Raw genomic sequence first — 144,179 nt, forward strand, 5'->3', positions numbered from 1 at the left:
ATTTCCCCAGAAATGTCTTTACCATACAACATGATGATTTTGCCAGAATTTTTTTCTCCGTAAATGAATAAAACATTTGTTATCAATGAAATTTGGTATCAATGGTTTATTATCGCAGCCTGAAGTATAATACATTATATAATATTATAATATTTTCTAAAATAAATCTATGATTAAAAAAAATCATGTTAACCCTGCTTTATATTTTTCTAAACATTTTCCAAACTAATTCAATAACTTCAAAACTAATTAAATTTTTTTTAAAAATGCCAAATTTTTTTTCTTTATCTGTAGACTTAGTAGTACTTAATTTACTACATGGAAATTTAAACAAATCACGAAGTGGTCATCTAAAAAACGTGGTGCGAAAGAAAAAAAATTATAACTCAAAATCTAATGAACGCATCCATTATATTTTCTCATTGAATATTTCCTAAACATTTCTCAAAAAACGTACAAAATTTTATATTTTAATCCAATAGGGTATAGCGTTTCAAAAATCATTAAACCCAAGTCAGTAAACAAGCCTGCTGAAATTATCATTTAAATGAGTGGAACAGATTTTAGAGATTATCGTTGCTAAGTTCCATTTATGAAATTGATCGCTCAAAAATATCTTAGAATTACTTATTTGTAAATTTTCTACGATCATTTAATTTTTTTAATCTTTAAAATAACGTCATTCTTTTGATCCTTAAAGTACGGACCTAGTCTTTAAAACGGTTATTACGGAGCTCCCTTATGTGTACGTTTAGAACAGTGATTGCGGAGCTCCTTCATGTGTTGAAAGAAAATCATCGAAAAAAGAAGAAACCTAGTTATTTTTAAGTCCTACAAAGGAAAAAAAAGTATGGTCAAATGGTATAATTTACCATGCTTTTAGGACTCGGTAATTTTTACCGAAGCGATGATTTAATAATGATTTTGCTAAAATTAACAATAAAATAAGGTTTAGTAATATGTTATAGAATTTGGTAATCGTGGTAAAATTTGGTAATTTTATCTTGATACCATAGACCAGGGATGTCAAACTCAAAAGCAAACTTGGGCCAAATAAACAATGCTTAACTTTAGGTGGGCCTCAAAAAAAAGTTAAGAAAAAAATCAGTGTTTACAGAAACAAATATTTTTATTTTGAATAGTACATTGTAATAAGCATATATAAAGTAAAATTATTGTTTGACATCTCTTCTCTGCTACTATCTTTCCTATTTCGGGAGAAATTTTATTGGCCGAGTACTTTCAAAATCGACCCAACGAGAGCTATTAATATGGTTTCGGACAGGAGATTTATTTTCATTCATAACAGAAAAAAAATTGCTCGCACTGATAAGTACTTCCAAACATGGAAATAATTTTATATGTCATTTTTGGAGTATTTTCAAACCTTGCCGGTAAATATTTGTAAAATTCAGGCACACCCACTTCATTGAATTTCATCTTCAAATTTGAGTCGCACTGAATCTCAATCACTTCCATTTGCATATTACTGGGTACTGAGTCTATATTTATTGAGAAAATCGAAGAAAACAAATAAAAATTGTCTTCCAAAGAATTAAAATCTTTAAACCTTGTTTCAAATTCTGTTCTAAGATTTGAAATTTCTTTCTGCGTATTTTTGATAAGATGCAGTATCCCTGGAATGGCAGGTGCCGCAAGCCAATTAGAATTTTACATTTTCGCGATTACAATTTAAAATGATCCGTATAGTTTATAAATAAAGTATATTATAATTTTATATGCTAGTTTCCTTTCTAATTCACATTTCTATTTCATTTTTACTTTGCGTTGGATATATTGACTGGGCCGCAAAAATGTTCATCTCGGGCCGCGAGTTTGACACCCCTGCCATAGACCATGGCATAAAAACCATTGATTCGGTTAAGCTTACTTTTCAATTTTGTGTTTTTATTTAATGTGTGGCAATGAAAACTATAATTTTGAAAGCTAGTATTTCCGGTAAACCGTTACCATGCGAACGGAAAAATTAACAAACGAGTGGTTTAAATACCGTATATTTTAATTTGTAATACCAAAATTAAGTTTTTATTTTTTATTTTTTTTTTTAAACCTAAAAATACTATTATCATAGAGTATGATAATTTAACCGAAATTTTTTACTCTTTGTACTCCAGCTACGCCAATGTTTTATGAAGAAATAGAATTAAAAAAAAAAAACACTTTGAAAAACGTCATCTTAAAAATGTGTATTAATATTTTATTTTTATTGCAGTGAGTCAGTGAGTTAACGAAACGCGGAACTGTAAAGTGATCGAATGAACTCAAAAATCATATCTATTACGCCAAATGTTAAATGATAGGACCTCTTTTAGTTGAAACTTCTTTGTCATTTTTTTTTATTCCTGATAAAAAACACACCTATCTTTCTACCTGCTATCTGTTCTCCCTGATACCTAACATGTTATCACAATTAGAGCAGCCATTTCTTTTATAAACAACAGAAAGACCGTTCTAAGTCTTTTAAAATTTGTAATTACGCAGTAATTTAGACACACAAAAATAATGCTCGTAAGATTCTGGAGTCTCCGCACCGCTCTGTGCTTGGCACTATTTTTAAGAATAGAGGCGGAACTGTCCGTAGAAAAAAATGCTTATCAAAATGTGGTGGTGTCGTTTTCATCGAAATTACCCCCAGAAGATGGCATCAGTTTAGTGGACTCCATGCAGGTTAGTGTTAGTTTAGTAAATCAAATAATCCTGAGGTATTTATAATCGTCTAGGATTACTGAGTAAATATGGCCTTTCTAAAATCTAATCTGTTGTTAAACCTGTCTGTGACGCATCGCAAACAACGAATTTATTTCCTCTTAGATTTGTTTGAACTTTTAATGGCCTTCCATTTGTGTAGATACTATTTTGAATTAAAATTTTTATCTTATATTATACACTAAAAAAAAATTTAAAAAAAAAGGGGGGGGGAACTAATGGATGCATATTTTTAAAATGATTGAGTAGATACAGATTAAATTTTGAGAAAGATAATATTTTAAAATACAATTATTTTTGAGGAAGATTTTGAAAAAGGAAAAAGTGCTATATTATACTTTTATGATAGATATATTATTTAACAAATACAGTATACAGATACACTATTTAACAAAACTATTATCCAAATAAATATTAGTTGTCCGTAACTATAATTAGTTTTCCTTAAATATATTTGATAATTTAACTTGGCAGCTATAAGTTAATTTTTTTCTTCTCTGAAATCTGATTAATTAATCAAGTTTAAGACAAACTATGAATTTAATTTAGATTACTCATCTATTTATATGTTAATTTTATAAATTTTTTAAATTTTTTTTTAATTCAATAATTTAATGTTAATATTGTTCTCCTACTTGTGGGGTAGAATATAATAGCTTACCCGAAAGGATGGGTATGCATTCTCTATTTAAAGTCTTCGTATTTGAATGAATATTATATTGAATTTTCAAATTTTTAACGTCCTTGAATTATATATTTTTTCAAAAAAATTCAAAACCTAATCTAAGCAAGAAAAATCCTCTGACACTAGTTTTACTATAAGTCAGAGATTTGTTAAATGATTCCTCAGAAACAGAACTACGTTGAATGTACTTAAATATTAAAATATTTGTTCACAATTAAAACCACTTCAAGATTCTTCTTGTTTCCAATATGCCCCACTTTATACCATTCCTTAAGAACTTTTAAAGATGCGGTAGAAATAAGTTTTAACATTTTGTTGAAAAAAATATGTTAAAATATATCGTAATCTGTTTTAAAAGAGTGCAGTTTTAAATTTAAAATATTTTAAAGTTTCATTTTTAAAAAAAAATTTCTAGAAGTTATTATCTAAAAAGTTTTTTTGATAACAATTTTCTCTACATTCTTTATATAAGCAGTAATGTCGCTTGAACAAGGGTGAAAATTAAAATAATTTAGTTACTCAAGTGAAGTTTTCTAGAACCTGAAATTTAAAAGGTAGTTTAGTTCTTACGCAACCATTCCAATTGAGTTAAAAATAATAGTAATAATAACAATAATAATATAAATAAATAAATAAAAATCATACTTTTTTTATTTAAAATAATATCATGTTTTTTTTTAAATATTTTCTTCATTGCACGAATTAATTTTAAAATACCATTTTACTTTGATTTAAAAGTGGCTAATAACTGAATTACTAATAACTGATTACTGATAACTAATTTGATAGTAAAAATATATCAATATTGGCATATATCTATGATATGTAAGACATTCCTTCTATAATCGAATATGTACATATTTAAAAAATTCGCTTGAATTTTAGTTCATCACATTGTTATTTTTTACGAATCGCAGTAGCAATTACAAGAAGAAAGATTAAAAAAAAAAATTCTATAAGTACTATCACTTTTTATCAACTGGAGGATATATGATGCTTTGCAATGGTGCAAAGTGACCCACTAAACAGTTAAAAACTATCTCGTTATTTTTAACAGTTTAAATAAATTTTATAATTTTGATAGTTTTCGTTTTTTCTTGAGCATAGGATTAAGCATGAAAGTTACACTATTTGTTGTTTGCAGAAAATCTTCAATGAAGCTTCATCAGTTCTTCATACAGCAGTTGGTTTGAGGATTGGAAGTGTGACTTTTCATTTGCCTCGGACATGGAATTCTTCCCATTGGTCAAATGTTGGTTCTGTTTCATCTTACAACGCAAAAACTGAACCAGATATACAGGTGACGTCATTGACAGACAGTGCATTCGGAAAACAACCTATCGCCCACCAGTATGGAGGCTGTGGTGTTTCTGCCCTTGGGATATCGATTCCCAGTGAATTCTTATTGGCTGAAGAAGAATCTTTCCCAAAAGGTAATTTTTTTTAAAAAAAGAATCTACATTTTTTATCTGGCACCAACATTATAGTAGATATTATTCATTTTTTTAGGTTGTCTTAAAGTAGTGCTTCCCAAAGTGTGGTACGCTTACCCCCAGGGGTACAGAAACAGTTTAGCGGGGCTACGCGTTCTTAAACGAAATATTTTGCAACAAACTAAAATTTCAAACTTTTTTATTTAAAAGCAAAGCTAGCCATGAAAATTTACGATTACGTATTTTTCTGTTGGCTATTTTTTTGCAGAGTTGACAGTTAATTAGTGAAGTCAACAGCTAGTTGTGATTTAACTTTCGTGCAATTTTTTTATAGTAAAAAATACATTAATTTTTTATTAGTGGTACACAGCGCTACGAAAAATTTAGAAAGGGTACACAAAAGTCATAAGCTTGGAAAACAACACTGTCTTACAGTAATGATTTATATATATATATATAGCATAGTATAGAAAACCGGTAATGATGTTGGCCTTATTTTTATCTGTAAATAATAACTTAACTTCAAAAATTTTTATGTTTGTTTCTTTTTCTTTATTTTATTTCTTTTTTTTAATTAAATTTTCTAAATCAAGATGGTCCAACTAGTGTAATAAAATGATACGAAAATAAAATAAAACAAAAATAACTATTTATTAATTTATTCAAAAGTAGTGATCAATTAATAATATCATCAATTATATTATTTTTAAAAAATTTTATAATTCAAGGAAGGGGGACACTTTAATATCATAAACGAATTTCACGTAATGATTTTACACTCTTTAAACTAAAGTATTCATAGGAAGATTTATTATGATATCAGGAAATATACTTTTATTGTTCTATTTATAACCTAAATTTCCAATACATGAAAGGTATTTAATAATTTTGAACTTGCCTTTTTTATCTTTGTTTTTCGGATTCAACAGACTGATAATTTTATATCAATAAGTACGTATGAGGTCATATTGAATACCTCTTTCTTTGTATTAAAGATAAATACAAAGAGTTGCTCACGCACTGATAAATACCATGGTGATAACCAACACTGTATATATCTAGGTACTTGATATATCTAGACAAAATATTCAATTGTATTATTATTGCGAAATTTAATCGAATTAATCTTTACATTTGATTCACCGAAATTGAATCAGTGCAATATTACGTGGAGAGATGTTACACAAAATATCCAAAAATAACTTAATTTCGAATATGTCATGCATTAATCATGTTGGAAAAAGGCAGCTTTTTCTAAAATTAAATGTTTGCCTTTAATTCTTTCTAATCTTTTTTTTCCTTCCCTTTTAACTCTTGTATCTTGGTTTTGCAATTGCATGCGTCAACTAATTCTTTTTTTCTAATAATTAATACTAAATATGCTATAAAACACAATGATTAAATGCACTTATTGATTTAAAAAAAAGCATGGCTAAACTTTGTTGCCGCAAACACTTGAAATCTGTTAAGCATTACCGAGTCAATCTGTAGATTAACTGATTTGCTCTGTTAAAGTGCCGAATCAAGGGTTTTCAACATTTTAGAGACGTAATGAGCACATTAACGGCTTCGGTGTCACTAAAATTCGTATTTCTTATACTATAAAATAGTGTGTTGATTATTTTAATTTAAAAGCCGAACGGCCTATGTAGGGGGCAGGGAACTGTCCTTGCATCAGAAAGGTTCTGGGTTCGAATCTCGGGCAAGGCGTGAACGTTCTTTCCTTCTCTGTACAATCTGTCCTCACTGTGGGAGCGACGTTGGCCCATCTAATATGGTGCCCTTGAAAAAGAGGCCAACAAAATCGCCCTGTAAGTGTAATTGACGGATGCTAACACAGGTGGGCACTAGAAAAAAAAAAATTATTTTAATTTTATTTTTTAGATGCCGAAAAATAAACAGATGACATTCTGTAAATTTCCTTACAATTTTGTAATTATATTCTAAACCGTTTGATTCTTTATTTTACAGTTTCTAAAGTAATTGATAATTAAATCTGACAAATAATTTGTTGATTGTTTGATTTTACTAACTTGATTTGTTTTAGATAGCAAAAAATTAATTACGTTATATAAGAGTAAAGTTGTTCCAACAAAGATCTTATTTTCACTTTAACGAGTGCTTAATAGACAATGTGCAAATTATCTGCAGATTACCGAGGTAATTTGAGAAACTAAGCAATTTTTGTCATTTTAACGGATTACCATATTCAATCTGCATAATAATTAGATAATCTATAGAATAACTTATTTATAAATTTTAACATGCACACAGTAGGAAATTTCTCGAAAAAAAAATGATTAAACAACAATCTATTTAATTTTTATTTTACCATATTCAAACTAAACAGTCAAATAACCGTAAATAAGATGGTAATCAAACTGTTAACAGCGGGAAAAATCGCTTTCACATTATACCGTTAAACAACTAGAATTTTCTCGCACCTTTTAGGCCCACCTAATGAAGCAACTTAGTCACTTGCAGCTGGGCACATATTATGGCCGAAAGGGCAAATATGTCAATTTCACGACCGACAAAATAATAAAATAGCCGAATATTTTTTCGAAAAATGAAAATAAATTATTGATTGTTTTTTATTTATTCGTGTAATGAAAAGTAAATGCATAAACAGGCAACGCAAAAATTACAATAGATTGCGTTGTTTTTTAAATGGACAAAAATTCTGGAATTGCTAATGACATATAAACTTTTTCTCTCCCACTAACCTAAAACATGTTGCCCTTTTAAAAAGATAATGTTGAAAAATTTTTTTAGTACAATTCATAAAATATTGTTATTTCAGAAAAATGTGCCTTATTTTGTTAAATAGCAAACACTAAAAATAGAAAACTGCAAAAAGATTCAATAACCGTGCTGTTTTTAGAATCATCTCAAACAATTGTTTTTTTTCTAGCTTTAGGTATTTCTGAATACTTAAATAAGGTACATTAAGACATTTTTGGACTACGACTTATTTTAGAGCTGTCATTTGAATGTTCAGCAAATAGTTTTAGTATAGCAACAGTTTTTTTAAAATATTTTGATAAATTATAAATTGAAATTTTTCTTACATTTTACCGTTAGGAGACAAGCATGTTAATATTTCATTGATGCTCAATCGTACTGAGTCAAGTATTTCATTAGCCCCGGTATTGAAATCTGCTTGCAGCAAACATTTTACTGCTCGAAACAGTTAGAAACAAACTACTATTTGTATAAACGGATTCCTTTATTTTGTTAACCCCTTAACAATCGGTTAATTTTCAAGAAAACGGTCATAAAAGTGCCTAATTTTTTGGCTTTGGTACTTGTATTACGTATCTGATTAGTGCTGACATCTAGTTTAAAATAAACTAACTAACTAACTAACTCAGTGGCGCGACAGCCCATTAAGAGGGCCAAGGCCGACTGTGCCCATCTCAGTTTTCTTGACCTTGGGCTCTGGGGTGCGGGAGCATATGTTCCGGTCAGGTGGTCAGCCGAACGCGGAACCCCCAGTGTTAGTTCCCAAGCATGCTTGGTACTCATTTTATCGACCCACTGAAGGGATGAAAGGCTGAGTCGGCCTTGCCCGGCCCAAGGATCGAACCAAGGACCTGTGGCACGACAGCGCGAAGCGCTACCGCTCAGCCACCGGGCGACTAATAAACTAACTATCTACAATTACCTTAAAAATATCCTGGTACTGCCATCTGGTGTGTAAAATGAGACATAAAATGTTTTCCGGGCAAAAAAAATGAATTAGTTTTATTCTTATTGGCGCGTTACTACTGAACACTCCAGCCCGTCAATATCACGGGAGGGAGAAATCGAGGGCGAAACCTCACCCTGTCATTTTCACGGGAGCGAGAAGGAGGGGTTAAGAGCTGCAGGAAGGGGGAAGAAAAGCGGGAAGAAAGACGCGTTTACTTTCATACTATTTATGCATTAAATCACATAACTTCAGAAATTATAAACAAAAAGAAAAAAAATAATAATAAACGGTGCAAAAAAAATAAACTCTGTCGAAATATGCTCTGAAATATATCCTAAAATATATACATTTTGGATCTATAAATAAAAAGACATTTTCAAAAATTTTTCGAGTGGAACGGAGACTTTTATTTGTTCGAAATAATTGGCCTTGTAACTATTTAACTTCGATTCCAGGGGAAGAGGAGTCCTTCCATTATCTTATTCGACTTTTGAAATTTCAACTGTAGACGGAATAGTTTGATATCTTTAAAAAGTTGTTTTTAAGATTAGCAATAGAAAAAAATGCATTGCATTGATTATTTATATTGTCATGGCTTATCTTTTATTATTTTTTCAATCTAAAAGCCATAACTGTTATCTTACGTATAATTTATTTTAATACCGCGTTCAGTATTTTAATTCAATTCACTGTGTAACTGTCTCTCAAAAATTCACGTCACGAAGTCATTCCTGTCTGGCAAGTCTTGAGAATGGGCGCTTATTTTTAAGCGCTTTTAACTTTTATTAATGTTCATTTTTTTTTATTTATTTTGAAGCAAATGTTTCATGCCCTCAAAAACGGGGGCCCATTCTCTAGATTTCACAGACGTGAATGAAGAAAACAAAAGCAGCCTGTAAAAAACTGTAAATTATCTAAAAGAATAGGGAAAATAAAATTGAAAAATAAAATTAGACAAACTGCGGTAGCCGAGAGTGAAGCAAAGAATGAATACGTTGCCAGTGCAATCTTAGCTATATCGGACAAAACAGACGCGTTATAAAATTTTGACTAAAAGAATATGGTAGAAAAAAAAGTTTGTTATCAAGAATGTGATCAATCATCTATTGCTGCACATTCTTGGAATCTTTGGGATAAATTTTATACATTTTCGACTTTAGTTGCATCGTACAAAACAGACGTCGTTTAAAATTTTGTCTAAAAGAACACAATAAATATATCCATTATCAAAATGACTGTATATCATCTATTGCCGCACATTCTTGGAATTCTGGGTATAAAATCAATTTCGATTATACCAAAATTCTTACCACCCTTGTCACATCAGCTGGTCTTGATGTCCCGGAATATTGTTTTATTCATAATTAAAGCAGATTCCTTTGTAAATGACATGAGTTCCTCACCAACTCTGGATAGAGCGTCGGAATGCATTTTGCCCTGATTTGCTACTGCGGTTTATCTAGTTACATTTGTGTCTCATCTAATATTTGGGTCTCGATCATTATTTTAATCAGAATCTTATGTTCGTAAAAGAAAAAAATCCGTATTTTATTATTTTAACAGGGTTCATGCGGTCCTTAAAACAATAATTTAACTGTGGCATCACTATTGTAGTTATGCAGTTATCTTTAACTATAAAGTTAAAGTTTCAAAACTTAAGCTTTCAGTTTATACGTGAAAATCGGATTATTTGAATGACAGTTATTCAGGGTGATATTTTCTTATTTTACGCACCGTACAAACTATGCAAAAACATTTTTTTAAGAAAATGCTTTTTTGGGAAGTGTGTAGTATTGTTTCCACGTTTTATGAATTCTGAATTCTTTTAAAGAATGAGTCATTTTACTTCATTATATATATTTTAATATATGTAATAAAGTATTTTTTTAGTTTATTATATTTTAAAATTTCGTTCACAGGAAAAACTCTGGCAAGAGAATGGTTGAAATATCGATATGGAGTTTTTGATGAAAATGGTTTTCTAGATGATCCCATGTATCCTACGCATTACACCATTCCCGGCAGTGACGAAATTCATATTACTGACTGCACATCTCCAAAAATAGGTTATTCAATCATGTAAGGATGGCTACACTTTTTGAAATTTAAAATATTTGATTATTTTCATCTTATTAATTATATCACTGTAAATTTGAGGGGCCTCGATTTCAAATAGCATTAGGAGACATAAGATACCCCTACCGAAAGGTAACATTTCATTTAATTAAACTTTGATAAGTTTTTTTAAAAACTAGAATTAAGACATAATAAATATTTCGTTGTATTGTTAAGTCAATTTTACAAAATGCGAGAATGTCCTAAAAATAGATACAAGAAATCGGTGAAATAAATAAATAAAACATCTAAAGAAATGTTTACTGAAAAATATATCAGAAAAGTAAAATAAAAAAGGGCTCTTCTAGAATATCAAAAAAAAAAAAAAAAAAAAAAAACTGTTATGATACTTGTATCTTAGCGTTTAGTTGCACTTCTTAATGTTTTCAATTGTTTCTGTCATTTTAAAACGTAAAAATGAAAAGTGATTGAAATTCGCTTTTCACATATCTTTTAAAGGAAAAATATAAGTAGTTTTTGTGCTTTGATACTTAAAATTTCAAAAATAAAATTTTAAATAACATCCCCTCAAAAAAAATATCTTTTATCAAATTTCTAATTGTATTATATGAAAAAATTTCTTTGCAACTAACATACTTATAAAGTCATTTGGGGGAAAAATTTAGTTTCGTTTTATAAAATTTTAAATCGCTTTAATTCGTTTTATTAAATATTCCATTTACAATGCAATGTTTACTTTAAGTACCCGATGAACTGATTATTTAACTGAAACTTCGCAATTTATCAAGAAAAATAAATGATTTAACTTCAGTTTAAACTTGAAGTACAATTTAATTTCCCCCTTTTTTTAAATTGAGTAAAAACATTTAAAAAGCTTTATTTACCTATTGTTATTTCTTTTCGTATTTTCATGTGTTAACAAATTTTTTCGACTTATATAGTATGTTTGATATTGAAGGTTTAATATTTTTTCGTTAGCATACACAAAACAATTTTCCATTTGAACTTAAAACATAATTAGAAATTATGCTATTTTAATGAAGCAAACATGAAATTTCTATCCGCTGATGATGTAAAATGCAAAATAACTATTTATATTTTTCTTATGTAAGTGTTTATTTCTATACTTTATGTTACTTTTAACCTGAGAGTTGAATGAATATTTCGCAAGCCGTAAGTCGTAGTTGGTAAGACTCTACTTGCAAAAAGACTCTACTTTAAAACTAACTCAACGTTTCTGCTTTACAGGGATTCCGACAACAACAGTTGTGTTTTAACATCCGAAACAGCTAACAATTGCTCAATTCACCCCTATGAGGAAGATGGGCAAAATGCGAAATCATCTTTAATGTTTTACCATGAAAAACTGCAACAGGTGAGCAGCTTAAATGTACTTTTTGACTATATAGGGTGTTTCATAATTGGATGTATACATTTTAAGGGATTTTGCAAGGTGTTTCAAGTAAGTTGCTGCTCACTCTAAGCGAAGACAGGTCATATTGAGAATTTCATAAAAACCATGGACAACGATGCTTAATTGTGGCCAGAATTCCGTTACTGTAATACTACTGTGCCAACTCTTTCTGCAGGTTTTTACTATAGCACCTTAGCAGCATTGTGTGGGTACTGGTAGCTGCTCCTCAACTGATTTATTGAACCTTGATTTTTTCTGTTCTCAAAACTATCATGGGTCACGTTCCCGATGAATCCCCAATGATCAAAAATCTGTTGAAACAATTAGGACTGCTTTCATCTAGTACGCTTTTTGTATACATGATGTTCAGTTAAATGTTCTCAATAAGTCACTCTCTTATTTTCTTTAAGTCCTAAGGATAATGTAATCAATTTCCTTTAAAAGCTTGTTGCAGCATTTCTCGAACACCAGGGAATTGAAACGAACTTCTTCTTCGCCCTACACTTGGAGTTTGCAAAGTGTCTTGTCAGGGGATTTAGCGAATGTCAGCTGTTAAATGTTTACACTAATTTCAGGTTTAGCATAATTTTGGTAGTATGCAAAATAAAAAAATTGAAACACCTTAATAAATTTAAATGGAATGATAGAATTGTCATGAACTAGTAGGCCAACTTAATTGCTTATGTGATTCACTTGGATTAAACTAATTAGTTAATGCAGACGCTATTTCAAGTTACGAATTGAAATAATAATAAATATCCCGACTTCCAAAAATTTGAAACACATGTTAAACTTTTGCGAGTGAAAAAAAAGCACTTTGTCTGAATAAAAATACCTTTTCTTCAGAGGATTAGGATTTTTAACTCTGAAAATATACGAGAAGGGGTAACCAATATCTAAAAAAATTGTCCTTATGGGTTCGCCAGGAAAACTGCCAAAAGTTTGGAGCTTTTAATGCTAAGTTTTGTTATTGCGTGTTTTAATGATGGCCAATAAAAACTTGAATAGAAAGTTACACAAATTGTTTCAGCATTTTAAAGTTTGAAGTCTTAATGGACAAGAATCAAAATCTGATAGAAATCGTTCAAATAGTGATAACAGAAGAAAAAAAGAAAATTTAAAAATAAACTTTCTTAAGATTTCATTACTCAGAAAATATTCAATCGATTTAGCTTAAATGTTCGATTTCATCGTTTAAAATTACGCAGTTTAAATAAGGTAAAAAATTATATTTATTAAAATTCAAATTTTATTCGACTCTATTAGTAATTAATTATAAAAAATAATAATAGAAATAATAATTAGTTATAAAATGATAAATTGTAACACTTTTAATTATAGAAAAACAGCAATTGGCTGTAAAAAGAATATTAATCCTAATAATACTAATTATTTAAAAAATTAATTTTTTACATGGAATTATTTTTAGATAAACGAATTTTACAACTGAAGGAAAAAGTTTATGATTCATTTTAATAGATAATGAGATATAGGGAAATTAACAAAACGTGATATTAACAAGAAGGAAAACATAACTTAAAACCGTTATAAGCCAATTACCTAAATTATTGGTTCCCTATTTTCAAAATTATGACTAGTCAAATTTTTTCGATGGTTAAGAATCCAAATCTGTTGAAAATAAGAAATATGTTTAATATCAAGAGCACATTTTGGTATCTGATTTCGAAACGTAAAATATTATCACAAATTAGCATATTTCAGGTCAATTCCTAAATTGTATCTTAGTATATGAAGTCTTGATACATTAGATCAAAAGTTATTTAGGTGTTAAATTTTTTAAAAATTTATTTTGAGCACTGTACATCTTAGCAATTTTTAATCCTAGACACCAAAATTTGAAATAAATTACCTACTTGAGTACTAACCTAAGAAAAAACTAGAACTGAGTTAGCTTTTTTCGTGATTACAAGTAATCATTATACATGGAAAAAGCATTGTTTACACGTAATCATATGATCCCTGTATATAAGTAATCAATGGTCACAATTACTATAATTAATTGTTATTGCTGTTTTTGTTCAGTGAAATTTCATTTTATGGATACCGAAATATGCTTACTTTATTTTTTTTTAAAAAAATTACTATTATTTTAAAAACTTATCCTTTATATGTTCTTTAAATCGTCAATTTCTAGGAATTAACCTTTTTTTACCGTTTAAGTAGGTTTAAACAACTAAATTAACTGAAAATAAAAGTATAATTTAATTAAAAAGGAACAGTTTTACTATAGCATTTGCTCTTTGCTATTAATTCATTGACAAAAAAATCACTTTTTTTGTGTTTTCCGTGTTTTTATTCGTTCTAAAAAATTTTCTTTCATTATTTTCTGTAATCCCTTAAAAAATTGAACCCCTAAGACTGAGACACGCTGTATTTGCAATAATATACTGTCTCTGTTTGCTAATCGATATATAATACGAAAATTAAAATCCTGAAACAAAATATATGTTTAAATATTTCTTTTAACATACATCTTTTTTAAAATATATCTTTTTTATTTTTTTAATTTATTATTTTTTGTTTTAATTTCAGTTGGACCACGTCTGTGGTAAAGAGGACCGAATTCACAATGTTGGTTCTCCTAACAAACAAAATCTCATTTGTTCATATAAAAGCATATGGGAAGTTATTGAGACATCTGAGGATTTTAAGTAAGTGATTTATTTTTAGACATTTTTGCAGCTGATATAATGAATGATTTGCTAGAATAATAATTATTAGAAAAATTGACAATTCCAGTTCTGTTTAAAATAATTTCACTTGTGGTTATAAAAAGTTTCACTGTTTAGATTAACCTTGTGTCTCTTCTGGTAGATCAATGATGCCGTGACATTATGTGGAACACGGGGGAAAAAATCTGAAATAAAAAAGAGTTCTTATTTCAGCTGATAGATGGCGCATTTAATGATTTGCCGTAATTTTTTCATGCCGTAAAACTATTCTCCTTAATTCCATTTCAGATGGGAAAAAAATGAAAAAAGATTTTTACTTATTTGATTCTGCTATTCTTATTACTATTACTACTGGAGAAAAAGGCGAAAGCAGATTTCAAATAAAACTGAATTGACAGCAAGTACAACACCACGTCATATTGCTGCAATAGATTGAAAAATTCTCTGTGCTACGATTGAACTTGCAATAATACGTTTTTGTTGTTGTTAATTTACGTCGCACTAGAGCTGCACGATGGGCTATTGGCGACTGTCTGGGAAACATCCCGGAGGATGATCCGAAGACATGCCATCACAATTTTGATACTCTGCGGAGGGGATGGCACCTCCGCTTTGGTAGCCCGACGACCTGCGCGCGAAGTCGAGCACTTTACGGTAGCACAGTTTAACGAGGACCAATACCGCACACCCTCTGTCTCTACGCAGACTGATCCAAGTGCTCACCCACCCGCACACTTGACTTCGGTGATCTGCTGGGAACCGTGTCTTAACGATCAGTCCACTGCGGGACCAATAATACGTTTTTAAACATGTGCTTTATGAACAAAATAGACTGCATATATCTTATTACGAATCAAATGGTGATCAAAAATTCAACTCATTTTTTATAACAGATTTTCTACCCATTGTCCATATAACGTATGTACTAACTTTTATTGATATCTACCTACAAGAACGGACTCGTTGTAGGTTTAAACAAGGTAGATATAATTATAACCTACCTGTGTGTAGAAACATTTGAATATATTTTCGAGGATTTTATGGCTATAAATTATTCAGTTATAATCACTCAAAAAAAAAAAAAAATAGATTGATGAAGCCATTCTGTACAAAAATAATAAGGGATAAAAAGTTAGACAAGTTTCTTTTTATGAATAAAAATGCATTCGAAACAATTGAAGTATTTAAGTAGGTTATTGATTTATGATTCAAGCATTGAATTAATAAAATAATTTAGTACGTTAATTTATTTTAAAAAATTTAATTGGAAATAACTATATTGTATTGATAATATTTTACTCACCCGACATTTATGCATTGTTTATCGAGGTAATTAACTTAATTAACTTATTTTAATTTTCTTAATTGAAACTCAGAAATTTTAGTTTTACAAATATGCCATCTTACTAGTTTGTATTTTTTGCGTAGAAAAAAATGTAAATTAAAGATGTATTTCTGATGTACTATAATCTGATTATTTTCCTCCCTTTCGAACTTATGGGCAAAAATTACAAGTTTGACTATAGGTTGGACATTCATATGGAGGCAAAACATAGTGTTAAAGAAATAGCGTAATTAATTATACAGAAGGTACAGATACATTATGTTCAGTGAGTGCATTCAACGTATTTTAATAAAAATTTTATATTTTTCAAAAATATTTCTTGGCTTCTGTAGTGCAATAGGTTTGTTAAAATGCGTAAAGAATTGCAATGAATTAAAAAAGGAAAGATAGTATTAATATTGATTGTATTTTAAGAGTTTTCTAAGGCTTAAGTTTCGACTGAAAGCTTTTAATTTTTTTGTTTTTAAGTTTCTTCCGATAAATTAGTTTAATTCACATTCTTTTTTAAAGTCTATGTTGATTTCGATAAAAATCTAATCTAATATTATTGTTACAGGTCTGTTCAAGCGGATGATGAGGTTGCGGATGAAGAAATCAAGTTTTCCTTTGTCCAGGAAAGTGAATTAAGACTTGCTGTCGCTTGGCAAGATACGAAAAGTTTACTAACTCAGGTAGAAATTTTCGAAATATTTTCTATTGAATATTTAGATAACGCTTTTGATAAAATATTGCCTTGTCCAACTCATACCTAAATAGAAATTATTTCTTTTTCTGAATTAATTTCGGTATTACTTTGGGGGTTTTGAAATCAGAATCCATCGAAAAAAAAGATATGTTTATTAAAAAAAAAAGCGTTTTTGTGTCTTATTTCGTAAGTTAAAATATCGTATGTATTAAATAACTAGCATGTTTGAAGTGATTAAGATTTACATTAAGATTGATTCCTAGAAAGTGAAGATCCGATCATTAGATTAAAAGTTATTGAGATAGGTCCGTTTTTTCATTTTGCGCTCTGTACTCCATTTATCAACGTATATAAAGCATAATATGAATAAAAAAACAGTTGTTTTGAGAAAGAATGTTTTGTTTTCACCTTGTTGTTCCTATTCATTTATATTGTATTCTACTGTGGTGAAAAATCAACACGTGGGTTTCTCGTTCTTTATCTAAAAGACAATAAATACATAATTTCTGAACAAAAAATGAATTATTTTATGGTCAACCAATCAAAGGTTACATTTCACAAATATTTTTGAAGCGATGCATGTTGTAAATTGGGCGAGATTTTTAACTAAACTGAAACATAATTATGACGAGTTGTGCTGTATGGGTTGCTTCGCTTGCTTCGACCTTGTATCAAACATTGTCAAATTGTATTTAACATTTAGTAAGTGTAACACAAACATTGTCAAAATATTAGAAAGATGTATTATTTAAACCATTTGTACCATACTAATTACTATTATTTTTAACTAGGGAAGAACTATTTTAAAAGTTGTTCAGAAACTGATGTTTGACATCCCTGATGGCAGCAGAGTCGCTCTTTACAGTTTTAAAGATACATTGAATGAACACGTACCTTTTAGAGAAATTACTGAAACAACTCGAACGTCTTGGGCAACAAATTCCAATTTTGGAAGCACCGTGGATGGGCAACCACTTCTTGCCGTCCACCAAGCAGTCAACGTAAGTGAAAAAACTATTTAAAGAATGAATCAAGCCCGTATAGAATTCTTAAAATGACTTAATTAAAAAGGATTTACCCTAAAGAATAAATCTACTATGGAATTTCTTAAAATGATTTAATGAAAAAGAACAATTTTGAAGAATAAATCTATTTTGTATAAAATTCATGAAAATAGCTTAATGAAAAAGATTGATTTTAAGGAATCAATCTATCCTGCACAGAATTCTTTAAAATGCTTTTAAAGAAAATGATTTTGAATTTGCAAATAATACTCCCCACTTCTCTTATTGAAGACTGGGAAATAGGCTTCATAATTAAATACCGATTTATAATTTAGATTGAATACACCCTTTACGGTGTGTAAAATTAAAGACGAAACACCAAATAAACTTTGAAGTAATGATTGCATTTTTTAAAATGCAATCTAAATATGATTCGAGGAACGATCTTTAAATATTCTAAAATATTTAAGCAGACTAATTTAAGTTATCAGACATAAAACCTTTTTTTTTCTTAAAGTTTCTTTTTTATCAGAAATAAAATCAGTTCCATTACGTATTGAAGATATTTAACACTTATGTGTCAGATATTTTACTCTTATGTGTTTATGAGTCAGGCAATGGACGAAAAAAAAGTTGTTGTCGCTGCACACCACGTATAATTATAGTTTTATTGCAAGACACAGCACACGAAAGCGGATTAGATTAAAAAAGTTCCTAAAACGAAAATATAATGATATTTTCGGCCCCTTACTAAACCTACTAATAATATTACAGCTTATTAAAACACGCCGATAATGATATCTCCCCCCCCTGGTAAGTTATAGCCCTAAATAGTATTAGTGAGAAGCAATTGCTTCCAAATTTAAACTTGAAGAACACTTAATAATCATCATTTAAAAATTTTTAATTTTGAACTAATTTTCCATTGAAGATAATAAAAGCTTACACGAAAAAAAATTAAACAAATTAGGCAACTTTTGTTGATGTAATTTTATTATTTCGGAACTATTACATTTTAAGCAAATTTTTACACTTTCCCTTAAACATAAGTTTCATAGAAAAGACGAGGTTGTTTTGATCTGCATGCTGGAATTATATTTGATTGAAGTGTGAAAAGTCTGAAGAAAAACAAATACAGAATTATACAAAATGTTAAAAAATCTTGACATATAATTAATCTTATTATGATTCCAAGGTTTAAATAAATTTGATATCTAATTATAGCTAACGACACTAGAATCACAAAAAAAAAAGTTTTAATTGCCAAACCTACCGGCACTTGAAAAAGAGGGTGACAATTCGAAAAGAGGGAAAGAGAGAGATGGGGTTTAAAAGAATGTTCGGTTGAATTAACTTGATTGTGATTCATATACATTGAAAACAACTGGATAGAAAAACAATGCCAATGATAAGGTCATAAGATATGCAATTTTGAAAAAGACCAGTGTCCATCCTGAGCTGATGAGAAAGAAGAAATTTCGGAAAGTGCTGTTTGGCGAGGCTTTCAACATGTTTTTTTTTTAATAACGCCTACAAAATGGCCGAGAAATTGACTCATTAAATATTGAATCACATTTATAGTTTCACCTAATTAGTGATAAGCAATTGATATTCAATTTTTTTAATTTCCCACCAAGTAAGTAAAATTTCATAATATTCAAGTAGTTTTAGATTTTAAAATGTGTTTCATTTAATTTCAACCTATCCTACTTCTTCGTAAAGGGCTAGAAAATAGTAAGTGAAGCATTAAGAACTCCGTAGATCTGTGGCGTAACTACCACTATAAATATTAAATACCAATTCACTAGTATATAAGATAGGTTAACTTGATTCTATCTAGAGGTACCTTTTGATAGATGAAGGTTGACATAGTCGATAATTAATTCACCACATTGGTGATCCGGACGTGAAAAGAACTTCCCAATATTGATGGATGATTCCCATTTAAACAGTTGATTTGCTTAATATAAACTGTTCAAAGAAAAAAAAAAGATCCGGTGAAGTAAATAAAGTAGGAAAAAAAATGAGCGAAATACTATAAACAAAAAAAAAGAAAGAAGAAAAAGTATAATGAGCAAAAATGTTACAAATAAATAAACAGCATGAATCAACTAGTGGTATCCGTTCATCGAATTCTATCCCAGATAAAATTCTGGAAGGGGAGTAATGTAGCGTAACTACCACTATAAATATTAAATACCAATTCACTAGTATATAAGACATGTTAACTTGATTCTATCTAAGGGTACCTTTTGATAGATAAAGGTTGACATAGTCGATAATTAATTCACCACATTTCACCGGAGAGCCTATTTTACCCATTTGATCTAGAGTCTATTTTACCCATTGGCAAAATGGGTCTTGGTTTGGATTTGATGGCGTACAAGCAATTTTCAACTGGGTTCAAGAGTAATAGTAAACAGTGCGCTTGTGTGCACATTTATATAATGTTATATGGGTCACGATATACTTATTTTAACAGCAATCTAATAAACCTTTCCACAGAACCATGGAGCGGTCTGTTTTCCCGAATTTTTAAGGTTTGCATAAGCAAATATAATCGAATAAATATGTGAGCAACTTTCGTAAACACATCTTTTGATTCGTTTACATATGACTGAAAGCTCAGTAGTAAACTTACAGTTAAAATAAAAGAAGTATAATTAGTTGTAAATACCATGGAATTAAGTGGAATAAATCCGGTTAATGATGTCACGGAATGTTTAGAAGAAATATATTTTTCAACGTGTAGTGACATTTTTCGCCGGACTTTAAAAGACCACGGACTTGTCGAGCCTATAAGACGAATTATTTTAGTTGGAAATATTGAGTACAGCAAGCGAGAGGAAGTGAAAAATAATCATATCGAAACTGTAAAACAAATCCGAAATGAAATAATGCACAAGGAGTCAAAGATTACTGGAGTCTTAATCATACACGAAAATTTCTTTTACCATACTTTCGAATGTTCTGATGTAGCCGTTGGAAAAATAATAAAAGCAACGGTCAGTTTTAAATTAAATGGAACAATCCTTGGTGCTAAAGTAGTCAAAAGTTGCGGAATTATAAACAGATATTTCAAGAAATGGAATAGTTGTGTCATAAAAACGCCAAACTATATAGATAAGCAAGTGGAAATTGAAACTATGAAAGTGGAAAGCGATATTCCAATCATTGCTCAAATGGTTAAGAAACTAGAGGATGTTATATTTGTACTGGCATCTTATGTGCGTTATCTAAAATCTAGTGATTTCGAGGAAAAGGTTAATGAACTACTGCCAACAGGAGTCTTAGCTTTTCGCCAAGAGCTCTTGCAGATTTACAAAGAAGCTTTTTTCTTAACCGTTGAAGAGTATGTGAGTTTTTATTTAAAGCCCCAAGAATATGTATCCTACCTTGAAGAAGAATGGCCTCCAACTGCTCCTATACACGATACTGTAAGATATCTGGAGGAAATAGAAATATTTGAGAAAAATGTAGAAGGGAATTTACTTGAGGAAGAAATAAAAATGCGAAGTGGAAAACGATGGAAGAAAATGAAGAAGAAAATGGAAGTTGTTACCGTTCTTCAAGAATCTTAACTTCTTTCACTTGCTAATAGAAAAAATAAAGTTTCCGACTTTTTTAAAAATTAAGGTATTTTTTTATTCAGTGTTTAAATGACTGTGTCTAAAATTGAGGCCAAAAATTTATTATTTTGTTTGTATTTTCCGCCAAGTCACAATCGCCCAGCCAAAATAGTGTTTATTTGTATACTGGATTCCAGACGAAAATCCCAAAGTCAAAATGATTTTTGAAGTATTAATCTTGATTATCTTGAACCCGTCAGTTACAAGTTCTAAAGATCTTTAAAAATACAAGTTAGTTTTAAGTAAAACTGTTTTTAAAAACGCAAAAATGAACTACAAATTTTGGCAATTGCCGGTAAAAATACGTTTGAAAATCCCTTTAGTGAAAACTGGAATTTTTTGGCATCAATTTTATCTGCGTGCGATGCCCTGTCAAATATAACGCCAAAAAGAAAACATAGTTCGAACATAGATTCAAATTATGATTGGAATAAAATGAATTTCATGTGAAAATAAAACAAGGTAATACGTAAAAATGGAAATGCCTGTTATCTAATATACACTGTAAGAAAAGAATATGAGCATAATTAATTTAGAGGTGCTACTAAAAATGTTACCAAATAAACTATTGCCAAGCATTTTCTACTTTTAGAAACTGATTTTTAGGTTTGGTAAGAATTGGGTATAATATGAAAAAAACACAACTACTTCGATTTAGTAGGAACAACATATGACGCAATGCTAAACGAATGGAATTTAGTTGTTGTTTATTTAGTTATTGTTATTAGTAGTTGTTGTTATTTGTTTTAGTTGTTGTTGTTTATTTAGTTGTATTTAGTTTCAATAACTTTTCTTTTTAATGCAATAAAATCTGGCGAGCAGCTATTTAAACGATCGAACACTTCGTTTGTTTATTTGTGGCTTGAAGTTAGGCTCGCAGAAAATGCCGTTCATGGGTTAAATTTAGTAGGAACAACACAACCTGTGACGTAGGCTATATTATACCCAATTAGTTATTTTCATTCTGTTAATTTTCTTGTAAAGCACAACTTTTAAACTTTGCATTTTATTTACTAATTTTTTTTACCGTTTAGGAAAATGGGTGATGTTCTAGGTTCACCCTTTTTGACTAAATCAACTTCATCAATTCTACTAACGATTCGATCAATTTCAACACCATAATCACAAACAATAAATTGTAAGAGTCAGAAAAATTAGGCTAACACAAGCATTAAAAAATATCAGCACAAGATGAAATGTAAAAGAAAAGCAGACGATAATTTTGGAATTTCTAGGAGTTGTTTTCTTCTTATTTTCACCAGCTTGAATGTTTTATGTTTTTGCATAATATTATGCTTTTTTATGATTAACTTATTCATAAAATAAATTACCAATGGGGACCAGTGATCGCAATAATGCGATCATAATTTTTTTTGTTCTTTTCTTTATTTATATTTGTTTTCATTTTAAATGTATTTTAGGATATGCAAGCCAACGATGAGGCAGACAAGCCAGGAATAATTGTTTTGTTTACTAATTCCAATCCTGTTGAAGACGTTGATTTGGTTGAAAAATTGAAAAACTCGAAATTGTGCTTATATGTAATTGGATTACCAGGAACTTCTGAAGAAGCTTGGAGTGCTTTCCTTGATGCATCATCCTGTAGTTCATTATTGCAAGTATCCGAAACATCCATTTCTGATGTCGTAGAGACATATAAGAATTTATACAGCGCTGTAGAATCAATTCTACCTGGGAGAGATGACTCTAAGATACATACAGTAAGTTCTAAAAAAACGCATTTTAACCAGCGACATCAACCATTTAGTAATGAAAATTGACTTAACCAGCGTGTCTACTATTGACGACTATCTCAAACAAAAATCTCTTTTAATGGTTCTATTAATTGCCTCTTCCTTTTAAAAAACTAATTCTTGTTCTTCAATATATCAGATAAATAGATCAGAAGAAATTTTATCTTAAAAATTCCAGTTAAAAAATTCTCGAATGCCAGCTAAAAAATCCCCGAGAGTTAAAAATCATATGCCAGTTAAAAAAATCCTCGAATTTCAGTGACGGTAGACGAAATACTGTGAACCATTTTACATACGGCGCTTAGCATTCCAGTTATTCTGATCTAATCTGATTGATCATTCTGATCTTAATTAAAAGGTTAGCATTGAAACAAATGCTTTAAATATAACTAAAAACATTGATTTATTTGATTTTCTACAGATTTTTTTCTTGATGATCATCCTTAATGTATATTATTAGGAACCTTTGTTCAAAAAAATCGACTCAAAAAAGGTATGCATATTTGAAGTCGCATATTAAGTAAGGATCTGTTAAATTACTAGTGAGGAAGACCAGTTAAAAATATCAAAACCAGTTTTATTTCCTTGTAGAACTTGAAGCTGTTTTGATCATCTCTTTTCAACACATATCGCTTGAACATGTTTTCCGTTTCGTCATTCTGAAGAGTGTTTCGTTAGATTTTGATAGCTTTTACTTTTCTGTTCGACCATTAATTTGCGGCGCAATGTATATGCGTTTGACAAGGATTCTAAGGTGGTCATTACACAATAGAGCACCGTGCATATATGTTTTAAACGTAGAAAAACCTCGATTTACTCGAATTCATACAATTATCTAACTTTCATAGGTGCTGAATATTTTATGTAAAAAATGGTTAAGCAATTATTGATTAAAATGCCCTGAAACTAGTATACATTTTTTTTTAAGAAACAGCGATAAAAAATGAAAGGTAAAAATGATTGAATATTACTCTAAATATTGAATTTTTGCTAAAATAATTCCAACTTCAAGAATAGTTGCGCAACAATGTGATTGGGTTGTGGTACCAGCTTGTTTATATGTATTACAATAGGGTTGTTGGAAGTTTGCTTCGGGAAGAGGATCGAAACTAGTGCAAGATTTATAAGTTTCGCCTGTTTTATAAATTATTTTTAAATTTTATAATTATTAAGTGAAGCATATATATATATATATATATATATATATATATAGCCGACCAGGTGGTGGTTGCGGGTTCGAATCCCGCTCAGGGGATGGATGTTTCTTTCTCTCTCTGTGTTCTATGTCCTTTCTTCTGTGTGATTGTGTGAATGCAACCCGCCCTATAAACGGGTTTGTGGTTGTATGACGTGGGTGACGCTACTCCACCTCCCTGGCTTTTCCACAGGTGCTCACTAGGTAACGATAAGAGAGTAGCAATTCTGGCATATATATATATATATATATATATATATATATATATATATATATATATATATATATATATATATATATATATATATATATATATATATATATATATATATATATATATATATATATATATATATATATATATATATATATATATATATATATATATATATATATATATATATATATATGGGTCATTCTCACAAAAACAGTCATTTTCATGTCCCCAGTATATTTTATGTTTGTTTTACAGCTTACGAAAAAAAAAATTCAGGGAAAGTGTCCTTTGGAATGCAAGCTAACAAAAAAATAAAAATAAAATTATCAATTTTTAATTTTATTATTTATTTTAGGTAATTAAAATATACCAATATGTCATTCCCTCACTTGTCCCCACTGCTGATTTAAAAAAAGAAAAAAATTGTTTCTGAAATAAATTTTTTTTTTTTACAAATTCGTGTTTTTTATTTCAGAATACTGAAATATAGAATTCAGAAAATCAATTTTATATTTAATTTCTGATAAAAATATTAACACAGCACTATTTTAAACTTTGTCCCCAGTGTTTCGCGTCATTCCCTCACAACAATGTTCTTATCACCTGCAATCTTCTAAGAATAAAAATATTTTAATAAAAACTTCAGAAGTTAACAACTGGCATCATAGAACAAAATTGCAGTATGTCTCCATCTTCAACTTAAAGAAGCTTTGCTGTGGAATAAATTTGAATGAATCAAACCAGGTAAAATTTTTTACATTTGTCATTCCCTCATGTCATTTTTTAGAGTAAAATAAAATACAACTTCATCGAGAAAGTGGATAATTATATGTTGCTTTCTTGTATGGATATAATTGTATGTGATTGACTTCAGAAATTAATTAGGCCTAACTGTTATTTTTAAATTTCATTGAATTCGTCATTCCCTCACTAGTGTATAAAGTGAGGGAATGACGCTGAAGTGAGGGAATGATTCAAGATGAGTATATTATCAAATTTTTTTTTGTTCAATCGTGCCAGCCAATTTTATTTCCCAAACCTGTAAAAACTATTAAATATATAAGACTAAATTATAATAAATATTAGATATACTTAGTATGTTATCATTTTCAAACTTTAGGTAGATGTAACTTAGATAAAAACATGTATTAAAATAAAATATCATTCCCTCACAATTAGTGTCATTCCCTCACTTTTTAAATAGTGAAAATAATTAATTTACTTATTAATTCATTTGAAAAATAAATTAAAAAATTTATAAATTAATTTATTAAATTAATTTATTTATTTATTAAATTAATTTATTAAATTAATTTATTTATTTATTAAATTAATTAATTAATTATTAATTATTATAAATTAATTAATTACAAATTAATTATTTAAAAATTAATTAATTTAAATATTAAGTATAATTTATAGGATATATACTTTCTTTATAATGCCATTACATATTTCTATTAATATAAAAAGTTTCAGAGCTTTTTATTCACATTACTTTTTTGGGATTTTATGAACTGAAAAATGACAGTTTTCGTGAGAATGACCCATATATATATATATATATACATACAGATAGAGAAATTATACATGTGTGTATAGTTTGTAGATATATACATAAGTGTGTGTTTGTCTATCTGTAGTAATATATAATACATTTTCTCTTAAGGTTTCAACAAGTATGCTTCCTCATGAAGAAAAAATGTCCATCCCTACTGATCTTACAGCAAAGAAATTTACGGTGTGGATTTTTCATACAGTTGAATTTGAGTGCTTCGTTAATCAGACAGCAATCGCATTGACTGCAGGAGTTCAGTCATCCTTTTTGGTTTCTTATTCTTTTGAACCACAAAATGTAAGTATCATAATCGGAAAATATTCGGATCTTCATTGCAAAACTTAACTAAAAAGAAAATAACACTTGAATAACGTTTGAAGGAAAACATTTATTTCTAATGGTATCAGGAAGCGACACATAAAATATACTATATTTACTTATATTGTTCTTCTAATTCAATTCTCCCTGAGTTTCAGAACTTTTCTCTTGAAAACCAAAAAAAGACCATTCTACATTCCCCATCTGTTAGCCAATCAACATACACTATCTACATGATCTAACAAGCAATTTTATAATTTCTTCTGCAAATTCTTTCCAAATTTTTTAAAAATCAATCCTAATTGTAATTACCAAATCTACTGTAACCACTGGTAAATAAGGCATAACTGATTTGTTTTTTTATTTGAAAGAGTTTTTAAACAGATATACCTACTGCTTTTTAACATATTCCTTTAAATAGCCTTTTCATCCCAAAATAAATTATTTATTCAATAAATGTACACAATATTCCAGGTCTCGAAAAAACTTAGAAATTTTACCCGTCCCCGAGGACGGCTTGACCAACAATGTACCCGTCCTCCTTTGAAACTTACCCGTAGCTTCTAAATAAATAAAAATATGATTTTCTCTTATTTATTACAAACATTTATATAAATTGCACAATGAATTAGTAGTCACTAGGATTACAAATACTAGGATTACATTATACAGTAACAAAAGAAATACTAGGTTACTTATAGTAACCTAGTATTTCTTTCATGAAATTATTTCTTTCTTTTATAAAATAATTTAAATGAATCAAATATAACGTTTGCCAGTTCCACAATCAAGCCAATGATTTACAGAGGTTTCTGCACAGAAATCTGAAAGGGGTTTTCCATTTAGGTAGATGTTCATAGTTGCGTTTAACGCTTCTTGTTTAAGACCAGTACGCAATGTGTTTTTTTTTTTTTTTGTAAGTTTATTGCTGAAAAGCCCTTTTCAACCGCTGCAGTACTCCCAGACAGAGAAAACATCAATTCCACCGTGCTCAGTATGTTGCTGTATTTCTAGATTAAAGGGTCATTTTAGAAGTGAGGCGCTAGACTCTTGTAAGATAACAAAAATTGAAAATGTACCACGAACATTAACGGGAAAATGGTCGTCCGCGCGGACGTCGGATTCGAGAAATTCGTTGTCCGCGGGGAATTTTTGACCGCCGAGGACGGGCGGTTTTTCGAGCCCTGCAATATTCTGCAGTATCGAATAGAATTTCTTGATACAGATATGGGAAAACTAAGTCTTGAGTTTTGATTTCGTAATTTAAAATATTATCTGCGCAGTTATGTAAGTTATTTAGTGCAGCCATTTAAAGGTAAAAATTTGATCATGAAGTCAAAAGTTAATTAGCATGTAATGGCTTTTTTTCCGATTTTTTTTTACACATTGTACAGCAGTATTTAGACTTTGGTTTTAGCGGTCCTGATGAGTGAACCAACACCTTTTCAAATTCAAATTGCATTTTGAAACTTTTTTCTGAGTGACATCTCAAAAACTTTTGAAAGAGAAAGTGGCTGCAAATTACAATTATAAATTATTATAAATTTAAAAGTATGTGACATTGAAAAACATTATTGTAAATTGTAAGAAAATTATTAAATTAATACTATTGTAATAAAAGATTTTCTTTTAAAAAAGATAAAAAGTCATAAATTGCTCCAATTTTAAAATGTATCACACTTGAATGTACTAATGAGTTCTGCAATTAAACCGATTTGTGCATGCCCAAGAAGATCATCCTGTTTACAACTCTCTAAAAACGGCCCAGCTGTACACGATCCTGTAGTAAAAATGAATCATATTGCATCAGAAGTTTACATGTTTGCAAGAAACTGTGGATAAATTTATTATCTTGTCATTATTTTATTTTAATTGATGCAGGATACAGTGGAATGTAGATTGAAGGATATTCCTGAAGGCTCTTACTTGGTTCACGTTCAGGTGACCACTGAAGGAGGGGAATCTTTCAATAACAAAGTCTGGTTTCAAGATACAACACCATCTGATTCAGAAGAACAAGTAAGAAAATACTCCTTGCATGTACAGTATTTATTAATGATAAAAATAAATAGACTAATGGCTTAGCACCTGCTTGATCACAGTTCTGTTGAAATCTGGTAGATTTTCGCTTCCCTTAAACTTGACCGAAAAAATTTTCTGGGAAGAGGGAGCATTTTTAGTTTATTTTCTAAAAGAGGGTGCAAATCGTTCAAAATCATAGTTTTTAGAAAAATCAAGACTTTTATCAAACTTTATATAAGAATTATATTTTCCGAAAAAACTTGTTAAGTTGTAGTGCTTCGACTAGCTAATTTGAGTGAAACCATTGCCAAATGTAGCACGTGTTTCGAAGCTAAATAAGAAATCGAAAAGTAAAAAAAAAGTGAGAAAATTAAGGGTTGCAAATTAATATTTAAAGGAAAAGAAATCTTATCAAATTTTGACAAATTATTATTGCTAACAACTATAAAGAAAGAATTAGAAAACACCCTTCAATTGTATTCCATATTCAAACTGATTGACCTCGATAACGATTTGTCAGTTGATTTTCGATCATAATGATGACGATATTCTTATTGTGATTTTTGCAAATTTATAAAATGAATTATTAAGTTCGATTTAAAAACGTTAAGGAAATTTAGCTGCTACTGTTTCGAACTCCGTGAAAAAACGTTATGAAAGTACATAAATCGAAACTGCTACAGCAATAATTGCTAAATTATTTTACCGCCGAAGGTTTGAACCTAAACGATGTTTTGATTATTATTTTTTTTATCAGATGCCATATATTATTTATGCCAAGATATTTTATGGAGAGTATCCTGTTCGAGATGCTGATGTTCGAGCAGAAGTTCTCTCGCCAAGTGGTGAAAAAGTAATCCTCACATTAGGTGATGATGGCCGCGGAGGTAAGTTTTTTCATTTTTTTAAATCGAAAAAAATATCAATTGTAGACTTATAAACAATGAGCAAAAAACTGGCTTTAATTAGCTTTTGATTCGTGGATTGTATTTTCAGAAACTAAGATTTTAATCTGAATAGTTTTGGGGATAGATTTTAACAATGTAATTTAATAAGTGCAGGTGATATGTCTCAAATCTTGGTAGTTAGTTGGTTTTGTATCTAAATTGAACAATACCCCTCTCCTAAAATATCCACAATTACAAGACACATTATAAGAAACTTTATGCTGTGTATTGTGCAAAATACTCCTTTTTAGTGTGTATATGTCTTTCGAAATATTTCCTTAACAGTTTAAAAACTAGTGATGAAATTTAGTGCGCAAAATTAGAAAGAGAACATCTTAATAATTTTTGAACTAATATTCGGATTGTCGTGCATTGAGATGCAATTATAATATCGTGCACTCTTAATTTATGCAAACGATATTTTAAGTTACGAAATCAGATACCAGGATGGTGTACTTGCTCTGAATAAACAAAATTTTTTTTATTTCCGATGAATTTTGATTTTTGAGACTTTTGTGTTAGATGGCCACAATTTCAAAAATGTGCAGCCAAAATAGTTTAATCTGGTGAGAAGTCGAAACCACTTCATATATGTTACGGCCAAAGCCCGAAGTCCGGTCACTTCGCGAATTGGCTGGCCATTTCGCACTTTGGCCATACCTCTCGGCCAAAGTGCGATGTAATTAAAACGATCAGTGAATATTCTACTTTGGCCGGCCATTTCGCGAAGTGGCCACGATGTTCCAGCCGAAACGCGATGTGCTCATTCAAGAATGTCGGAATGATTTACGATTCATTTTTTAATTAAAGGAAAAGAGGTAAATTTTTTATGTTGACCATTTTACTACTTTTTTAATATCTTTTGAATTTCTAATAACTTCTACTTTACAGAAAAAAAAAATTATAATGGTATGTTTTTTCACATACCGGGTGGTACAGTGGGACCACAATTTTTTAATATTTGTTTTATTAAAAAGTTAATTTGCTAATATTGCTCCTTTTTTTTCTTTTTAATTTAAAAATATAATTCTTCCAATTTAAAAGTATAAAAATATAGACAAGTTCGTAAATTAAAATTTAATTTAATTTAATTTTAATTTTTAAAGAATGAAGTTATGGTTATACAGAGCCAATAATACGTGCCAATGATTTTTTCTTCCAACTTTGGCTGATCCTCCCACGCCACTTCGCGATCTGTCCGGCCAATTCCCGAAATCAAGAAAAGATCGGACATTGGCCAGCCAATTTACAGCGTTCTTAGCCATTTCGCGATTTGGCCGGCCGATTCGCGAAGTGGCCGAATTCGGACTTTGGCCGTAACATATATACTTCACTTTTTGACCTTTTGAATGTGTTTAGGGGATTAAAAACGTTTTACTCTGAATTATAAAATTCATTTCTCCAAAGACAATTCTATGCAAAATATAATTTTTAAGGTTGTTTATTTACTTTTAGATTTTGTAATTTAATTATGCTTGAAAACATTTTTTAAATTGCTATGTAAGCAAATTCTAAACAACAAAGTACAAAATTTCACTGAAATTGGTTAAATAGTTCCAGAGAAATCAAACAAATGAAAACAATGTGCAATGGTCTCCTTGAAAATATACATGTTGTTAAAATTTAAAAAATTTATAAAGTTTTCGTCCTGCAAGTAAAATAATTTTTTTTATACCGTTTAAAAATTGCGTAAGCTTATTTCACTGATACTGGTAACAAAGCGAAAAGCCCTCTATATTTCTTATTCAGACTCTGCAAAATATTTTAGTGCATCTTAACATTGGTAAGTCTCGTAAGGTTCCTTGGCCGGCATGTGCTGTCATTTCTTTACATCAAAACTGGTGTGGTGTAGTAGTACAAAGCGTAATTCTTGGTGTAATCAAAATGAGTCTTTCTAAGTATAGTGAAACACATGAAATGTTCCATTACACTTCTTTTGGTGATAAGTAGTTTCTATCATTTTTGTAACACCAAAATTTGTCATGTCAAAAAGAAATAATACGCCTACGACTCTGTGAAGTTACTTCACAGTTTACAATAAAACAATTATTTTATAAAGCATTAACGAAACAGTCCTTGAAATAAATTTAGCTTGTTAATCAACTATATACACAGCACAGAGGGATAATTAAAACAAATTCAAATTTGTTTTAACTGAACAAGAGCTGACAGACGAAAGTTAAATTTCATAAAGTTATATAGTTTAACTGGTAGATAGATGTGACTTATCTTGTGAGAACATAAACAACTGAAGCTTTATACGTCTGCCTTTTGCAGCAGCGAGCGAGACAAAAAAAAGTTACACTTTCTTGTACTTAATAGCAGATGATTACCATTGTCATCTGATAGTTACAGAAGCGTAAGCCAAAATTTATATTTTCGGTGACAAATATAATTCATGAATGGTGTAAATGCGTGTGAGCTTGTTGTAAGCATTTTCAATTATTGGTGTTTGGAATTTATGTATGTATATATATATATATATATATATATATATATATATATATATGAACCCTGATGATATGGTGTTAATTTGAAATAAAATATTCGTTTACGCAATTTTTCAACTCCAAATTCGGGGCTGTAGTACACCACAGTTTTAGCGGGATATGAATTTTAACTATGAAGAACTGTAATATATACCACTGAATTTATTTTCAGGGTTTTGCTTTGAATTTCCTGGATTATCCTATAAATCATGAAAACATTTTATGAACAAGATACCCATTTTATGCATTTCGGCACAACTTTTCCCTGTCACAATGTACTTACATGGGCTGTAAGAGTTTCGGAAATAATTTAGCAGTTCTTTTTCTAATTGTTTTTTAATTCTGATGTTAACATTTTCTAATTTTTTAAACCTTGTTTTCTTAAGCAATTTTTTTAGTTTCTGAAACAAGAAAAATGTCTGCGAGAGAATTGTCTGAAAAATATAATGAATGATTTATTTTCACGACTTCTAAAATGAAAAATTTGATATGAGAGTCAAGTTTAAGAATATCGAAGACATTAAAAAAACTCCGACATCATAATTAAAGTGCATTCCGAAATAGAACTCTGAAAGTTGTTTCAGAAATATTTATTGCATATTACAAAAGTATATTGCGCTTGGCCCATGTAACTTCGAAATGTATAGCAAATTTGTATATAATTTATATTAGACTTTTCAGGAGTTATCCTAAACATTTTAATAGCCATACGCCGTACTTGAAATGAAACTTGTCCTTGAATGAAGGAATGAAACTGTAACTGATATCATTGTTTTCCCTTTCTGATTAGATCCTGATGTTACTCAATATGATGGAATATACAGTAAATATTTTACGAAGTTAGATTCTCAGGGTACCTATCAAGTGACAATAACAGCAACAGGAAAAGCAAATGCGAGTAAAAATGGTATGAAAAGTTTTACTAATAAGTCAGCTTAAGTTTCTGCTCTAAATTTGACTTTTGGAGTGCATGATAAAAATAAAGCTTTATTTTTCTCTCCTGTTTCTAACATAGACGGAATTAGATTATTGAAGCATCCTCGAAATTGTTCCCCAAAACATAATTTTTGAAAATCTTTAAATTCCAAACCATTCGGTTGATCTTGCTCGGATTTTTTAAAGAAAAATTATTAAATAGCTTTTGCAACGATGAAAGCTGGTAATCAAACTTTCGACAACCTTCTTACTAGTTAGAACACTTAAATCTTTCCTGAAGCTCACGATTTGATGACATCCCGCAGTGGACTGATCGTTAAGACACGGTTCCCTGCAGATCACCGAAGTCAAGCATCACTGACTGCGGTCAGTATGCGTGTGGGTGACCACTTGGATCAGTCTGCGTAGGGGCCGAGGGTGTGCGGTATTGGTCCTCGTTAAACTGTTCTACCGTAAAGTGCTCGACTTCGCGGGCGGGTCGTTGGGCTACTGGAGCGGGGGTGCCATCCCCTCCGCAGAGGATCAAAATTGTGATGGCGTGTCTTCGGATCATCCTCAGGGATGTTTCCCAGACCGTCGCCAATAGCCCATTGTGCAGTTCTAGTGCGACGTAAATGAACTACAACAACAACAGCAACAAATCTTACCCGAAGCTCACGATTTGATGACAATGCAATTTTTAACCGTTCCCACCCTGATATAAACAGAAATTATAGCCAAAGAGAATTTATCGTCGATCAAAACTTTTACCGCAACAAGATTAGCTAAAGTGATGTGACGGCAATATGAGTTTCAATATTTTCCCGACATATATGAATCAAATTTACCTCCTATCAAAATTTCGACCCATGAAAAACTGACATTATAACTAGGGTGACCAGATTTTTTCGGGCGATTCCGGGGACACTCATCTCTACCCCCCCCCCCCATTTTATCGACAGAAAAAATTGGAAAAAAATTTTGATCATTTATCTTAAAAAATATTATTTTTTTTCGTTTACATTTTTTTTATAATTTAGTACATAAATTATATCTTTAAAATCGTGATCATAACATTTTTACACAATTTTAAAATCTGTTAACAAAACAATTGTATTGCTTTTAAAATTATACTGTTTCTAAACACAGTATTTTTCTGAAGAATGAATCTTCTTTAAAATTTCAGGATTTTTTTCGACTAATTGAGAAAATATGTCACATGAAAAATCAAAATTAATCAGTACAGATAAAACCGCTTTCACTGTATTCACATGCATTCGCGATTTTTCTTCAGTCCAATAGTTATTTATGCGCGAAAATACCCGTTCTACAGGCGCATTGCTGCTTGGCCAGCACATTGCAAGCTCAACAATTCTTTTGATATTTGTAAATGGTATATTGTTTTTTTGAAAATAATTGTTTATTTCGCGCCATTTGTCTGTTATGTGTACGGATTGGTACCATTTATCGTCTTTTGCATCCAAATAACCTTCAAGATAAGTAAACTCGTCAAATAAATCGTCGGAATTAACATTCAAAATTGCACATTTTGAAGAGAGAGACAGAACTGCCTCGTCTAATTCAGACCGTGAAGGCATACAATCTAAAAGAAGGCACTTCAAATCAGACATATCATCGTTGTTATCGTTCCAAGCTTCTAAATATGAAATCGCAGCTTCATAGAAATCTTTCGACGTTTCTAAATAAGAATCTTCAGTAATGATATTCTCAGCAATCAATTTAGTCAATTCAGGTTTTACAACAAGTGGAACAAATTTGGCATTCTTTCGTGCTTTCAATTTAAATATCAAATCCTTGACAACCGCTCCAGATTCAATAACACATTTGTCATCGCTTTCAATTTTCAAGATGCTTTGATTAAAAATTGCAGCATGCGAATGCGCAAAAAACAACCATAACTCGGTTGTTTCACTCTCAAAATAATTCTTCAAGATTTTTGGGCACTTTTTTTCAGACAACATAAATTCTTTAAGAGATGAATAAATTTCAAGAATTCTTTCTACAGCAGGAAGTAATGTCAACCACCTAACATGAATGTGTCCTAAAATTTGATGATATTCTTGGTCAGCATACTCACAAAATTCTTTCAGTCTTTCAATTCGGACAGTGTAAATTTTAAAATAACTAAAAAGTTTAGATACCATAACTTCAATATCTACAGGCAAACAATCAAAAGCAGTTTTAGCGCCATTATGTATAATATGCGCATTACAACCAAAACCAAAAATATCTCTTCCTAACTCAGTTTGAAGTTTAGTATGAACATTTTCTGTTCCTCTTCTTAACAATCCTCCAAAATTAGTGTTAGTATTATCCGCAGACAAACCAGCCATTTTATCCTTCAATTGGAACTCGAATAGTGCGTTTAATATTTCTGAAGATAAAATCTTTGCAGTTTCTCCTTTAATTTCGTTTAATGATACAAGTTTATTATTAATTGGATCTTTAGCACAGTCCCACTGAAAATACCGCACTAAAATAGGAAGTAATTTTACATGATTGTGATTGGAAGTATCGTAAGATATTGTTACAAATTGAACAGACTGTAAATCTTTCTTCAATTCAAGAAATGCCCACGGAGAAAAAACATTGACAGCGATAGCTTCGCATTTTGTTCGGGCACAAGAAAATTTCTTGTCTACAAATTTCTTCTGTAAATTTGAAGTACAGTCCATGCTGCGAAACGATTGGTTGTGACGAATGGTGTGAAATGCAAGCGTTCCTTCATATGTTGCTAAGTCAAACTCTTCTTTGGATGGTTCCAGCTTACGAAAAAACTGTTTGACGGATTTCGTTTTTGTTTTTGCTGCCAAAGCTTCTTTGTGTTTAATTGTAAGAATGTGATCTGCTATAGCTGTTCGTCCTCCACTTCCAACTGAAAACGTTGCTCCACACATTGTACATTTTACTTTGGAAGAATTATCAGGATTCGGTTCAATAAATGGAAACTCGTTTTTCCAACCATCCAAATAATGGCATTTTCTTTTTTTTGTTTCTGTTGCCATATTAACATCTATTTTAAAGAAATAAAAATATTTTTCTAAATATCTATTACGATAACAAATTATGAGGTTTTCAAAATGTAGAATAAAATTAGAATTCATAAAAACTAATTAGTCGTAAGTGATAATAATAACAATTGCATAAAAAATGGTTTTATACTTTATTGGTTAGATATTTATAAAATGTTTACCTGATTATGAAATGTTTTAGTTATTTTTCTAAAATAAAACAGAAATGTAGTAATTGTTGTTGTTTTAAGTGGAAATTAGCTAATATTGGCAGTTTATGTAACCCAAGATATTAATTGTTTTAAAAGCAGCAACTAATATTCATGTTACTTCTTGTTTTAAACTTCTTTTCTTATATAAACATGTCTGGCGTACAGCCTAGTAAAAATGTAAACATAACTAGATATTAAAGTTATGTGCTCCAAAATTTCTGTAGTATAAGTTATAGTGTGTTCTTAAAAACTAGTGGAATGAACCTTAAATAAATCATAAACCTATATAATGGAAAAATCATAAAAATTAGGTAGAATATCATTAAATTTATAGAAACTAATACGATGTGGGAAAATGAAAATAATGACAACTTAGCGCAACAAATTAGTTTTCAAAATCTTACCGGACATTTACTTTTATTTCTTTGATTGATTTAACAGAGCATGATACCAACATAATGACTTAAATCTAAACTGAAACTGAAAAAGGGAAGAAAAAAAATACCAAAACAAATTCTTTCTTGATTAACAGTACCAGTTGCGCCATCTGTTATTGAAATTATAAAAAAGGTCAAGGCAGCTAGTTTATATTTAATTTTCAATGCTTACATTAATTTGTATGAAAATTTTTGAGAAAATAAAAATTACATATAACATATTTTTATCAAATATTTTACACAAACTTTTTCAATTTTATAACCGGGGACAAAACCGGGGACGCAAACAGACCGGGGACACGAGGTCCTCGCCGGGAACAATCCCCGGAAATCGGGGACGTCTGGTCACCCTAATTATAACTGACCCTCTGCCGACCGGCCTGTGTAGGGGGGCAGGGAACTGTCCTAGCATTAGAATGGTTCTGGGTTCGAATCCCGGGCAAGGTATGGATGTTCTTTCCTTCTCTGTACTATCTTTCCTTTCTGTCGGAGCGACGTTGGCCCACCTAATATGGTGCCCCTGTAAGAGAGGTCAACAAAATCGCCCTGTAGATGCCTGAATTGACGGATGTTAACACAGGCGGTCATTAGGGGAAAAAAATAACTGCTCCTTTGCTTTATTTCAATGAACAGTTTCAATCGTTTTTTGACAGCTGAAAGCAGAATTTATCTATATATTATCACCGAATTGAAATTAATGTTTAAAAAATATTACTAGGATTATCTAAAGCAATAAAATTTCAACTCGATTTCCATGTCTGTTCCAATGGTTTACATAACCTCTACAGACTGAATTTATTTTCATATTATGACCGATTAGTTTTATTCTTACTGTTTTAAAAATTTTAATAGGATGAAGTGCACTTTTACCGAAATATGTTTTGTTTTTGGACAATTGTAAAGCTTGTGCTGCAGTTAAAAAGGGTCTAATAATTCCTTAATTCATTAAGAACCAATACTTCCATGAAGTTTTCTTAAAAAGACAAACACCGGTTGCTCAATTATTTCGTTTGTGAAATACATTTCAGAGAAGCATTACGTTGGCGTTCCTCATAATATATAATTAATACACATGTCTATATTTCGGTTTCTGTAAATGTTTAACCATATTTTATTCATAAAAGTGCTTTTTACATCATAGCATTTAATTTTCGCAACAGCAGTCCCGAATGGGTTAACAATAGGTCTCAAATTAAAGATAAGCATACGTGTGGCTTTTGTTAAGTTATCAATGTTATTTCAATCTATTAATATGTTACTTAAACATTTAATTTAATATTCACTTACAATGAAGGGAAAATTTAACTTAATATAAAAGGGTACATAATATTTCCTTATTTTTAAAAAAGTGAGTTTAGGAAATGTTTATGAAAGACGCTAAATTTTCTTTATCCGCAAAAATACTTAGTATTTTGAAAACCGATTTTGCAAAAAATAATAATAATAAATAAACTAATAGAAATTCTTATGTAATCGTAACAGATGATGTTTGCAATTTGTTTAGAAAGGTTAAGAAAAGGATTCAAACTTACCCACTATCCAAAAGAAAATTATTATAAAATATTTCTACTACCCCTATGTTTAAAAGAAATTAAAAAATATATATATATATATATATATATATTTAGTTAACATGCGAATTAATGCTATACAAAGGGAAAAAATATTTTCAAAATCTAATGAATCATTATCGAGGTTGATTAGAGAAAAAGATGAATTGAAATAGGGAAGGACAAGCGCAAAGCAGAAACATCCGACAAATAAAAATGGTCTTTTTTTTTTTAGGGATTCTAAATATTTTCGCTTTACTCTGATCAATCTTGATAATAATTCTGCCGATTTTATAATGTTTTTTAAATGTTCTATCTTTGATTAACGATTTCTACTGTGTATATTTTTTATTTCAATGTTTTTTTCACAAATAATAAGTGTAGTGATTACTGAATAAAAAATAAACATGTTCGCTTTTGTTCATTCTCAGGTCAAGACCTCTGCTGTGGAAGCGCTATTGTAAGTGACTCGTTCGAACTGACTGAGCTTAAATGGACAGAACAGACAAGTTTCACTGTATCTAAAAATAAGAGCAAGGATGGATACAAGCCATCTAGAGTGACTGACCTAAGGGTGGAATCCTTGAATCTGCCAGACAGCCTTACTCTCAAGTGGACAGCACCTGGAGGAGAAATGGATGAAGGAAAAGGTATATCATTTATACATGAACAATCTATTTCAATCTATTGCCAAATACGTTTTTGAATTTCTTGGAAAAAATTATACTTTAAATATTTCTTCAAGTAATCATTACATTAAGCAATTTTCTTCAAAGTTTAACTTTCGTTGTTCCAGCTGATAAAAGCTGGACTAGACCTTTTACCAAAAGTATAACATTGTTTGTTTACAATTTAAACCACAGAAATAGATATGATCTACAATACCTTGACAAAGATTCGAACTACTAAGGAATTTACAAAAATTCCACAGTTTTTTGTTTTGACTACGGAATAACAGAGATATTCTAAAAACTACGTGCAAGTTCAATTTCCCAATTTGTCCAATAATTTTTAAATTACATTTAAAAATTATCTTAACAATTATTTTTTAATTTTTTTTTCAAAAAAAAAAAATTCTTTTGATGGAACAAAAACTTTTTAATTTTCTTGGTAACTAAATTCAAATATTCAATTTACGATGGTCGCGTGTTTGAATAGATCGTTAAGGAAAGTGAGATAATCTTTAAAATATTTAAATGTGACATAAAAAATTAAGTTAACTTTAGTTGGTTTTACTTTTTTGTTTTATTTTTCTTAAAAAAAAGAAGAAAAAAAAAACTCTCGCCTCCTTTGAAATTATCTTACGCCTCCATGCTGAAAATAACTGATAAAGATAGATGCTTTACGCAGTTTCTTTTCAAGTGATTTGCATAACATCTGTTCAACAAAATGTAGGTTTAAAAGTTAACTGATAAAAATTGTTTTTCTCAGTTTTGAGTTAACAAGGCCTTAAATACATATTTTAATATTTTTGCCAATAACAGTTTGCACTATGAACGTCGCAAATAAATATTTAAGCAATTAATAAAAATGAAATAGTTTCCCAAATATGGCTAACCACTATTGAGGAAATTATGGTGTGACTTGGATGTTTTTAATTGCCTTACTTAATAATAAAATTTCAAGCCCTAACGAGTGTGTCTATCTTTTTGACATGCAATCTAAAATTATATATTAAAGGAAGTGATTAAGAACACCCAACATAAATATCGAGTAAAATTTAAGGCATTCCATTTAAATTTTAAAAGCAGCTAACTGATATCCATAAAAAATCCTACCGTTTGTTTTAAGTCAACGAAATCATTCTGTACATTGGAATAAAACGAACATAGGAAACATGGACCTTTAACATTACAATATAACATTTAGCAATTTTTCAGTGATTTGAATTTAATTCGAAGAATAAAAAATATATATTTGAATAGCTGTATTACTTTTCTTTTTTCTTTCAGCGAATTCATACGTAATAAAATCATTTACAAATCTTGAAGACATTATATGGAACTTCGACAATACTACAAATACTACACTAGAAATCGATACAAAACTCGCCCCCAAACAATTTGGTCAACCAGAAACATTCGAAGTTAAACTTGATGACTTCAGTGACAATCAAACGTATTTCCTTGCATTGCAATCAAAGCGTGATAATGGACCTTCCAGTGACACTTCCAACATAGTATCTATCATTCTCCCTGTTGACAAGATAGACGAAAAAGTCACACCAGAACCTCCCGCTAAGCAAAGCGGTTTGAAGCCTGAAACTATAGGATTAATAGTAGGACTCATTCTCCTGGCAATTGTGATAGTTATCGTGGTATATTTGGTGGTTTACTTTACGGTCCTCAAACCAAAGCGTAGGGAAGATGGAAAAGAAAGAACATCATCTCAAAGAAGTCATACGAGGCCAACAGGTTTGAATTCCATTCCTGCAGACATCATATTGAAACACCACAGTGAGGTGGTGAATGCCAAGAGCTTGCACAAAGATCCTCCGATTTTCGACGAGGAGAATGTTGAGATGAAGCAGAATGAACCAAGCGAAACGAGTGTCGAGTCGGATAACAATAATAGAAATTACGCCGTCCCAAGTAGAACTTTCCAGGAGGATCCGAAAAAATCGCCAAAAAGAATGACTCAAGTCTAGTAACAAAGGTGTTCTTAAAGTGCTGATGAAATGCTATGGACAATTAAGGAAATAACTTCACTTTAATGGGCAGAATTGTAAACACTAAACTTAAACTAACTTAACCTCAAAATGATACCACTAACGAGCAATAAGTTTTTTAAGAAATCACTATAATGTTAGAAAATTTCATGAAAATTTAAATAATATGGCGTGTAAAATTTAACTTGGTTTTTATATGGAGAATTTTTTTTTAAAAAATTTAATTAAGTCTTATATCACACTGTTTCTATATGAAACTCAATTCGTGAAATCTTTTACAACTAGAAGAAACGTTATACTAATTTTTAATATATTTTGTTAAAAGAAACTATATAAATTTATCACTTGATATCTCATAGATATCTAAAATGTAACAAGATTATTCTTATATCAAAATGAAAAATCACGTTCAGCTTTATCACTATTTCTTATAAGTCAGTCTTCCTCTATCTCTATTGTTTAAAAGTCAAATTTAAAAAACTTCTTTAAACTATTGTCTTTTATAAGTTAAAATTTTTAAGCTGTTTTAACTCTGACAGCTTGAGTTAACATTTTCATTTATATTCACATGGTTTGAAAACCTGCACAATCTACATTTTTTTTTAAGAAAAAAAGACCCCAACTAATTTCACCTGTTCGCTCAGCAGTTCTGAATAAACACAGTTCCTTACAGCCAGTATGAAAAATCATTGGCCATGCTTAGATGAATATTTTGCCTCCTTTTTAAAATCTTGAAAAATATGCAAGAAATACGTTTTAAAACCCATAATTTTTAAAAAAAATAATAGCTTTAATAAGACTAAGATTTTGATTTCAATATCCTTTCTTTTTATTTTGCGAACTTATGTCGTCTATGTCTGACATAGGACAGCATTTTTTAGTGATTTATTTCTGTTTCTGTTAAAGTCTACCATTTCCGTTTCCAAAATAATTTGATCAGCAGAGAAAATCATTTTTAAAAATAATGGATGTTAGAGGGTTTAAAGTTGTTTTAAATATTTTTTTATTAGTATGATTGTTTTAGAATAATTCTATTTTGTTATCGTCTTGAGACACACATAAGATTCATGTACCATATTTTCAAATTGTGTGCTCGTAAATGCATTTCTTCATTTATAAAATTGTTGCTAAGATGAATAAATGTTTTTTTTTAAAAAAACAGTTGTAATAGAATCATTTCACATAAAAATACTATAATCGAAAAATACGCAATACAATTGAAGAACTTAATGTAAGAGCACAATAAGTAACAACATTGACTAAAGCGAAAAACAACGTTAATAAAGCACAGAAATGGACATAAGACTTGTTTGTAAATATCTGTACTTAATTTGTGCTTCATTCACGTTTTTTTTTTTTTGCTTTAGTCTACGTAGTACAATGTATACCCTAATCTCCTTTTGACTTCAGGGTTTTAAGAATAAATATACAGCATTCATTTGTTCTACTGTTTGTCTAAGTTAGGTACTCTGACCGCCACTAAGTCTGCGGCAATCTGGTGCTATGGAAACAAGAAGAGGGCATTTTAGGGAGGGTGGCTTCGATGAAGAGGTCTATTTTTCTTTCGCTGAAACCAGTCCTAAAGAGGGACCCCGCATCCCTACTTGAAATAATCATACCTCGTTACCATAGTCACCGCCACAGCTCCAGACGAATGTCTGGCAGAGTATCTATCGCAGACAAACAGTATGATATCCCTAACTTCCTTCTCAATACATAAACAAGCAGTTCTTTAAACGTTTCCATGAAGTGTTTTTAATTTTTGAAACATATTTTATTCAAATTCTGGAAAATTGCTCTAAAAGGGCTTTTTCACCATTTTTTTTCCAATTCTAACATGTTAATTGCTTCCAATAATTTTCCCTCAATGCGGATGCTTATAGCTTCCTTTTATTTTCAGCATCCAACTATCAGTTCCTTTTGTTTTGCCAACATCAAGACTGCCGCGATGGTATACTACCGAACTGGATAAGCTTTCCGAACAAAATTGAAAAACCAAAAGACTCTGGAAAAGACGAAGCTGTAAAAGTTGAGTTTTACCAAGGCAAACCAGATAACATTACTCTTTACTTGACACTGAAAACAGAAAATCATAATCACCAAATTAGTGAAGAATCCAATCGCGTTTACATAAAACTCACACCAAATGATCCCCAAGAAACTACAACTTCCATAATTACTGGAGATGACTCCAAGGGATTCCGAGGTCCAACAGCTGGTAGTATCGTTGCATATGTTATCATCGGCTTAGCTATTTTAATGCTAATTTGTGGGATCGTTTATTTTCTGTTGGACAGGACCAGGCGTGGCAGAGCTTTGGAAGAGTTGAACACTCCAGCAGCTTTCATGAGCGTAGATAGTAGTGGAGAGATTTTCTCTTTTAAGAACGTAGCGCCACCTGCAGAAAATCCCATCAGGCGAGCAGAATCTATTCCGGTTGTGCTTTACACTCATGATCAAATAAAAGACTTCAAAAATAAAACAAAGCAGCCTCCTCTCTACCGATCAGATGTAGAACCTAAACCATGGGTCAGCCTGAACGCTTTAACGGATAGGAATGGAAGTTCAAGTAGTAACAGTACAATAAATGTTGGGGATGGTAAGACTCAATCAGGTGAAATCAGACAGTTAAATGATATGACAACAATACCACTCCGTGACAAAAATTCTAGGTTTTAAACAAAAACAATAAATGCAGAGGTGCTCTCTATTATTAAATTATGATGACAGTAATGATTTAGGAGCAAGTATTGAAGATAGAACACTGAATTTGAGATAAAATGAATAATAATGGTTTATGATCAGGGAATAATAATGATTAAAACCGAAATATGTGAGAAAAAAAACTGTGAAGAGAAGAAATTAAGCTTCCTAGGCTGACTTTAACTAGAATGAAATTTGAAAAATGTTAGATGATCTGAATGTGGATTGGTTGATCAATGTTGATTCTTTTTTTTTTTTTTTGTAAAAATTTTGTTTGTAGTAAATTATCTAGTTAAAAAAAATTTAAAATTGGAATCTTTTCACATTCTACATGAGTTTTGTTTGAAATTAATTGGCGCAAAAATAGAATGATGAAAATTTAAAAATTTTTTTTAAAAGGGCATTTACAATTTATCATGCTTTTCCCGAAAGATTTTAATATCAATACTAGAGACTGCCAAGCTTTGGATGATAATTAGAAAAACGGGCACTAATATGAAGGGTATAACTCCTTGAATAAGAATTACACATTTAAAAAAAATTAAGTTTGGCTCGAACAATTACCAATATGCAAATATACCTCCTCCATCCATTTTTTTTTACCAGTAATTTAAGAAATATATATAAACATTAAGCCATTCTATTTTGTACATAATAGCGTTAAAGATTTGCATATTATGTGACTTTCACACGCAGTAATTACAAAACAAAATTTTTTGTTGTTGAATGTTATGCTTTGTAGTCACGATACGTTAATTAATTAGTATTTTTTTTAAAAAAATCATATGACAACAAGATTTAAGTTATTATTATTAAATCATTGTAAATAGTCAACACTTTTTTAACGCGGGCCCCATGTAAGAGATTTAACCACGTCCCGCATGTAAGGGGCCAAGTCGTGCCCCCCTCCCTTCATAGAAAGTCAAACGGTTGAGTTGGATGTAGGGATTAAAGGCACAAGGTCCAAAAAAAGAACATGCTACGCCGAACAAACGATTAGAAAACAAATGAAAAGGAAAAATGTGTACTAGTGATAAAATATGTGCAAGCCGCGAAATGTGCACAAAAATACATGAGATTGATAAAACGGTAAAGACGAAACACAATTCAAATCTAAAGAAAATCAGCTAAAATTTTAATAATGATAAAGTAGTTATTCTCAAAGTCTGTCTGTTCGCTAATAATTCGAAAACAAGAGTACCAATTTGAATCGGGTTTTTTTATTCTTTCTAAAATTAACAAATTCTTATAGGATGCACAGTGGGCCTGCATCCAAGATTTCGTGGCCGAAATTAACATTTCGATAAAATTTGTTTCAAAATTTGGGGGGTTTTATTTAGGGGTTTTTATGTGCAGGTAATTTGAATTAATAGTTAAAATTTTGAAATACACTAAAAATACCCCAAAATACAAAATGGCGGCTGAAATATGGCAAGCAAAAATAAAAATAATAATATAGTACGTTTAAATAATGAAATATAGCAATAAAAATATAATTATTTTCGTAATTTTATATTAAAAATGAAAAGCAAATTATAATTCCGAAGTAATATTACAAAATAACGCGGAAACATGAAAAAAACAACATAATTTTTGGTTTTCGTTATATTTAGTCCACCTTTGCAATACAGGTTTTCTCGAAAGAAGAAACACCAATGAAGACAACAAAAAAAAGTTTAGCTAATTACCTCGAGGAACTTTTTAAGTTTCGAAAGTCATTCAAACATTGCAAAATGTCAAATGATGAGATGTAAACAATAAGTTTGTCAAGAGTATTAACTAATCCAACAGATTGAAAAATTGTACTATAATTTCAGACTAATTACTCTGATAAAAATGTAACAGTAAGGTGAAATTCCCATATATATTTCTGAAATAAAAATTTAAAAGTTTAATTTAAAATATTTTTTTTAACATATTTTTCATTACATTGTACTCTCGTCGGTCCAAAAAGCAAATTATAATGGTTGGAATGATTATGAATACTTAATTTGGGCTATATTAAAACTGCCTACACGTAGTTTAGTTGAAAATTTAATTTTTGACTTTTGGCCAAAGATCTTCTGGCCCACAGTGGGATGGTTTGATAACAGTGACCACTTTTTGTTGCCATGTAGCTCGGGCGCAATATTGAATATACGGTTGTTGTTGCTAATGTTAATTTACGACGCACTAGAGCTACACAATGGGCTATTGGCGACGGTCTGGGAAGCATACCGGAGGATGATCCGAAGACATGCCATCACAATTTTGATCCTCTGTAGAGGGGGTGGCGGCTCCGCTTCGGTAGCCCGACGACCTGCACGCGAAGTCGAGCACTTTACAGTAGCACAGTTTAACGAGGACCAATACCGCACACCCTCGGTCCCTACGCAGACTGATCCAAGTGGTCACCCACCCGCACACTGACCGTAGCCAGTGATGCATGACTTCGGTGATCTGCTGGGAACCGTGTCTTAACGATCAGTTCACTGTGGGACTTGAATATACGGAATTCCATTGTTGAAACCTATTGTAACAGATTAAACTTTCCTTCATATCTTTCGAATAGCTTCACCGATTTTAACGGCGTTTTTTTGTTGCAGAGTGCTATTATTATTATTTTTTAAGGATCATATCCCGTTATTTTCCACCCCTCTGCATTTGAATGGTTATCGTGCAATTTTGAACAAACGTGAATTTCTCATTATTTCTTCAAAAAATAAAGAAGTGGACGAAGTCTTGAAAAACATGAAATACCCATTTAAAGCTTGCTAATTTCATAAATTCTAAAGAGAAAGCGCCAGCTAAAAGCAAATAAGTATGGTAGCATAAGTCATCGGAAACTAAAGAAATAGCATATTTAACAGTCACAGATAATTTTCAATATAAACATAACAAAATAAGCTCAGTCAATTTCAATACGTTCATATTTATTAAACTTTAATACTAAAACATTAGGATCAATTATTAGCATTGACAACAGGACTACTCCTGAAATAAAAAACTGACTCTATCTGGCAAATAGGGCTGAGAAGATTTATTAAATCTAGGTTTCTTTCTAGAAAAACAAAGCTCTTAATCTACAAAACTCTTGTCCGACCAGTCTTGACATACGCTTCTGAGGCTTGGACAATGACAAAACAGGAGGAAAATTGATTCGCAACATTTGAGAGGAAGATTATGCGGAGTGGTGTAAATGAAAACAATAACTGGAGAAGGAGATTTAACTTTGAACTGTACAAGATTTATAAACAACCTGATATTATTAAATACATAAAAATAAATAGAATGAATTGGATGGCTCACGTGATTCGAATGAGCGATGACAACACAATAAAAAAGATGCTGCTTTTTAGACCCACTGGAACAAGAAAGCGGGGAAGGCCGCGGTTGAGATGGGCTGACTCAGTGGAGTCTAATTTTCTCGCAATTAATGAAAGGAATTGGAAATCAAAGGTGAATTAGAAGTCGAGTAAAGAAATCTTCAGAGGAAGGCATTGGCTCACATTGGGCTGTCTGGCCAACTATGATGATGATGATGATGAATACTAAAACATCTTGTTTCCAAATTATAATAATTGTTTTTTGATATCTTTTTTAAACAAAATTTTTGTTTTAAATTTTCCAAATTATTTTGCTATACTTTAATTGAAAATATAAAATTTTTAAAAAAATAATCCAAAATTTTTAATAGTGAGAGGTTGATTACCAACAGCGATAAAATGTATTATAAATTATATGCTTGTGCACTCACATTTAAGACCTATATCAGGTAAGTCTCAAATCCTGAATCTAAATACAAAGAGGAGAAAATTTTTTAACAGCAAAAAAATATTTGGTCAAGGCATAAAAAGTTTAAAAAAACTTATTGACAATTAAAAGTGTTTTTTTAACTTAAAGAAATTTATAACATAAAAAATTCGTTATCGTTTTGTCAAAAACAAAAATCCTTGTAAGTAAAATTCATTGGTTCGCAATAGAATGCCTTATTTGCTAATGCAAGGATAACAAAATTACTAACTTCTTCTATTTTCCATTAAAAGCACCGTTGAGCTAAGTAGCATATTTGTTACTTAAAATGTTACATGATAAAACTTTTAAAATTTCAGCATATATTGTATAGAACATTATAAAAAATTCTCCACGATAACCAATTTCGTCAAATCTTAAACTTACTGAAAAGTAGTTTAAAACTTTTCAAGTATTTTAGAACATATAAAGACTGAAAATTGTAGTTAATATTAAAAAACACTTAAAAAAAACTTTATTCAAAATATAAATAATTCTTCTTTGAGATCGTTGAATTACCTGCAATTTTTTAACAAAATTCACAGTATTGATGTAGAAGAATTACTCTGTTTTAATGACGGACATCGGTAGCTGAACGTAATTGATAAATAAAATGCGCACTTTTTGGTTAGCCGTGCGCAAAGAAATTTAGCCATTTTTTAAAAATATATATCTATATTTTTAAAAAATGAGTAAACTAATGGCAAATTTTATAGTATTGATATAGAATTACTTTGTTCTAATGATCTGTAGCTGAGCAGGGCCGCCTCGAAAAGAGGAGTACTCCTCCTCCTTTCGAGGCGGCCCTGAGCTGAGAGTAACTGGGACATCAAATGCGTACTTTTCGGTTAGCCAGGACCAAGGAAATGCAAAGATTTTAAAAAAAATGTAAAAGATATATAAAATATAATTAAAAAAATGTTGGCGAAGGTCTACATTTTTTAGCAACTTTTTGCTTGTGCAAAAAAAAAAAAAAGAAAAAAACTGAGATTATATGAACTTATTTAGCATTAAGTTATGTAGAAAAATGATCTCTTTAGGATGCAATAAACTGTTAGAGGGATGCTTATTGACTTTTAAACTAATACGTTTTACAAGTAATATTCATTTGAGGAAAAAAAAAACAAATTTTAGTGAAAAAATGATACATTTTATTAGCAAAAAACAGTAAAAATAGCTATTCTATTTAATATAATTCTTACAAAAATATATTTTTTTAATATTAACAAACAGGAACACCTCTAATCTTGTCATATGTTACTGCGAAGTCATTTATTTATCTTGGAAGTTTGGCTTTCGTTTTTCAAGAAATGCATTCATTCCTTCTTGGCGATCACTCTAGAAGACACAAAAGATTTAATAATTCACTGAATTTTTTTCAAGTACAAATAAAATGATAGCTAATAATATAAATCTCAACTTTCAGAGGTCATTCAAATTAGATGAGTCTTTTCAGAAGTGTAAGATCAAAGATCTAAGTATTTCTTAAAATGAATAATAAATAATGTGATGTTTTATATGCTTTGCACGCTATAATAAATAAGTACTTTGAATAACATTCTGATTAATTTATAAACATTGTTATTTTTAATGGCAAAATTATTCATCAAAATTTTCATTGAAGGAAAATGTTGTAGGGAACCCTTTTCATAGGCAGCACAGTTATTTTCTTTGCGAGTCTCATTATAATTTAATTTTGCGAAATATTCCCCTAAAGTAGTTTTAAAGCATATCGCCTCAAAAAAGTAGCATGTTTAAAATTTAATTTCTCAGGAACTATTCAGTCCATTTCACTAAAATTTTGTATTTAGCCATGTAAAATTAGATACTTTGAAATTATGTGAAAATTTATATACCTTACAATTCAAAAGTTTTACGACAGTTTTTAAATAAAAAAATATTAAATTTGTTTAAAATGTATTTTTTGCATGGAAATATTTTTGGATAGAGGAATTTTATAATTGTGTGCAAAGATGTTTTGATTCACTTTAAAAGTTCTCGAGATATTGCGAAATATGCAAAAAATAAAATTAACATTAGGGAGTTCAAAAGATGGATCGCTTTCCTGACAAAACTACGAGGACCATACTTCTAAGATTTTGGCTACCCCCTATACTTTTGGGGTCAAAAATTTGAATCCGTCAAAAAAAAAGAAGTATTTGTGTCTGATTTTGTAACTAAAAATATTGTCGGCACGAATTAGCATATTTTAGGTAACCTCCTCTTAATCATTAAAAAAGGAGTCCTAGAATCTCAAGGTCTGATCAAAAATTATTCAGGGTGTTCTGTTTTTTTTTTTTTTTTCTTTTTTGGAGCACGGTACATCCTAAAAATAAATCTTAAATTATTAGTGAGGGTTATTTTATCATTTTTTGCTCTTACAACTTTTACTCTCACACAAATTAAAATTTTATGTGTTTTGTAACAAGCAGTACTCATAGAAATTAATCATGAAATGATCAATCAATGCTATTATCAGGGATGCAGTTTCCTCAGAAAGTAGAAAGATATTGTGGCAAAAATATTTCATTGAATTTTTCTCAAAGGAATTTTGTTCTTATTTTAAAGTAATTTCCATCTCACAAGACTACATTAAATTCAGTTGACAACATAAGAAGTTAGAAATTAATTCTGTTCAAAATCTACATTTAATCTAATTTTTTATGCTTACATTAAATCCATTATTATTTCATTTAAATTTCCAATAGCAAGGCAATACAAAAGGAAAAATAACAAAGCTATCAAGCTAAAAAAGTACAAAAGTAGAACATAAAAGTTGACAGAAGTCATTGCCTCATCAAAAGTTCTCTTGATTGCCAATACAGTGCCATCCCAGAATTAACATAGAGCAATGATGTAGGTGACCTCAATTCATGGGCTCTGCCAAATCACAAAGGGGGCAGTTTGTATGGTTAAAAATCCCAATACAACGGAGATGTTCTCCTGGACAGCCATGACCCGTCAAAAGACAGAATTTTGCAACAGCTTTGCAACCTGGAGAGTTGGGAATAGACAACAGATTGTCAATTCTCCACTACTTTGACTGCTAACGGCCAAGTAGTTGTACTTTGTGATATAATTTATTTGATCTACAGCTTTGTAGAATGAAAAGATATTTTTGAACATCTTAACTGAAGCAATCTTGAGCCCTTTCTTGTAAGGAAATCACCCTGTTTGCTACCATTAACTCCACAGTGGCCAGGTATCCACTGGAGTGTAACATGCTTCTTCTTTAAATCTATAATTAGTTACATAAAAAGTTCAAACAATCTAATATAGTCTCCCCATCTTTTTAAAAAAATGGTCATTTACCCTTAAACCTCACATAGAGTAAAGAAAAAAAAAAAAAAAAAAAAAAAAAAAAAAAAAAAAAAAAAAGCATTTCTTTTTGTTTTAAATTTCTATGTGTTATTTTTATGTATTTAATTCTAAAATTTGATAGTTTCAACATTCTACAATTATGATTTCATTATATTACTCTCACTTGCCATTTGTTGAAAAAAAAAAAAAAAAAAAACTTCTTCATCTTGTCGTTTGAAAATATTCATTTTAATGAATAAGTCTGATTGACTTGTTGAAATTTAAGTTAGTGAAATAAAAATGCAAAAATTTTACGATTTAGTATATAAAATTACTCATAGGGGATTAAGTTTTTAAATTTAAAAGCATGATCTTGTTCATTTTAAAGATTTTTTTCAGAAATTCAAAATACAGTACAGAACCCGTTATCCGGAAATCAGAAAACCGGAAAACCAAAAAACCGGAATGAAATTCGATAAATTTTCCCGCCATTTAAAAAAAAAAAAAATTTTTTCCTCATAAGATTTTAGGATTTTTCTTTTTTTTTTTAAAGATGTTCACCTTACCATTATTTTGGAAATAATCATTAGTGTATTACTTCATCGTTTTTTCTTCTTTTTAAGATTATTTCCAAAAAAAATTTTTTTTAGTAGGGTTTAACAATAAAAAAACGGCTTTTTGTAGCGATTCAGAAAACCGGAAAAATCAGTTATCCGGAATAGCGATGGTCCCGATCGTTCCGGATAATCGGTTCCCTACTGTACAAATATATGTAGTTAAGTTCTATTTTAGCAAATTTAAGTATAAAATCAGTCAATATTTACAAATGAAAATAGAAAATTTTACCATAAAAATTTAATGAATAATAATAATTACAATTAAAACAAAAGATTATGAAAGTTTACAGTCTTTGCTTTGAAGAATATTTAAAATACAAGGGTAGAACAAAAAAAAAAAAAAAAAAAAAAAAATTACGATATATTGATCTGCTTCTACATTTTTAAATGAAAGAAACAAGTTTTTTAGTGAGTAAATCTAAAATAAAGTAAAAATCTTTTTAGCTTGCCTAAAATCCGCAATACAAAATTTTTTGTAGCTTTGAAAATTTCAATTCATTCCACTTCTTTAAGACAATAATATATTTTTCAGCATATTGATACTTGAAACATTAATAAAAAAACAAAATCTCAATTAAAATATTTTCTGCAAGCCTTAATTAATTCTTGAAAGCTAGTTTTAATCGTTTCATTGTCTCATCATTTTGGGGAAATATGTTTGAAAATCACAGATGTTTAATATTTATAAAACTCTATATTGATTCATACGACAGGGATAAGAGAGATAACAAAAAACAGAAAATAAAAATCCTAAAATTTTATGCATAATAGAAAAAAATACCTGAAATGTGAGCAAGAAAAAAGTATGTAGAAAGCATTTATGTTATCGCAGAATGTTATCAACGTCTTAATAAAAATATTGATACAAGACTTTACTTATTAAATTAAACTAATATGAATCTCAATGTGAGATTTTTAAATCACCCGAATAGGAATCTTGATGCTCGATTTTAAAATCTATGTGAATACAAATTTGGATATATAATTTTTAAGCCACCTGAATTCAAATCGTAATAGTGACTTTTAAATCGCACAAATACAAATTGAGATAGATAACATAAAATTGTAAAAATAAGAAACACTATGCGCAACATTAAATCGCGCAAATAGGAATTGCAATGTATGATTTTAAATCATGTGATTGTAATTTTAGTTGACATTTGTATTAGTCTTATTAACAAATCTTTTTCTAAATCTAAGGAACTGAAAAAAAAAATTTAAATTGAAAAAAAAAAAAAAAAAGATGAAAAAACTCATATCAAATGTTATCACAGGAAAAATACAAATGCGAGAAGCAGAGAAAAAGAATTCTCATATCAATCACAGACAAATTGACCTGAGTGTTAGGATAAGGGAACCTTGACCATTTTTTCTCTCCCCGCTTTTAGTAAGAATAAAAAATTTCTACGTTAGTGACAAATTTTCCAAAAATGACATTCATACCTTCCTTTATATTATACATATCCGTCAATGTGCATTATCAAAATTTTTAAGGAATTCAATTATAATAAACTTTTGAAATGTTTCAACACACTAAACATTAATAACATTTTATAAATAAGTGAAATGCAGAGAAACTGAAATTACAAATTTTTTAAGTAAAATTAAAAGTATGATTAACTTTTTTTGTTTGTAATGAATTCAGCTAAATACATAATAAACTAAAAACAGGCTTATAAAATGACAATTTTACATAAAAAGAAAGAATTGGAAAGAAAAACTTACTGTAGCAAAAGTGGTATGAAACAACCGCTTTTCAGTTTTTAAACCTTGAGCAAGAGTAGTTTCAAAAGCTGCAATAAGAAGAATAAAAAATAAAACTGTGTTTGCATCTAGAATTAAAAGCCTAAATTTTAAACATGAATTAGAAATTTATTTTTCTGCACAGCGGTACTTAAAACACATCAAGAGTAAATAGAAAGTTTTGCACAGACACATAGTAGGGTGGATCATTGACATAACAAGAACAATTTTAAGAATTAAGAACAATTTTAAATCGTCAAAATCCTAGAACAATAGCTATATCATAGTGCATTTGATGTGTTTTATAGTATGATTAAAACATATGTATGCACACATATATATTACATAATGCAATGTGTTATGTAAGATATGGTCAATTCCATAGTGTCGGATGTAGGAAATGAACTATAATTTCTTAGAACAATTTTATTTATAAACTATAAATTAAACTTAAAACTATTAAAGTTGCATTTAAATTACTTAAATCATTTATTTCAAAAAAATCTGATAATAATAAGCTCACATTAAATGGATTAAATTGTTGGTGTCTGATATAAATCACTCAAAATTAAAATATGATTATTTGGTTATGTATCCTTTAAATTCTGCGAATTTTATTGAAATTTAATTGTAAACGAAATTAAATTTTGTAACTTGCATTTAAATAGAGCAATTTAGACAGTTTTTTTTCTTTTTTTGAATCTAATACAATATAGAATTAATTTTAAATTATTTTATCTCTTTATCGGACATAAACTTTTCGGTAATGGAGGTAAATTGTTCATTTTGAGACAAATTGATGTTTTAAAAATTCAGTGTTTATAATTGCATTTTAAAATGATAAATATAAATATAATTTTTTTTATTAATTTTTTTTTTGATTAGAACATATGGATTATTGCACTTTACTACATTTTTCCAACTGTAGAATATTTTATCCGCTACAAGAAATTTTTATACATTACAATATTTTTATTTTCTATGTCTAACCATTTAAAATCAATTTTGAACTAAACATACCATACTAGATTAATTTTGCTATTGGATACTAGATAACACAATACTTTTGCTTTGCATACTAGCTGTTTCACATATTCTAAATACATATACATTGTAATATTACATACCTATACAATGCATTGGCGAAACTGCTTGCCAGTAGGCAATGCAAATGTTTTGGAACGTTTGAACTTTCTGTGAGGAAATTTATATTTTATTTATAGGTATATTAGGCTTTGGCTAGATTACAAATTTAGGAAAATACTCCAATACTTTTTTTTTTACATGACATTGAACAATTTTTTCATGGTACCTTTTACCCTGTTAACTTGATTTTTTAAAAAAATTATTAAGAAAAGAAATATTTCTTAAATAATAATTTTTCAATTTAAAATTTCTAAAAAGTATTTATAAATTTTGAATTCATAATGAATGATAAAAACAAAATTTACTTCAGGCTAAATAAAAAATTATCATATTTTACTAGTTAATAATATCTTAAATGAGGAAAGGTATACTAAATGCCTCATAAGATAATTGAAAAAACAAATAGACACAATCAATTTCAAATAATTTTAATTGTGCTAAATAACTTGTGCTTTAAATAAATTTTTAAAAAAATGGGGAGCAAAACTTAATAAGAGAAATTGCTTTTACTTCATCTTATAGGTAAAAAGAAATATAACGTGAGAAAAATAGGTAAAAAGGAATTAAAATATAAAAGATACAATGGTGTTAGGCGTAAAACATATTAAGTGTCGGGCGCAAAACATATTAATTATTCATTTATGAAAGAAAAATTCAATATTTAAAAAATTTAAATAGATTATACCAAGGAGCTATATATATGGGATCTTACTTAAAGCAGAAAAGCTAGTTTTTATCTCTAATTTTATTTACTCAGAACAAATAATTATGCATTTTGGTGGCAGACATAAAATATCTGAAATCCCTTACGAGAATTATTGAAAAAAATCAAAATGTGCAGTAATTCTACATACTCATGCAACAGGACATGTCTTTATAAAATCTACTTCAATGATTATTGACTTCACTTCTCAATATTAATAAGATATTATAAAAAAAATCTGGATTTTTTAAAAAAGTCATTTAATGCAACTAAAAATTTCAGATGATGTTGCTCTTCATATAATACTCTGTAATTAATTTGAAAATAAATTTATCAAGTTAAAAGTTAATACAAATCTTTTAACCTTCAAAATGACACCTTATTTACTAAAAAAATAGTTAATTTTAATTTTTCCTTATTTGGTTGAACTTACTGTGGAATTGCCCATTTGCATAATAGTATTAACACCAAGGAATTTGATGTTATTTCTTTATCCATAGTTAAAACCATTAAAAAGTCTTGTCAACCCAGACAATTTCAAAGGTAAGATTAATTTAAAAAAGGTGAAATGAATGATCACTAATGTAAAACATTCAGTTACTGAGGCACTTATCACATCACTAAAGTTTTATAATTTGTTAGAAAAAATACTTTATTTCATTTAAAAATTATACTATAGATAAAACAAAATGATTTATGAATAAAAATGCAAAAAAACATAACTTAAAGAATGGACAAATAGTAAATACTTGAAAAATAATTAAGTATCTTTTAACCCTCCAAGCTTTGAGCCACTGGGTAAAATTGTACAAAAAATTTCTAGCTTCAAACTATTTTTCCATTAAATAACATGAAGAAACGAGAAGTTCAGAAAAAGCTGGGACTAATGCTTAGAGGCCAAAAAAATAATTGATTTTTTGGATACTATAAATAAGTAGAAGATATTTCATATGAATACTTTGTAAACATCACTCTTAAATGAATTTAAGTTTAATATCAAAGAATGCTTACCATAATTTACAGATTCTTTACAAATAGATACAATCAATTTTGAATTAGAACTAATTTTCTCTCCCAGTTTAATTGCTTCATCAACAACTTTATCAGTTGGAAATACTTTGCTGACTAAACCTAAAATAACAACAAAATATATAAAAATTTCTGATGTATGGATAATATTATGTTAAGACTATAACTGAATGTATTACTCATTTCCATTTTATTACATTATTTGGAAACAAAATTTTGCTATATTTGCTGAAAACAGATTTTGTTTCATTTTTTAATGCTTTATGTCAACTCAAGTTTAATTCATAACTTACAGCACTAAATTTCATTTTTGTGTTATTTTATTTATTATGATTGGTTTGAGCTAAACTTTAAAACCTGTTCATTAACATTTTGAAAGCTTATTACAAGAATAAAATCCTTAATATTCTCAAGATAATAACTATTATATTTAATAATAATTATTAAAATTATTCCATTACAAGAAATATACTTTGAAATTAATTTAGTAAGATGTTTTATGCTAAATCATTAAACATCTAAGTTTATTTACTTCAAGCAATTAAATGCTGTACTACTCTATTTTAATTTTTATTTATTTATTTATTATTCACTGAACTTTTGAGCAACATTTTGATACATTTATTAAAAAAGAACAAATATAATAAAATTTCAAGAAAGTTAATTAATTGTATAAATTTGAATATCAAGGATAATCAAATATTGTATAAGCGTGTAATCCTTCCTACCTTACCTATCCTAAAAAATAATTAACCTAATGCATAAAGTAATATTACTAAAAAATAGTAATTGCCAATGAATATTTTTCATTATTTGTAAGGTTATAGTAAATGAAAGTATATTAATTAATTAGCCGACCGGCCTGTGTAGGGGACAGGGAACTGTTCTTGCATCAGAAAGGTTCTGGGTTCGAATCCTGGGCAAGGCATGGATGTTTCTTTCTCTCTATCTGTGTTCTATGACCTCTTCTCCTTTATGTGTGAATGTGACCCGCCCTATAAACGGGTTGTGGTAGTGTGAAGTGGGTGACGCTGCTCTGGGCAACGAAAAGAGAGTTAGCAGTTCTGGCACTTTCTGCGGCCAATGGACAATAGTTCCAAGTGCCCGCCATTAAATAAAAAAAATTTACTAATTAATTAATTTTTAACATAAACTTTAAATGAAACTTAATTGAATTTTTGAAGAATTGCTTGACTGGAAACTGTTTATTTTTCAAACAAAAAATTTCTTTTGTGTAGAACCCTTGTTAACTGGTTCTAAACATATAGGTATATTTTTACACCAATAGGTATATTTTTATCAGTCCAATGAAATATTCAGCAAAAGGCAATCAAGCAAATATTCAAATATTATCAAATAGTGGCCTAATATTCCTTACATCCCTAATTTTAATATAAACGAATTGATCATAGGGAAAAGAAACTACTAATTTAAAAGTCACATAAAGAACAAACTGTTTACTTAATTGTTCTTTAGAACTAAAAGCACATAATTTTAATTTGTATACTGGTTTTATTCAATTTTTAATTTCATTATTTTTTTAAAATCTCAGCACTTAAATCAAAAAAATTTTGATATTTACATAAACACTCAGAATAAATAACAATTTGTCATCGATTAATATTTTTGAGAATGTTGGAACATTTGGAAGGTGCACAACTAATATATTTCAGATAGAGGCACTGTTTGTAAAAAGGTAGGTCACCTCAGCTTTGCTAATATTTGAACAGCTTCTTCTACTAGTTCCAATTATAATTTCATTATATAAGTCAATGTTTTAAAAAATTTAATGCCATGAAGTGTAAATATGATATGTTTTCAGCCTATATATGACCATTTCTAGCTATCAAGGGAATATAAGCAATCAGAGATTTTAAAGCTAAAAATGTAACAAAATTTTCTCACAATAATTTCTGAAAGACTGTTTTTTGTAATCACTTTCATCAAAGAAAATTAAAATAAGATAGTATTCCAGCATCTTAAACTTGAAGTTTTAAACATATAATTTATATTAACAAGCAGAAAATAAAATGTATTTATTTGAACCAATATACATAATTTTTTTTCAATATGCAATTAATATTATAATTTTTTTTCAATATTAATATGTAATTAGACTTTTTTTAGTCTGCATAGTAATGAAACAAAATTTGTGCATATTCTTATAAGAAGCCTTAAAAAAAAAAAAAAAATTGTTGTTTAAATTAGAAAAAAAAAAAAACTGTAAAAATACTTTTTCCCATATAGAAAATCTTTTAACATATACCACTACTATTTTTAACCAGGATAATGTTTGATAGACAAAATTCCCAAATCATTACTCCAAAAAATGCTGAATTTTAATTTCTATAATGCTCTATTTCTTCTTTGATCATAATTAAAAGCTAAGAAATAGTATTCAGCATATTCTCAAGTATTCAGTATATTCTCAATGGTTTTATAAGTTTTAGAAGAAAACCAATTCTTCAACATTTATAAAAATGAATTTCATGAATGAATTTCATGAAGTTGATTTTCAGACACTTAAAGCAATAATATAATGTATAATAATAATAATTATAACAAAATGCTAAAATAATAAGCATAAAATTCTGTCACTAGCTATTTTGAAAAAAAAAAAAAAAAAAAATTTAATCCTCATAGCAAGCAAAAGATTATATCAGGACATTTTCTGGAACAATATACATAAATGACAAAACTTATAAAATGTACAAATGGCAAACTAATGAATGCATAATGCTTTCTACTTAAGTATAATAAAGGCGAATTTTATTGCAAAAGAATAGTAAAGTGGAAAATTTTTAATTTCTGGATTATTTTGCTTTTAACAGAAAGCTTCAACAGCTCCCATCATAATTTTATTAATGGAGCACTGTACTGAACAACTCGTTATTATAAAAATACTAAGTATTAATTAGTTAATATTTCCTAATACCAATTTTCAATTAAAATTTGTAATTGAGTTTAAAGATTCCTAAATCAAATAAATTTAAAGCAGGATTTTAGCGATCTGGGAAGAAAATCATAGTGAATGTGCCACTTAACATATTTGAAAATAAGTAATTTAGCAGATGATCTCTAGCGCACCATTTAAAAATTCTTTGATATGATTACTATATTGCTGATTGGATTGATCATTTTTAAAATCAAATGAAAGAGACGAATAAATGTTTGTGAAAAAATAAAATACACAACAACATTTGTTACTGCATCAGGTGAAAATAATGAATAGGGGGGATATGACACCTGAATTACTTGACCTAAAAAGTATTAAAGTAGAATTGTTAATTAAGTTTCCTTAATTCCCAAAATGACTAAATTCCCCAAAAAGTTTGAAACAATGAATCTTGTGGGTAAGGTTATATGTCTGAATAATGTATGCAAATAGTAGACATTATAAATAAAATAAAGAAACTATTTTAATCAAATTACACAAATGCAAAGCATAATAAAAAAAACCTAATATAAAGAGCAATAGCTTAAGATAGGCGTATAGACTTGGGAGAACAATCTTTGAAAAAATGCATATTTTGTGTTATATTTAACAAAATGCTTAGTGAGAATTAGTAAGCAAATTACAGATTTTAGAGATAAATATTCATAATAAAAATCATTAAATATTATTTTGTTAAATAAAAATATACCCCATCTTTCAGCTTCCTGAGCTGTAAACTGTTCTCCTGTCAAGCAAACTTCCATTGCTTTTGATTTGCCAACAGCTTTAACTAATCTTTGAGTACCACCAGCACCTACAAATTGTTAAAAACTTATTAAAACTAACTATACAGGTTGATAAAAATTATGATTAGAAATTGAATGAATTGTGCATTGATTGCAATTTACAGAAGAATATGACAAATTTTTTTAAATTTGCACACAATATAAAAAGATAATGCGGAAAATATAAATTTTATAATGAGCAAAATATAAAAATAAAAATGCAATAAATACAATAAAAATGCTGGAAAATTATGTATTTTTGTCTGTTAAAACCCAAAATAAAATTTCTAAAAAGTAGTTTATGAAATTTTAAATATATCCTTACATAAGTTTCCTGTGTTAAACTACTTAGAGTTATAATTTCACTAGTCAGAAACATTAGATGCAGCATTGCACATAAAACTAAACTCCTTTCTCCTGTTTGTCCAGCTTCTTGCACTTTCTTTATAAAAACGTTTAATTTAATAAAAAAAAAACATTTCAGCTAACCAAAAAGGTTTAGGCCAGTGAAGAAAAATGATTTCAAATTTATCATAAAATACAATCTCCATATAATATAAAAACATAATGGCATAAAATCAATTTTCATTGTTTTCAGACTATTCTTAGTGGACAGAAAAGTCTATGGTAGGATCCACTTTCCCCACAGGAAGAACAAGATTTCTGGCTACCAGCAGGAAATAAAAGTTACAAAGGTATTAAAATTAAACGTCATTTAGTCGTAACATATATTATCTTTTTTTGTAGTATTGTCCGCTATTATTAGGTATTTGATTTTGATTATATATTCAAAATTAAAAGCTTAAAATTATTTTAAAGATAATATCTAATTACATGATATTTCATAAACATATTGAAATCAGTATCTCAACTTATTTAAACCCTTTCACAATTATTAAACAATGAATATTAAATTATAAAACTGTATTAGTAAATAACTTTCTGCCTTATTGGTAAATAATCTCTTTGGGGAAAAACATATAACAAGTTTTTTAAATAACCAAATATTACACAGAAATTTGGAAACAAAAATTTTATATTAAATTGCAATGGTAACTAGTCGAATTTGTAACGACAATAAAGTTTTAATTTAAAATGGAATTTAAATAAAGCGATAAATAAGCAAAATTATTTATGTTCACAAACAGACACAATCAAAAAAGTGTGGAGCAAAAGCAAACAGAATTCTTTTAGGACAATACACTTTAAGTGAATAATTTCATTGTTCTGTGTCAAGAAACAAAAATTTTTGCAAAATGATGATTAGATTTGGCTATCACATGCAGAGTGCAGAAAAAAGAATTAACACATAAAAGAGTGAAGTCAGTCAGCTAGTTTTTGAGTAATTTAAATTATAAAAAAATTTATTTAAAATTCGATTTCTTAAAAATCATACAACCAATATCGTTTTAGATCTTGTCATTTAAAATACACATTAAAATTATATAAAAATTTGCTTATCATACAATAAAATTTTTTTAAAACTATTATTAAATAAAATAGATAAAAACAAAAATTCTTCTTTTACATGAAATTATCTTAAGTTAAACAAATTTTATAATTTTGTTCAAATATTTTTTTGATTCGCTTAAAGAAGATATAGAGATATATCAAAATAAAATTAATATTAAGTAGTCCCAATTCATGACTGCTCTCTAGCCTAAACTATTAGGACCATATTTTAAGGGTCAGAAATCTAAACCATCCATAAAAAGGTTTGCTTATTTTTGGAAAGTACATTTTTGAATCCAATTTGGTAACTTAAGACATTGTCAGCAAAAATTAATTAGCATTCTTAACTTTAGGAATTGAACTATTAAGATTCAGTCCTTGTATATAAAAATGTGATAATTAGAAGTTATTCAGGAGATTCACTTATTTTTTAGTACTGTACATCACTTATGAACTTTTGTATACACTACATAAATGAATCCTATCTTAAATAAACATGCTTCTCTTCACAACTTTAGTTTATAGTTAATCCAAAGCCTATATTCCATTATTAACATTAGCTTGTATAATTAGATGCCAAACATTTGTTAATGCTAATGTTCAATAAATTATGAAAGCAATTAAATAAAGTAAATTTCAATTTACTGAATTAAATTTTTTTTTTTTAAAAATTGCAATTCATTCTTCTTAATAATTATTTTTATTTGTAAAATTTTGTATGCTACAAAATCCACAACAAAAATTGATATATTGCAAAATATTGCCAAACTTTTTTAATATTTTTTAAAATAACACAAAAAAATTGAAACTTACATTTTTATAACGAAAAGAAAACAATTATAAAATGAACAATATTAAAAACAGCAAGGAAATAATTAAGTACAAGATAATTTTATCCGTTACAAAATTTAAAAAAGAAGAAAATTGATTTTTTTTTTAAAACTGTGCAACCAGAATCTTACTAAATATCATTTACAAGAAACATTATTTTTACATTAACAGGGGAAGTTAATTATGAGTATCTTGAATAAGACAATGAATTTCTCACATAAATACTAATTAAACCATTGACAAATGTTGGTTCCACTTTTAACAGCTTTTTAGAAAATGCCAACACACATTAGGCAAATAATAATATAATTCGCCAATGAAACAAAAAAAAAAATAATAATACATCAACAATGCAAGAACATTTAGATCATTTACATCATAATCCAAGCATAGTTCGTTAAGCAGACAATCATTACAAATATTATTAAAACAAGTTGAGTGATATGATGTTTCAATAACCATTTTTTTAAAATTGTAAATATATATTTTTACCTGGTATTGTACCAATAAGAATTTCAGGTTGACCAAATTTTGCATTTTCACCAGCATATATAATGTCACACATCATTGCTAATTCACAGCCTCCACCTAACTAAATACAAAATCAGATATATTAAAACTTCTTTTCCTATTATAAAAATTAATTATTTATTCTAAAACTAAACTCAGTGGCGCGACAGCCTATAATTATTTATTCACATGGCTCATTTACTTCTAGATATTAAAAATATATTTTTAAATTCTTAAGGACGAAAGTCTAGCTTTCCATCCCAGATAATGTTAAAATAACTATATTGATTTTTTAAACCTTTTTCATGTTTTATTCTATTTGCTATGGTACACATTTCAGCACATTTTTTTCTCTTTGAAATTTGGCTTAAACTTAAATTGTTCAAAATTTTTGCGACAAAAAAAAATATTAATATTAAATATAATTTTATATAAAAAAAATGCATTAAAACATATTCTACAACAAGAGGAATCAAACAAAAAGATTTTGAAAATTATATAAGTTGGCCATTTCAATTGCAACATGGGATAGAGCGATGTTTTCCAATTCGATTAATTTTAAGGATCAGTAAAATACTTCAGTTATTTTATCATGGACGTGTAAGGTTAGCAATATTGACTATCGATATCCACATATAGACATTTGACTTAAATTTAAATTATTAGAAGTTTTTATATAAAAATATGGTAAATATAACTTTACATTCTTTTTTAAAAAATGCATTAAAATATATTCTGCAATAAGGTGAAAAAATCAGGAAAAGTTTTAAAAAAATTATATACATCAAAGTTGACGATTCAATTTTTAATTGTAACATGGGATGTGAAAGAGCAGCATTTCTCAACCTGATTTACTCGTAGGATCAATAAAATACTACGGTGTTTTATCCAGACCAGTAAGGTTAATAATTTTGAACTATTTTCTACATATAGAAAATTGTGGAATTTAAATAAATTTTTGACCAGTTTGTATCTGATCACTCACATAGGTTCCACAATGAAAAATAATCTCGAACCGAAACCTATTAAAATAAAAATAATATTTATATCAATTATAATACAAATATTGAGAAACAATAAGATAGAGATTGGTTTCTAACAAAAACTGTTAACATCTGTCTTAAATATGAAATACGTACAGAAATTTGGAAGAATTATGATTAACAGCCACAGAAATCAGAAAAAGATAACTTGTAAATAATATAAAGTGTTGGAATGGGTTAGTTATATATATTGGTAAATATGATGGTTTCTACAAATTGTTAAAATTAAAATTTTTTTTAAGACGATGGCTAGAATTTAAGTTTTATAACGAAATAAGTGAAATTTCAAAGAAATCTTAACAACATATATAGTTCCTGTACTTAAAGATGTCTTAAGTATATCCTTTTTTACCACTGAGAAACAATGCCTTGCCAGCATTTCTTATTTTGGTTCTTAAAAAGATCAACTAGGATCAAAAAGATCAACTTGGTCTCAAAGAAAAGCAGAACAGTATAAGAAATAACTAGAGAAGATTTAAAAATACATTCAGTTCAAAAGGGACATTTTGATAAAATAAATTCCCTCCCTTTTTTGATCCCATTCAAAACATTGTTGATTTAGACTAAATCACAAAAGAATTAATTTCACCACTAGATAAACTTTTTGATCCCAATCAAACCACTAATAATTTAGGATATAACTTAACAATAATCCTTTTAAGTTTAAACTCAGCCTGGGTAATTTACAACAAAACAGCGATTTCGCTAGACTTTTAAGTTGAATTTCTAGGTTGGTTTTTTTTTTCCTAAGAGAAGATCTATATTTAAATAATGAATTTTCTGTCTCTTTATCCACCTATTAATAATTACATTCATAATTTTTCTATCTATTGATAGAAAAATAAAGAATTTTGAAAGATGAAGAGCTATATTCAAACAATCAATGCTCTTAATTAGGGCAGATCAAATACCTGCATCAAGGAAAAGCAAAGAAGTAATTTGATAATCTGAATTCTAATTTTCTATTTCAGCTATTCATAAAGAAATGTTTTTAAATATTTAAAGTTAGCTTGAAATTTTACCTACATTAATCTGGAGGACATGCTATGTCCGAGCACGCTACATAACATATTTTTCACCTTCCCTCCGTAATTCTCAGCGTATTCGATTCAATATAGCTCTAAGGGGAATCGATGATATTAAGAGTAAAAGATTCAACTGCAACTATTTAATTATGAATTAAATAATTAGCATGGATTTAATTAATGAATAAACTCCAAAAAATATTAGTACGTGATTTAAAGGTAATAAATAGCATCATAATGTAGATACACCAAATGATAGTATTACAATAATTATATACAAATAGTATTTTAATGTATAATTTAAGTACTATAAGTGTTCATCACACTATTAGTAAGAGAAAACAAATTGGTAAAAGTATATAACTAACTGCAAATCCATTCACGGCAGCGATGGTTGGTTTCTTAGTATTGGCCACTCTGTCCCAGGATGATAAAAAGTTTCCAGAAGCAACTTGAGCAAACGTATAATCCTGCATTTGTTTGATATCGGCTCCAGCTGAAATTTATATATTCATAATTTTTTCGCTAAATTTTGATATAAACATACGTATCAAGCAATGGTCAAAAGACCTTTTATTAAAGCACATGATTTATATGTATATATCAAACTTGCAAAGTTTTCCAGACATTTTTATCACAAATCCTCAAATAATTTTGATGATCGGTTATAAAATAATACAGTATTGCATACATGCTGATTGTTTTTGATTTTTATAAATGGTATTTACTAGTGACAGCCAATATGCGTTTTAACCAAGTCAGTAATTGTGATCTACCCTGACCTTTCTAACCTTCATTTAACATTAAATTTATTAATAATATAACATATTTTACAGCATTAGACATCTATGATTAACAGTATAAAATATGACATAAAACTAAACAATTCACATTGTTTCAAGTAATTACTGAAAATTTATTTAAAATTTACTTATTAAATTTATATTTATTTCAATCTGTCATTAGTGTGCTTTACATTGCTATACAACAATTTAAGCTTCTAAGCAGTGCATGTGGCAAATACCGGAGGTGCTCAACATATTAATATATCACCCTGGGTTTTCAAAAATTTAATTTAATACTTATATATTAGGAATATAACAAATATTCTGCTACTGTTCAGAATTTAGCCCTTTTGCCGAATATTTGGTTGGCCAAATGTTTGACCAAATATTCTACCGAATGTTCGGCTGAATATACTGTGAAGTACTTTTTGTAAAAGCAATTTTTTATAAAGTTTTTTTTTTTTTTTTTTGCTGGGAATTTGAATAGATTTAATAAAGGATAATCTAAAATTATATTTCTTACTACACATTATTAGAAAAAGTTTTTACACATATTTGCTAAGTTCTAAAACACGTTAATTTATGTTCTGAAAGGCAATTGGAAAAACAAAATTTGAAACTAGATTATAGTACAAGATTTCATCAGTACAAATATCACGCACAAAAACACATTATATATTGAAAAGATGTATCATAATTAAATTAAGATTATGCTGAAAAGAAAAATAGAATTTTGACAAACACTTAGTATAATTCACAATAAAACATAACAATTAAGGTTACCAGCAAATGCACGTTCACTTCCAGTTATAACTATTGCTCCAATTTCTTTGTCACCTTCTAAAGTGTCGAGAGCAGTTGCGATTTCCTGCATTAAAGGATCACAAAGAGCATTCAGGGCTTTCTTGCGATTCAGAGTGATAAGACCAATATTCTTCTTTTCACCAGTCTTTTCAACTTTTATAAATTCATAGTTAGCCGCTAGAATAAATTAAATTTTTAATATTAATTAGAAAATTAATAATTTTGATGATTGGTTATAATAATTATTATAATAAACAAAAAGAAAGAATGAAATGGATGAAAATTGATAAATCAACTTCAGATTATTTCAAACTTTAGTTTAGAAGAGTTTTGGGTTTAACTAAGGTAACCAGTACTTTCAAAAGACGAGATAGCTGGTAACAAAATTTCTATTTGGATATTTGAGAACCCACTGCTTTACTTTTCCAATTTAATATTCTGCGAGCAAAAATCTGTAAGCAAAATTACATGGAGAAAAAAAAAACAGAAGATGTTCAATTGTTGCACAAATGAGTACCAAAACTAACAAATAGACCAAAAATAAATTCTGTGATTTACAAAAACTTGCAAAGAACCCATTTGAAAATGATACTGCGGACATATTTGATGTTCAAATATAATAATGTTTGGAAAAAGTATGACCTGTCATCAGATTGCTCCAAACTCATCAATTAAAGTGGTTCTAAGTTAACACTTCTAACCTATATTTAAATTTAAGGCCTTTTTAAGGACTTTTCGAATCTATTTTTCAAGTAAAGTCACTGAAATCAGAATTTTTGTTGTTGAAATTTTGATGTTTTTTGTAGTTTAATCAATTTTATGTAAGCATGTAAAAAGCTTGTAGCTAGGCAAAAATTTTTTTTAAAGTAAATCTTTTATACAGGGATGCACAATCATTTTGGGGGGGTCGGCTTCAAAAAATACAAAATAGTGTAGGAAACCATTATTAACATAATGCTGCTATTATGAAAATACAAGGAATATTTAGGTCTTGTTTGAAAGTAAAATGAGTTACAAAAAATTAATTTTTTGCTTTGATGCAGAGAATAAAAATAACTAATGTGATTATAACAACATACTTGTAACAAACATGATGTAAACAAACATACTTATTAGATTACAAAGCAAATAAAGGTAAATGTAGAACACATAAAAGGTTATTTAATATTACATTTATCATAAAAGTTAACTATGACTACTAACCAAAAAACAAAATTTGTTTCTAATAAAACATTAGATAAAAGTGATGATCTTTGTTAGAATTTTAAAAATAAAATTTTTTATTTACCTTATTTTATTTTTATTTCTTAACTTATATAAGTAAACTCTTGACTAATTGCAATTTATCACAGACAATGAAACCATTGCATAAACAGAACTTGCATAAGCACAGGCAAGTTTTTGACACATGACTTTTTGACCAGTTTTTACCATGATCTTTACTGTCATGTTAAAATTTTTTTTGTCTGAAACATCAAAAATTAAAATATTTGATGACTTTGTATTTTCATTTTACTTCAACTAATTAATATAAAAAGTGCAACTTAAAACTTTAAATCAAGAAGAAAAAAAATTACAAAAGATATTTGACACAAAATGACTTAAGATTATTGATAAAATATTATAATGTATTCTTACAGCTAAATAAAGAAAAATATGCAAAGCTAATCACTTGATATTGCACGCGTCAATACAATAAATTATATTTTTAAAAATGTCATTTTATATACAATTGTGGTTTTAATTATGAGAATTTTCAGTTAAATCAAAGTTTTTAAAATGAGATAAAATGACAGAGGTCCTTAAATTAGTTTATCTTTAGTTACAAATTTTGAATATATATTTTCAAATTATTATTCAGGTATCCAGGTGCATAGTAAAAAATATTTGTCACAAATCAAAATGAGGTATAAATCACATTTTATACTAATTTCATTTGATAGTATGTAAAAATAATCACGTATAAAATATAAGTAATTGCAAAATTAATTAATTGCAACAAAAATTTTGTTAAGAATGTATTGTCTGCTAGACCATAAAATAAGGAAGAAAAAAAAAGTGGATTTTTGATAGTTTTTATGGGTAAAAATACGGTTTTAACCTTTAAGTAGTTAGAAAACAGATTTTGGCATTAGAAACCCCACCTTGATTACAATAAATCTAAACAAAAATTTGTAAACTAGGGAAAATTTTTTAAAGCTTTTTCAAACGATAAATTGCAACTCATTGTCCTGGTAGCAAACATCCTACAGTATGGTAGTGGACGTTGCAGATTATCATAGCACCTGAAGAAGATAAATTTTTTTCGTCACAGATTATCTAATTTTAACAAATACAGTTTTTGCCTGAAAGTGTTTTGGTCACTGGCGAATTTGATTTCATATAAACTTTACAGGGTTCAAATTAGGAAAAGATTTTTAACACTGGCAACAAAAATAATAAATAAAAATAAAAAAGTTTAGAGCAAATCGACATTTTAATGGGGCTAAAAGAAATTTCGAACTAAAGTACGGGCTTCCTTGTCCAGATCGCGATTCTGATAAAGTATTTTAAGAACTTTGATGAAATGAATATATTACAGGAAATTAATAGAGGTTAATAAAAACTTGGGAGTTTACGCATACACAGTATTTGTATGATAAATGAAGAAATGTTATTAACTGAAATATTTATTCCTAAATTTAGCTTACCTGCAGAAAAACCTCTTGCATTAAAAATACAAATTTTAGGTGTCGATTTCAAATATGACGCTTGCTTTACAAAAGTAGAGCCAATTCTCATAAAAAGTGACATTTTAAGCAAATATAAATTGAATTATAAAAGAATGAAGCAAACTATAGACAGAGACACTATTTTCCAGCCGCTAGCAACAAGACCGCAACCCAATTGTAAACAAAACACCCGTTTATAATTTGCAAGGCTGAACTAGATCAACTCGTTATCGAGTTTCACGTTCGAAAGATTTAAATAATTTATCGTTTGTAAACTGTTTAATTTTCAAAAAATGCATTAAACTTTTTCGTTTCAAAGATTATTTTTTGTTTCATTATTAGAATTCTTAGTTTCATTATAGATCGCACCCCCTGTGAACTGATCGCAAAGACACGGTTCCCAGTAGAACACCGAAGAAGCGGATGGGTGACCACTTTGATTAGCCTGAGTAGGGACCAGTGATGCGAGGTATCGGTCCTCGTTAAACTGTTCTACAGTAAGGTGCTCGACTTCGCGCGCAGGTCGCCAGGCTACCAAAGTAGGGGAGCCAACCCCTCTGCAGAGGATCAGAATTGATGGCATGTCTTCGGATCATCCTCTGGGATGTTTCCCACACCGTCGCCAATAGCCCATTGAGCAGCTCTAGTGCGACGTAAATAAAGTACCTACCTGCCTTCTTTATGAATCACGCAGTGGTGTCTCCGAATTTAAGCGCTTCAAGGGCTTTACGTTCATAAAATTGAGACAGCTTCTTATTTGTAAACTGATGTCTCTTGATTTTCAGAGAACGAATGAAACTCAATAGTTCAAAAATTCGGTGGTATTTCAAAACTTCAAGTGTATTTTGTTGTAAACTGATGGCGTTACTACTTCAAACAATCAAATAAAATAACAAGGTTTCACTTAACTTGCTGTTCTTAATAATATTCGAAGCTGAAACGTCAACCTGAGATTCTATTGCCGGGTTGGCAGAAACAATATATTTAATAACAGCAAGGTAAGTGAAATATTGTTATTTTATTTGATTGTTTGAAGTTGATCAACAGATTGTCAGATTGTCAACATTTGGCATCCCTGCCGGGATGACGTATTTAGTAGAGTATATTTGATGATAAATAATAAAGAATTTACAGTGTGAATAGAATATGGAATAGCAGTAAAGGTAAACAATAAAACATTTAGAATTAGAATTGTTTATTCATATTAGAATACTGTTACATTTATAAATATAGGAAACATCGAAATTGATGAACTTTTGAAATTAGAACAAATTAATACTGATGATTTAGAAGAAACTTTAGAATTTTTAATTAGTAACTTTGATTCTTTAACTAAGATTGATTTAGAATCTCAGGTTGACGTTTCAGCTTCGAATATTATTAAGAACAGCAAGGTAAGTGAAACCTTGTTATTTTATTTGAGTGTTTGAAGTAGTAACGCCATTAGTATAGAACAATTTTGTGATTGCAAGAATTATTCTTAGTGTCTTTATCGGAATGTTTTCGAGACTGATTATGATCTATTTCTGTCTCATTCGGTTAAATAAATATTGAAGTAAATTTCTTTTTCTTTTTTAATAACTCTCTAAACTTTATGAAATAAATAAGAATATACTTTTGAAGAAATAAATATAAACCCAAGCCTTTAAATTTTACAGATTAGAGTGCAAAAAAAAAAAGAAAAGAAAATGAACGAAGAAAATTTAACTAGTTATTTTAATTTTTATGTAAGATAATAGTCGTCTTATATATAATTCTTTAAAAAAAATAAATAAAAAAGTTGTGGAATAAATGGAGATTTGGTAGGTAGAGGCTTAGAGAAGCTAGGCAGAACATACATGTTCTGCGTAGCTTCTGTAAACCAGCGTGGCCAGCAGAAAATTTCTTCGGGGTGGGGAAGCAATCAGGAAAATCTTTCTTAAAATGCTTCGAAAACTCATTATAGTTAATTTTTTTTACATATGTGCATCAAAACTTTTGGAATTAAAAAAATACGATAATATTTTTGATACAAAAATTTGCTTTTTACACATTTAAAATTTGATTTATGAAAAAAATTATAATAAATAATATATTTTATTAAAATTAAATATGTTATGAGCATAAAGAAGTTACATAACTTCTGGTTTGTTTTAGTTATACAGTCACATTATAAATAAAATTTTTTTTCTTAGAATAATTATTCTTAGTTTCAAAATATTACTACGTAAAGAAATGTGTCCTGCCTGACGAGAATTTTTATGTTTTCCTTAGAAAAAAAAAATTTGTTTAATTTTTTTTAATAATATAGAACATGCACAGAACATGTATATAGACCATTTATATATGTACCTATCTTATCTATGTTATCTGTATGCTATATGTATCTATCTTATGTATACTATCTATAATGAACTTCGCTATAAATTAAAAAAAAAAAATATTTTGCATTCTTGTGGTTGTTTTATGCTAAGTACATTTCAGTATAAGCACTCGAAAGATTTGATGCTCTGCACTTATAGCACTTTAATACAATAAACTGCTAAAATAAATAGAATTATAATTTTATTTTTATAACAGCATGATTTTATAATGATTATGGCATACTTGACTTAATTTAAACATCGGAAATGTTATAAGTAACAAATCGTGTAAATATATAATTTAACAATAATTACAAATATTCGTGACAATTAATAAATTGAATTAGTCACTATCATTTTGAGTGTCATAGCTTATTTTGGATTTTTGCTTTTTTAAGTATAGATTTACTTCTTCATGAAATTATTTTGTTTTGTTTACATCGCAAAAAAGGTTTAGAAATTCAGAAAGAAATCGTGTACAGAGGAATAACTCCAAAGAAATAAGATTCTTGAAAATCGGTACTATAGCGTAAATTCCAGATTTATTGTAGCGATTAATGACATTTCAGTTTAGCTTTATACGTTAAACAATGCATACCTTTTTTTTCTTCTTCATAAGATACTTATATGAGATTCTGAAAAATAATTTAGTATTATTAGCGTGTTCATTTAAAAATAAATAATTAAACATTTTGAATTTAAAGCGAATTTCTTTAGCAGATTAAGAATATTTTTTCGAGCAGAAGTTGGATTTAAATAGCCATCTATTTTACACCCAAAAATGTCATCAATCAATAAACATCTTTATAGAATATGAGTCCTCATTCATATCAATGATGAACTAATATATTCTAACCTGTATGTTTGTGTTTGTCTTTTTTCTTTTCTTTTCTTATTTTAGATGTTTTTTCCCCCTAGTTTACTATAAAATGTTCAGTTTTTATCTAGTTCTTAAAAATAAAACTGTAATTTTGAAATTGAAATTCCTAATTATACATTCCACCACTTTTTTTTTCTTCAACCGTGTACGATGATTTTTGAATTAGTATGAGTCAAAGTCTTCATCAATACTCCATTTTCAGTTCCGTTTAAAATATCTTTTATGTGAAAACTATTTCATTTTATATTTTATATCCGTCTTTGAACAGCTGACCCAATTTTGGGTTTACGACTACTAATGTTTAAATGCGTAGCCTTGTAATTTTGAACCAACCCAGAAGGCGAGGAAACTCCTGGATCAGCAACCCCAGAGGTACTGATTTGTTATGGGAACATGGAGGAATTTGCGACACGACAGATTTAACGTACATCAGTCACCATTTCCTACACGGAGAGTCTTCGGCCGGTGGGGATCGAACTCACGAATTCTTGGCCATGGGCCCAGAGCAATCCAAAGCAAACGATAAACATGTATTTTAAGAATGATTATTTATTTTTACTTTTCTTCTTTAGTCAGATTTTTTTTTAAAAAAAATAATCACATTCATTTTACAAATCAAGATCTTAAAACAATCCTGTCTAACGAATACAATGGCATGCATGTTGGATGGGAAGCCACAAAATGGTTGCGTTAAACAAAAATATTCTGCGAAAAATTGCATTTTAAACTCGGAACTATCCTAATCTCCTACTCAAGAAAGAAAACATTATTACGAAGCATTAAGTCCTCATTACGCAATCATGATAAGCACCTCTTCTAGAAAAGTTCTAAAAAGTGCTGGAACGCCAAGCTAAAGTCTCCCCCTTAATTTCACTCTTATCTAAGGCATACCGCCACTAAGCTTAAAGCTTTGGCATAAAGAGCGCTTCCCAAATAAAGTGCCAGCTAGGGAAGCAATAAAACAGAATTCTAGATTTTATTGCTCGGCCGGGCAGCAGGAAAACGCAAAATGGCCTCCGTTATTAAATGTAAATCATCCAGATCCTTTCCCGCGTCGTCTCTTCACAAAATGAATATCTCCTTCGCCCTTTGCTTAAATGCCGAGAAGACGATATATCGTAGAACTTTTCAAAGTGGCGCCTTCTTCTAAAACCGCAGTTTTCAGAGAGAGTAAATGAATTGCCTGGTAGATGAACACACTAAGAAGTGTTCTATAGCACCTTTCAAGCAATTAGAACACAGCTAGCTAGATATGGCGGATTTGTTGCGGCAGTAAATGCTGAACCAGAGAAAAAAAAGTGTTTTTACCAATCGGTAATTAATCCTATTTCCTATTTGGCATCTTAATGCGTTTGAAGAATAGAGGGAAAAATAATTCTGAAATTCTTACTAATCGATAGATGTATAAGTATTCCTATAACTTATTCCAAAAATGAAGTAACATAGCAGAATATATCAACAAATCTTATGTATTACGGAGGATTGTTTAACGAACTTGTGTTAATTTAAAGGCTTTGAATTAAGATATAATTACTCTTAAGTAAATTAACGTTATTTTTAGAACAATTGAGTGACTATATCAGGTGTTTAGAAATCGCTGCTCTTAATCTATATTTTTTTAGAGATTTTCTTCAAAAATGATTAAAATCGTAGATGATAGGTATGGAAAATTTCTATTTAGTTGAAAGATATAAGAATAATAGTAAATTCGAATCTAGATCAACCATAATCTTGATACTCAATCACTTATGTTCAAAGAATCTGTATCAAGGTCAACCAAAATTTATTCAAAACTAATTTATTTGACGGATGAAACTGGAAAACAGCGAATGGTGATAATTTAAAACAAGTGCATGTTTTATTAAAAAAAATTCATTTAAACCTTTTAATCACATTTTTGGTTTCACTTTTGTGCCAGAACATTTTGATAATTTTAACATTTAGGTATGCTTTTCAAAAGTTGGAGAATTTTAATTTTAGTAGTTCAGAACTCGCTACAACTTAGTTTATAGCTTTTTGTTGACCATGGAATTTAATTTTTTCGGTGTACGTAAGAGGATTTAACTTCGAGGATCAGCTATATATATTCTTCGATTTCATATTTTTTTACAATGCGTTTATCAAAAAAAATTAGCTACATTAGTAAAATTGCCACAAAACGGAAAAAGTAAACATATTTCTAAAATTTTGCGAAAAAAAAAGTAAGTACGAGACGAAGACTAAGCGTAGTTTTTGAAACTGAACTAATATCACTACATTGTTGGACGATAAGGAACTAACTTTTTGGATATTATTCTTTTTCGTAATCTGGGAAAGTGAGTATTCACTGCTGAAGGGGATGAATTATTCAAGAATCGGATTCCAGGATTGATGTTGCCAGCTGATGCTTTTACTTTTTCTGCCGTTTTCATAACATTGAGGAAATCCAAACGAGTACCACTGATTTATTGGTAATATCTTTCTTCTTTTTAATACACTTATTCCTTGCCGCGGTTGTTTAAGTTAAGAAGTTGGTTAGATTAAATAGAATAGTGGTTCTAAGTATTTTTTTCCACCACGCAAAATTTGGAAATTTTCACATGCCAGCTGATCTAACATCCTTTAAAAATGCTCAAATAAATTTAAAGAATGAATAAATTTATAGCTTTACTAAGAACATGAGACTTTTTACATGCTGTGAAAGGAAAAATCCACAAGAAAATATATTTGGGCTAACTGGATTAGTTGCACATAATAGCTTGAAACGGTCTAAGGTACAATGCATGGACTGGTTCAAAGTACAACAAACATATACTTTTTCGATTTTGCTAGGCCTAATAAAATTAATTTATTATTATCATTTTTTAAACTTGGTACATTTTCTGAAAGAAAATGATATTTTGGCAGTTATCTATCTTGGTTGTATTTTCAAATGTAAGGACTAAAGACTTTAAAATAAAATTGACGAAAAAAAAAGTACGCCGGTAAAGTTCTCCGAAATAGTCATCAACAGATCAAGGGGAATCTGTTACAGATATAAACTACATATACTGAATGCTAAATTCTTCCACTGGGGGGGGGGGTTCAAAAATAATTACAATGGTACAAGGAACATGCACTCCTTGGTACAAAATTCTCCCTTATAGAAAAATAGTCTTTGTAGCAAATTAATAAAATAGTCATACAGCTCGAGATTGTTATTGTTTACATTTCTACTGAAAACACCATCCATGTTCAAGTCCGTAGCCTTGTAATTTTGAAACCAGCCTAGAAGACAATTGAATTCCAAAATAAATCATCGGGACAAATTATTCTTCGTGGAGGATTTGTTATGATAGAATTAACTCGCATTTGCCTTACAGAAAAGAGGGGAAAAGCACGACAAGATCACGGTTAGACTGAGGGCAGTAAAATTCTCATGATTCGTCTACCTCTGAGGATACTATGGCCAGTGCGTGCCGACTTCAGAATTCTTATCTACCAGCCAAGGCTGGGATTCGAACTCTTAGCACCCCTTGTGTCTGGATTAACATAGGAGGTTTTCATGCTTTTCTTTTCCATGTAACGCAAATGCGGATTAGTTCCGTCAAAAAGTCCTCCAAAGAGGCAAATATCTCCCACTAATTGATCCAGGAGATCTTTTGTCTTATAGATTGGGTTCAAAAATCAAGGCAACGGTGTTCAACATTGGTAGTCGTAAACTTTAAGTCTGCTCGGCTGTTCAACGGTGGTAATAAAATTATAATAAAATAAAATAAAATGACTGAGTTTTTACGAATTATGTTCCGGTCTCGTACTGACCACAGTGCTGACGTAAAATATCCTTAGTGGTTTACAAATCATGGGTTAGAATCCCCTTGCCATCGGGCTAATTTTGGGTTATTTTCATATTTTTCTTCTTCATGTTACGCAAATGGGGGTTAGTTCCACCAAAAAGTCCTCCAAATGCTAGTTGTTCTCAATGTTTGATCCAGGAGTTCTCTTGTCATCTGGGTTGGGTTCAAGATTACAAGGCTATAGAATTGAACATTGATAGTATCATTAACTCAGAATTGGGTCGGTTGTTCTACTTCTGGTCATAATTATGAGATAATAAAATGATTCTGATTACATTTAATTTTTATTCTGATTGTTTGAGCCTCTATAAAAGTGTTTTATTAAATCTAATAACGTAAAACCACAGAGAAAGCAAATGAAAAAATGGAATTATTTTACACATCATTTCATAGTGTTGATCAGATTTATAAAGTCAGTAGTTGAAATGTTCGAATCCAACACCAACTCCGGACTTTTAAGGCAGCACGACTTTGACTTGTATTCGAAAATTTCCATCGAATCTCAGAAAAGCATTAATTGTTACTATATATCCTAGTCTTAGTCTGTATTGGCCATTGCGCATCTGAGACGCAAAGCGGCCCTCATCCCATTATCAGCTGCCGGGATGGCCTGGTCGGTAGGGCGCTGGGCCATGTCCGAGAGTTCGTGGGCTCGAACACCGCCGACCGAAAACTCCCCGTGTAGTAAAGTGACTGATACACGTTAAATCTGGCGAGTCGCAAAAGTTTTTCATGTTTCCATAACAAATGAATACCTCTGGGGGTACTGGATTGGAGATCGATCGTTCTCTGATTCAGGTCAAAATTACGATCTGTGGATGATTGAATGGATGTATGAATGGGTCCGCCCTGTAAACGGGTGCCAAGTAGGGAGTGGCAGAAGTTCAATTCTATGCCATAGATATAGATGGCGCCACTGGAAAACAAGAACAATCGCACCCTTTCTGCCTAAACAGGCATACGTCAACAACAACATCCCATTATCATGTACCTTTTAAAATAAGTGACACGTTGTGGTCAGCTAACCTTATAATTGCTGATTTAGCAATATCATCTTCCATAAACCATTGTGTAACATTACTTAACGAATATTTAAATTTCACTGGTAATTTCTTCTTAAACATAAATATTTTTTACAAGAACATAAGAACATTTTGATTGCAAAATAAATAATTACTGTAGATTTATGTAAGACCATTTTGTCATTATATTATTAGTAGCGAAACAGACAATTACCTAGATTTGAAAAATAATAATTTGTTTTTGAAATAAAATTTAAACTAAGGAATATAGATTGTGAGATTCAATTAGAAGAAATAAATGAGAAGTAAGTTTCCTCGTTGAAGAAACTCATAATGTCAAAAATACAAGATACAAACTGACCTCAAATAAAACTCAAAGGACTTCGAATCAAATAATTAAGAATACAACTATCACGTTTAATAAAAGAAAGATTTATTAGCTCAAATAAAAAAATTATAGCATCGCCGTTCCAAAAAACAAATCATGATCTCTCTCAAAAAAGCTATTTACATTCTATATTATCACCATGGCAACCACAAAACTCTTCTCGTTGCCATCTACAAACTTTAAAATTAATAAGTAAATTATTTTACGAAAATTACGATGCGCATAAGCACATAATATTTGACACATAACGATTCAAATGGGCAACGAATTTTAAAATTTTACTTAGAGTGTTAAGATTTATATCTGGCAGCAAGTAATCTATCTATCTCGTTAGCTAATTTTGATTGGTATCGACTCGAGCGTGAGCTTATAAAATAAAAAAAATAAATATCTTGAACACAGAAAACATCATCGGCTGTTCTTACAATTTTTTAACAATCATTGCAAACATATTTTCAGGTAAATTTTATATGAAATGAATATGGTGTCTGGATAAATTAACAGAAGCTATATCAACTCGATTCTAATGAGTTACACGCAATATTTTATTCATTTTTTTATATTTTATGATGTTTCTAATTTTTAGATAATTCAACTCGAAATTTTAAATGATTTATAATATTTTAAATTATTTTTCAGATTACGATATATATGATATTTTAAATTATCTTTTAGATTTAATGATTAGTATAATTGTATGTTTATTTTAAAATTCAAATGCATATATAAACATATTTATTTTTATATTCTCAGTTGTATAAGTTAAGATTTTTTAAATGAATGTACTTGATATTATGAAGAAAAAAAAATGCATTTCCATAAACTGAAAACTAATTAATGATTTGATTTATCACCTGCTTTATTTATCCTTAACTTTTCTTTATATTTACTTTGTCATTCTAGTAAAATAGAGAGAGTTATTTATTTAGCAATAGTTTTTAGGCATCATAAAACAAACAGTAAAAATGGTTTTTGCATAAAACTTTTGAAATAAATAATGTAGAAACGTAAATGTAATTTAAAGCCATACATTTTCCCTTTTGTGTAGAATAAAAACTACCAGGAAGGTGAAAATAAGTTTTATTTTGCATTACTCTAAATATCTACTAAGATAGAATACTTTTGTAATATTTGGTGCATAATTTACAACGTAAGTTCATTTTATGAGCTATAAAAAAGCTAGGCTGTCCCCGTTATTGCTAATATAGTCGTGTAACATGGTAAACAAGTCATATTTATGCTTGCATATTTAGCCCGTTTTCGAAGTAGCTTTTTTTTTAAAGATTTTTTTTCTTTATTTTCTTCTGGGAGATACTTTATTGCAAGAAAGAGTCAATGACCAAATTATATCGAACTTCTTTAGAAAAAAATAATTTATCACGAATAAAAAACTAATAAAATAGTCTTTGATGTTATCGATATTTAATATGTTAAAGATAAAATGCTATTCCACGAAGCAGTATTTGATATGCTGGCCTTCTTACAAGGGTACTGCTATAGTAGTACTGGTAATCTCGTAACATTTTCCTTATGCGTTTTTTATAGCTAGTAAAAGTCTAACATGGAATACATAAATTTTTTCATAAATATGAAATATTTTAATACCAATTTGAGTTTTTTTTAAAAAACTCTTTGATCTCGAGGGCTCCTGAACGACGTTTTTTAAAATTTGGCTTCCAACTCAAAAGCTCCGCTATGGAGTGTTATTATTCCGCTATAGCACATTATTATATGTTTTGCATCGACGGTAAAATAAATTACGAAAAAAACTTTTTGAATGTTAAACGATTAAAAGAACTATAAAAAAATTGAAAAGGAAATAGAAAAAAATTAAGTGGATTCACTTTTTGAGTGGATTAAAAGGGGAAAAAATAATTCCCCTTACGACGTTCGAAAAAGTTGCGTTCTGCGTTTTAAAGAAAAAAAAACTTGTAAAATGTAGTTTATAAAACTCACATTTATTTTGATATATTTCTTTTTATTTAATTTTATGTTGTTAGGGTATATTATTTTGGAAAAAATTCGAAAATTTAGATTGGCGACAAAATAGTGATAAATTTATTTTGTTTGCAACATTTAATAAGCAATTTTAACTTTCAATATCATCAAATACAGGACTGCAGTTGAAATGTGAGTACTTTAGCTAATAGGAAGGCTGTCAAAATTTAGATTGACGATTGTTTATAGTTCTAAAATGACAATATTAAATAAGTATGTTTGTAGTGGAATAACAGAAAAAAATTAAACCTCATCGTCGGATTAGTAGACGTAAAGAGTCTAAAGTGGCTCTGATGTCAAAATAAAGCAGAGGAGTGGTGGAGAAGTTTTACAGAACATTGGTGAAATAGCTACAGTAAAATTGTTATTTTTTTTATTTTTTTAAAAAATATATTACGTTTTAAAATTATTATTTTAGACACGGGAGACCATTTGAATATAGGTTTCAAAATATTTTATTATAGCAAAAATTAGTTACTTTTTGCTAAAAATGTCGTTGATTTGCAAAAAAAAAAAAAAAAAAAAAAAAACGTTTTAATTTCCAAAACAACGTTAATTGGGAAATATTATACATTTGTGCTTTTCAAAACCTAATAAAAAATCACAACACCTATATTCTTTAATATTATTATAAAATTGCTTTACTTTCGGAAATACTACTAAGGCAATATAAACTTCACGTTCTTGAAAGTCTGCGCATTTAAAAAGGCGGACCAGCTGGTTGCCGGAGGCAGCTAATATAAATAAGATAAGCTAAAATATTAGTACTTTTTTTAAAATTTTGACTCAGATTTACTGATTAATCCTACTTAGGAAACTACTAAATTAAGTAATTTTGCTAAACTACAAAAGCTTAGTAATTCAGAACTTTAGTAAATACCTAGAATAAAAATCTAATTTTCATATTTCACTAAAGCATTTATTAATACATACTTCTCCTTTCTCACAAAGTTTTATAACTCATTTGGCAACTTCGCACGCATTTCATATTCTTTGGCATTTCGTGTTACGATTACAAGTTGTTTAAATATAAAATTTTAATTTGAATCATTTTAGGTTTTGGGTAAAATTGAATAACATTTTGTAAAGCTAAAAAAAACTTTTTAAGAATATTAGAATAAATATTATAGCAATAAAACATATTATTACAACCTGTAGAATCTGATAAAATACTAAAATATTGCGTAGTTGGGAGAAAAAAATTATATGTAGAAACTCTGTCATAATCAGAATATTTCGAAACGAAACAGTTATGCTAACACTCTCAATTTAAAAAAAAAATCCCCCCCCCCCAAAAAAAAAATTAACACTATCCGAAAACAAAATTTTTCTTCTTCAGTAAATCAAAAAACATTATCTTAAAAACAAGAAAAACCTTCTCTTAAAAAAACCCTCTCAAAAAAAAAATCTCGATAAGTTTTTCAACGTTGAACGTAATATCATAATACTGTGCAAATTAGTTGCAACATGTTCAAATGAGAAATTAAATTGAACTGAAATTTCCATTGAGGTTCGGAAAATGTGATATTTTATGATTCAACATGTTTTCTAAATTTCTAACTGTGTACGGTACTCCATTATCGTACATTACTTATTCAGTATTTACACTTCTTAAAATTGCAGCTATTTACGTAAACAATGTGAAATATCAAAAGAATTATCTGAAGAATGTGTAGTGTTGATTGTGTTTTTAAAATTTCAAGCTAACAAGAGACTTTGATACAATTTCTGGGAAAATTTCAATCATTATTGATAAAATTTCAATAAATTTGAATCTGTCCAAATTATTAAATGCTCGTTTAAAATCCACATAAAGAGCAAAAAGATGGATATTATATTCATAAAATTTCTCGACAATGTTTCAAACTATGTGTATCTGGTCGACGATGGAGCAATTTGATCTAATATGGAGAATTTTTTACAACTATTTTGAGCTTTTTCATGAAATCGAATTTTTTTCCAATCGTATTTTCATTATATCAATTCCGTTTAATTAGAGAAAAAAATAACTTAAATATATTTTGTGACTGATGGCAACAAAGAAAATATGCTTGTCTTTACCATTAAAATAAATACAAAACATGTTTTTAAAAGTCCATCCAATTAAAATAATGATTAATAATGTTTGGCTAAATGCTATCTCTCGAGGTCAAGTCCCGATAGTCAAAAATTACCTTTATCAACAGTTTTCTCCAATACTTATCCCTTTCGGAGGGTCGTAGAAAACAATTTCCACTGTACCTATCTATAGCAGGCACTTTGCTACAAGTATTAGTATACTTAGCTCGTGTTAAAAACACCATTTAACATAATGGCAGTAGGACTTATTACTAAATTTAATTAAGCATCTTTGGCGCTAATAATAATGAAGTGATTTTTTATGGTTTTTCTAGACGATTAAGTGCTTTTTCTTCATTAAATTAGCTATTTAGCTCAAACCTTGTTTTTTTTGCTTCAATTTGTATGGCATGCAAAAATTAATTAAGCGTTATTAGAGACAATAACAATATGGATATTTCTTATTATTCTCTTATACGTTCCTTTTCCCCATTAATTCAGCTTTTTAATGCATAACTTATTTTTCTTTTTGTTTCAATTTGATATAATTCCTTCATATAAGCTAACAATATTTTTTTGTTTTCTTAGTGTTTTATCAGTATTTACCACAAAATATTTTTTCATGAAACAACACATTTTTTACTTCTCATAATTACACACGTATAATACTCTAAAGTAAACGAGACAATGGAGAGATAAATTTAATCTTCAATTCTATTATAAAAGCAAAAAACAGAAAAAAGTAATGAAGACATCTTTTTTGGGAGGTTCCAAATCTGGACACATGAGTGTTTTCCAAAATGCATTGGAAGAAACGGTTTTATTAAAATGGAGCAATAATGTGACAAAACAGTTACGAACTAATGCGCTAACCCTACAATAATGGAAAAGACACTTCCAGTTTTTAAACTTTTTTTAAAAATTTCTCAAGAAATACTTAGGACTATTTTTTAATTTTAGAAGTGTTTAGTACATGCGAGTTTTCATATTTAGCAATAAAGTTTAAAGCTAATGGAAAAATCTGATTTAAATGTCATAAATACGTAAAAGAAATTAGTCGCAAAAGAAGTTTGAAAAACGAAATCAAATGCTATGTCCATTTTTGATACCACGCATTTCCAGCTGTGTCCATTTTCGTAGACACGTATTGGAGCTATGTCCATTTCCATAAACACTCATTTCGAGCTATGTCCATTTTCATTAACACGTATTTTGAGCTCAGTACATTTTCTTAAACACGCATTGGAGCTGTGTCCATTTCCATAAACACTCATTTTGAGCTATGTCCATTTTCATTAACACGTATTTTGAGCTCAGCACATTTTCCTAAACACGCATTAGAGCTGCGTCCATTTCCGTAAACATTCATTTTGAGCTGTGTATAGATTTAAAAATGTAAATGAAGTGTTAAACAAGGGATACCCTTGTGAGAAATTATTTTTTCCAAATTTTACTGGAATTGTTGGAGAAACATTTGTGTAAACATACACTTTTTTTTCTGAGAAGTAAACATATTTCTCAGATCGTACTATTCTTCAAGATTTCTTTAAATTCAAGTAAAATTTTATGATAATGACAAAGAAATCTCTGCTACCACGTTTTTTATTTAATTATTTACTTAATTTTTCGTTTGGAAATATTTTAATAATAAGATAATAATTACTTTTAATTCATTATACGAAGTACTTTTATTTCATTACACGTGTATCAATATAATGCTGTAACAATTATAAATATGTAAACAAAATCTAATGCGCAACAAAATAAATTGTTGGTTGAAATGCGTTAATAAAAAAACGTTCGATGTATTTTTAGCTAATAATATGATGCATGTGTATCGGTAATTTCTCTGCATATAATTTTAAACGAATCATAATTTGTCTATTTCTCCTATGTTTGCTTTTAGAAAAAAAAATTATGATTATGTTATGCATAAAAATACTCAAATAAAAAGAAAACGTAAGACTATGTAAAGGTAAAAAAAATTATTGCTCATAAATCTAGTAGCAATTTTATTTAACATTCATTATCACTTCAGAAAATATAATTAAGTCATTTATTCTGAGAAACACTTAAAAATGTTTTTAATTTTGAGCCCCAAAAGATGAAGAATATCTTTTCAAGTTCCTTAACGAGAAAATGCAATTGTTGAAGAGAACAACAAATTCCTTTTACAGCCTCTGTTTAAATACACACGACACTAAATGTATGCAAGACGGGCTCGAATTTTTCGAGCCCTTCGAGATAAAACGATCCAAAAGCCCCCTTGTTTGTTTCTTGACTTAAAGTCGGGATTATACACGTTGGATGAAATGTGTCGCTTAGAATTAATACGAACGCAAATTAGGCGGGTGAAAAGATTAAATAAACTGTGTCAGTTTCTTAACGACCGGGGAAGACCGTGTCAAGTAAAAATGCATGACAAAGGTAGCTCGCGTCAGTTGTTTCCGTTAGAATTGTTTATTTTGTCAAATCCGTAACTTGAAGGAGTTTTGGATCGAAGTTTATCACGTCATTGTATTGAATGCTTGTCAACTTAAGCTAATTTGTAAGTATGATTCAGGAAGGGGTTGTAAGGCAGCGGGAAAAATGAGTTGACAAATTTTAATTGATAAATCGCAGCTCTTGTCCAGTCTTGTAATGACGCTTGCTTAATTAGGCGCCTGGAGCGGACTATTTTGAACTAGAAAAGAAAAGCCTTCAAGTGGAATTTTTGACGCTTTAAAAGAGAAAACCAAGAAATAATTTGAAGAATGTATGATGCAGATTTCGTTTTTTTAAGAGCGTTGATTTCAATGAAAACTTCTTACTTTTTACAAAATAAACAAATACTAATTGTTAAAGAGAATAGTTACAGCTTAAACCGGATAGTTAGCGAATCCTACAATAATGGATATAATTAAATGTAATATCTCAGCTCTTTTTTTAAACCTCAAATTATTTATCGTGCTTACGGATAAAGCAAAAAAATAAGAAGATATCAGTTTTTCACTTCTCTTCTTTTTTCTTCTAATTTCTCTTTAAACTGTAGGGAGTTTACTTTTAGTATAAATCTTAGGTATAATTTTTAACTCAACATAAAGCGTATTCATTGGACGAGTTTAAAGGAGTCAACGGAGTTGTCTTTGAATTGTTAAAATTGCAATTGTTTTCGTTGTAACCTACTTATTGAAACAAAATAAAAAAAATTTAAATAAATTGTTCATCAGAAATTGAAAATATTGTTAGAGCTCAAGATTTTTTAAAATGAATTGAGTATTATAATAGGTTTATTATTATTTGTTAAATTGAATATAATTATCTGGATTGTTTTCCTTATAAAATTAGTAGGAAACAAAGAATTGTGATATCACGTAGATGGTTGAAAAATTGGCAGTCAAGCGATAGCATACAACTTTAAAATTTATGTAATTTGCAGCTCGCTTAACTTTAACTGGCTCCGTGTTGCATAATTCATCCAGTGTTATAAGTTCGCAAGTCGAAAACGATTGCAGCAACGGACTAAAATCACTTATTGAAAAATATGCTGTGATGTTGCATTAATTGTATCATTAAAAAAATTTAAAATTATTTTTTGCTTTCTGTATAAAATAAGATACGCAATTTAATCGGTTTTGTACTTTTATTAAAAGTAATTTAATTAATTTTTTTATTTAAGAAAACAGTATAGGGAAAGCTTTTAATTTGCGGAAAATTTAATAGCCCGTTATCTTAACATTGAAAAATATAACAGATATACTAACACTTTGTCTTTTTCCTACACTGCATAAAAGATTGGTGTGTTTCGGGTAAAAATTTCGATTTTGAATAATTTATGTCTTTGTAACGGCTTTGATCTTTTTTCACTCACAAATAAATTTGAGGCCAGCTTTATTAGCGAATGACATTTCGTAATCTTCTTGTTCGGAGAATTTTAAAATTGAATCATTTTTATTTTTAAAATGCCATTTCAAAGGATATTTAATCATGAAAGAACAAAAAAATTTTTTCCGGAAAAACTGATACATTTTGCACTTCGATTCTCATTCCCAACACAAATATTATGGTGCAATATCTCTAACAACGCTATTAATGGTCGCATCTATTTTCGTTACATTCCAAATCAATTCCAATCCCAGTATCTGCATTTTCCTTCCTCACTATTAGTTTGATTAACGTTACGGGTGACGAGATCTCCACCTATCTTAACTACAAACAAACAAATACCGAGCATCAGGTTAAAAGAAAAAGGTGCTTATCTGATCTCCGGGGAGACATTTTCCCAAGTATTCAACAAGAAACGAGCATTACCGGAGAAAGTCTTACTTCCAAAAATAGCGTTCCATTGAACATGGCTCAAATTACCACCGCTATTTTCATCCCAGAGATTGAGCCATTATGTCTTATGGAATGGAGTTAAAATTATACATTTTTTTTGTATGCGTGTGAACAGTGGGATAGAAGAAACTAGCAAAGTACTGGTAATGGTAGGAGGTTAACCGTGCGTGGCTGTAAATGACCCAACAAGATATTTAAGTTCGAATTCCATCTCCAATTTTGTAATTGAAATTCCAAATAAGTACATTTTATTTGCTTACTTATAGTAAGAAATGAAAGAAAATTCGGAAAATAAATTGGTATTGTTACTTTTTATGAAGTGAATAATGGTAATTATTAATCTTTACATCACAATTAATCTTTTATTGCAGTGTTCCCCGGACCCCGGACTGGTACCGGTCTGTGGATCACATGGCACCAGGCCGCCCATTTCATTGAAACTGAATTCATACCCCCAAATTAAAAATATCTGTGTTCCATTAAAATTTTATTTATTTAAAAAAATGTCCCCCGAAGGTAGTGACATAAATTTTTGTAATGTATCAATGTCTACGATTACCTCCAGATGAAACCGTCTCATTGCAAAGAAACAAGCTTAGGGTTCTCATTGATTTAACGTTCTAGTAAGTTAAAATGCTAAATCACTTTATATTTATTTTTTGGTGTAACTGTATTCTGTTTTGAAGGCATATTTAAATACAATTAAATTAAAATTAATAAATCAAAATGATCTAAAATATAAACAATCAGCGTCCCCCTCCCAGCGGACTGCGGTAAAATTATCAAACGCTGACAGGTCCGCGGTGATAAAAGGTTGGGGAACACTGTTTTATTGGACCACCTCTTTTGCATTATAACATTTGATTATCAGGTACTACCTATAGAAAAATAAATATAAACTTTATAAAAATTGAAAATCCCTATCTCGACCATATGAATAGAATTATTTCATGTTTGAATAAGATTTTTGTACGAGAAAATAAGACTTTTCTTTCAATTGTTCAATGTAGACAAACTTATGGATGTGACATTAACAGTGTTTAAATTGATGCAGAAAGAGCTGTTGAATCAGCATTATTTAGTCTTATTAATAATTTTTTACTCTGACGTATCAGAATTTAGGAATGTATTACACACCGATTGCTAATTGCGGTCCATATGTCAATCGTAGTTGCGATAAATGGGCTGTTTGTCCAACCATAAAAATTTTTACACGAGCTATTCAGTTTTGCGATTTGTTAAAAGAAAAACTATCATTGTATCAGATTTAGTGAAAGCATATAAAAATAACTAAATCTAAATTAGATTTTAATCTAATTTAATCCTACAAATTCGATGTACAATGTACAAAATAAAAAATATTAATAACTAATTCTTAATAAGTTTTCATGCAATAATCGTATTATCACGTACTTAGATGCAATTTAAAAGGTTCTAAACGGTATGAGAAGAAGATATTTTATTTTATCAGTATTTCTTTTTAAATTTGATTAGAAATTTTAAACTCCTACAGCTTTGATGGATCCAACTATCAATTAATAAACAAACAACGTATTTCTTTATCTGTAGTGATTTAATACACAATTTACTTATAGCGCAGTTCGTTCATTTACCTGAAATTTTTATTTAACCACTCGTGCAATCTAGTGCAGGGGTTTCCAACTTACACGAGGCCGGGGGTCACAAGTAAAAACACAAATCAAATGGCGGGCCGCAACTTTATCAAAAACTTATGTAGGACTCCTTTATGTTTGAAGGAACATTAAATATTACTGTCAGATTTTTACCAAGTTGTACAAAACAAAAGTATAGAATAACAAATAAAAATAAGAAGTAGATTTTGAAAAATATTTAATTGTATATAAAAAATTCGGGCTACAATAACTTTAATGTGCACCCATGTATTAAGCAATTAATGTGCAACAGATATCTAATTGGTAAGATATAAAACTTTCAAAAGGTTGGTATTTAAACTGACATAGTGGCACACGAAATATTCAATGACAAAATTGAGCTTTGTCTGCCGCAACCACCAGAGAATAGATATTTAATTTACATTTTAAATTTACAAATATGTGTGTAAATATTTTCGTCCAAAATGAGTGGTTTCAAAAAGTTAAATTGGAGAATTTCTTCGAGAAATTCCTGATACACACATGCTAAATTATATTCACAAAATACGAAAAAAAAAGAAAAAAAAAAGAGCAACATACACGATTATTTTTGTATTTATTTGAATATATATTTTCTTGGATGCAAAACCTGAGAAATAATTTTTTTTTTGCACCGTTGGTATGGTACATTTCACAGAAACGAAGAAATTAGGTTTGTATTTACGAGAAAAGTATTTTAAATCCATATAGAGTTTTTACGAAAATTGTCCACAAAAAAATGAGAACTAATATATTTTAGTTCGCGGGCCACAAAAAAAGGCTTCGCGGGCCGGATGTGGCCCCCGGGCCGCCAGTTGGAAACCACTGATCTGGTGGGACAAACGTGCTATTTTGTAATTAAAAGAAAAATAAATTCATACGCATCTTAAAAGAAATTTTAAACAATAAAGCAGGTATTTAAACCAGCATGTCATTGACATATTATTAACTTAAATTCTAATTGATTTAAAAAGTATATAAAAAAATTGGCCATCCAAACTAGACGCTATTTCAGTTCTTCTTCTATTTATTTCCTTTTTTACTTTCACAAGTTCGAGATCTGTGTCTGTCAATCTAAAGTGAATTTTAGCAAAACCCTTTCAACGCTGTGGATTAAATTTTATTCAAAGTTCCTTCGAACCTAAACAAATATATATATTGGTACAATATGTTTACTTGTTCTTTTGAACTGAAACTTTGAAAACAGGGCAAATAGATCAAGAAGAAGGGAAGAGTGGAGGGTCGATGAAAAAAAAAAGTATTATTTTCACCGCGTTTTGTACCAAATGCAAAAACAGTAATATTTGCATCAGAATAGAATGAGGGGGAGAATATACCAATAAAGAAAAGAAACTGCTCCCAACGTTTGTAAGACGAATGAGACTTGAACTCATAAGTACTGGCAATGGGGCTGTACTAAAATTACTGTTTATTTTGTTGTTAACTTTAAGATCCCTGCTTCTGCTTAAATATATAAATTTTAGTCTTTCAAAAAGATGACTAGTCTGGGGAAAATTTCCGAAGCATAATTTTTGGTTGGATCATAATAATGATTTTTATAATTTTAAGATTAGTGTACTGAAGTGGTTATTTTTTAGTCTGGAAGTCGTTGTAATTTTATTAAATGAAACATGGAATAGTATTTATACCAAAATATTTAAACGCTTTTAATTAAAAAAAGTTTTTTTTGACTTGAATGGGGTTGGTGTTTTTACAAGAATTAATTGACTTTTTCTTTCAATACTTTTTATACATTATTTGAACTATTTTTTATCTGAACTTGTCAGTTTTCACGAGTATTTTAAGGATTTTTTTTCAAATGATATGAAGCAATTTTTCAATAATATTTTTAATTTTAAAATTTTTTTTAAAATTTTCTTTAATTTTTTTATTACCATAGAAATTATAAAGAATACGTTTGTTAACAAAGCAGAAAAAGAAATTTAAGTAACAGGCTTAGTCAAAATCTTTTGTTTTAAATTGAAAAGCGTTTAAAGCGTTTTGATGATTCGTTCAATAACCTCATATTTCAACTTATATTATTGATAATATTGTAAACATGATTTGGGTGGCTAATCCAAATCCTCCTTTATGGTTTCTTTATCTTAATACAACTATTGTTTTTTGAATTTTTTTTTTTTAAGAAATGCGCATTTTAACAGACTCCAGCATGTATGTAGTTCCATTTTTATTCGAGGGAAAAAGAACAGTTCATTGCATAATTTAGCATTCACAACCGAATTTCGTCTTACAGCATCCTTAAGATGATTTTGGCTTGTAATATTTACTGATTCATTCACCTAACATTTTGTGAATTTTGCACAATATGTTGCAGTATTTAATAGTTTGATCTAAAATGTTCTTTTTCAGACAATGTACGAAATAAATAAATATTTTTTATCCCCTTTTTTCCACCAATGCATGGGACAGATTAGTTTTACAAGATATAGTTACGTAAATGTCTATTATTGCATGCCTATAATAATCATGCCTATGTATAAATGTCTATTACACATGAATAAATTGCAGTACTTGTTAAATTCATAAAGATAACAAATTGCATATTTGGCCACGTTAGTACGGGACCTTAGAATCCATACAAATGTATTTATCTTCTTTCTATTGGCAAAGAAGCGAAAGTTTGTCTGCATATGTGTTCGCTAATAACTTGAGAACATGTGCACCGACTTAGATCGTATTTTAGTCACCAGATTGCAAGTTTTCAAGGAGTGATATGTAAACAATCACCTCTTTTTCGCGTTATGTGGTTCAGGCACATTATCGAAAATGCGAAATTTCATTGATGAATACCATTGTTATGGATTGAAATGAGCGCTGTCATGGAAGCAGATTTTTTACAATATATATTAAAAATAGAAGCAGACAAAATCAATACAGTAAAAATTAAATGTGCTTAAAGCTCGTTAAAGTCAGAGTTTAAGTGCATAAGTAAAGCGTGCGCCGGTGATAATGTTAAACCTAAAATTGCTTATTCTTAATCGGCCAAACAGCATTTCAATTTCAAGGATATTAAATTACTAACTATTAAAACATTTTAATACCAGCTATTAATAATAATAATTAATTGCCGGGATAGCCTGGTTGGTAGGGAGCTGGGCCCATGTCCGAGAGAGTTAGTGGGTTAGAACCCCGCCGGCCGAAGACTCCCCGTGTAGTAAAGTGACTGATGCACGCAGGGACTAATGTAGGATATATTAGTCCCTGTATTAGGGACTAATATAGGATATTAGTCCCTAATACACTATATAGGGACTAATATAGGATATTAGTCCCTAATATGGACTTTATATCTATGGATGCACGTTAAATCTGTCGAGTCGCAAAAGTCCTCCATGTCCCCATAACAAATCAAACCTCTGGAAGTACTGGATTGGAAATCGATCGTTCTCTGATTCAGGTCAAAAACTATGATCTGTGGATAAACGAATGGATGTATGAATGGGTCCGCCCTATAAACGGGTGTGACGTTTGGTGTGGCAGAAGTCGAATTCTTGGCCACAGATGGCTCCACTGGAAAACAAGAATAATCGCCCCCTCTGCCTAAACAGGCATACGTCAACAACAACAATTGTTCACAACCTTTTTTATCACGAATTTTTAGTTTTGGAACTTCATAAAATTTTCCTTAAAGGAAAGCATTATAAACTGTATCAAGAGAATCAGTATTGGCACCATAAAGCGAAGTTTGCCAATAAGTAGGTCACCGGTTACGGATATTCACAAGGGCGTATAGTATATGACAATATCGCGAATATGCCACAAAGTGATAATTACTGATTACGACAGTATTGTGACTGGTGTTAAATTTTATTTGGGTATCAAAAATACTGACACCAATGTATAAATTTTCGCGATATATATATTTTTTACAATGCATCTCAAAATTCAAAGTTTGTACTCATTAGTCATTTGTTTTATGTTCGAGTAGGGGACAACTTGAACAAGCAGTTGCCAACACATGACCGGTCAGTAGAAGATGAGAGTACCAATATCAAATAGATGTTCCAAATGTACATAAGTTATATACTTGACATTTAAGTCTTTAGATAAGCTAAGTCTAAACTCCTGGGTCTCCATTAGAAAAAGTTTAATTTCTAATCAAACGTATGAAATAAATGTAAAGACTGATTTTAACTTTTTAGCGTAAATACTCATTTACTTGGATATGCTGTCTTTTATTTCTTTAACAGTGCCATTACGCTAAATTATTTTTTTAAGGTTTATTTTTGGTTTAAAATGCATTGTTTTCTGATTCAGATCTGTGTATTTTATTAACTTAGTCATTTCTAACAGTTATAGCACGTTTCTTTATGGTGAAAAAGCCTTTCAAATGAAATTCATAGGCTCCCATTACTAATAATAGCAAATAAGTGCATAGTATAATTTTGAAAAAAGTTGCTTATTGGATTTCTTATCCAAAGGCACCATTAAAATAATTAGCATTTTTTAAATATTAGCATTTGTTGTACTAAACATTTTAATAACAAATTCATCACGATACCTTATGAACATGTAAGTTAATAAATTAAATCCACTCTTATCTGGAGTTAAAAAATATAAATTGAAATTTAGCAAAAGCAACTGCAACAATTTAAATAAAGAAAAATTTAAATCTGTGACAGACTAACATCTGGAAAAATAAATTTTCAACACATTTTTTAGTAAACTTATGCAGTTTAGTGATGTTGAAAGAAAAGAAAAATATATAATCATATTTTCTGTATAAAATATTTTTAAAGATCAAGTTTTTACTAAATCAATGTGTAAAGAGCGTATACCTGAAAATAGGTTTATTTACTTTCAAATAGACTAGTTAAAAGAAAACTAATGATATACTGAAATTCACAACATTATTGTTTGGATGGAGTTCATGGTCACAATAGCCAGAAATGGTTTATACTACACAGGATGAAAAAACGAAAACTAAAATAAAAATTAAAGAAACCTATTAATTTATTATGCAGATACACTGTCTAAATGATTTACTGAGAACATCCTCTGTAAACTGTTAAAAATTTCGCTAAAAAGTTACTGATAAAAGGACACAAACAATAAAAATAAACTGATGTTCATATTCACTATGCAGGATATTAAATTCTATTTACTATCGAGAGGATTCATTAGATAATCTGAAAGCTAACTAATGATATGTTCAGAAAAATCTCTACATAAACAGATTCAGGCAAACTAACGATATGTTATAAGAGAATGGAATTAAATCCATCCAATCGAATTTCATCAAGTTAATCTCATAATGGTATGCCAGATCCACTAATCAAAGAATATAATATAGTTATTATCATGCCATTGCATTACCTAGCCTTTTTGATTTCGTTCGATTATAAATTATAAGTATTTCATTCTTTTCTTAATGAAAATTAGCCGTTAACTTGCCGACTCTTTCATTAAAATTAAAACTAACAGGTGGCGGAGTTTTTCGGAACTGTGACCTCTTTCTTTTAACAATTCTATCGTGAAAATTATGAAATTAAAATATATCCTCATTTTCCCCATGCTAGCAAAGAAGAGATACCATTAGAAAATTTACATAGAAAATGTTTCCATTATACAGTAATTGGATCCAATGATGGCTTTATCTGCAGAATTTCTTTTTGTTCCACAAACTGAAGAATTATCTTCTAGATTCTATTATAATAAAAGGCATCGTTTTTTTGTGTATGTCCTTCATAACACCGGAACCAATTTTTGTTACCATCCTGAAAAGTAGGTGTTTGGACCAATTTTTGCTTTCCATTCTATAAATCATTAAATTTTTGTAAAAATTTCCTTCAGGGAACATGCGAAATTGGTTTTTATAGTAAATATTGTCGTAAATTAAACTGTAGGCGATTTTGTTTATTGAAATATTTAAAAGAAAACATCAGTGTTGTTTGCTAGCTTACCTAATCAAAAACGAGTTTCGAATTTATTGCAACGTTCATCAATGATTATTTATTCTTGATTCATTATGTCAGGTAAAAGTAGCCAAAATCAATGTGGATGACGTCACCGAACTAGTAGTTAGAAAGCAATCTGAAACCACGTGATTATTATCTTTATATTTACGCTCTTGGAGTGGGTTTCTATAACCTTATATAATAAAAATTCAATGGTGATTTAAAGAAAAAAAAAGTTATTTAAAGTTCAAATTCATCAAAAATTTGCTTGATTGTTGTAAATCAAGATATCACGTGTTGACCGCTATCAATAATCAATAAAATTTTCAGTGCCGAATGATACTCATAGAAGTTAATCTTTATTTTGATGAGGTTGGTATCATTTACGTGTTTTGTTTAACCCTTTTCATTGCAGAGCCTGGAAAGACTAATTCTACAATTAGTATAAACCACTAGAAATGTAAAACTAATTGTTCTTAAACGGCTAGCAACCATTATTCTTCAAACAACAAAGAGCTATAGTATGTCAATTCATTTCGAACATTCTGTCTTAAGTAGCTTTCGCTAATGTCTTACCTGACTCAAATTTTCAAACAAAATTTGCTATTCCGAAAACGGTTAATGTAATAACGTAAAGTCTCTGTAAGAAAAGCAAATGATAATAAAAAAAAATTGCAATCATTTTAAGTGATTGAGTTGTTCCAGTATATGTATTTTAGTTTCCTGCATCAATGTGTTGTATTAAGTAATATCGATCTATTGTCGTATTATTAATATCGATATATTATTATTGTATTAAGTTATATCGATCTAATATCGATATTTTAACCCCGTATACAAAACCGTATACGAAAAATGGGTTTTCATCTAGTAATGAAATACAACAAAACTTATCGCCACAGTTGTGGTTGGTTTTAGTACTAGGATGTCTCGCTCCTTGCTCACCAACACCTGTTATAGTCTCTTATAACTTTTTATTGTATAGCAGTTTAAATTGGAAGCGGTTTTGATGCTTCTTCGGTCTTCACTTTTTAAAAAATGTCGATAAAAATGGACATCTAAACTCTTTCTCCAATTTTTTGTTTTATTTATTAATTTTTTTATCACTTCTGTGATTAAGTCAAGCATGTGCTTATAGAAATAAAATCTCGTAGGCGATAAATTATCTAGAACAATGGATAAACATGCATTTTTATCCATAAATATTCAAAAACAAAAGTAAAATTGCTATGATTTAAAATTGAAATTTCAATAAAAGTTCAATTTGGAGAAGTATATAATAATTTTGGAGCAAAATCTATTGTCCTTGGCAATCACAGGATTTGATTTCAAATGTATTGGTTCGTAGTAAGAGGCTTTACCCAACATAGTTGTACAACCTAGTCCAGGGAGAATTAAGAAGCTTTACATCGTGACTCCTGAAATTGCATATCATAGCAAACTAATAACTGATTTCAGTAGTACAAAGGGTCACAATTTTTAAAACATGGTTTCAATAGCTTAATCAAGAGAACGGTAATTTTAATTTCACTTTAGCTTATTGTGCTATATTTTAAAAAATTCTGAAAGAATAAAATATATAAACTTTTATAACTCTCCAATGGACTAGGTAAATAAGTATGGGGGTTAGAGCAGTATACAACGAGGCAGGAGATTCTTGGTTCGAATCCTACCGGCTGCCAACGAGCAAATTTCTCACACATTTCCATTATTATTTGTTTCGGAGCTATTTTGACACACTCTCTTTCAAAGTTGAGAAACCCTCTTTTACGGTGCATCAAGTTTATAATTGAAAATGATATTTACAGAACGTCAAATTTCAAAACTGTAGTTGCATTTCAGCGGGCAATAGATCGACCACCATGTTTTTTTTTTTTTTACTACAAGTTTAACAATTAATAATTCTCAATCTGTTTGATTATTTTCTTATTCCATTATGTTTTCAAAACATCTTCCAGATTTTAAATTTCTAAATCATATAGTTTTTGCGCAGCAAAACAAAATACAATGTTAAATACTCGAACAAAATAGCGACGGCTCTTACCTTTTAATAGAGGGAGATTCTTTAGAAATACTGCTGTTTTTGTAAATCGTCATTAAATGCGGGAGTGTTCTTACTTTTGTGTTATACCCTACATATGCGCATTTGATATACAAGTACAGTCCCCTAAAAAAATGAAAGAAATAAAAAGAAAATAATAGAAAAAAGAAAGAGCTAGTAAAGAGAAGATGTATCTTTCACACATGGCACTAGGGTTTCATATTTCTCATTACTGCCCCGCTTTCATTTTATGCAAAGGAAGAAGAGAAAGTTTTTATTGTCGTGAAATAACTTTTAAACGGAACATCCGCTTCATATGCAAATGATTTTTTCATTTCTTTACAATATCCACCCTCAGAATATTCTTTTTTATTCTTTCTTCTTCTCTATCCACCTTTTCGTTATGATGGAGATGTTGTTTTTCCAAAAGCTTCGTTTATCGCTCCAGTTTTTACGGATCATTTTGCTTTTGTCTCTTTCGAGAATTTTTGTTTCTTCTTTTCTCACCAACTGAAAAAAAGGCATTTACGTCCAGTTACTAAAATAGTGTTCATTTTCTTAAAAAATTCTTTTTTTTTTATAAATCTGATGAGTAAAAGTGTTAAGTAATATAGTTTGCATGTAATTTGAATTATGATCATGTTTTGTTTTGCCCAATAGTTAATTTCGAGAAATTAACTATTGGGCAAATTATTATCGCTCTAGTTTTTATGGATCATTTTGCTTTTGTCTTTTTCGAGAATTATTTGTTTCTTCTTTTCTCACCAACTGAAAAAAAGGCACTTACGTCAAGTTACTAAAATAGTGTTCATTTTCTTAAAAAATTCTTTTATTTTTATATAAATCTGATGAGTAAAAGTGTTTAGTAATATAGTTTGAATGTAATTTGAATTATGATCGTGTTTTGTTTTGCCCAATAGTTAATTTCGAGAAATGAATTTTTAGAGTAACTTTTAAATATGTTATAATGATAATGTTCGACATTTATCGTAAGATATGGTATTCTCAATGTGTAATAAATGTTTTTAAATATCATTACTGTTATTTTTAAACATTATTATGTTTGTAAAATATTGATCATTCGGCAGGATTTAATAATAAGGACACTTAAAATATTTATAATATATGAATTTTTCATAATAGTAGCTTGTCTAGAGAAGAAAAAATCATAACCGTGAGCTATCACAATCTTAGTAAATATCATTTATCTAGCCTATAACATTTATAATCGAGTTTTGTTGTTTCCAGTTTAGAGAGAAAAAATTCTAAATTTTAAAATTTTCTACGAATAGGAGGACATGTAAAAAAATCACTATTTTTCAGTTTGACAAAGATCTTTATTGCATTTTTGCAAGTAAAAATTTCGATTTTCTTGCCAAAATGTAACAAACTAATGCGTTTTTTTTCTTCTTCTTTTGAACGTAGAATTAAAACTTTAACATAGAATTAAATTTGAAACCCTGGGGGAAGAAATTTTAGACTCAAAACTTCAAATATGTCTAATAATAATAATATAATTTGTTAGTTCGGGAAGGAGGCGTGAAAAATAAATTTTTCTTATAAGATTACCATTAACCATAGCTGCAATTTTAACTCCAGGCACTTTTAAAAGGTAACATCAGTGATGTTTGCTAATCACAGCCCTGTTTAATCAAAAATGTTTTTTATCGCTCATTCTTCATGATAATTTATCCATGATTCGATAGATAAAATTAAATCGAATAAAACCATCGTATGAGTATTTAACTACCAATAAAATAAAACGAAAATGTTAAGAATCACGTTTAGTTGACTAAAAAAAGAGAAAGAACATTTATTTTTTAGACCTTAAACGTCTAAGTTAGTTTATTAGATATTTTTATGTCTGTAAATATTTATATTAATTAGGATTAAAAAAAACTTAGCATGCAACCTAGCTGAATAATATGATGGTTTTACGAATTGTTTTACACAATGTTGTTCAATATTTAGATTTTCGCATACGTCTGTATTTTGTAATAAAGTTATGCGTTTGGCATAGCGTCAAAAAAGTTTTGCGTGCCAGTTGAATTTGTTAAGCATTTTTGATATGTATTATTAAAGAACAAATTAAAATTTCTTTAAGAACCTCTAACAATCAGCATTTTTTTTTTATTATCTTTAGCTGCTTTAAGTGTTATCACGTAAGCGAATCGTGGCAGTAAATATTTTAGAGATTTTAATTTATTTAAAGACAGATTTTAAATTTGCCAGTAAGTACGAAAAACCAATTAATATCAGAATTTTTGTCATCTGATTGTTAAAACGCTTTACTGCACTATGTGATGATAAAAAAAGTAAAAAGAAAATTAGGAATATTTTTCCTGATTCTGTCATCGAGTCTGACTCAAAAACTCTAGAATAATTTTAGAACACCATAATCCATTTTTTTTTATTTATACAAAGCAAAAATACATTTAGTACGCAACACATCCTTGTGTTCAATTTCAAGAATATTTAAATTTTAGTCACGTACAATTTTTATCTCGCTGACTCCAATATGGCAGTTTACATTCTCCTTTCTCATGTTCCTTATTTACTCCTTGTATCCCTTTTTCTGAAAATAGAACATTTGGGATGAGGATGGTTGCTCTTGAGCTTCTGTTTCTATGGATACGACGCTCCCTCCGTCCGATGGTCATTTCTTCTCATTTGTCAGTTCTTTGACTGCAAATGCTTTTCAAACACAGTGACTATCATTGTTTACAGACATCTATAAATGTCAGGGAATTCATAGTTTATTTGATTATTTGTTAGTTGTGGGACTCGTAAAGGGTGGAGATGATGTAAATTAACTATGATTCATTTTCTTTTGTTTCTCAGATCTGTCTCTTTTATACTACACGATACCTCTGTAAACTTGGGTAAAAAATATTGGATATCGGATGATAGAACATTTGGCTCTTTCTCATTATCTAAAAATATTGTGTTTGTAAAAATTTGCTTTTAATCTCGTTTTCTCTTAGATACTACATAAAATGTATTTATGTAAACTTGGGAAGTGCAATATTGTGGAATTAAAGTTCGTAATATTGAAGGTGGATTGATTCGACAGTCGGTATTTTCTCATTATCTTGCGTTGCTGTAAAACATTTTCTTTTTAATCTCATTCTCTTCTCTGCTAAAATTGACATTTGTAACTTTGAGAACTAATATCGGAGGTAAGAGGATTCGAGAGTTAATACTTTCTCATTATCTTAAAGGAATGCATTTATAACATTTTGTTTTTAAGATTTTTCTCTTAGATTCTACATGGTTGGTTGGTGTCGTATCCTCAATTGAATCATATCTCACGGTGTGCTTGAATAGTCTTTGCTATCTCTATGGCATTAAATTAATATAAATCTTCTTCTGTAGTTTAAGAGGTGAAGGCCTGGTGCATCTGCAGTGCAGTTAAAAACATGATATGGTGTGAGTTCTACGTTAAGACAGTTGCCACAGTTTCGATATTTTCTAGTCCCATCTGCAGAGATTTTCATGTTTTTATGATGTTTTGTTCTTAGTCTGATGAGAGTGGTGGCTGTCTTCCTGTTGACCTCAAGATTAGTTATTTGATCCAGATTCTACACAAAATATATCATTGTACACTTGAGAATTGTAACAATGCATTATTAAGCTTTATAATATTGAAAGTGAAATTATTCGGCAGTTAGTACTTTCTGATTACCATAAAAGAAGAAGAAAACTAAATACTGAAAACAACATAATGATATTACAAGTAGCGCACACTTGTTGCGTTATCTTTTTATGTGCCTTAGTAGTACACAAACACTAAAGCCCATATATATTCCCTAAAAGTTGGGATATAGTTATCGACTATTCCTACGTACTAAATTAAGACGAAAATTATGAACAAACTAGGAGGCTTCGCCCCCTGCTCGCTGGTGCTCGCCAATATATTTTACAGTAATCCACACATCTGCAACAGTATGCGATCACGAAATCGAAATTTATTGGTCGCAAGTTTGTTGACAATAGAAAGAAAAAAATAATTATTGAGAAATAGATCTTCAAATGTTGGGCACGTCCTGTTTTGAAATGATTTACCAATGTTCTGGGATGTATTTTCAAGTTCTTATGCCTTTTCGTTTGGGAAATTTTGCTTCTTATTTGTTGCTGAAAAAAAAGCGTCCTACTTTACCAATGATTCTAATAGAACTTAATAAGTAGTACCCTGAAAATATCCAACCCACTAGAGGGCGAATTCAAGCGTCGCGATTACGAATATCAAAAATCAAATCATTTCACGACAGAACTAGACTGGCTTTTATTTGAAGAGATTGAAATTGGTTTCAATGTATTTTAAAATTCGGCTTGATAAAATAATGTTTTTTTTAAACTGTCTTCCCTAGTTTTTAATTGCACAAAATAACATTATTAATTAATCCGTTGATCATTCTTCTAGTTTACGCTCAACTCTTCCCCTGACAATTTGATTATATTAAATATTATTAAGTCAGTTATTAAAGTTCTCTTATGAACTACATAACAAGCAAATATGTCTTAAAAATATAAAAAAAGTCTGAAGAAGTAAGAAAAATATTTTGTTATTTTGTATTATTATACAAAGAAGTTTTGTGTTCTTTTAATATTTATTATTATTGTAAACAATTGCAAACAAACAAAAGTCTTTCAGTTGTAATTATTTTCAAAAGAAAGTTCTTTTGAGGGATCATTCTAATTTAGTCTGGTTTTCTTTTTTGTTTTTTTATTTAAGAAAATCAGCCCCAACAGGAGTCTTTTCGATTGAGTTCGATATCCGAGCAGGAATTTTCAATAAACCTACATCACCCCCAGGGGTAGGCTATCGATCATTTTACTTTCAACATAAAAGTGAAGGGACAGAAATTCCTTTCGTAAATCGATGTTGCTGCATTAAATAAAAAGGGCAGTTTTTATGCATAGTAATCATACTTTTACATAATACCTCTTGGAGAATTAATTGTTGTAAAAAAGAGTAACTTTGGTTTAAACTCATGAGTTCAACAATTAAATTTAGTTAAAAACTAGGGCCCTTATTACTTATCAGAATGTAAGGCAATTTGATAGATATATTTTGAAAAGTTTCTTAAATATTTTTGACAAAAAAATTTAACTAATTGAAAAAAATACAAACATTTGTACCGCAGAAAGAGTTATATGCCACTACGTAGCTAATAAAATTTTTTGACAGTCTTACATGAATATCTAAAATCTTAATTATAGGAAGATACTATATAGCTTTATTGTTTTCATGTGACTGAAACCGGTTTGCAATTGTTTACGTTAGTGTATCCATTGGTTAAATTAGACGATATATGTAATATAAATTTGACGATAGTGTAAATTAGACGATATATTATATAAATATAGAATATTTATTATATCTGGTATTATATTAGTATACTATAACAATTAGATCAAATTATTAGACGTATTGTAGTTTTGTAATAATAACATGATTTGAACGAGCTTATACGCAATACTTTTATATTTAAACATACATGTAATGGGTTTTTATTCCGGGGATCTTTAACCAATTGATGCAGGAGCGTAAACAAATGCAAACCGCTTTCATCTGAGTAAAAACAATACATTGTTGTATAGTATATCAATTTTACATAGAATTTTATAGTACATCTAATAATATGACCAGGGACTATATATATATATATATATATATATATATATATGGGTCATTCTCACGAAAACTGTCAACTGTGAATAAAAAGCTCTGAAACTTTTTATATTAATAGAAATATGTAATGGCATTATAAAGAAAGTATATCTCCTATAAATTATACTTAATATTTAAAATAATTAATTTTTAAATAATTAATTTATAATTAACTAATTTATAATAATTAATAATTAATTAATTAATTTACTAAATAAATAATTAATTTAATAAATAAATTAATTAATTTAATAAATTAATTTATTAATTTTTAAATTTATTTTTCAAATTAATTAATAAGTAAATTAATTTTTTTCACTATTTAAAAAGTGAGGGAATGATATTTTTATTTTAATACATGTTTTTATCTAAGTTACATCTACCTAAAGTTTGAAAATGATAACATACTAAGTATATCTAATATTTATTATAATTTAGTCTTATATATTTAATCGTTTTTACAGGTTTGGGAAATAAAATTGGCTGGCACGATTGAACAAAAAGAAATTTGATAATATACTCATCGTGAATCATTCCCTCACTTCAGCGTCATTCCCTCACTTTATACACTAGTGAGGGAATGACGAATTCAATAAAATTTGAAAATAACAGTTAGGCCTAATTAATTTCTGAAGTCAATCACATACAATTATATTCATACAAGAAAGCAACATATAATTATCCACTTTCTCGATGAAGTTGTATTTCATTTTACTCTAAAACATGACATGAGGGAATGACAAATGTAAAAAATTTTACCTGGTTTGATTCATTCAAATTTATTCCACAGCAAAGCTTCTTTAAGTTGAAGATGGAAACATACTGCAATTTTGTTCTATGATGCCAGTTGTTAACTTCTGAAGTTTTTATTAAAATATTTTTATTCTAAGAAGATTGCAGGTGATAAGAACATTGTTGTGAGGGAATGACGCGAAACACTGGGAACAAAGTTTAAAATAGTGCTGTGCTAATATTTTTATCAGAAATTAAATTTAAAATTGATTTTCTGAATTCTATATTTCAGTATTCTGAAATAAAAAACACGAATTTGTAAAAAAAATTTTTTTATTTCAGAAACAATTCTTTTCTTTTTTTAAATCAGCAGTGGGGACAAGTGAGGGAATGACATATTGGTATATTTTAATTACCTAAAATAAATAAAAAATAAAAATTGATAATTTTATTTTTATTCTTTTGTTAGCTTGCATTCTGAAGGACACTTTCCCTGAATTTTTTTTTTCGTAAGCTGTAAAACAAACATAAAATATACTGGGGACATGAAAATGACTGTTTTTGTGAGAATGACCCATATATATATATATACACCGAAGAGCCAATACATTATGAGAATACAATAACAGCTAGCACCCGCCGTGGCATTGATTCCACAAGATGCTGATAGGTAGTTTGAGGTATCTGGTACCAAGCGCTCACCAACTGGTCCTGCAATTCCCTCACATTGCGATGGGGTAGCGTGGCAGCACGAATTTGCTTTTCCAAGTAGGACCACAAATGCTCTATTGGATTAAGGTCAGGTGAATTTGGGGGCCAAGACATGACTTGAAAGTCACTGGAATGTTCCTCGAACCAATCCATGACGATTTGACCCTTATGACATGGTGCATTATCCTGTTGGTAAACACCATCCCCCGCAGGAAAAACTGCTGCCATGAATGGGTGAACCTGGTCTGCAACTATATTCAAGTGGCTTACAGACGTTAGGGATTGTTCTATGAGGATTATTGAGGTTCTATGAGGATCCAAGAAAACATTGTTCCTGGGCGAAAAACCATGAAAACCTGGGCGAGCCCATTGTTATAGATGGAGGGTGGTCATAATGTAATGGCTCTTCGGGGTACATAAGGAAGTGGTCGAAGTCATAGACTTTAAAAGTTCTCTACACTGTAAAGCGTTCCAGAAAAACTGCAAAAAATTATGGTAAAAAGTATCGACATTCAGGATGCAGGCTCTTTTTACCGTATCTTGATCTGGAATTTTGGAATGGAATTTTAGAACGCATGTTACGGAGAAAAAAAAATCTGATATACCTTAATTTTTACATTTACTTAATTTTTACAGTAAAATCACTGAATCACTATGATTAAATAAATATTACTTAAAAATTTTTGGTAAAAGTGCATTTTACAGTAAAATGTTACGGATAAGGTACCCAAAGTTTGGGTACATTATATCGTAATTTGATCCGGAATTTTTTACAGTGTAGCAAGTCAATGAAGTGCTGTCTCAGAGTCGACATTGACCGAATTGATGTCTACTCATTTGGTGCGCAAAAGTATGGGGGGGGGGGGGGTCAGCCAGGATTCGGAAACATTTTCATGCGATGAGGTTGGTCTATCAGACAGTCAAAAGACGGAATCAGGGTGCGTAGCCAAATTTTTCGACAAAAAGAGGCACCTTTTAAGCACTTTTCAAGCACTGAAAAATATTTTTAAGCACATCAGAAAAAAATATAATTAGGCAGGGTTGGCAAGTTTTTGACTATTGACTGTTCTAACCGTCATGTCAAGGAAAAAAAACAACTTTTGGCATAGTTTTCGACAGTTGTCAAAAATCATGAAATTTTGAATCATGTAAAAACGAATGGCGTTTTAATACGTTTCGGACCTAAAATAGATTGAGGTTGTATTAATTGTAAAAATTTTGAATAAAACAATGTCGTTTTGCATATTGCGTGGAGAAAATCAACAAGGTAAAGGAAAAATCTCATTTAGGAAAAGGAAAATTACACACTTTTTAAAAACACCCAATGAAAAATGCACCTTTAGGGGCTTTTAAAAAACGAAAATCGGAAATAAGCACCTTTAAGTACTTTTTAAAAATGCTACGCACCCTGCGGAACTGGGCTGCAGCTCGCCATCCTAGGATGATTGATATCGCTAGAAGTTCTTCAGCCCTCTAACGCTTTGATTTTATTCGATTGTGAATTGATACTTCATAATGTCAATCCATTCATTATTGGCTTGATGTATAGATTGATAGAAAGGAGTGAGAGTGCTGAAATAATTTTGAATAGTTTTGTGAGACTGTCGGCTCTTTATAAAACATATCCTTAAAAATTAATACATTTTTAAGAGCGGGACCGCCTTCCAATGAGGTGGACCAGGTTCGAATCCCAGGGTTGGCTGGTCGATACGAGTTATGCTCTCTGCTAGTATACTTACCCCAGTGCTGACGTAAAATATCCTTGGTGTTAGACGGATCATGGGTTAGAATCCCTTTCATCGGGTTAACCGTGAGATGTTTTCGTGTTTTTTTTTTATCTCCATGCGTAAAAAAGGCGGATTAGTTCATTTATAAAAAGCGTCCTTCTCGAAAGCTAGTTATCCCGATGCTTGATTCTGAAAATTTCTTGTCTTCTGGCTTGTGTTCAAAATTACAACAGGATGCGGTGTTTAAAATTTAAAATCGTATCCTCAGAATAGTGTCGGCTGTTCAACGCAGGCTATAAAACAAAATGTTTAAGAGCAATTCGGACAGTTCGGAATTTGCGCGAGTGCAATAATGCTATATTTTTTTAGTAGTAGTAAGTTAATTTTGTTTTTAAATTCGCCGTTTTCAGAAAGAGATCTAAAAACTTCAACTTACACATTTGAATGAAATTGGGTTGATTAAAGTTTATTGTCTTTAAATATATGTATAAGAAAATCCCAAATTTAATTATTGTTCTTATTATTTTTAATTAAAACTTGTTCAGGTATTTACTTTAAAGCATGATGGCAGAACTTTGCCTTTTATTTAAAAGTCAGCATTTTAAAACGCTCTGATTTTATTTTAATGATGAGATTAACAATACGAAAGACACTGAATACAGATGTTATTCTTTCAATTTAAAAATAAAAACTAATAATATGTAGAATCATATCGAATTTCAGTATTAAAGTTGCAAAGTTTTTCAACAATGACTGACAAAATATGTATGTTATTATTATTATTATTGTTTGTGCCATTTTATGTTGATTGAAAATTGATGATGTTCGTATTGGAAAAAAATATGTGCCATAGCTAAACCAGGAAACATACTACACCTATTTTTCAATTTTAAAAGCTACGTTATCCATTAGTCGTAGGTACTCTGCCATTTTTTTACACAAAGACGACTTAACAATAAAAAAAGAGGGATTTAAAATCCCTAAAGCCAAATATTCGTCGCGTAGTGAGATTGAAAGCTGAGAGTTCCGAATCAAACAGCAACAGATGGAAGCCCATCTCAGATAAGAGAAAAATAGAAAGAAAAAAAAAGCTATCTCAATTTTTCCTATTCCTCCCGGAACTCATGCGACTAACATAAAAAAAAGTAAAATCGTTTTGGAAGAGAGAAAGATTTGACAAGATCTTTTTGGAGTAACGCAGTGGGATTGGCATTACTTTTTCTTGTGATTTTCTCCAATAGGCAACCATCAATCGTTCTCAAGATGACTATATTCCAAAACGAAACTTCAGCCTCCTAAATCCATTTCTTCCCCTCTTAGAAAAAAAGGGGGAGCGATGTTTTCATTGCCTGCTGCTTGATCTGGTGGAGATGAATTATAGATATAGAGCAGAAAGATGGTTAATCAAAACTTGATGCTTCAAATGTAGTTTTTCCGAACCGTATATCGAAGCGAGGAAAAAAACGTCTTTGCTGGCCAAAGGTTGCGTTTTCTACACTGGCCATTTCTATTTAATTTAAAAAAAGTAGTATTACTTTAATATAAAAATTGTATAGGTAAGAAACAGATGTTTTCATTGCCTGCTGCTTGCTCTGGTGGAGATGAATTATAGATATAGAGCGGAAAGATGGTTAATCAAAACTTGATGCTTCAAATGTAGTTTTTCCGAACCGTATATCGACGGGAGGAAAAAATACGTCTTTGCTGGCCAAAGGTTGCGTTTTCTACACTGTCCATTTCTATTTAATTTAAAATTAGTAGTATCACTTTAATATAAAAATTGTATATGTAGGAAACAGATGTTTTCATTGCCTGCTGCTTGATCTGGTGGAGATGAATTATAGATATAGAGCGGAAAGATGGTTAATCAAAACTTGATGCTTCAAATGTAGTTTTTCCGAACCGTATATCGACGGGAGGAAAAAATACGTCTTTGCTGGCCAAAGGTTGCGTTTTCTACACTGTCCATTTCTATTTAATTTAAAATTAGTAGTATCACTTTAATATAAAAATTGTATATGTAGGAAACAGATGTTTTCATTGCCTGCTGCTTGATCTGGTGGAGATGAATTATAGATATAGAGCGGAAAGATGGTTAATCAAAACTTGATGCTTCAAATGTAGTTTTTCCGAACCGTATATCGACGGGAGGAAAAAATACGTCTTTGCTGGCCAAAGGTTGCGTTTTCTACACTGTCCATTTCTATTTAATTTAAAATTAGTAGTATCACTTTAATATAAAAATTGTATATGTAGGAAACAGATGTTTTCATTGCCTGCTGCTTGATCTGGTGGAGATGAATTATAGATATAGAGCGGAAAGATGGTTAATCAAAACTTGATGCTTCAAATGTAGTTTTTCCGAACCGTATATCGACGGGAGGAAAAAATACGTCTTTGCTGGCCAAAGGTTGCGTTTTCTACACTGTCCATTTCTATTTAATTTAAAAAAAAGTAGTATTACTTTAATATAAAAATTGTATAGGTAAGAAACAGATGTTTTCATTGCCTGCTGCTTGCTCTGGTGGAGATGAATTATAGATATAGAGCGGAAAGATGGTTAATCAAAACTTGATGCTTCAAATGTAGTTTTTCCGAACCGTATATCGACGGGAGGAAAAAATACGTCTTTGCTGGCCAAAGGTTGCGTTTTCTACACTGTCCATTTCTATTTAATTTAAAATTAGTAGTATCACTTTAATATAAAAATTGTATATGTAGGAAACAGATGTTTTCATTGCCTGCTGCTTGATCTGGTAGAGATGAATTATAGATATAGAGCGGAAAGATGGTTAATCAAAACTTGATGCTTCAAATGTAGTTTTTCCGAACCGTATATCGACGGGAGGAAAAAATACGTCTTTGCTGGCCAAAGGTTGCGTTTTCTACACTGTCCATTTCTATTTAATTTAAAAAAAAGTAGTATTACTTTAATATAAAAATTGTATAGGTAAGAAACAGATGTTTTCATTGCCTGCTGCTTGCTCTGGTGGAGATGAATTATAGATATAGAGCGGAAAGATGGTTAATCAAAACTTGATGCTTCAAATGTAGTTTTTCCGAACCGTATATCGACGGGAGGAAAAAATACGTCTTTGCTGGCCAAAGGTTGCGTTTTCTACACTGTCCATTTCTATTTAATTTAAAATTAGTAGTATCACTTTAATATAAAAATTGTATATGTAGGAAACAGATGTTTTCATTGCCTGCTGCTTGATCTGGTGGAGATGAATTATAGATATAGAGCGGAAAGATGGTTAATCAAAACTTGATGCTTCAAATGTAGTTTTTCCGAACCGTATATCGACGGGAGGAAAAAATACGTCTTTGCTGGCCAAAGGTTGCGTTTTCTACACTGGCCATTTCTATTTAATTTAAAAAAAAGTAGTATTACTTTAATATAAAAATTGTATAGGTAAGAAACAGATGTTAAATTGCCTGCTGCTTGCTCTGGTGGAGATGAATTATAGATATAGAGCGGAAAGATGGTTAATCAAAACTTGATGCTTCAAATGTAGTTTTTCCAAACCGTATATCGACGGGAGGAAAAAATACGTCTTTGCTGGCCAAAGGTTGCGTTTTCTACACTGTCCATTTCTATTTAATTTAAAATTAGTAGTATCACTTTAATATAAAAATTGTATATGTAGGAAACAGATGTTTTCATTGCCTGCTGCTTGATCTGGTGGAGATGAATTATAGATGTAGAGCGGAAAGATGGTTAATCAAAACTTGATGCTTCAAATGTAGTTTTTCCGAACCGTATATCGACGGGAGGAAAAAATACGTCTTTGCTGGCCAAAGGTTGCGTTTTCTACACTGTCCATTTCTATTTAATTTAAAATTAGTAGTATCACTTTAATATAAAAATTGTATATGTAGGAAACAGATGTTTTCATTGCCTGCTGCTTGCTCTGGTGGAGATGAATTATAGATATAGAGCGGAAAGATGGTTAATCAAAACTTGATGCTTCAAATGTAGTTTTTCCGAACCGTATATCGACGGGAGGAAAAAATACGTCTTTGCTGGCCAAAGGTTGCGTTTTCTACACTGTCCATTTCTATTTAATTTAAAATTAGTAGTATCACTTTAATATAAAAATTGTATATGTAGGAAACAGATGTTTTCATTGCCTGCTGCTTGATCTGGTGGAGATGAATTATAGATATAGAGCGGAAAGATGGTTAATCAAAACTTGATGCTTCAAATGTAGTTTTTCCGAACCGTATATCGACGGGAGGAAAAAATACGTCTTTGCTGGCCAAAGGTTGCGTTTTCTACACTGTCCATTTCTATTTAATTTAAAATTAGTAGTATCACTTTAATATAAAAATTGTATATGTAGGAAACAGATGTTTTCATTGCCTGCTGCTTGATCTGGTGGAGATGAATTATAGATATAGAGCGGAAAGATGGTTAATCAAAACTTGATGCTTCAAATGTAGTTTTTCCGAACCGTATATCGACGGGAGGAAAAAATACGTCTTTGCTGGCCAAAGGTTGCGTTTTCTACACTGTCCATTTCTATTTAATTTAAAATTAGTAGTATCACTTTAATATAAAAATTGTATATGTAGGAAACAGATGTTTTCATTGCCTGCTGCTTGATCTGGTGGAGATGAATTATAGATATAGAGCGGAAAGATGGTTAATCAAAACTTGATGCTTCAAATGTAGTTTTTCCGAACCGTATATCGACGGGAGGAAAAAATACGTCTTTGCTGGCCAAAGGTTGCGTTTTCTACACTGTCCATTTCTATTTAATTTAAAATTAGTAGTATCACTTTAATATAAAAATTGTATATGTAGGAAACAGATGTTTTCATTGCCTGCTGCTTGATCTGGTGGAGATGAATTATAGATATAGAGCGGAAAGATGGTTAATCAAAACTTGATGCTTTAAATGTAGTTTTTCCGAACCGTATATCGACGGGAGGAAAAAATACGTCTTTGCTGGCCAAAGGTTGCGTTTTCTACACTGTCCATTTCTATTTAATTTAAAATTAGTAGTATCACTTTAATATAAAAATTGTATATGTAGGAAACAGATGTTTTCATTGCCTGCTGCTTGATCTGGTAGAGATGAATTATAGATATAGAGCGGAAAGATGGTTAATCAAAACTTGATGCTTCAAATGTAGTTTTTCCGAACCGTATATCGATACAAGGAAAAAATACGTCTTTGCTGGCCAAAGGTTGCGTTTTGTCAAAGGTTGCGTCTGTTTAATTTAAAAATAGTAGCATTACTTAAATATAAAAAATTTTATACGTAGGAAACAGAATTTTTTTTATCAACTATTAAGGCAGACATTTCATTTGATAAGAAACTTCTTCAAAGGCCTGTTTGTCTACCGATGAAGATAAAAGTTCTTAAAAGTTGAAGTTCATGTTTGGTCAGCATGACGCACTAACCACTGTTTCTTCCCCAACTGGTACAGGTCCGAGTTAAGGTGTTCGAGGCTAATTAATAAGATGGGGCCCTATTTATCATAAAATCTTTTAATACCTTCACAAAATAAAAGAAACAGCGTTTTATATGATAGTAATTAAAATTAAATCAGTAAAACTTAAAAAATCATACATGCCCAACATACATAAAATAATAAAAATAAGTTTCACTTATGTGCTTACTAATACAATTTTTAAACATATAAAATAAAATAATTGTTTAAAAAAACAAATGCATTAACAGAATAAAGTTGCAATTTAAAATAATCCTACATATTAAATGAATTATTCCAAGAAACTGAAGAGGATATATATATATATATATATATATATATATATATATATATATATATATATATATATATATATATATATATATATATATATATATGTGTATATATATATATGTGTATATATATATATGTGTATATATATATGTGTATATATATATATGTGTGTATATATATATGTGTGTATATATATATATATATATATAAACTGCTGTTTGTAGAAAATGCAACACCATGAAGGAATCATCAGAATCAAATGAAATTCGCAGCAAATGTCAATTATAGGATATTATGCAAATTAATAAAGTTTCAGAGCCATCGCGCGTGCGTGGCGCGCGCAGCGCCCTCTGAATTGATGCTGAAAGCGTATAAATAAAGTGCTGTAGCGGGACGTTGAAAATAGTCTATGATTATTTGTTAGTGGCAAACGTTTAGTGAGACCTGAGTATGCCTCCACGACGGAAGAATAAGAAATTCAAGCAACTTACGGAGTTTGAACGAGGGAGGATAATCGGCCTTCGAGAAGGAGGATTTTCCTATCGCGCAATAGCAGCTCGTATGCAGCGGAACAGTTCCACAGTGATGCGAGTTTGGAAGCAGTGGACCGACGAGCACCGAACAACTCGAAAAACAGGCACTGGACGACAGAAGGTGACGTCAGAGCGCGATGATCGACACCTGCTCCGCATGGCGGTGAATGATCGCACAGCTTCCTCCAGGCAGCTGGCAGCACATTGGTCTACTGCTACAGGTGTACAATTGTCGGCTTCGTCAATTCGTCGTCGTCTGCTGCGCCGTGGATTGCGTGCAAGGGTGCCATTATACAGGATTCCCCTCACGGCGGATCATCGACGGCTGCGTCGGCAGTGGGCTCTTGAGCACAGAGACTGGCGAGCTGATTGGCACCAAGTTGTCTTTTCAGATGAATCACGCTTCAATTTGTGGACCCATGATGGCCGTGTTCGTGTTAGACGTTATGCCGGTCAACGCTGCCTTCCTGAGTGTATTATTGAACGACATAGTGGTCGAACACCCGGAGTTATGGTCTGGGGTGCGATTTCGTATCATGGACGATCCAATTTGATACGAATTGAGGGTAATCTCAATAGCAACAGATACGTCCGTGAAGTGCTACAGCCCGAAGTCGTTCCTTTCCTTCAAGGCATCCCTCGAGCTATCTTTCAGCAGGATAATGCACGCCCACATGTTGCGCGGACTGTTAGAGACTTCTGTTCAGCACAACGCATGCAACTTCTTCCTTGGCCTGCTTATTCGCCGGATATGTCGCCTATTGAGCACGTGTGGGATATGGTTGGTCGGCGTCTCACTCGTGATCCGCGTCCTGCAGTTTCCAAAGACGAACTTTGGTTGCGCATACAAGCGATATGGAATTCTCTTCCTCAAGCAGATATTCAACATCTGTTTGACTCCATGCCACGTCGTATAGCAGCACTTATTGCAGCGCGTGGTGGCTGCACCAAATACTGATTTCGGACGCTTAATTTGTTTCTTTTGTTTTGAAAATTTCATCATTTATTTGTATCAGTACAAGTCGTTTCTGCATTAAATTTCATTTGATTCTGATGATTCTTTCATGGTGTTGCATTTTCTACAAACAGCAGTTTATATATATATATATATATATATATATATATATATATATATATATATATATATATATATATATATATATATATATATATATATATATATATATATATATATATATATATATATATATATATATGAAGGTGTAAAATATCGACACCCTTTTAAGAGCACACAAATAGGCACCCTTTCTTAAGACTCGTGATGCGTCTATCAAGCCTTGAGAAAGTGTTCTTTTTGAAGAAATTTAAGTTTTTATATTATCGAGCCTATTGGGAAATTAAGTGCAATAGTAATTTTGCAAAGAAAATTGTTCGCAAATTTTTTTCGTAGTTTAAAAAGTTATTAAGAAGTTTCGTAGTTTAAAAGTTATTATTAAGTCTTTGCTCTCTCAAACATTTTTTTTGACAAATTCAAGTTTATGAAAAGGTCTTTTCGATTCACAGTTTGCAATAGGCATCGCAAGAAAAATTTTCAAAATTATATACAAATTAGGGAAAATATCAACTATGTTATTTTCAAACAAGTATTTTTGCTGTTTTCTGCTGGAATAAATTTAAAGAAATCATTGGGTTTTGTGTTTATGACTACTAATGTTCAACTCCGCAGTTTTGTAATTTTGAACCTAATCCAGAAAAAAAGGGAACTCCTGGATCGAATATTGGGAGCAATTTTGCCTTCGTGGAGGAATTATTGATGGAACTAAGCCGCATTTGCGTTGCATTGTGAAAAAAACCACGAAAACCTCCCTCGTATAACCTGATGGCAAGGGAACTGTCACTCTTGATCCGGCCACCACTGAGGATGTTTTACGTCAGCACTGTGGTCGGCGCAAGTAGGGTGCGAAATTCGTATCAACCAGCCATCGCTGGGTTTCAAACCCGGTTCACCTCATTGGAAAGCAAACGCTCTATCCCCCGAGCCAACACAGCTCAGATTTCATAACTTTTTTTTTTAATTTTATAACCGTCGTCAAACAGTGGACCCAATTCTGGGTTTACGACTACTAATATTCAACTCCGTATCCTTGTAATTTTGACCCCAATCCAGAAGACAAGGAAGCTCCTGGATCAGTACCCTTAGAGGTATTGATTTGTTATGGGAACTTGGAGGACTTTGTGACCCTAACGTGCATCAGTCATCATTTACTACACGGGGAGTTTTCGACCGGCGGGGATCGAACTCATGACCTCTTGGCATGGGTCCAGTGCCTTATCGACCAGGCTATCCCGGCCTAGATTTCATAACTAAAATTATCGTCCGTAGAATGTTTAAGGGTAGATCATCAAATCATTAAGATTCAGTCTTATTACGGAAAATCAGCCGATCATTAGATCAAATGTTATTCATGGTGCTCACTTTTTCTAGAGCACTGAATACATCAGAAATTTTATCAAGCTAGTTTAATTAAAACTACTAAAACAAAACTTTTTTTTTGCAAAAAGATAATATTTATAACAACATTTAAATTTAAAAAAAAAAATCTTTAATAAATATCATGCTTGATTTAAATCTTTATATTAAATATTATAAAGGCACAGAAATTAAGTGTTTTTTAACGCTTTAAATTCGTTATTAATTTTTTTCATTTTTGTTGTTGCTGTACTCACTAGAAGGAAAATTATAGCATATAATTATATTTATAATTATAGCATTACGTTTAGATTTCGTTCTCAGTTTCAGAAACAGAGTTAGTTTAGGTTTAATATACATGTAACAAATGTATTATAATGATTTAATTAATTTATAATGATTTAAAACAAAATATAATTATCATTTAAATCTAAATTTAGTTTATTGAATTCCCCGCAATGCACTCTCTTGGCCCCATAGGCGTAGTGTGAGAGGGAGGGGGCTAACTTTTTGTTTTTAAAAAATTGTTAACTTATTTAATGCATAAATTTATATTTATTTTTTCTATGTATAGTTATAAATGTATTTATATATGTATTTTTATATATGTATGTATAAAACTTAAAATAGACGAACAGTTTTCTAAAAACAAAAAGTGTAACTGCCACCCCCCTGACGATACGCCTATACGGGCCCCTCCCCCTCTGGCCATGGAGAACAACATGATCTCTACCATTATACCCCTATTCTTTAATAAAAATAGTAATTTATATTGTCTTGATCTATAAAAAGAATTTAATCCAAAATAATAAACTATTCAGCTTCATGTCTCTAATGCAGAAAACTCACGAGAGTCGATGTTCTAAAACAGCTTTAAAGTTTAGTTCTTAATTTTCTATAAATATTTTTAATAATTTGATAGCAAAAAAAGAAACAATATTTCTTACGGAATTTATGCACGATTGTAGGGAGATTTCCGTATCGTGATCTGTGGCCGAATAATCGCCAAGTCTTGGAAACTTCCGGGCAGTGGTCAGCGAGAAACTAAAAATATCTTTAACAGAAATGGACTAATTCGAAAGGTATAACTCGTAGACACCCCTAGGCAAACATCTACATGTTTTTTTTAAAAAAAAATTGGCAAGTTTAAAATCTATTTAGCACCTTAACGATAGTTGTTGTCGTGACAGATCACGATACGGAAATATCCCTTCCAAATATTGATGCTGCTACAATATTTCTTCAATTTTTTTTAAAAAAAATGTATTTCTAATAATTGACTTATTAAAAAAATAATTTTCTTACAACAAGATGTAATTTATAGCGAATTTCTCATCTGAATATAAAGACTCACCCTTTTCAAACTTTTCATCAACTTTTTTACATTTCGTAAAATAGTCCGATATTTTTGGCAGCTTTTTTATTTTTTCGTCCACTAGCTGCTTCATATTTTGTTTCTCAGAGCAAGAAACGCTCTTCCTTTCCATCGTGAGAACATCGACGATTTTAAGTCTTGTTTTAAATTTCTCCCTGAAAATTTTTCTAACCGTTATATAGAAGTAAGAAAAAATTCCAACGACAAACGATGATTCAGTTACATGAATGACCCTGAATTATCTATTTAAAAACTAACTATTCGCTGAAATGCAAATTCTTTCTCACTCTCGCAGGGATCGATTAAATATTGCAATGTATTTGATTCCATTTCTTTTTTCTTTGCCGTAACCTAATTACAGAATTTATAAATATTGTAAATGAATTACCATAGTTCTGTTTTTAAGTCAAAACAGACAGGGCAAAACAGACAAAAACAAAAATTTATTAATACATAAAATTTTTACATCAAGGATACCAGTTGTGAAAATAATTTTTTAAATAGATTTATTTGTTTTTTTTTTCAACACTTTTTTTTCCTTTTCCACATTACCCTTCAATAATCTAGAGTCTAAAGCCCTAGTAATCCCCCCATTCGACTGTGAACTAGTACCCATCGATTGGTGCTGTTTGGAAATTTTTGTTGTACAGATTAATAAAATGCCTTTCATTAAAAATCCTTAGAACACTGTGTAAAAAAATAAGAACCCTAAATAACTTTTGATCCTAATGATCAGATTTTCATGCACTAAGACTCAATCTCAATGGATCAACACTAAATATGATGATTTTAAATATTAAAGTGCAAAATTTGAACTAAATAGGTCGATTTAGTTCATGAATTATTCAATTTTTAAAAAGAATCGTATATTTAAAATTTAATTTCGTTAGAATTATTGGAGCAAATTCGTTCAAGTGGTGTGTTTTGTCATTTACAATTACACATACTTTAAGTTAGCGTAAAAATGTGTGCACCTCACAATTAACATTTGTTTCAACTATTATTTGAAAAAACAGTAAATAATTATTTAATATTGTTTCATTTAAATAATAATTAATTATTATTATTTTATTTAAATAATAAACAACTATTTAAATAAAATAATAATAAATAATTTTATACCATTATTTCTTTCTTTGCTAAACGAATTTTATAACTGTAAGCAAACATTTTAGATTTGCTTACTAGGTTATTGATATATAATGAATTACGCAAAAAGTAAAATTAATATCCATTATCTCTATAACAAAACAATCGACGCACCAAGAAGGAGTTGTCCGATTGAAACGAAAATTCGTGGATAAGAAGACAATGTACAGAATAGTAAATGATTAAAATTTCAGAACAATCGAATAATTTATTGCAGAGTTACAGTAACTAAGGTGTTCAATAAGGTGTTGTTCAATAAGGTGTTGACCCGCCTCTAGCCTGGATACAAGCTGCCACACAGCGTGGCATAGACCGATAAAGCTCCCGGATGGTCTCTTGCGGTATTTCCTACCAAATTCGATCCAATTGTCGAACGAGGTCATCAACATTCCGTGCCAGATGCAATCGCCTTCCCATCCTATCCCAGACATGCTCGATGGGAGAGAGATCTGGTGATCTGGCAGGCCAAGGAAGAGTTTGACAAGCTTGCAGACAGTTCATAGCAAGACGTGCCGTATGTGTTCTGGCATTGCCTGCTGAAAAACCAGCCCAAGCGAGCTGCAAAAGGAACGGTAGCAAAACAGGTCTTAGGATGTCGTCGACGTACCGCTGTGCAGTAACTGTACCTCTAATGACAATCAAAGGGGTACGGCTGTCAAAGGAAATGGCACCCCAGACCATAATGCCTTGTTGGGGGCCGGTGTGGCGTGCAATAGTGAAGGCAGGATCCCCCCTCTGCCCTGTGCGTCTCCAAACACGTCTTCGATGATCGTCAGGACACAGTTGGAAGCGGGATTCGTCGCTAAAGACTTTACGTCCCCAGTCGGCATCATTCCAGCCATATCTGTTCAAAACATTCATGCATACGAAATTTCAAAGTAATCGGATGATTGCTTCGTGGTGCGTCGATTTTTTTGTTATAGAGTGTATATGTAATAATATCCATTTCCTGTTCATTTTTTTAAGGCTTTTAATTTTCAGCTGCTCTCATTAAAAGAGTGAATTTTCAATTTTGCCTATCATGGCAATCCCCCTCCCACCCCTATTTTGAGGAGGGTCACATGCACATGTCATTAAAAAATGTATATTGATTCTGAAAAAGTACGATTTTTTTTTTTTAAAAAGTACCAATTAAAAAAAAGTGCACTAAGTGATATAGGCTAAAGGAACGATAAAGTGATTTTTTAAAAAAATCGGAATTCCCACCAAGTAAATTAAATTCCACCATTATAAATTTATAGGAGTTATGGCCTTGCAAAAACAACTGTTGAGTTTTAAAGTTTTTTTCAAAAAGTAACAATTTAAAAAAAAAAGTACACGAAGTGATTTTACGCTATTGAACGACATTATATTACGAATTTATTTGGATTCATTCGTAATATGATGTTCTTTAAAAAAAGAATTTCATGAAAAAACGTTGAAAAAAGAATCAAATGCTTTTTTGTTCTTAAACTGCTATGTCCATTTTCTGAAATAGCAATGTCCATGATCTTAAATAAGCATTTTGATGTCATGCCCATTTTCTTAAATATGGGTTTTGAGTTACGCAAATTTTCCTAATTAAACTTTTTGAACTGTTCATTTTCTTAAATACGCATTTTGAGCTATGTCCATTTTCTTAAATACGTTTTGTGAGCTATGTCCATTTTTTTAGATACGCATTTTGAGCTATGCCCATTTTTTAAAACACTCATTTTAATCTATGTGCAGAATAGAAATTGGAGGATAGTTTAATTATTTGATGAAGCGAATTTAAGCATTAAAATTTTTTTCGTTAAAGTGAACAAAATAAAATAAAAACTGCACACCATATTAAGCGTAACAAATTTATTGAATTCACACCCAGTTATGAAATTCTAAGTATACATATAATTTATTTAACGTAGCTTTATTACTAAAGGTTCTACAAAGTTTGTATAGATTTCAATTAAATTCAATTTAAGTTTCACAGCAGAAAAAACAAATCACCGCATTCAATTTATTGTTTTTGTGGTGGACTTTTCAGCACGTAAGGCTTGAGATTCGTACTTGCTATAGAACAACTGAATATAAAATATAATTTTGATGATAAAAGCGGTCAACTTTCATATTTCAGGAATAGTTTCCGGCCAATACGTAAGATAGATTTTAGCTTTAAGAAGATGTCTCCCATTTAAGAGAAAGAAAAGATTGTAGTATTTTAGTTTGATGAAATAAAGTAAAACAAGAGCTTTTCGTGAAAGTCTCAGAAATGAATACTTTTTAGGCAATTACTTGTAAATTTATTTTTTGTCTAACAATAAATTTATATTCTTGGCTTTTTATTGCCTGATTATTGTTTTAAGTGAGTCATTATTATATAAATGGATTTGGCTTTTGAGATAGAATTTTTGATTCATTATTTTCAGTGGAACACTTAAACGTTTATTCGAATTCATCGAATTCTCTTTCCACGAGTGACTGATCATCTAAGATTTTTAGAATGTTTTACGATCACGTTGAAAAAAAAATTGACTCCAGAGGAAAAATAGATTTATTTAGGGGTTCGAACTTTTCACGTTGACTTTTTTTTCCCTCGTTTTCATACACCGCAGTAAACGTTTTCTACAAACCTATTTCCCTGTAGTCGTTGACTTCTGTTGCATAATTCAAAAGGGCCGAGTTTGAAGATCACAAATTTACGGAATGCTTCTAAGAAGAGACAGACGCCACGGAGGGCGACAACAACTGCAGCAAAGAAAAATATTCGCCAACAAAAGAGTCAAACAGATATATAAAGATCGATGGCAAAAATATTTTGAAAGAGGGAAATAGCAGAGTAGAGGAGTAGTTTTTCCCCTTCGGAAAAAGGGGAAAAAAAAATTCCATAAGCAATGCATTTCCCCTTCTGTGGGTTTCGAACTGCCAAGTGGCTGTCAGAGCAAGTGAGTTTGCCCAAGAAGTTGAGAATCGTCAATCTCTTTTCCTTTACGAACACCGAGAGTTTTTTTTTTTTTTATTTTTAAAAAGTTGATTTTTTTTTTAAAAATCTGAAGCAGTAGTTACGGTTAGGAGAGAAAAGTGTTTTTAGAGTGATATTTTGAAACAAATGTGGATATTCAAAAATGTTCTTTTCTTTTCACTTATATTTTGAGTTGAAATTTGCTTTATTTTTATTTATTTATTTATATATATATATATATATATATATATTTTACACAGGCATCTCAAAGTTTATGCGATGCTTTTTTGAAGAAGGTAGTGCTTATTAACTTGTTTTAAAATTTGGATTTATACGTAACTTTTTAAAGAAGAACATGCTAATGTGAATTTAGGATTTATACGTTATTTTTTTTTTTTTTAAATAAAAAGATTTTATTTATTAATTTGTCTAGAATTTATTCGTTACTTTTTTAAAAAAGAAGATGCTTACTAATTTGTTTGGAATTTAGGATTTCTATATTACATTTTAAAGGAGATGCATGATAATTTGTCTGGAATTTAGGATTTATACGTTATTTTTTCTTAAAGAAGATGCTCATTAGTTTGTTCAAGATTTTACATGATACTAAGCGGTTTCGCTTTCTGCTTACTTCGCTCACAAGCCTATCCTCTTAATTTCAAAACAATAAGCAAGTTCTTATATCAAAATTAAACAATTTAAGGTGTCAAAAATTTCATTGTATTAACACAGATAAATTACCAGATTTCATTGGGATAAAATTCAAACCATATTAATTTTGCTCGATTACTAGTGCAACTTCATTTACATTTTTTTTTAAAAAACTACCATTTAATTTCTTGTTACTACAAAAACCCTTCAAATTTTTTACCCTAGAGATTATTTAGCAATAACACGAAAAGATAATTATTAATAATAGTTTAAAATTTTTATTAATTATTTTAATTGCATACGTTGATTGGACACAGTTATACGTCAAACTTATAATAAAAGTGAACATAACTTATTCGCTCTTTATTAATATGAAAACGGTTGAATAAATATGAACGGTAGTTGTGAATCATTTTAAATGTGCTTGTCATAAAATGTTTCATGCCTATAACTTGGAATAATAATCAAAATGAAAAATCTAATAATATCAGAGAATACGAAGAGCTGATCAATAAATATTACAGGTAAATAATATAAAATACTGGGTAAATAACTTTTTTAAATGCAAAAAATATCTTTATTATTTTGATATATTTTATATCGATGACAACTGGAGAAATTTAGAGCCTCCCTAATTTTTTAAAGTCCTACCTAATTTTTCTGTACAATTATAGTGCATCGACAACAAATCCTATTACCTTTTTTTTGTTATACAAGGACAAAATAAATTGTTTGAAATTTATTAATGATGCTTACATAAATTTCATAATTACATTAGTAGACAACATAATAGTTTTACGATATCTGCATGGAAGATAGCCCATTCTTGATGGTCCATTACAGTATTTGCATAAAAGATAAAAAGTTTTATTTGCCAACATCGTTTATGTTTTAGTATACAGAGATGGTACTAGATAAGTAATGATAAGTGAAAATACTTTTGTTTACAAGAGACGAAGATACTTGCTTTTAACCCATTATCTCATGTTTACCTAAGCCCATTATAACTACCTAAGCCCATGTTAACTAAGCCCATTATATGTGAGGAACCTCTTGCATTTTTTTCCTTCGATCTTCAGCTTTATCTTCAGAATGGTATTTTTAAATCTGCCTGCTAAATAATACGTAATTTCTTTCAGGTTTGGAGCTGTAAAGACGATTACCTCTCTTGTGTCTTTAAACTGAACACTTAATCCCAGCATTTAATCCAATCTTGAATTTTCTTTGACATGTTCTCAAAATCAGATGTTCATTATAAGATATTTTTCTTATTTAATAAAGGTAATCACTATAGCATCCCGGATAAAATTACGGTAAAAGGTACCGTCACTCAGGTTGTAGGTACTTTTTACCGTAAAATTCATCTTCACCGGAACATGTTCTGTAAAATCACAGAATCACTCTAACTAAACAAATATTACTGTAAAAATGACAGTACAAAGTTTTACGGTAAAAATGGATTTTGTGGCGTAACAGACGTTGCACCCAAAGTGTCGGTACTTTGTACAGTAATTTGGTCCAAAATTTTTTCCAATGAGGATGCAGGATGTTTCTATAACTTGGGTATATTCTGATAATATTTATCTCACCAAAATAAGTAAAAAAATAGTTTTTATGTTAATTCATTGCTAATTAAAAGCTATATACCGAGTTTACGTTGTCACATTCCTCTAAAACTTACTCACTACTGATTTCAAACTGTATTTTTAGTAAAATATATGTTAAAGCTGGTATTTTTTGAGTTGATCATTTCGCAGAAACAGCTTTTAGTTTGGAATCGGATTCTAACATTAAATTTATAGTAATCAGTAGTAATTGTAGTTTATATACTAATTTTTTCCATTCTATATTATTATAGAGCAACAGAACACGATAGAGAACACAAATTTCATACAAAAGTATCTAATCGAGTAAATTTTTTAAAATACTAATTTTTATCTATATTTCTTTAATTGCTATTGTATAAGAAACATTCATGTTCAAAGGTTAAGAAACAATGCAAAAACAAAATTAATTGTAATTTAATAAGAAAATACATCATAGCATAACTACTATGATAACAAAAAGGTGATGGTGCTCTTTCCAGATCTCACTTATGAGCATCACAGCAAAAAGATCTAAAAATGACAAATCGAAATGAATCACTTATGAGCATTACAGCAGAAATATCTAAAAATGACAAATCGAAATGAATCACTTATGAGCATCACAGCAAAAAGATCTAAAAATGACAAATCGAAATGAATCACTTATGAGCATCACAGCAAAAAGATCTAAAAATGACAAATCGAAATGAAGCTAGTGAAGGAGTTAGATCATCTTTTAATCATAATATGGGTTTCATAATTAACCCTTACGCTGTTTGCGAGGCTGAAAAATATTTTAAGATTAATTTCAGTCCTTCAGCATGACAGCTGTTAGTTTCTGGGGGTATCTGGCACCTCAATCTCTATAGTGATCCTCTTCCATAATGTTGGAGTGATCGTCTTTGATTACTTTCATGTATGGAAAAGTAAAGAGAATCATGGGTCGGACTAAAGCATGACTCATTAGTGTTGAGAACATAGACGCACTATGCCTGAGTTCAAAGGTGATGATGCCTGCTCCAGTTCAGGCGAGTTCTCTTGTGAGCTTGAATTCAACAGTCTTGAGTGCCGAGTGTCCACTTCATCCTCTTATTACCTTTAATTCGAAGGTAAACAGAGGATGGAGTGGCTAGCCATGTCTCCGGACTTGAATAACCATAGGGCATCTATTCTCTCGGCATAATAGCTGAATCTAATAATTTCCTTACCAGAAATCAGAAGAAACAACTAAAAATGATCTTAATGAGATTTATTTTCCCTGGACTTTTTCGTCCTAAAAACAATTGCAAACTTTATAGAATGCAGATAACCCGAGAGTACGTTCAAAGTTTTGATTTGTCGTCATGAGGATCTTACGTGTTATCGTGCAGAGTTGGCCGTTGATTACAGTAATCGATTACAACTGTAATTGATTACAGATAATTACAGCTATGTAATCAATTACTTGTAATCACGATTACAAGTAATCAATTACTTGTAATCATGATTACAACTTTCGAAAAATTTTGATTACAGCTGTAATCATGATTACAATTTTGATTACAGTAATCAATTACTTGTAATCATGATTACAAGTAATTGCGATTACAAGTAATCACAACAGAAACGATTACAAGTAATTATGATTACAAGTAATCAAAATATATGATTACATGTAATCATGATTACATGTAATTTGATTACATGTAATTGTGATTACTTGTAATCAAATTATACGATTACAAGTTATTACGATTGTATACTATAGTCAAATTTTTTATGTAAGTATTCATGTGTTTACATATTTTTATGTACATAGAATGTACGCACGCATGAACGTACAATTTGCGATTCCTATACATACGATGTATGCACAAACGTTGTTTGTACGTACAATATTCATAATTATATTGTAATATACTTAATGCAATGCGCATATGCTTAGTACATATAATTATGCATTTATGATACATGTACGCATGTATGTTAGTTTGTACAAAAAGGCAATGTTTTGTATCTTTGTATACATAGACAATGTATGTATGAACGTATATGAAAATAATGTTTATGCGTTTGCATGCTTTTATGCACTTAAGTGCATATATTGTATAAATTTACGATAATAGCACGTATATACAATGTACGTTTGTATATAAAATTGTACGTATTTGCGTACAATCTGTAAAAATGTTATTTAAAGGTACAATATATGCACATAGTTGCGTAAATAAAATGCGTACATGTATACATGCATATTTATATGTACATCGATATATGTGCACGCAAAGTATGTACTTATGTACAACTTACGTATGTACTTGTATAACTACATACTTTGTTAATACTTATGCGCATGTAATGCATGGATGTACAAAAAAATAGTATATGCACAATGTATGCATGTGCATACAACGTATACATGTACATAATTACAAGTTATGTACAAATACGTGCGTACATTTAAATATATGTAATTACAATATACACATACATTGTGCATACATTAAAAAAATTTATCTGAGTAAAGTTATTAAAAAATTTTTTTAAATTATTCTAAGGTATATGAAACTCGACCTCATATTTTTTAGAAAGCAAACGATAATTTTATTTGGAATTTCTAAATATTAATTCCACACATAAAATTTACCGTTTTTCTTACCATTTAAAACATTTCTATGAATCATGCATTATGTTATAAAAAAAATAAATCTGTATTGTCAAACATTTCATGAAAATACCTGAAAATAATTTTTTATTCAGAGAATTTCAAAATGATATAGAACAATTAAAGCTGAAAACTAAATTTAAATATCGTTTGATTTTGTCATTTAACTTGCTTGAGTCATTAAAAGTTAACTTACATGCATTTTATTTATTGCATTGTACACACATTTAGGCATAAATGTAATGTACATATGTATACGTGTAATGTATGTACGCATGTACAATGTGTGTACATACATTCATGTATTGTACGTGCATATATAGTACATATGGATATGCATACATGGAACATACGTGTATTGTACATGTGTGGATACATTCATTGTACATATATACATTGCACCATATGCATAGATAGGGATAGCATGCATGTACACATGTAAAATTTGTACGAAAGAATTATGCCCAATATATTTATGCACAAACGTACTGTATATGTACACACATATGTACATTATATGAACATTATATGTTCATTTCATCATATGTACATTATATGAATATACATCTGTACGCTATATGTATGTACATCTGTACGCTATATGTATATACATCTGTACAATATATGCATCTCAAATGTGTGTACGTACGTTATGCATGTCGAATGCATGTATGAATATATGTGAAATATAAATACGCCCAATGTACGTACAATAGTTCACAAATGTATTATGCATATTTGGATACTTACATTGAGCATGAACATATTATGTACATGTACATAAATACACTGGACATGCATATCATGTACATGCATACATACATATATTGTACATCCTACAGATATACCTATATTGTACATGCATACATATATTGTACTGTTCATAAATAAATTGCACATACATGCATGGGACATGCATTGTACAGACAATGTATGTATGTTCGTACAAACACAAGTACTTGTATATACATGCGTACATGAACATAGATATACATTGTACATACACAAATATTTGCATGAAATGCATATATTCATTGTGTATAAATGTACATGTATACATGTACAGTGTATGTACATGTGTGTGATACTAAAATGTCTGAACATATGCACTAGATAAAATCATATGTACATACATTTCAGTTACATTCATTTGTACGTATACAAATACGTACAAAATGCAGTACATGTTAATACGTGCAAAATGTATCTTTATAAAATACATTCTACTATCTACTGTAAAATATAATCATTTATAAGAATACAATAGTCTTGTAATCGTGTAATTAGATTACATGTAATCATGATTACATGTAATCAAATTACATGTAATCAAATTACATGTAATCATATATTTTGATTACTTGTAATCATAATTACTTGTAATCATTTTTGTTGTGATTACTTGTAAACGCAATTACTTGGAATCATGATTACAAGTAATTGATTACTGTAATCAAAACTGTAATCATGATTACAGCTGTAATCAAAATTTTTTGAAAATTGTAATCATGATTACAAGTAATTGATTACTGTAATCGACTATGTAATCATGATTACAGCTGTAATCAAACTTTGTAATCACGATTACAAGTAATTGATTACTGTAATCAATATTGTAATCATGATTACAGCTGTAATCAAAATTTTTGAAAATTGTAATCATGATTACAAGTAATTGATTACTGTAATCAAAAAATGTAATCGATTACATTTTTGGCCAACTCTGTTATCGTGCTCTTTTGAAGTATTATAATTTGTCTATCTTGCAGATGATTAACATTGGATTTGTGCCACTACTTTTTATTATAACTGTTTTTGTCCTATTTTGATGAGATAAAATAACTTTATTTCAATAACTTTACATAATTCGCTATTTCTTGAGTTGAACTCAAAAATGTGTTTTTGCCCATAACTTTTAATCATAAGTGTATATGGAATGTTTCGACAATAGTTTTGCACTAGGGCCGGGATAGCCTGGTCGGTAGGGTGCTGGGCCCATGTCCGAGAGTTCGTGGGTTGGAACCCCGCCGGCCGAAGACTCCCCGTGTAGCAAAGTGACTGATGCACGTTAAATGCGTCGAGTCGCAAAAGTCCTCCATGTTCCCATAACAAATCAACACCTCTGGGGGTACTGGATTGGAGATCGATCGTTCTCTGATTCAGGTCAAAATTACGATCTGTGGATGAATGAATGGTTGTATGAATGTGTCAGCCCTATAAACGGGTGTGACGTATGGTGTGGCAGAAGTCGAATTCTGGGCCATGGATGGCGCCACTGGAAAACAAGTACAATCGCACCCTCTCTGCCTAAACTGGCATACGTCAACAGCATGGCTTTGCACTGAGAGATTTCAACTTAAATGTCTTCAAGTAATAAGAAATACTGAAATATTGTTATTACCCTGTTCTCAATGTTTGTGTACTCTATTTATTCAGATCTGCGTTTGACACATTTAAGACGATCTATTTTTTTTAACCTTAAAACTTAACTTTCAATATTGTACTTATGATTTTAGTTTTAATTTTTTTCCTACACTAGTACCCACATTATGTTCTCCCCACGTCGCATAAACTAGATTTTATATTCGCAACACTTTATCCTTAGAAAATTAGCATGGCCTGATTTTAAATTGCATTTTAAATGATAATAATTTTAAGTTTATGATAAACTGTACTTACAATTTTAATTTTCCTCCTGCACTCTACATTTGCCACTTTATATTTTCTCGTACTTACATAAGCATATAAACAAGATTTTATTCAGCAACATTTTCTTCTTAAAAAAGAGTAGCACAGCTAGATTTCAACTTAAATTCAGTATCTACATTTAAAAGTTTAGATGTTAATATCCTGTCTTCTCAGTTTTCTTTTAAATTAGCCTGAAGAGCTAGTTTTAAAATACTGAAGCGGATCGATCTTTCTTTACTAATTCAAAATGATAAGTGTACTGGATTTGTGCAAAGCTGGACTTTTAATTTTAAACTAAAGGAAACTTACTTCTTTCTGGGGGCAAAAACTGAATGATTTCTCTCCAATAGGATGTAGTGAAAATCCTTCATGCGGGAGATTTTTCCCTTTTAACTTTTTCTTGTTGGTTCTTCTTCTTATCCAAGAAGGGCATCATTTGTCTTTATAAGAAAAGGACGGGATTATTTTGGGGAATTTTCAATCCCGAGACGCGAAAATCTGCCGGACGCAATTCACTAGGAATTGAAAAAGTCTGGAAGATTTCTGCCTTTTTATTTATGTCTTGAGCGTGACCTTTCATAATATTGGGATCCTTCCACTAAAATAGAAATCTTAAAAATAGGAAGAGGATAAAAACAGAATCTATTTTCTGTCATCACTTTTAGGATATTGCTTCCAAATTTTACTCAATGCAATTTTTTTATGATAAATGAGTATAAAAATAAATGATCCCGAGAAGTGTTGACTAAATTAAATAATAATCAAATACAAATAGTCGCACCCTCTTTTCACGTTGAATAAATGTAATTTTTCTTATTTGGGAGAAATTTGTTGCAATTGTTTTCTTTAAAACTTTTTTTGGTAATGATTATTTATCTAGTGTTATAAAAAAACTTTCCCTCTCTTTAGGTTTTCATTTTATTAGCTCGTGCTTGATTTCATGTAAAAAAAAAAGAAAAAAAAAAGAATAAATGTAATGTAAAAAAATTTTACATCGATATGAAAGGCTTAAGAGAATTAAAAATTCTTTCCAATTTGAACTGTTATATGATAAAAGGTTAAATTTTTGTATTGTTAACAAGTAAATCTCAATTAATACTTTATATTGTGTTGCACATTCTGGATATTCTGAATGAAAATATTTTTTGATTTATCTTTAATACAGTTAATCACTCATTTCACTGAGATCAAAATATTAACGAAATTATGATAATTATTCAAGCAAAATCATCAATTAATGCAGAAAAAAAAGAAAAAGGAGAAGAACAAGGAAAAAAAAGGAAAAAAAGAAGCAAAACGGAAAAAATAAATCTAACGATTAAGGAAAAAAAAACGTTGAATAAGAAACAAGTACGATAGTTTGTGAGCACAGACCTTGAAAAAAAAGTAAAAAAATACCCTACGACAGGGATGGCGAACCAATGGCACACGTGCCATTTATGGCACCCGACACAATATTTCGGGCACGCCACCGATCACATTTGTTATTACACAAATGTTATTACACTATGAAACATATGTAACAATTAAATTAAAATTCACAAAAAACACACAAAATAATAAACAATTATTAAAAAAAAATTAACAATTAATGCTAAAAAAATCAATTAATAACCATAAAAAACAAACTAACATTAAATAACTAGCAAAAAAAATAACAGTCCCGCTTAAACTATCATCTTACAACCTAATATAAGTTATTTGTCATCTAATCTGCAACAACAAAAGTCACACTGATGTTACTTTAAGGTGAATTACGCGTATAACTGAGACATTGCAAAAAAAAAAAAAATTTTTCAATGTAAATAAAGAGTTCTGAGTTGATAGTATTTAGTATTACTTTCCCAATAATCATGAAGTCAAAATTATTTGACGGCACGTCTATGACCTCATCGAACAATTTTTTAGAAAAAATGGCACGTTGGTGTATAAAGGTTCGCCACCCCTGCCCTACGGTAATGATACGTAGGGAAAAGTGGGGTAAGACCTTGTAGTTAAGATTCGAAGCTTAACTGTTCGACCTAGAATCTGTTAGATTTAATCTGAATATTCAATGTTATTTCTGAAAAGTCATAAATGTACTACTTATTTTATTAATGATTTTTTTTTCTAGAAAAAGTCAAATTACGCGGTCTTACTCCATTAGTTTTTGTACTTTGAGGAAGTGGTCCGACATTAATTTTGTATTGATGATTGTGCAAAATCCTTGAACAGTCCTGAATGTTGCGGGCCTAACAGACTCACACCAAGAGGTTGGGGGTAAAACCTGGTAATATCGGGTTTTACCTCGAAAGCAGAGTTTTTCGAAACGTAACAGAACGGTGCTATAATTGGACAAAGTCGCTATTGTTTGTTAGATTATGAATCTTTAGTACGCTATATAAGCGTAAAATAAGTACGAAAATAATTTTTATAACTGCAATGACCAACAAATAAGGTTACTTAAAAGAAACAAAAGTACATGAACATTATGAATTAATCAAAGTATAATTAGTCTTGTTGTTAAATAAGTCTTGCTGTTATAAATTAGTTTTGCTGTACGTAAAATAAATTTTATAATTATATTTTGAAACTACTTACTGTAAAAATTAAAAAAAAAAAAATGCCGTAAGATTATTTATGCTTTCTAAAAATTTTTAAGGTATTTTTGGGATTCTGATTGATTTAAAATAAGAAATTAATTTATGTTTTTACCTAAAGCTAATTTGATTTTGAAATCCATTAGGGAGGGGAATCGAGTGGGATATTCAAAATTTTACCTATGAATTTGAACTTCTGCGCTTAACCCAAATAATAAATACTGTGTTTATAGCTACAAATAAACTCTAACCCAATAAGAAATGATTGATAACCACCGAAATAATGAACAAGACAAAATTGCTCCCCACTAGAGGCCTTTTCTTGACCCTACGCTAACCTTTACTATTACATCAGCAGATGTCCACAGAAATCATAGGCATAAAAATAGCTTGCCATCGATGTTTAACAATTAATGAAGTTAGTAAGGAGTATACTTCTCACTGCCTTATAAAAGCTTAAGAAACGATTATGATCGCTTTTAAAAGATTCACTTCCATATGAAGGCTCAGAATCGAGAAAAAACTTTCCCAATAGTATTTTGCTTTGAAATAAGATCAAAGTAGATTTTAACATTGTTCGAATACGTTGAGAATAAATTTGCTGTAGTAAATCCATTAGTATATTAAATCAGTCCGTCATTTCATAATTTTTAGTAATTGTTGAGGTCTTTCTTTAAATTACTCTGGATTTTTCCTATTTTTGATGAACATTCGTAGCTTTGAAATTATGTTCCAATTTTGTCTCACACTGAGACGACATTAGAGCAAAATTTTACAATTCTTCCGTTTTGGTAAATTTAAAATGTGAATAAAATTTTTGACTCTTTATTTTATTTTACAAACTTTTAAATTCCTGAAGGGCTTAGAGCGCAATGATTGAGATTTCTTTAAAATATCTGCTATTGGTAAAATATTATTTTTTAAAAAATGGAGGTTTTAAACCTACATTTTAACGTTTTTTTAATATTACACTTGAAATATTTTTATGATAATTTCGAATTAAATAATTTCAAATTTATGATAATTTAAAATTTTTATGACAATTTCATTTTTCAAATATCATAATATCATTATGGTTGCTCCTAAAAGTGTATATTCTCACATACCGTTTCAAAAATTTATGAATGAGAATTTCTTTCCTTATCCCCTTAAAAATTATTCCAAAATTTTCATGATTGACATTTTGACTGTATGTTCATTCATTTAAATAGTATATTTCAATATTGACCCAATATCGCAAAAGCGTTTTTATTATAATAAATAGTGTACCATGAAGTTAAAATATATTAGTAAAGTTTTTGTATTTTCATCACATTTGTATCAAATTTTTCAACGCAGAAACAGAAAATAATAAAGCTTCCGTAAAAACTTCAAAACGCAAAGTGAAGAAATTTTTTTTTGTTGTCAATTATTATGAACGTGTAAAAATGATGTCATATTTATAATGTAAGTTAAATTTAAATTAACTCCTAAAATAAGTTTAAATTAACGCTTTTTTTCATTTAAATTTTTTAAAAACTTCTTAATCCATGCTTTGTATTCTAAAAATCAATTTACCCACAGCAATTTACATAAAATTTATAATCATTACGTTAAAAATTAAAGTATGTTAATTAACGAGCTTAAAAAATTTAACAAAATTGCAAAACTGACATTCAAAGAGATATAAAGAAAAAAAAATTCGCATTAAAATACGAATATTTAATTGCAAAGTGCTATCAGAAATATGTACGCTCAGTAAATATTTACGTTTTTTTTTTCTAGATGAATGTTGAAGAAGCCTCAAGTTATGACACATCAACATTTTTTCTGTAGTTACACTAATTTCTAATTAAAATAACCTGTCTGAACATTGAATTAAACGCTGAAATCTGGGAGCATAAACAGAGAAGTAAATTACGTTAAATTAACTGCTTTTTTTTGCAAGCCTTTGCTCATTAATTACTTGTTTCTTCCATACATACGGAAGCAATTCAGATTTAAATGATGTTAATACGGTGTTGCCAAAAAAAAAAGAAAAGACAATAACTCAATAAATAAAAGAGAAAACACCAATCAAACCGAACTTTTCTTTTCCTCTTTTAAGTTTGAGGGTGGAGAAGGAGGGGAAAAAAACTGAGTTTTGGGTAATTATCTTGAGGAATTTTTCGTCAAAGGATGATCATTTTTTTAATGAAAAGAATTTTCAATATCCGAAGAATCTTGGGAGGAGATTACGTTTTGTGAGTTGGCAACAGCGAATACTTCAGTCAATTTCCGAAGAGTCAGAAATATGAATAATGGCTGGGTGAAATTATCTTGACGCTTTTGTGTGATCGCAAATTAAAATTAGAGACGGTGAGTAATTATTTAAATATAAAAACAAGTAGAGGGTGTTCCCCCACTCATTAATATTAATCTCGGTGATAGATATATTCGAACAAAATCTCCATTTTTATCACTAAATGTTTGCAGCAGGAGACAAGCCGCAATGAAAACCTATCGAAATTTACATTTCGTAGCTTTGTTTAGTATGGTGTTAGACAAGGTATATGATGATTATTTTAGAGAAAACTCATAATTTTAAGATAAATAATTTTAAATGCAAAAAATTCGAATTCGAATTAAGGACTTCTGTATATTTTCCGGAACAAATACTAAAAATAAAATTCCATTTTTTAAAATTTTATTTTTCGTTTTTATTTATTGTTTTGTACACTATTAGAATTTTTATTCTAAAATTATGGTAAAATAACCAGTAGCAGTTTGTCCATTCAATTAATAGTAATGCTTAATGTAAAGAACGTTTCTAATCTTTACAGTTTTGAAAAACTAGGATTATGGTTAATCATGAATACAAAACTATGCGGTTTTTTAAACCATTTACAACTAGCATAGTTTCAAAACCATACAAATGAAATTTAACTGGACATTGGAGCCCTTATGGTGCTGCCATCTATGTGTAAATAAGAGTATCGTATTCTAATAGTTTAGAGTTACAAATTGGTGAGATAAAATTCCGGTTGTTTAACTGTTTTAGGTGATAACAGTTAATAAAAGGTTTTTCTCACAGTTAGCAGTTTGAATACCGTCTTATTTATGGTTATTTGATTGTTTTGCTTGAATATCAATTAAAAAAATTGTTACTTAACCATTTTTTCCGAGAAATTTCTAACAGTTTACAAATTTTGATACCTACAATTAAAACTACAATGTCCAGTTCGGGAGGTTATAATATATTTATATTACAGTCGGAAATGTTATTGATCATTAATAAACTAAGTAATAAAAATATTAAATAATTATAAGAGATTATTCTTGTATGCAATCATAGTAATAATTCGCATTTTTTTAATTACTCAATTAATTTCAGAGATTTAATGAAAAATGCAAGCAGCTATTTGTATCTTCAGAGGCATATAATTTGAATTGAACTAAAAGTGAATATTATGAGAGATTGAAGTTGTGAGTATCATTTTTTAAATTTATTTAATACTAAATTTAGTTTATTGAATTCATTTATAAATCAACTGAGTTTTTCTTCTCCATAATTTTTTACGATTCTTAGTTTTATAGCCATTTACAGTTAAGGCTAACATTAAATAGCACAGAACGATTTTATATCAAAATTCTAAATGAAATATGAAACAGATACGTTGAAAAATAATAGATATCGAGGGGAGATGAACTTATATTTAATTCTATATCATTGAAATCATAAAATTTACATTTTGTACATTTTACGTTTTGGATTACGTTTAAAAATGTACAGAAACGTTTAAAAAACTTACAGAATGTATAAAAAACTTACTGCCATTAAACAAAAGGATCTAGCATTAGAAATAATAAGAATAGGAGTAGAATAAGATTTATTTAAAATCCGATGTTATTAAACAAAAAGAAATATATTAAAAAAATAATAGCTATCGCAATAGAATAAGCTTATATTGAAATTCAATAATTTTAAACTGAAAGAAAATAGGATAAAAAAATATAAAGAGTCGAAACTGAATGAGCTTGCATTAAAATTCAATATTATTAAACTGAAAGAAACAGGTTGAAAAAATAATCGGAATAGCTTATTATTAAAACTATTTAATACTATTAAAATGAAAGAAATAGGTTGAAAAAAAAACCCGAATGCATATATAAAGTAGATATTATTAAACTGAAGATGTACGCTGAACATAACTGTGAGCTAAAAATATCTTGAAATTTACAAAATTTACAATAAACCATAAGAAACACAAATTCAAAAGAGAATCCAGAAGATGATAAGTATTGAAGTATTAATAATATTATCGAATACTATTGTTATCCTTTTCTGATAAAAGTAAATTAGAAATTACTTTGAATTTTAAAGAGCTTTCATTAAAATTCTTCTAATCTTTCAAAATTGTGTTCGAGGCTTTTGAATTCGTTATTCATAATTTATAAAACAAAGCACTTTATTCTTTAAAAAGACAGAGAATTTATAATCATCCTTCATAATTCATATTAAACGAAGGGGAAAAAATAACTAGGCTGACTTTGTGTAAGGAGAAAAAAAAATGCCTACCCGGTGAAAGTAATTATCGCAAAATATGCAAAAGTTTCACTCCCTAGCGGAAAGAGTTATTAAACAAGAAAGTTAGCTTTTCCGGCTACCCAAAATTTCAAAAAATAATAAATCAAACAAAATTATTATTAAATAATTTATTTTAATTTAAGCAAAAATGGTAAACTTAGCAGAGATGTTTAAGGAAAAAAAATATATATTCAACTAAAGTGCTAATAAGTAATTATGAAATAAATTTTGAATCATTAAGCGATTTTTTATTGAATATCATATTGTCTTCGTTTAAAAGTTATATCAAGATTATATTTTAGAATATTTTGTTGTGTTTTGCGTAGCATAATAATTTTTTTTATCATATCTCTGAGCTACATTGAAAATGAAACGAAATAAACTGAAGAAAAATTGAACTCGCTTTTTACCGATTTTATGTTGCAGTAAATAATGATGAAATTAATTTTGAATCATTAAACGATTTTTTATTGAATAGCATATTCTCTTCGTCTAAAAATGATTTCGAGATTATATTATAAAATATTATGTTGTGTGTTGTGTAGCATAGCAATTTTTTTTTATCATATCTCTTAGCTACATTGAAAATGACACGAAATAAACTGAAGAAAAATTGAACTCGCTTTTTATCGATTTCATGTTGCAGTATGTAATGATGAAATTAATTTTTAATCATTAAATGATTTTTTTATTGAATAGCATATTGTCTTCGTTTAAAAATGATTTCAAGATTATATTATAAAATATTTTGTTGTGTGTTGTGTAGCATAGCAATTTTTTTTATCATATCTCTGAGCTACATTGAAAATGACACGAAATAAACTGAAGAAAAATTGAACTCGCTTTTTATCGATTTCGTGATGTAGTAAGTAATGATGAAATTAATTTTGAATCATTAAAATTTTTTTTAATGATATATTTTTTCATAAAAACGATGTAAAGATTACTTTATAGAATGTTTTGTTTATTTTCTTTGTAATTAATTTATAATTTTCTTATCATGTATTTAAGCTGCATTGAAAATAAAATTAAATAAACTGAAAAAAAAATTGAACTTCTTTCTATCGATATCATGTTGTAGTAGACATTTCAAATAAACGAATTTTTTTTAATAACATATTTTCTCTTCTTTAAAAACGATGTAAAGATTACGTTCTAGAATATTTTGTGTACGTTTTTAGTAAATAATTTATTATTCTTTTTATCATAGATTTAAATTGCATTAAAAATAAAACGAAATAAACAGAAATATTTTTTTAACTCAACCTTTTATCGATTTTATGTAGCCGTAAAAAATGCGACCTAAAAAAAGTTGCTTCCACAAAAAATGTTTTCAATTTTAAAGAAATAAAATAAAGCAAAGTAATGTTCGTTCTTTTCTTTTTTGTTTAAATTTGCAAGAAAGTGTGCATAAATCAAAAGAGCACAAGGCAAAATGAAATGCTCCCCTCTTTTAGACATTTGAAACTTTACTTTCAAAAACTCGTATTTTCTAGAAGAGTACTTATTATACCAGGATGAATAATAAAAAAGTAAATAAATAAAAGGATGGAGACATGAGAAAAACAGGAAGAGGTCTTAAATCTTAAGAGAATGCTTTGCTTTAAATTCAAGCCAAGTTTCTACACCAAACTGATTTTCAAGAAACTGCGAGTAAAAATTTTAGAGTTTAGGGAGTAAGAGATTTTTTATTGCCTCTTTTTCTCGTTGTTTTTCGTTTTACACTGAAATGTAGAGCTTATTTTTTAAATTCCTACCGCCAGTAGAAATGTATTCGGTAAAAATAAATGATTTGTTAAAACTTATTTTTGATTGAAAGGTCACCTGAAAATTAGGTAAATTATAGTAAAAATATATTCTGAATATATATGTTTTGATTAATTAACTTCTTAAAGTAAACTATACTAAGTTAATAAAGATTAACCAAAGCTATATATTTGTAAAGATACGTGTATTGGTAAGCAAATGTTCATTTCGAAAACAAAATTGTTCATCGTACGATGTTTAAATAAATCATGCAACGTTCATACAATTTAGTCTCACACATTTTTAAACTTAAATAAAAATTAAATAAAGATAAGTTGCTAGAAAGGCAAACGAAGGCGATACTATTTCTGAAGCTCAAAAGACGTTAATATTCGCATTCCCGAGTCAATCTGTAAATTAACTGGGATAAATCACTAAAGTGAAGAATCAAGAGTTTTCTTCAATAATAATTTCCGTATAGTTGAAGTCCAAAAGTTTGTTTCTCTCATGCATACTAATTTATTGACTGTTTGATTATATTTATTTACTTTAATATTTGATATTGAAAAATAAATAAAATAAATAATGTTAATTTCTTTATTTTTGATACTATTTTAAATCATTTGATTCATTGCATTATAGTTTTTGAGGAGACTCATGGTAGATTCTATCAACTTATAGGCTGATTGTTTTATTGTAGCAACTTCATTTTTAAATAATTAAATAACTTTATATTAATTTTAGAGTTGTTGTTGATGTAGAAAAGATCTTATTTTTATTTTAACGAGTACATAACAGGTGATGCGCAGATTACCTAGTAATTTGAAGATTACCAAATAATTTGGAAAAAAATTTTTTTTTTGGATTTTTAATGGATCATGCTAGTTAATCTGCGCATTAGCAAGTTAATCTGAAGAATGACTAATTTCTATATTTTAACAGTAATATCGATAGTAAAATAGGCAGCGCTGTAAAATATAAAGAACAAAGATGAACTTAAAAACTATTTATTGGTGTTAATAATTTCTGGCACTTTTCGGTTAATCAGGCACCAGGGAATTAATTTTTTAAAAATTGTTATTTAATTTTTTAAAATTTAAAAAAAAAGATTGGCGTAGGTCTGCGTGTTTTGGTGAATTTTCGCTTACGACGGCTAACCAAAAATTACCAAATTTCCATCTAAGCGTTTAAATATGGATCTACTCCTTGGTTTACAGCCTGAATTAAATATTTTCTATAAAATAATAGTGGTTCGCAGTGGTTGGCAGATCATGGAATAGAGTCCCCTTGCCGTCAGGCTAACCCTTAGGAGATTCTTGTGGTTTTCAGCGCAAATGAGGATTTGTTGCATCAAAAAGTCATCCACGATGTCAAATTTCTCCCAATACTTGAACCAGGAGTTTCCTTGCCTGCAGGATTGGGTTCAAAATTACAAGACTACGGAGTTGTCATAAACATTAATTGTCATAAACTCAAAAATTGGGTCGGCTGTTCAACGGCGGTATTAAAATAAAATAAAACAAGTTTTACCGAGCTGTGATGGCAAGGGATGGAGCGTTCGCCATCTAATGAGGTGAACCGGATTCGAATTCCGGTGATGGCTGGCTGATACGAACTCCGCACCCGGCTTGCACCGACCACAGTGCTGACGTACAATATCCTCAGTGGTAAACGAATCTTGGGTTTTAGTCCCCTTGCCATCATGCTAACCGTGAGAGGTTATCGTGATTTCCCTCTCCATGTAACGCAAATGCGAGTTAGTCCACCACGAAGGCAAAATCCTGCCAATACGCGATCCAGAAGTACCCTTGTCTTCTGGATTGGGTTCAAAATTACAAGGCTACAGAGCTGAGCATTAGTAATCGTAAATCCAAAAATTGGGCCAGCTATCGAAATAAAATATAAAGTATATTTCCGGGTTACTTGGGAAGTGGATATTTGCTATTTCTTAATATTTGCTTTTACTATTATTTTCATCAACTAATTCACTTCGCTTGCATCGTAACAAATTTTTTACTCATCCTTTTCATACTCAATTCTCATTCATCTCCCCTTTTTAGCTAAGCTTAAAAATCAATTCCTCCTAAAAAGTTAAAAAAAAGTAGATTCATACGATCCACATACACATTTTTAAAAACATCTGACCAAAGGTTATTTGAAATCTCTTAACAGAATCTTTTCCCAAACTCGAGGATATGGGCAGTAATTCATCAGCCAATCAAATGTGTCTTACAGTAGACTGAGTGTGCCTCAGTAGATCACTGAAGTCAAGACGCTGGTTTGTGAGAGAGTGGGTGATCACTTTGATCAGAAGGTGAAGGGACCAAGGATGCGCGGTATCGGTCCTCGTTAAACTGTACCGTAAATTGATCGACTCGTAAACTGTACCGTTCTACCTTAAAGTGATCGATTTCGCACGTAGTTTGTTGGGTGGCCAAATTGGAAAAGCTATCGCCTCTGCAGGGGATCAAAATTATGATGGCATGTCCTCTGTAACGAGCCCTCATCCCCTTCATACCAGAAAACTATCCCCAGATGGCGCCACTGGCGCAACAGAAGTAATAACTTTTTATTTTTTCAAAAACTTAAAAAAACAGTAGATGTAATGTAACTCGAGACGCGCCATGCAGCGCTAATACCTAACTAAATGTTTTCATCACTTTATAATCATCATTTACCATTTCATGTAAATTCATCTTCATCTATTTGTAATTAAAACCAATAAAGGTTTACGAATCATCAAATTGGCGGTCTAAAGGTAAGTGGAACATTTTCCACTATTCATATTGAAAACAGGAATTCATTTTAGATTGAACATTTTCTGGCGCCCGAACAGGGACCGCCATTAAGAGATTTCTTGTTTATTTTCGATTAGAAATTTAGTTTCATAGAATAGTGACTTTAAGTGTATAGATAGTTCGCTTATAAATTAAGATGGAGAAATCCAAACAAAAGCGTACTACGATAAGGTCATTAACAACTAAGTTATTAACCAAAATCGAAAACATTTATCAAGACGATAAGGTTACAATAGATGAATTGGATGAGTTAATGTCTGAATTAATATTAAAACAAGAACAATTGAAAGAAATTGATCTCGAAATTCAGCAGGGTATTACGGATGTAAATGAAATCGATACAGAAATTATAAAGTGTGATGAATATTTGACAAATATTGTACGAAGTAAAAGCAGATTAAACAGAAAAATAGAAAAACTGTCGGTAGTGTCTCCTGAGTTAAATTCGAACATTTCTGAACCGAAGATAAACACTAATATAAGAATAAATGAAACTTCTTCTGTGAAACTGCCTCTTTTAACTATAGAGAAATTTTCTGGCGATCCTGCAGACTGGCAAAGATTTTACGATCAGTTCGAATCTGCCATAGATAAAAACACTGGTTTGTCGAATGTTGAAAAGTTTAATTACTTGAAAACATATTTAGTGGGATCGGCTTCAGATGCGATTAAAGGATTCAGTTTAACAAATAATAATTATGTATCAGCAATTGAAACATTAAAAGAACGCTTTGGCAAGAAAACGTTGATAATTAACTCTCATTTGAATAAATTATTGAGTTTAACCCCAGTAGAAAAATCAACAGATATTTTTTCATTAAGAAAACTTTTTGATTCTTGTCAAACTGAAATAAGGAATTTAGAATCTTTGGGAATTAATCAGGAAAATTACGGGGCTTTACTCTGTCCTATACTTATTAAATTACTTCCCTCAGATATAGTGTTAGAAATAACCAAAAAATATAGCAATGATGATGAGTGGAAAGTATCAGAGATCCTCGATATTTTAAAAACAGAAGTAATTAGCCGAGAAAAAGCCACGGCCTTGAGTTCGTCTATAACACGAGTTTCAGAATGTTCCCCCTCCCCCTCCTCAAAGCGTAGCAGTGGAGGCGAGAATTCGAATAAACAAAATAAGAATCGCATATCAACGGCGTCAGGTTTATTGAATGAATCGAGTAATAAGAAAAATAAATGTATTTCTTGCGGTAACGATAGACATAATTTATGGGATTGTAATGAATTTAAAATGAAAGAAATGAATGGGAAAAGGGATATTTTAAAGAGAAGCGGTTGTTGCTTTATTTGTTTTCGCTTTGGCCATACGGCTAAAAAATGCAGGAGTTTTGTAAAATGCGATATTTGTTTTAGACGTCATTATACATTTATGTGTCCGGAAAAGAAAACAGATAGTCAAGTGGAAAGTACGGTTTTATCGAATGAAACTTGTAATCCGGAAGTATTAATGCAAACGTTAACAATTCGCTTAATAAACGGACAAAAAGAAATAGTTATACGCGGATTGATAGACACGGGGTCCCAAAAGTCGTATCTTTTAAAAGAAACAATAAATAAAATTGGTTACAAACCAATAGGGCAAGAAAACTTAAATCATAGTCTTTTCGGTGGATTACAAAGAACTAATCAGCATAATAAATACAGAATTTTTTTGAGTGATTTAAATCGGGATTATTTTTGTAACTTTGAAGTTTATGATCAGGAAAAAATTTGTACAGAAATTCCTAAAATAAGAGATGGCTCGTGGATAAAAGAAGCGAATAAGTTAGGAATTAAATTTTGCGATTATAAAAACATAGGAGGGGTGAATTCGGAAACTAAAGAAATTGATTTACTTATCGGAGCCGACGTTTGCGGTAAACTTTTCACAGGTATTATTAAATCGGTTTCAGAAAATTTAGTTGCTTTCGAAACGCGATTAGGTTGGACACTTATGGGTAAAACTCGTGATCCCGAAAACAGTAATAGTACCAACACAGTTTTGTCCCTTCATGTGGCTCAGGCTAAAATTTCGGATCTCTGGAAACTAGATATTTTAGGGATATTAGACCCAGGTGAAAAAGAATCAGGAGAAGAAATTGCAAAAGCTACCGAAGACCATTTTAATCGCAACATAAAGGTACTTGAAAATGGGAGATATGAAGTGAGCCTTCCATGGATCTTAAATCACCCTACTTTGCCTGATTATAGAAGTGTTGCTGAAAGAAGATTGAAGAACTGCGTTGAGTCCCTAAAGAAATCAGAAATATTAGAAGATTATGAAGCGGTGTTTAAAGAATGGCTACGAGAGGGAATTATCGAAGAGGTTAGCCCAGACGATACAGCCACCAATGAACATTTTTTGCCACACCGAGCTGTGATAAAAGAAAATTCTACTACCAAGATCAGACCCGTTTTTGATGGTTCGACAAAAGTAAAAAATTTCCCCTCTATCAATAATTGTCTTGAAAAAGGACCTAATCTTGTGGAGCTCATTCCTTCAGTGATCAACAGATTTAGATTAAATAAGATTGGAGTCATTGCAGATATTCGAAAAGCTTTCTTACAGATCCAACTGAGTGAAGCTGATAGACCTTTCTTAAGATTTCTATGGAGTGAAAATGGAGACCTTTCGAAGATCAAAATTTACCAACATAGAAGAGTGGTGTTTGGGTTGACTTGCAGCCCATATTTGTTGGGAGCCACCCTACGGTACCATTTGAAGAAAGCGCCAGAATCAATGCTGGAAACTGCAGTTAAATTAGAAGAGTCATTTTATGTAGATAATTGCTTAACCAGTGTTGAAGATAGAGAACATTTGCACAAATTTATGACTGAATCGCAGTATATATTGAAGAGAGCTCAATTCGATCTAAGAGGGTGGGAGCATAGTATCCTAAATTCACAAGAAGTAGCCATCCCTGAAGAAGAAAGAAAAGTACCAGTTTTGGGACTGATTTGGAAGTTAAGTACTGATTCATTGACTTTGGACTTAAAGGAAACATCGCAGGCCTCTGAGACTTTAACCAAAAGAAAAATTCTGTCTGAAGTTCACAAAGTATTCGACCCAATTGGTTACACGTGTCCAGTAACATTAAGACCGAAGATCATGCTTCAGGAGTGCTGGAAGCTAAAATGCACTTGGGATGCAGAATTACCATCTTCTATTAGAAAAACGTTTGAAAAATGGCAAAAACAACTAAGTCAATTGAAGGATATAACGATTCCGAGATGTCTCTTGGACAATCCTGAAGGTTCGAGAAAATTAAGTTTACATATTTTTTGTGATGCGAGCAAGGTAGCTTATGCTACATGCATATTCCTGAGAAGCCAAAACGAAGACTCGACATCATGTCAGCTCATTCAAGCTCGATCTCGAGTAGCTCCTCTAAAACCCGTCACAATACCCAGACTTGAACTTTTATCCTGTACAATTGGAGCTAGACTGGCACATGGAGTTAAATCAGACTTAAGACTTGAAAATATTCCAACATTTTTCTGGTCAGATTCAGTAAATGCCCTCTTTTGGATAAAAAGGAATGAAAATTGGGCCCCTTTTGTTTACAACAGAGTCCAAGAAATCAGATCTCTCAGTTTGCCAGAAGACTGGAATTATGTTCCTGGAACTCTTAATCCAGCTGATCTTCCCTCACGAGGATGTTCTGCAGAGCATCTTAAGCAATCTAAATGGTGGGAGGGCCCTATTTTTCTGAAAGATCCACCACAGCTCTGGCCAAAAGATATTATCGATCCAGATTATCAACGCTGAAAGAAGAAAAACGATAGTGACTTCAACAAATTTATTCAAAGGACAAATTCTGTTATATGATACTTTAACATCATATCGAAAAATGATAAGAGTAACTGCTTGGATTTACAGATTCTATCGAAACATCAAGAGTGCTGCGGATGAACGAAACCTCGAAAAACAGCTGACTATTGAAGAAATGAAAGACGCTGAAATGGTCATTTTAAAGTACGTGCAGAACAGATGCCTAGCAGAAGAAACCAAGCCTTGCTATGCTTCATTACAAACTATAACGGATGATGAAGGCCTTATACGAGTCAGAACAAGAATAGCCATGCGGAAGGATTTGAGAACATTTAAGTATCCTATTGTTCTGCCATCTGACCATAACGTCACTCACTGCCTTATACGTGATAAACACAAAGAACTAAAACATGCCGGAACTCAAATTGTAATGTCAGTTCTAAGAGAGCAGTATTGGATCCTCAGATGCAGAAAAACTGTTCAACGAGTGATTAAAAAATGTGTCACTTGCAAAAGATTCAGTGCTCGTCCTACAGAAGTGCTAAGTGGTCCTCTACCTGAAGATCGTGTACGAGAAGCATTGATTTTTGAGGTCATTGGAGTGGATTTGTGCGGACCACTCTTTTTAAAGGATGGAAGCAAGAGTTGGATCGTGCTATTCACCTGTGCGGTTTTCCGCGCCATTCATGTTGAGTTAGTAACTTCACTTTCCACGGATAGCTTTCTGTTGGCATTTAGAAGGTTCATAGCACGACGAGGAAGACCCGCAACGGTTTTCTCTGACAACGGCACAAATCTGACTCGAGCGGCTGCAGATCTGAAATCAGTAGACTTCGAAAAACTAAAAGAGTTTGCTACTTCAAAAAAGATTCACTGGAAGTTCAATCCTCCCTCTGCACCCTGGTGGGGTGGATTTTTTGAAAGAATGATTGGAATGCTAAAATCAATTTTACGGAAAGTCCTTGGAAGAGCAAACCTTCTCTATGAAGAGCTATACACAGTAATTTGTGATGTTGAAAGCATCATAAATTCCAGACCACTTACGTACATCTCAGAAGATCTAGAGGACATGATACCATTAACACCTGCCATGTTTTTACACGAACTTAAAGAATCTGGAGTACCAGATATTGATTTAATTGATGCCACCAGGATGAAAAAACGATTTGCCTATCGTCAAAAAATTCGAGAGGACTTAAGAAAACGTTTCCGAATTGAATATTTAGGACAACTTAAGGATTTTGCCCGTAAAAAGAAAGACTCTCAAGTTAAAGAAGGAGAAATCGTTCTCGTAGGAGACGATAACAACAAACGCATCAATTGGCTTTTGGGCAAAATAGAAGCTCTTTACCCCGGCAAAGATGGAAAAACAAGAGTGGTGCGCGTAAAAACTCGGCATGGATCATATTTACGACCATGTCGAAAACTTTATAGACTTGAATTGACTAATTGAGTTTCGTCATGACATTTGTCGTCCAAAACTCAAGGTGGGAGGATGTAACGAGCCCTCATCCCCTTCATACCAGAAAACTATCCCCAGATGGCGCCACTGGCGCAACAGAAGTAATAACTTTTTATTTTTTCAAAAACTTAAAAAAACAGTAGATGTAATGTAACTCGAGACGCGCCATGCAGCGCTAATACCTAACTAAATGTTTTCATCACTTTATAATCATCATTTACCATTTCATGTAAATTCATCTTCATCTATTTGTAATTAAAACCAATAAAGGTTTACGAATCATCAAATTGGCGGTCTAAAGGTAAGTGGAACATTTTCCACTATTCATATTGAAAACAGGAATTCATTTTAGATTGAACATCCTCGGATCTTTCTCAGGGATGTTTCAAAGATTTTTGTCAATAATTGTGCAGCACCATTGGGACGGAATTAAAGTACTATAACGACTAACCAATAAAGTGTTCACCAAAAACAGGATTTTAATTGATGGAATAATTTTTTTATTCTTATTCAATTGGGATATGATAGATGAATTAATTAAATTTCTAAATGAGTATGTGAGAAAATAAATTAGGAACACAAATCAAATGATCTTAAATTATGTTTAAAGCGTTATTTTCTTCCTTACGTTCGTTTTCTTTAGTTTAGTTTCAAATTCTCGATCAAATACGTTTATCTCCAGGAAATCGAGAAATTTCCTTCGCCACTGACAGTAGGGTATCGGATCACGTGACCTACAGGCTCCAGTTTCGAATGAAGTTGTCAAATTCCGAACTCTCTACATTCTTCCTTCCTACTTAAAGAATAAAAATATTTCGAAAAAGTTTGTGTTGGAGAGGATAAAAAAAAGGAGACTTTTAATTGGATTTTTCACTTGGGACTTAACTTTGACACCTTGCTGCAGGAAATGTTAATGCCATTTTCAAGCTTCGTCTTGCAGCGGTTTTTATCCCTAAAATGAATTTAAAAAAAAGGAACAGAAACTGAGAAAACTCACAAAATATTTCAAGCGTAAAGAACAAGCGTCATTAGGAACTCAAAATGATTGTAAAAAAGTTATTTTCTGACTGTTCTTAAATTATACTGTGTTTTCTTGTTTCCGCCTCTTTCGACTAAGGTGAAACACTTTTTTTTCTCCATTAAATTCTCATTTTTTTCCTTGATTCTATTAGCTTGAACGATTCGTTTTTGCAAATTAAATTAATAACACTTTTAAAACGCTTAATCGAGAAAATTTTTTCAATGAGAGATTGATATTTACTATTCATTTTGTGTTTAAAGAATTATCGTTCATTAATATATTATTGTGAATTGTCTAAGTATTAAAGCGTTTCGAATAATGACTTTTCAACTTCGCATTGTTTTCTCACGGCAATCAAACGTATTTCCTTTTCATTGTGAATCATTTATTTGTGAAAGTGTTTTTTTTTGTTTGCTTATTTCTAGCTTAAATATAAATTTGCGCTTGTGTTCTTTCTCTTTAAAATTCATTTTTGGCAAAATTCTAAAACTATCTATAAAGTACTCAGAACACTCTGAATATATGCGTGTTTGATGCGTTACTTTAAGTGTTTTCATCACACAAAATTTACTTTTCGCACTTCTTTAAACTAATTTCTTTACTGAAACATACACTCAAACTTAAAGTGTGTGCAATATACTTTTATTTGTCTCATAAGATTTATTCCTTTAATTAATG

The 144,179-nt window shown here is 29.9% G+C and overlaps 4 protein-coding genes across 6 annotated transcripts; 3 read left to right on the forward strand and 1 right to left on the reverse strand.

Annotated features, from left to right (window-relative positions):
* The first annotated feature begins 2,350 nt into the window (after positions 1-2,350).
* Positions 2,351-43,704, forward strand: LOC107457311 (calcium-activated chloride channel regulator 1). 2 transcript variants are annotated; one of them, XM_087167634.1, is made up of 14 exons: positions 2,351-2,688; positions 4,557-4,845; positions 10,459-10,618; positions 11,864-11,990; positions 14,583-14,701; positions 16,624-16,738; positions 17,544-17,753; positions 22,807-23,106; positions 26,221-26,406; positions 28,309-28,446; positions 29,207-29,336; positions 32,676-32,792; positions 38,463-38,681; positions 39,984-41,858. In XM_087167634.1, the coding sequence occupies exons 1-14, from the start codon at positions 2,524-2,526 to the stop codon at positions 40,676-40,678; spliced, it is 2,970 nt and encodes a 989-aa protein (XP_087023760.1). In that variant the 5' UTR covers positions 2,351-2,523; the 3' UTR covers positions 40,679-41,858. The 2 variants fall into 2 exon arrangements, with proteins under 2 accessions (XP_087023760.1, XP_087023759.1); XM_087167633.1 differs by lacking the exon at positions 39,984-41,858 and adding an exon at positions 42,600-43,704 and having other exon boundaries at positions 2,413-2,688.
* Positions 43,705-48,301: 4,597 nt separating this feature from the next.
* LOC107457312 (putative enoyl-CoA hydratase, mitochondrial) lies at positions 48,302-114,030 on the reverse strand. 2 transcript variants are annotated; one of them, XM_087167635.1, is made up of 8 exons: positions 113,922-114,030; positions 65,861-66,058; positions 64,661-64,788; positions 62,207-62,306; positions 59,356-59,460; positions 55,694-55,813; positions 52,816-52,883; positions 48,302-48,511 (listed from the first exon to the last, which is right to left on the reverse strand). In XM_087167635.1, exons 1-8 carry the CDS (start codon positions 114,013-114,015, stop codon positions 48,446-48,448), a joined length of 879 nt encoding a protein of 292 aa, XP_087023761.1. In that variant the 5' UTR covers positions 114,016-114,030; the 3' UTR covers positions 48,302-48,445. The 2 variants fall into 2 exon arrangements, with proteins under 2 accessions (XP_087023761.1, XP_087023763.1); XM_087167637.1 differs by lacking the exon at positions 113,922-114,030 and adding an exon at positions 68,572-69,237.
* Positions 114,031-137,385: 23,355 nt separating this feature from the next.
* LOC147806986 (uncharacterized) lies at positions 137,386-141,015 on the forward strand. Its single transcript, XM_087168733.1, has 2 exons — positions 137,386-137,851; positions 138,986-141,015. Exons 1-2 carry the CDS (start codon positions 137,386-137,388, stop codon positions 141,013-141,015), a joined length of 2,496 nt encoding a protein of 831 aa, XP_087024859.1.
* Positions 141,016-141,097: 82 nt separating this feature from the next.
* On the forward strand, positions 141,098-142,471 carry LOC147806987 (uncharacterized). The gene has a single exon (XM_087168734.1). The coding sequence runs from the start codon at positions 141,098-141,100 to the stop codon at positions 142,469-142,471; it is 1,374 nt and encodes a 457-aa protein (XP_087024860.1).
* Positions 142,472-144,179: the final 1,708 nt, after the last annotated feature.

This window comes from Parasteatoda tepidariorum, chromosome 7, assembly GCF_982258835.1.
Source record: "Parasteatoda tepidariorum strain Cologne lab strain chromosome 7, Ptep-v5.0, whole genome shotgun sequence".
In the NCBI taxonomy this organism is placed as follows: Eukaryota; Metazoa; Arthropoda; class Arachnida; order Araneae; family Theridiidae; genus Parasteatoda; species Parasteatoda tepidariorum.

Bases quoted from the DNA above. Each gene is read 5' to 3' on its own strand.
- LOC107457311 (XM_087167633.1), top strand. From the start codon at position 2,524: ATGCTCGTAAGATTCTGGAGTCTCCGCACCGCTCTGTGCTTGGCACTA. The intron at 11,991-14,582 runs GTGAGCAGCTTA...TTTTAATTTCAG, and splicing joins ACCATGAAAAACTGCAACAG to TTGGACCACGTCTGTGGTAA. The intron at 17,754-22,806 runs GTAAGTGAAAAA...AATGTATTTTAG, and splicing joins CCGTCCACCAAGCAGTCAAC to GATATGCAAGCCAACGATGA.
- LOC107457312 (XM_087167637.1), bottom strand. From the start codon at position 68,674: ATGTCACTTTTTATGAGAATTGGCTCTACTTTTGTAAAGCAAGCGTCA. The intron at 62,307-64,660 runs GTTAGTTATATA...TTTTGTATTTAG, and splicing joins CTGCCGTGAATGGATTTGCA to TTAGGTGGAGGCTGTGAATT. The intron at 52,884-55,693 runs GTAAGCATTCTT...TTCTTATTGCAG, and splicing joins TAAAGAATCTGTAAATTATG to CTTTTGAAACTACTCTTGCT.
- LOC147806986 (XM_087168733.1), top strand. From the start codon at position 137,386: ATGGAGAAATCCAAACAAAAGCGTACTACGATAAGGTCATTAACAACT. The intron at 137,852-138,985 runs GTTTGTCGAATG...AAATTTGTACAG, and splicing joins TGCCATAGATAAAAACACTG to AAATTCCTAAAATAAGAGAT.
- LOC147806987 (XM_087168734.1), top strand. From the start codon at position 141,098: ATGATAAGAGTAACTGCTTGGATTTACAGATTCTATCGAAACATCAAG.